The 144,179-nt window shown below is 41.7% G+C and overlaps 3 protein-coding genes across 4 annotated transcripts; 1 reads left to right on the forward strand and 2 right to left on the reverse strand.

Moving 5' to 3' along the window:
• The first annotated feature begins 7,616 nt into the window (after nt 1-7,616).
• Nucleotides 7,617-23,199, forward strand: SLC17A4 (solute carrier family 17 member 4). Its single transcript, XM_035030497.1, has 11 exons — nt 7,617-7,704; nt 14,834-15,039; nt 15,641-15,874; nt 15,964-16,051; nt 16,213-16,299; nt 18,166-18,284; nt 18,409-18,570; nt 20,712-20,844; nt 20,928-21,075; nt 21,913-22,003; nt 22,927-23,199. The coding sequence occupies exons 1-11, from the start codon at nt 7,617-7,619 to the stop codon at nt 23,059-23,061; spliced, it is 1,491 nt and encodes a 496-aa protein (XP_034886388.1). The 3' UTR covers nt 23,062-23,199.
• A 10,385-nt stretch (nt 23,200-33,584) lies between these two features.
• LOC118027292 (sodium-dependent phosphate transport protein 1-like) lies at nt 33,585-68,275 on the reverse strand. The gene is made up of 12 exons (XM_035030498.1): nt 68,228-68,275; nt 66,939-67,018; nt 61,713-61,885; nt 57,657-57,890; nt 57,267-57,354; nt 56,830-56,916; nt 51,390-51,508; nt 51,122-51,283; nt 50,045-50,177; nt 49,807-49,954; nt 41,182-41,272; nt 33,585-33,722 (listed from the first exon to the last, which is right to left on the reverse strand). The coding sequence occupies exons 2-12, from the start codon at nt 66,964-66,966 to the stop codon at nt 33,585-33,587; spliced, it is 1,401 nt and encodes a 466-aa protein (XP_034886389.1). The 5' UTR covers nt 66,967-67,018; nt 68,228-68,275.
• A 47,768-nt stretch (nt 68,276-116,043) lies between these two features.
• SLC17A2 (solute carrier family 17 member 2) lies at nt 116,044-128,947 on the reverse strand. 2 transcript variants are annotated; one of them, XM_035030499.1, is made up of 11 exons: nt 128,920-128,947; nt 127,244-127,455; nt 125,094-125,327; nt 124,921-125,008; nt 122,173-122,259; nt 120,341-120,459; nt 120,058-120,219; nt 119,421-119,553; nt 119,185-119,332; nt 118,285-118,375; nt 116,044-116,722 (listed from the first exon to the last, which is right to left on the reverse strand). In XM_035030499.1, exons 1-11 carry the CDS (start codon nt 128,945-128,947, stop codon nt 116,588-116,590), a joined length of 1,437 nt encoding a protein of 478 aa, XP_034886390.1. In that variant the 3' UTR covers nt 116,044-116,587. The 2 variants fall into 2 exon arrangements, with proteins under 2 accessions (XP_034886390.1, XP_034886392.1); XM_035030501.1 differs by lacking the exon at nt 119,185-119,332 and having other exon boundaries at nt 116,632-116,722.
• Nucleotides 128,948-144,179: the final 15,232 nt, after the last annotated feature.

Here is a 144,179-nt window from a genome sequence, read left to right on the forward strand (position 1 = left end):
ATCATGGGTGACAATCAAGTGGAACAGTCCAGGGAAGGAATGAGTGATGAAAGCTATCAGGCTTGACAGATAAAGTCTTGGGACTGGCCACTGGATTTACCAGAATGGAAGTCAGTGATGGCTTTGCCAAGAGCTTTCTTGTCTCGAGTGGGGCAGGGGGACAGGGCACAAGTATGTGTGAGTCTCCTGAAATGTTCTGCCATGAAATGGAGCAGAATCACAGACTGTGAATGTTCCCAGAAAGCTCAGTGGTCTTTGGCGCCAACAGCTATAATCAGTAAACCACAGAAGTCACTTGAGTCAAACAAAATGGATATTAAGTCTCTGCTCTGTGGAGAGCCTAGTTCTACTAAGCAGTCCTGGTGGAGACAGGACTCAAAAGGGACAGGACATACCCCATCCTAATGAAGAACATAATGAACAGCACTGCAAACAGAGGGTGTGGGGTGTCAGGATCCTACAAGCAGGAACACTGATTCTGGCTGGAAGATTAGGGAAGATGGAAGTGACCTCAGTTGGCCTTGAAGCCTGATGAAGATCTAATGAGCTTGGTCTACTTGTCAATAAAAGTTAAAAATTAAACCATTCACCACCCCCCCAAAAATCTTCCCATTGGGTAACATAAAGGCTAAAGGTTTTAAGGTAATAATTTACCTCCTGGGAGTGTAGGGCAATGTAGAAAATTTTGAAAAACTTAAAGGAATTTACTGGAAAGGAATGAGGACCCTGCATTCTGACTCGCTCAGGTTAGCCTTCAATCTTTCCCCTTAATATTTTGCTTTTGAGATGAAGGGAAGGGGTCTTTCTTTCATTTGTTGCTCTGGGGTGGACGTTGTGGGATGGGGAAGAGAACTCCTCTCTCCTAAGATAATTCTGAGAAGTAAGAGAGGATATCATCTTATCCTAAAAGAAACAAGAGCCAGAACTCCAGAGAATAAAACTCCAGGGAATAAATCCATCCAAAGGAATAGTTGCAGAGACAGAGAGTCTGAATTATCTGAAGCATGTGGAAGTGAACCAGCAATTTTAAACTACGCTTTTAAGGGTTAACATCACCTAAATATTGCGACCAGACTAGACACCTTCAGCTTAAGGTTCATATATTGGGCTTATTTTTGTGGGATGCATTAATAATAATAATAGTAGTAATAATAATATTAAAGCACTGACCACATCTATGGTGAGATAGTAAACGTAAAAGCTGAATTCTGGCAAAGGAAGTTTTTTATCAGGGCTAAAAGATCAAATTAATCAAAACAGATGAGACCTTTCCAGTGAATTTATGCAAATGGAATCCCATGGCTTTGGGACGTAGTTATTGGGTGAAGAGTTTGGGGCAGAGGACTCTGATTTTGGAGCTCTGAATATGAGCCACAAGCTACTTCTTATATGGAGGAAATGTTCAGTGCTGAGACCAGATATAAACACATGTGAGCTACTAATAGCTCAGCGTGGGACCTTAAGGAAAAGCCTCACTCCACAGTGAACTAGTGAAGAGCAGAAGAGCAAGACAAGGGCTCGTGCAAAGAATAGACACAGAATCAGTCTTGGCCAGGGAATCGGACAGTAAGTTGATAGAATGACTCATTCAATATCTTTGTAGGTTGTTCCTCATTTACTTAGTCTGTAAATAAATAGATAAAAGTGAAGACTTTCAAATTTATATTTCTCCCTGGGCCCCCGTCTCAAGCTACAGAGTCATATGCCTACTGGGCCATCTTCCCTTCTGGGTCTAACAAGCGTCTCAAACCCAACAGCGCAGAATGAAACTCTTCTTTTTTCTTCTGGAAACCTGCTTCCCTCCCACTCGCTTTCCCATCTCTATGGAGCATAACACCATTTACTAATTTGTACAAGCCATAAATCTAGAAGTCTCCAATGATCTCCCCCATTCTCTCTTCTCCTACCCACCTCATTAGCAATTATTGTTGGCTTTCACTCCAGAACAGATCCCCAGTCTGGTCTTTTGTATTATGACCAGCCTCCCCCATACATCAACTCTTGCCTAGGTGACCACCACAGCCTCTTCCCGACTCTCTTGGTTCCCAGTCTCGCCCCGTAGAGACCATTTATCACCCAGCAGCCAGGTGAATCCAGTCCCCTTACCCGGCCTGTAGGGCCCCACGTGGTATCGCCCCTGACCACCACTTGGGTCTCCTCTCCCATATCAACCTTCTCACTCACTCTGCATTGGCACTGGGCACACTTGCTGGGTCCTTTGCCAGGAAGGCTTTTACTCAGAGCTCATCTCTTCTCATCATTCCCAATTTAGCTCAAGTAGACCTTTCCCAAACAACCAGGTAAAGCAGTTGCCCTCTTCTTGCTAGTTACCTAGTGGCCGTCACTGTGACTCTCATTTTCTCCAGAGCATAGGTCATTCTCATGTTTTCCTTTTCATACTGGCCTCTCCCAGAGGCCTCGCTGGGGTTGACAAGGCAGTGGGAGTTGGCAGTGGAGGATGAAGGCGGGACAAATCTGATGTAGGGCAGGGATGCAGCCGTGGACAGTGTATGAGACATCAGTGCTGGTTACCAGATGACCCGGCATGTGCTTCTGTCATAGTGAGTGTAGAGAGGGGGCAATTTAACGAGAACCAAGCTCCTCAGTCACAGATGCAAGAGAAAGAGCAAAGACGTCTGCTTTCGGCTCAGGTCATGACCCCAGTACTCCGGGATCGAGCCCCACGTGGGGCTCCTTGCTCAGCGGGGGTCTGCTTCTCCCTCTCTCTGCCCCTCCCCACCATTCGTGCTCTCTCTCTCAAATAAATAATTTTTTTTTTTTTAAAGAGAAAGAGCTAGGGAAGCTTAACATTCCATTCACTGGCTCAACAAATATTTACTCAATGAATGAATGAACTAGTGGTCAGTGAACTCTCAGGCACTGGTAGGTGAGAAGAGTTATCGCCGTGGCAAAAAAATGTTAGTCTGAAAGCTGGGACTTCAAGTCTTGTGACTGATATTCTCCTTTCAGTTCAACTAATTGCCCTAAATGTGGACAGACTTGATAGGCAAATTATTTTTACAGCAAAATATCCCATCCCTTCATTTGACGGATTTCTTCTCAGAGTTACCAGGGCGACTCAGAATAAAAAGTCCATTTGTTAGGGGCGCCTAGGTGGCTCAGTTGGTTAAGGAACTGCCTTCGGCTCAGGTCATGATCCTGGAGTCCGGGGATCGAGTCCCGCATCGGGCTCCCTGGGTGGCTCAGTTGGTTAAGCGACTGCCTTCGGCTCAGGTCATGATCCTGGAGTCCCGGGATCGAGTCCTGCATCGGGCTCCCTGCTTGGCGGGGAGTCTGCTTCTCCCTCTGACCCTCCTCCCTCTCATGCTCTCTGACTCTCATTCTCTCTCTCTCAAATAAATAAATAAAATTAAAAAAAAAAAAAGTCCATTCGTTAGTTTCAGCTTCCAAATAATCTCATGTTGTAATGAATAGGTCCCGTCTGATGAAAAGCACGAAACTCCAAACTTCATCTAGAAGTAGAGCTTCTCCCTAAATTGATAAAGGGGATTGAGAGTACACTTGTCGTGATGAGCACTGAGTAACGGATAGAACTGTTGAATCACTATATTGTACACCCGAAACTCAAATAACACTGTTTGCTAATTATACTTAAAAAAAAAAAATAAAGCTTCTCTCCATCTCCAGCTTGGATCTCGGTGGGGGTCGGTGGTCACTAGGTTTGGCTTCTTGTTCCCTTTCTCTGTCCGCTCCTCCCCTCACCCCTCTTGCTAGCTGAGGCTTCTGATCCTTCTAGGGCTGGGGGTTAGGGAGATGGAGGGCTGGTTGGGAAGAGGCAGGACGTGGTTTCTGACTGGGGCTCTTGTGATCTGGCACTGCTGCTCCCTGGGCTCGGGTGGATGTTCTGAATCCTTTAGACACAGTCCCCCCTGGGGACACCCCACGGTCTCTCCCTTACTGTGCCCCTGTCAGCCGTCGGGCATTCTACATACAGTCCCTCCACCTCTTCTGGGGTCATGGGGCCCCTTCTAGACAGTTCTCTTGGGCAGGATTTTACAAGGCTGTAAGCTGGGTCCCTCCTTATCACCCACGTCCGGTTCAGAAGGAACCTGCAGCTCTCTGTCCGCGCATCTCTGCACCTGCCTCTGGGGGGAGGTAGAGACATCACAACCTCTCAGTGTGACATGGGCCCTTTCTCTGCTCTGCACAGCCTGGTGCCTGTGGATTCTGAGGCCAACGTCACGCACCAGTCCCCTTCTCTCTCTCTCTCTCTCACAGACACACACACAATCACACATGTGCACAGATGCACACAATTTGTAAAGCTGTTAGGATGAAAGATTCCCATGCCCCAGACACGGTGACCACAGGTTTGAGGGTAGTTTTTGGTTATTGTTTTAAATATTTTTTAGAAGATTTTATTTATTTATTTGAGAGAGAGAGCGCATGAGCAGGGGGAGCGGCAGGCCGAGGGAGAAGCAAGTTCCCTGCTGAGTACGGAGCCCGATGTGGGGCTCGATCCCAGGACCCTGGGATCATGACCTGAGCCGAAGGTGGACGCTTAACCCACTGAGCCACCCAGGCTCCCCGTGTACCGTAATTTTAAAACCAGGGCTCAAGACAACGTACAGGAGAGCTGTCATCGTCTTAATGTTGTGATCTTTCTTTTCATAATTTTCTACTCACTTAGAAACACATAAATTACATAATGTAATGTTGTGTGTATACGTTTTACTTAAATTTTATTACCTTGGTACTTAGTGTTCTACAACTTGCTGTTTTCTTTTTAAAAATTTTTATTTTAATTCCAGTTAGTTAACGTACAGTGTCATGTTAGATGCAGGTGTGCCATGTAGTGATTCAACACTTCCACACATCACCTGGGGCTCATCACAGCAAGTGCCCTCCTGCACCCCGTCACCTATTTCCCCCATCCCCCACCCCCTCCCCTCTGGTGACCATCAGTTTGTTCTCTGTAGTTAAGAGTCTCTTCCTTCCTTCCTCCCTTCCTCCCTCCCTCCTTCCCTTCCTCCCTTCCTCCCTCCCTCCCTCTCTTCCTTCTTTCCTTCCTTCCTTCTTTCCTTCCTCTCGCTCTCTCCCTTTTCCCTTTGCTTGTTTGTTTTGTTTCTTAAGTTCCAAATAACAAATGAAATCATATGGTATTTGTCTTTCTGACTTATTTCGCTTAGCATTATACTCTCTAGCTCCATCCACGTCGTTGCAAATGGCAAGATCTCATTCCTTTTGATGGCTGCATAATATTCCATTGTATATATATACCACCTCTGCTTTATCCATCTGTCGATGGACATTGGGCTGCTTCCATATCTTGGCTGTTGTAAATAAAGCTGTTATAAACATAGGGGTGCATGTATCCCTTTGAACTGACAATCAGCTTTTTTCACTTAATACTTCCTTTAAATCTTTAATATGTATAGGTTTTATTAGTTCTTTCTGATGGCTGTAGAGTATTCCAAAATATATGTACTTTATTTAGCTCTTCAAACATTAATGACCATTAGTTAGCTGCTAATTTTTCACTTTTACAAATATTGCTACAAGGATTGTCTTGGGACATGCTTTTGTGTGGCTGTACGGATTATTCCCTGGTAGACGCCATGAAGCAGCAACACCAAATGCAAAGATGCCCTGACTCCTACAAACAACAGCTTAGTTCCCCACACTTTTGCCTAAACTAGGGATAAGTCTTTCAAATATTTATGGAAGTGGGCAGGTAAGAAATAATAAGATCTTGTTCTTCTAATGTTCCTGTCTTTGATAGTAAGGTAGGGTGCGTTCTGCATGTCTGTTCTTCATCTGTGTTTACGTACTGTACTAATAGTTACGTACTCTTCACCCACTTTCTTATACTTTGTCTTTTTTTATTATCTTGAAGTTTAAAAAGAACACTGGTCCCTTATCTGGTATCATACTGTAATCACTTTCTACCCCCCCACCACCGCCAATGACCTCTTATGGTATGTATTGTTACAGATAAGTTTAGAGCTTTTTGCATCCCACAAGATCTTTATGATATGTCTAGGTATAGCTTTAACTTCATTTCTCTGGCTTCAGACTCTTTGTGATTCCTGAATCCGAGAAATATGGTTTCCATCTATTCTGGAAGAGCCCTAACCATTATTTCTTAAAGCACTACCTCGCCTCAATTCTGTTCATTTTCTTTTTCCAGAAGTCTTATTCAACATATACCAGACCTTTTACCTCCATTTTCCAAGTCCCCTAACTTTGCTACCATACGTCATTATCTCCCTGAGCTTTAATCTGTATAATATACTTATTCTGTTTAAATATGCTGTGTAATTATTCTGTATAAATTACTTTATTCTGTATAATTCTGTTCTACCTTCTGTTTCACTAATTCAGTCATTAGCTAGTTGTCTAATGACTAATGACTTCGTTTCTAATTTCAATGCCTAAATATGTCTTTTGTATTTCAAGTAGTGCCTTTCTTAGATATGCCTGTTCTTTTGGGTATCTTCTTATGTTTTAGAGTCTATCCTTTATTTCTTCAATTATTTTAAGCATGCTTATATAAGGCATTTATCAGTTTATCTGACTCTTGGAAGTTCTCAGCAATTTGATCCTGCTATGTGTTGAGTCTGAGGACTTGCCTTGGATGATTGCTTCTGTGAGCGTTTCTAATTTTGGATCTGGAAGTCATAGTAAGTGGAGCTTCATCTTCAGTAATTCTGTGTGATCTGTGTTAAGGAAATCAGCCTGGGCCCGGTTCTTAGTTCAGTTTTTCAGCCGAGAGAGAGTTCTCAGACGATAAAAACAGTGTGAATTGCAACCCCCAACTTCCCATGACATAGTTACGAATTTTCGGGATTTGAAGGAGAGGCTTTTTCTTTTCAAACCAGAGCTCAGTACGTGTAAGTTATCACTGTCTCCCTGTTGCAATGGACAGAGCCTCTTTAACTCAGTTTCGAACCCCTTTGAGGGCTCTGGTTCTATAGTAGGATCTCCATTATAATCGCCTTCCTGGCGGAAGTCTAAGGCTTTATTCCTCATCCCCAGGGACCTAGATCTCAAGACCCCTGCATCACTGAAACTGATGTCTGCTCCCCACCCCAGTCCCAGGGCCACTGAAAAGTTAGTTCATACTGCAAACTTTTCATTACATCCACGGGGATATCTCTTACTATCTTTGGAGCTATGTATTTAAAAAGACATTTGCCATATTTTAACTGGTATATCTAGATGTTTATAACAGGCAGTTTTTCAGGTAATTTAAGATATCAGAATCTTCCAGATGAAACTTCAAAGAAGACTGTCAGGTTTTAACATCCAGTTGACAGATGTATCAGTTGAGAGACAAAGGAACACAGCACTGGAAAGAATCTTAAAACCCATTAAGGCAGTCCCGGCCAGACCATTCACTTCAGAGAAGCAGAGACTAAGACCCAGGGTAACTATGACCTTCCCAGGGTCACACAATTGGCTAGTGATAAGTCTGGGCAACAAATCAGGTCTCCTGAACCCCAACCTAGCATTTTTCCCACCAAATATATCCTCCTAATTTGTAGCACTGGGGCAGCGTCATGTGTGATATACGACACTTGTCGCCCTGTATTTGCTTTTGCATTCTTTCATTTCAGTAGGTGAACGCCAGTCCCTGGGAGAAAAGAACCAAAATGTCTACTAGAGCAGAAGCAAAGGGAGTGGGAGCTATTTCCAGTGATGGGGATTTAAACACGGCTCACGCGCAAACCTCCAGGAAAGGTAAACTCAGGTACTGGCTATAGCTAAAACTGGTATCTGTGTCATCTCGACTTCCCTTGTGGTGATATACATACAGCATGATGCTCCCACCAACTGCCAAGGGCTCTATATAGCTGTAAAGCGTCTTTTGTGGAGAATTATTTCACTTCTTGCAAGAAACCTTGAAGGTATATAGGACAGGTAGGTATCACAACGTATTTATAGATGAATGAAAAAATTCAGAGCAGATGTCAGGTGGAAAACATGGAAACCGGTCTTGGGTTTTCCGATTTTAAGTCCAGGAGCATCCAGTTAGGTCTCTCTGCCCTGCCTCAAAGAGAACGGGCTTTTCCTTTCCACTATGTCACAAAAGTCATTTTTCCTCCTCTACATTGTCTATATCACAACCAGATGCTTTTCTATAATATGTCCTAAGAAAACCTGGTGAACACCTTATTTTCCCCCAAACTTTTAATGGTTCATAATTACGTGAGTCATTAATTCTCTTATGGAAATAGACTTTTCATAAGATAACACCTTTGAACAGTAAAGCACTAACTAAGGTGGCATGCTTTACAATCCTCAACGTTTCAGCCAGTGTGTCTGCTTGAAGTGAGCATGTCTCAAGGACTAGAGGATTCTTCTAATCTTACCCATCAAAGGAGAAATAGGAGATGTGCATTCTAATACTCAGTCTACAGTTAACTAGGAACCGTTTGACCTGGAATGAATCCCATTGCCTCAGCTTCCTCATCTGGAAAATGGGAGAGCTTGATTCTTGTATCTCGAAGACCTCATCCACATCTAAGTAGTTAAGAGTCTATCGGCCAAATTCTCCTATCCCAACTCTCTCTCAAAATCAGTAATATAAAGAACTTATAGATAAAAATTTTCCGTGTTTGCAGTCCTGATTTTGCCATTTATGAGCTATGTGACTTAGGGAAATTACTTAAACTTTGTGCGTCTCAGTTTCCTTATTCATAAATACATGATAATAATAGTACCTACCTCACAGCATCTCCACGAGAATTAAATGTTATAATATGTAAACCACTAAGAACAATGCCTGGTACACAGTAAACACCATATCAACTCTAACCATGATTATCACCTCTCACACAGTGTCCCCCCCAAACCCCATTTTGGCAGTGGTGGGACTCATATGTGGTCTTTCTGGTTTCTTCTACAGTCTTCTAGGGCATCCACCCCACCATGCTGCTTAGTCCCCTGCTGACTCTCTAGGAGCTACAGCTCTATCCAGTCCCTTAGTAACCCATTTGACCTGTCATTACAAATGGCATCATGCTAATAATAATCCTTTTTTGGCCAAATCTTGTCCCACCTGATAAGGTAGAGCCCCAACTACTCTTCATAGTCCCACCTGGGTATTTTGTTGAGTCTCCAAGTATTTCTCACAGTGCTTATGCATAAACCCTGCTGGTTGCTTCATCCATTGGTGACCAGCATCAATTTCCACTCATCTCTCTCTCTCTCTGGCCCACACTTCCTGGGCACTCCTGGGTCCTCTTCTCACACCCTCAGGGCACTTCTGGGGCTTTCTCTAGGTCCCCATGTCCCCAAAGGCTACTGACATCTTTGCTGGGCTTGACTGCACTTCTAAGAGACTCACAGAACCAAATCCAGCTATTCCGTGGGACACAGAGAAATGCCCCTCCCCCATTACATGTCACATCCAGTCACCTCTGATAACCACGTGCAGCCCCGAGTGGGCAATTTTCAAGGGGACACTCAAAAGTCACAGGCAGAGGGGCGCCTGGGTGGCTCAGTCATTAAGCGTCTGCCTTCAGCTCAGGTCATGATCCCGGGGTCCTGGGATCAAGCCCGATATCGGGCTCCCCGGTCCGCGGGCAGCCTGCTTCTCCCCCTCCCACTCTCCCTGCTTGTGTTCCCTCTCTCGCCGTGTCTCTCTCTGTCAAATAAACAGAATCTTAAAAAAAAAATGTCACAGGCAGAAATCCCATGTCCACCATCACTGATCCTCCTCCATGGGTCTCCAGCTACCTCACAGCATCATGGCTTCTCACCACGTTCAGCCTTCCAAACTTTGCCAGAATGCCCTCATGGTTGGAAGCCTGTCTGTTTGAATGGTAGACTGAGGGCTGTCACTTCCAGGTATTTGTCTCTCTGTGGAGAACTTGGAAGGGCAAGAATGGCAGCGAGAATTCACGAACAGCATCGGGCACAGCTTCCTTCCTCCCCATCCAAAGCCCACGTGGAGGTCAATATACCCCAGCCCATGGAAAGAATGTCACCCAGAGGCCAGGCTACAATAACATCCCTCTCTGAAAGTCCCAGAAATAAACAAGCAAGCACACCGCTTGGAGAAAGTATCTCCATCCAGGTTAAAACTAGGGAATTGTTCTACCACACACTATGAATTCTAAGGCTCATTGATGGGTTTAATACATTCTGGATGAGGTTGAGAGAGGCTGCCAAGAGCTGACAGAAGTCTCCTCCTTGGAGCATGGTACAGTGATATAGGAAGAGAGGGAGGACACCCGTTACTGTGAAGCGTTGGCTCACGCTCCCTAGCTCCGAATGGCAGTGTCTAGAGGCCAGCAACCACCAGCAAGGTGAGGCCACCACAAGCAAGGGGAGTCTGGGATGTGGCGGGTGAAGCTCACATGGCCCACATCCTGCTGTTTCCCCATCCACAGCTTACCCATCTTTCTGAAGATCTGCAGCTTAGTATCTTGGGCCAGTGCAACAGACCGAAGCAGTACATGCGTGATGACAGAAATTAACTTGGAATTTTGGGGGACTTGTCCTCAAGATTGACCAGGTCATTGCAAAATTCAAATGGAAGAGTAGTTACTTCCCTTGAACTGGCAAAAGAATTCCAAGGCCTCCTCCTGCCTCCCACCAGCTGCCACCTACCCCCTCATGCACACACTGTCACCACCACATGGTGGCAGGCCTCAGGCCAGCAAAGGTGGCCCATTTCCATACATGGCAAGGGTTTCAACACATGGGAACTAAATCACAGATGACTGATCTCTATGGTCCAAGACTGGGGCATGAGGGATGTGTAAATACGCTAGCACAAAGAAAAGAAAAAGAAAAGGAATGTATTAGATCAAAGAGTGATCATGGCATATTAAATGCATGTTTGGTGCCAGGCACTGTTCTAAGCACTTTATGTGGATTAATTCACTGAATCCTCACAACATTCCTTCAAGGAAGGTTCTCCTCCTAGCATCCTCTCCATTGAAGGAGCCAGAATTCAAGCAGAAAGGAAGTAACTCATTTAAGTCATCGAAGCACAAAGAGGTGTCATCTGGATTCACACCAGAGCAGTATGATTGCTAACCATCATATTACACGGCTGCGCTTATTTTATCTGGGGAAACTGAAGAATATTTTCATTTCCGATTTAAGATCTCAAGAATAGTAAGAAGCTCAGAGTATAGGAAGTAAATCAACAGGAAAATGTGCAAGAAGAGTCCAAAGTAGAGGACAAAGGAAACTAAATATATGACTTCCGAATAAACAGTAGGAAGGAAAGAAATGATCACTACAGGAAATCGAATCAGTGAGATAGAGCCACGGCTTAGAAAAGTCATGGAAGATGCAGAGGGAGACCAAGACAAGTGGCTCAAAAGATGATGGGCATGAAGAAGGGAAGAAAATAGAGACTGCATAAGAATAAATGAAAGCAATTTAATCAAGCATCCAGTTCACTGAGTCTATACCTTCAAGGAAAGTATGTGGAAAAACAAAAGAGACAACCTCAATGTAGAAAAAAAGTAAACTCAAATCATCAAGGAAATCGCAATGAAAAATATATACAAGAGCTGAGTCTTGGACAGCAGATGCCCTTCACAGCAATAAAATAATTCCTGACTCAGGTTGATCAGACAGAGAGATTAAGCACACGTAATCGTGGGGACAAAGGAGACAGAAGCATTTCAAATGTGTAAGGTGTTAATCACGGGGAAGCAGGTAATATCCATAATTTCTATGGAAATAACGTTTACAAATTTGAATTAAGAAAAATTGCACACGTCAAAAAAACATGCAAGAGGTGAAGAAAGGTGTCAGAAAGTTAACCCTTTTAAAACAAACAAATTATGTCTTGGTGGTTTCACTAGGAAAACTCAGTGAGAGTCTCTGGAGTAGAGAATGCCTCTGTATCCAGTGCCTGAAGGAGGTGGGGCATAGTTCCTCACTTATGTGTGAACTGTGCGTGTGACTTCTTGCAGAGCCCAGCATGGAAAGGGCCTGAACAAGAGTAGCTTCATAGCAGAGAAACCTGACAAATACTTCTTCAAACCGGTTGTTGAGGGACACTCTACAAAATGTCTGACTGGTACTCTTCAAAATCATCAAGGTCATCAGAAACAGAGAAAGTCTGAGAAACTGTCGTAGCCATAAATATCCCAAGGAGACATAACAATTAAAGGTAACTGTGCTCTCCTGAATGGGATTCTGGAACAGAAAAGAGACATCAGGTAAAAACTAAGAAGTCTGAACACAGTGTGGACTTTAGCTAATAATCATACATTGCAGTAGGTTTATCAACTGTGACAAATGTACCATAGTAACAGAAGATGCTCATAATGGGAAAGTGGGTGTGAGGGACACAGGAACTCAATACTTCAGGGGCGCCTGGGTGGCTCAGTTGGTTGAGCGTCTGCCTTCGGTTCAGGTCATGATCCCAGGGTCCTGGGATCGAGCCCCGCATCAGGCTCCCTCTCCACTTGTGCTCTTTCTTGCTATCTCTGTGTCTGTCTCTCAAATAAATAAATAAAATCTAAAAAAAAAAAAAAAAAGGAACTCAATAATTCTGTAAGTCTAAAACTGTTCTAACATAAAAAAGTGTATTAAGAAAAAAGAAAATGAGGGGTGCCTGGGTGGCTCAGTCGGTTAAGCCTCCAACTCTCGGTTTCAGCTCAGGGCATGATCTCAGGGTCATGAGATCGAGCCTGCGTCAGGCTCTATGCTCAGCAGGGAGTCTGCTGGAGATTCTTGGTCTCCCTCTTCCCCTCCTGCTCTCTCTCTCTGAAGTCAATAAATAAATCTTAAAAAAAGAAAAAAGAAAATGACTATATACCTAAAATACTTCAGGTTATAGATTGAGATGGAAAGCCTAAAACCTTTCTTTCCTTACAAGGCTAGCATGTCAAAAATTACACATACACACATGTTCACAATAATATTCACCCGAATTCAATTTTATATGCCAATGTAAAATTCTAGCCAAAATATTACCAAATAAATCATGTGTTTTCATTACAACAGCCTATTAAGAAGAGATCATTTCAAGAATGTAAGCACAGTCAGATATTATTAATAATAATTATAATGAACTTACATAAACCTACTCAATTCTCACCACAGCACCTGAGGTAGGCTCTATTATTAACCCCATTTTACAGGTAGAATTTTGAGGCTGCAGATAGCTCAGTAATACGCCCAAGAACACACAGCTGTAAATAGCGCAGATCCAGGTGTCTGACTCTATGATTCAAATACATTTCATAAAACTCCTGCATCCACATCAAAACAAGAAGAAACAGGAATAGGATAGCTTCATACAATAAAAGTGCAGGTCTCACCAACAAGAACAAGTCCCAGCAGCACACTTAACGGTGTGATGTGAGAAACATGCTCAGTGAATTCAAATATGCTCTCACCACTCCTATTTAACACTGTTTACAAACTGCCAGGGAATAAATTACCCAAGAGGATGAAATGTTACAAATAACAAAAGTAGCCATGCACTGTTTTCCACTATTAATACTTAACACATGTGTGGGTTTGGTTTTCTGCTCTAAACCCAGAGAAAGGAAATATGAAAATAATAGGGAGAGGACTCAGTTATAGAAACAATAAAAAGTCTCTTTAGAAACTTGTGTGGGGGCCGCCTGGGTGGCTCAGTTGGTTAAGCGTCTGCCTTCGGCTCAGGTCATGATCCCAGGGTCCTGGGATCGAGCCCCACATCGGGCTCCCTGCTCAGCGGGAAGCTTGTTTCTCCCTCTCCCTCTGCCTCTCCCCCTGCTCATGCTCTCTGCTCTCTCTCTGTATCTCTGTGTCTCAAATGAATAATCAAAAAAAAAAAAATTAAAAAAAAAAAAAGAAACAAAACTTGTGAGGGACTTAACTGAAGAGAACTAACTGTAAGATTGCAACTTGGGCCAGAGAAGAAGACGTGAATCCACAGGGAGCCACCCCTGTTCTTGGCTAGGAGAAGACAATGCTCTCCATGGGGCAATCCCTCACAATGCCATCTGACACATCTATACAATGCTGATCAAAACTCCAATGTAAATTCGTGTGCATGAGGTAGGGGACAATCTCAACTGAACGCCCCGCCCCCACCCCCCCAGGTTAAACCAAAGGTGGGGGTCTCTGTCTCTACTCCTGGAACTTGACAGGCATGCCACCACACAACAGGAGACAGCCCTGGCCACTTCAACTGCGTTTGCTCCCCCAACACGAGGCAGGAAACGGGACACCCGCATGCCTTGAGGATGGGATCATATATTACACTTCTGGAATTTCTCTCGAGGGACAGTCGATCAATCCTTCTAACTGTTGCCAAACTAACATACCTGGACTCAAGCCCAGGGATGACCCCAGACCCCTCATGGATCACTGGCAAATTTCGTGCGAGCCCAGATTACAGTATCAGGATGAAGCTGAAATGCTTCTGTAGTCCAAGCTAGCCTACCTTTGGTGCCTCATCTCCTCCCAGCCCCTGACCTGCTAATCTGCCTCATTCTCTGGTAATAGGGTGGGGTCCTTGGGAGTCATTTCCAACAAATCCTCTCTCTTACTATCCGTATCCCCTCGACCACTGCCTCCAGGCTGTTCTCTGTCCAATATCATTTCTTTCCAGTCCCACTCTCATGAGCTCATCCCAGAGCCCTGCCTCGAAAACCTTCCTAACACTCGCTCTGGCCAGTTCCACACCTTCTTCAAGTCTCTGCTCAAGTAATGATTCTGAGAAAGTTACTGACCCCTTACCTCCCGGGGGGACAGGTGTCCACCAGCCACCTGCAGAGCAATGTCTGCTCTCTATTTCTATTTCTCCTCCACAGACTGCAGTCTTCTCCCTCTTCCAGACTTAGGAAAGATGGGAGAAAAGCACCCTGATTATAAGACTTTCTGTGCCTCTTCATCTCAGGCTTTTGCTCAGTCCGACATGGGCTGGCCCTCATCATGCATCTCTGCAATTTTTCACTTAACTCCCAAAAGATGAGCCTGAGCATCGCCATACCAGCCATGGTGAATAGCACAGCCTGGCCTGGCCCACTCAATGCCTCCACAGAAGGGCCTTCCGCCCACTCCTGGGATGGCTGGAATGGAACTCTACGGCAACTTAAGGCAGTGGTAAGTTTCATGAGACTCCAGACCCTTTCTCTGACTAGGATGGCTTGACCTAAAGGGTTATTTATTAAGCATCTACTACGTTCAATGAACTATACTACACGAGAACATAATGTGGAGCTAAGGAGATTATATCTCTGTTAGTGTTTAGGAGTGTAACCAGGGACTAAGTTAGAATGCAGGAAACCACTTCAGTCTTTAGTGGACATACATTCTTCCCTTACGAGGATGAAAATCACAACCTAAGTTTCACAGATGTTTACTTTTACTTTCTTCCTTCACATATTTTTAAAGTTACCTTGCCTATAATGCTTTCTTCTTTATAACCTTTCTTTCTTTACGGGATCTCTTACATCTTAATGGGTCAGTTAATTGTGTAACCAGGGAAACTGTGTAAAAGGAAAGAGTACGTTGGGCATATGTTTGGGTTTTTGTTTTTGTTTTTGTTTTTAATGAAATTTGTAGGCTGGAGGAACTGGAGAGAAGTAGAAGGAGAGAGGACTGCCAGTTTTTTGTTTTGTTTTGTTTGCCTCTCAAGTTCACATGATAAACACTGTCAACTCTCTGGCCAAAGATGAACAGTGAGATTCTCTTTGTCCCCTAGGCTCCTCTGTATGACTGGAGTCCTGAAATCCAGGGGATCCTTCTCAGCTCTACCAACTATGGCTCATTCTTGGCTCCAATCCCTACTGGCTACATAGCTGGACTCTTTGGAGCCAAGTACTTGGTGGGTGTTAGCCTGCTTCTTTCCTCAATCTTGGCCCTCTTTATTCCATTGGCCGCGGATGCAGGAGTGCTCTCGCTCATTGTCTTGCGGATTGTTCAAGGCATAGCCCAGGTACCGAGATGCTTTTAAAGATAAGTGAGATACTGGTTACAAAACGACCTCAGATAGCCAAGAATGGAACTTTTTTTTTTTCACCCCAGGTTATGGTATTAACAAGCCAGTTTTCAATTTGGGTCAAATGGGCTCCCCCACTAGAAAAGAGTCAACTCATCAACATCGCTTTATCAGGTAATTGATGCCCTAAATTGTCAACTTGATGCACTGTCCAAGAGTACTCTGCAATGGACTATCAACACAAGCAAAACCTTATATTCCAACTACCCTGTCTCCCTGCTTGAAAGCATGGCCGTGACTGTCTCACCCAAAATATCCTCACATCTTCTGTTTAGGGGAATTGATGGGATCCTTCATTACTTTGCTCGTCGGGGGTTTCCTCTGCGAGACCAAAGGGTGGCCTTCTATCTTCTATATCTTTGGTGAGTTTGGGCTTCTCAAATCTCAGGATTTGGGGGTTTTTTGTTTTTTATTTTATTTTATTTTATTTTATTTTATTTATTTATTTGAGAGAGAGAGCACAAGCAGGGTGCGGGGGCAAAGGGAGAAGCAGACTCCCCCCCCAACGGGGAGCCTGATGTGGAACTTGATCCCAGGACCCCGGGATCGTGACCTGAGCCGAAGGCAGACGCTCAACTAACTGAGCCACTCAGGCGCCCTCAGGATTTTGTTTTGTGACAGAGAATGCTGGGCATGCTTTTCGTGATGCAAGTCATCTATGGTTAACCAAATCCTAATAGATGTGACTATTTATATAACTAAAGTTGATAATGTTCAGAGTTAATCATGTTGTGAATCTTGCAAAATGACATTTACATCTCAGGAGCCTGGATGCGTAGCTAGAATGACCTAATGACTTTAAAAGCATTATAATGTTCTGTCCTGCTTCTAAACCGAACACACAATGAAACCCAGAGGGATTTCTTTCATAAGATGTTGAAAATGGTATCTTGGTGGGATGATATTTTTAGTTATGCTTATTTATTTAATTCATTTTTTAAAATCCTCCTATTATTACAACCAGAATATTGTAAGACTGTGACCTAATCACAAAATGCTGATTGGCACAGAGAATCAATCAGTAGAACCTGCAAGACAGTGCAGGCCGTGTGAAGCTCCAGAGTGGACGTAATGCATTAAGAGATGCTGCAGGAGGTCCCAAAGATGCTCGGAGTATTCCAGAGGCAGCATTCTACTACTTCACAACTTTGCCTTTACCCAGCCCTGGTGGGGGTCTGCCCAGCTGCTTGCAGCTAATGTTTGTGTTTGAGTTTTAAAGCATTCTCTGAAGTCCCATCTGCAACCTGTGTGATTCCAGTAAGACCACTGAGCACCACTGGTGCTTCCATCAGAGGATGATACTCTTATATCAAGGGTTCCTGTAACATCAGGTCAATATAGTCACTAGAAAAAGAAATGTGTGAAGATGGATTACTTCAGCACGGTGACCTGCAAAGGCTTTGTCATGGAAACTTCAAAGGGCAGGTTACAAAAATTATTCAAGCAACATGAGAGGCTTATTCTGCTCATGGTTTTCAGAAAGGGAAGCTACAAATGTATATCTGCAGGGAAGGAAGTCAGTAAAATACCTGTTGACATCCTCCACCCTCAATCTACTCCAGTGGTAATTTTCGTATCTATTCTTCCCTACTTGATTTTAAGTTCCTTGATGGCAAAATTGTATCTTTGTATTCTTATACTCTCAAAATCTCACAAATGCCTGGTGTAGGGTAGTTCTGTACTCTATGGTAACTCTTCACTCTCTACTTGTGAAGCAATGTGTAAAGGAGAAGCTAGCAAGTAAAAAGAGCTATTACGATTAGGGCAAGTGTGGTGAGGAGCACTGGGTGTTACACGCAACTGATGAATTGTTGAACACTACATCAAAAGCTAATGATGTACTGTATGTTGGCTAATTGAACATAATAAAAAAAGTATTGGGAAAATTGGTGATGTTTATATAAAATCTATAGATTAAATAATATTTTCATTAAAAAAATAAAATCTACACTCTGCTTCAAAAAAAAAAGAGATTTTCTTAAGATTCTAAAAAAGAAAATTTTAAGATGAATTTTATTTCCACTCAACACTGGTAACGCTGGGTTGTTCCACACTGTCATCATGTATAGACAGGTGGTGGGGAAGCTCCCTCCACCAGTGATGGGGCCATAGCATACATACAGATAGGAGTCGAATATTGGGGGCATTCTGTCAATCCCAGGAGTCACGTCAGTGCAGAGTCAAACTGAAAGAACTCCCATCAAGGGCTAATGCGATCTTCTTTCTAGGTGGAATTGGCTGTGCCTGTTCTTTTCTCTGGTTTCCTCTTGCTTATGATGACCCCATAAATCACCCGTTTATCAGCACCGGTGAGAAGGAATATATCGTGTGTTCACTGGCTCAACAGGTGTGTTTGATGAACTTCTCTGCCGGTTCCCTGTGTCCGTCCGGGTGTCTCGGGGGCGGAAGAGGGCATTAGAGCAAAGCTCTTGTCTTCTGATGGAGGAGTGTTGATATCTGCTTTCTTCCAGGACTGTTCACCAGGCTGGTCCCTTCCCATTAAGGCTATGATCAAATCCCTACCACTTTGGGGCATTTTAGTCTTTTATTTCACCGGATTCTGGACTTTTAATATTTTGATGGCATACATTCCAACATACATCAGCTCTGTACTTCAAGCTAACCTCAGAGATGTAAGTATAGAGAAAGCCCATTCTGTTCTTCTGTCTAAATGTCTCATTATATAATCCTCTGTCTCACTTACAGCCACAAAATCAGGGGATTAGGCCCAGGACCTTCCTGTAGGAAATGCATCCTGGTTGCGTGAATTCTGAATCATCTCACTGCAACCTACTGCTTACTGGGGAAGACTGGGACGGTTCTAGGGAAGCGTGGCATTCACAGAATGTCCTGTTTTCTAAGGGACTGATGCAAAACTTTTATGTTCAATCCAATCAGCATTTGCAAACAAGATATTCTGCTGGCAGCATTAACGATACAGTGTTAACAAAACAAATTCTGCCTTCCAGAAGGCTTGGCAGGGACCATAAACAACATCTGCTGAAAACATGTCCCAAATAGGACTCCTACCCAAAACTTGCAGAGAATGGTCTTCTAAAAAATGTGTTATTCAAGTATGATATATCCAAAGTGCACCTGTGTGTACAGCTGAGTTTTCACAGAATGAACAGGTACCCTGATGGGTGGACAGGAGCCTTTAAATTCCTACGAGATGGAGGTCTTAGAAATGGCAAAGAGTGTATCAGATTTCAGAGCCTATTAGCGGCAGTTCACAAGGTTACTGAGTGACTGCTACATTCTTGTGTTTGGACGAAAGCAGCAGTGCTCTCATGTTGACTGGGCTCCCCTGCTAACTGGCCAACAGAGAGCTGACTTTCGGAGCAGAGGTCAGAGTCCAGGGCGCACGCATTGCAACAGGCTGGAGGTACTGAGATCAGAAAGCCCAGGGGTTGAGTGGCCATGGGTCTCCACAAAGGAGGAGGCCAGAAGCGGGCAGCAAAGCCAGAATCTCAGGTGAGGCCATCAGGGGACAGGAGGTCCGAACAGACACCCCTGAGGCCAGCTGTTGGGAACGGTTTGTCTCTGCTGTGAGGCCAAGGGGGCTCCCCATCTCAGAGGCCAAGGCTGAGGGCAAGGAGCATGGTGGAAGGACTGGAGAGACCAGTGGAGACCAGACGGTCGAGACCAGGCTTCCTCAGCTTGGGAAGAGTCAAGAGGCCCTGACTCCCGTTGGTCTCAGGGTGGCTTCTCCCTAAGTCACAAAACCTTGGTGGCTTCGGTTTACTCATCCATGATATGAACAGTTGGGACATGGTGACCGTTAAAGCCTTTCCATTTGGGGAATTATACACAACATTTCTTTCCTTGCATTTTCTTTAATAACACTGTAATACAGAGGCTGAGCTGATCAAACCGGGGTTCAACATTTTAAAAACTATATCCAAAGTTAGGAGTGAAAAATCTTTCTCCCTTTCCCATCCCCAGTCTGTCCTGTTCTCCCAGCCCACTCCCAGCCACAGATAACTCTTTTTTATTCATTTCTTATATATTCTTCCACTGCTTCTTTATGAGGATGCAAGCATACATGAACATATCTTCTTATTTTGTCACTTTTTTTTTTTTTACACAAAACATTATGTGCTGTGTATGCTACTATTCTTTGTATATTACGCCACTGTGATCTTTTCAGATCAGTACACGGGAAACTTACTGCGAGACATTTGGGTTGTTTCCAATCTCTGAGCAAAAAACCTTGCTCATCTGCCACACATCTGAGCAACTGTTTCTGCATGTCTGAGTTCAGGGTAGATGCAGTGCAAACTTTTGTATCTACTGTCAAATTGCTCTCCATCGGGCACTGATAATATTTGCAAGTACCCAGTTTCCCACAGCATCCCTGTAGATCAGGTCAAAAAACTGTTGATCGGTGAAAAAGTAGTTCTTTTCACTATGAGGTTGGACAACTTTTAATACGTTTAGGAGTCCCTTATTTTCCTTTTTCTGTAAGTTGTTCCCGTTTTTTGCCTATTTTTCTACTGGGTTTTGTTCTTTTTAAGAAATCTATTTCCAGGTGACCTTTACATATGAAGAGAGCATTGGTCTTTTTTTTTTTTTTTTTTTTTTCCAAATTGAACTATATGCATATTTTCTCTCAGGCACCAAAATTCTGTTGGCTCATTCCAGTAACCTGAAATTTGTATTCAAGGAGATATGTATATAGAGAGAAGCTATACAAGTAGAAAGTCACCCAAGGGTCAGTGTGTGTCGCAGTGTGGGAAGTGAGGCTTGCACCTTACTTGTCTCTGGTCCTCAGAGTGGAATCCTGTCAGCCCTGCTGTTAGGTGTTGCCTTTATCAGCACTATCCTTTGCGGTCTACTGGCGGATTTTCTTCACTCCAGAAAAATCTTCAGACTCGTTACCATCAGGAAACTCTCTACCGCCATTGGTAAGGACTGAGGTAGATCCTGGGATGGATGCGGGAAGCTCTGGGTGGTTTTGATTCACTCTGTGTTTGTCCTCCCGCTGCAGGGGTTCTTGTCCCATCTGTGGTCCTCGTGTCCCTGTACTGGGTCAGATCCAGCATCAGCACCAGTATGGGCTTGTTGGCACTGTGTTCCGCCGCCACCACCTTCTGCCAAACAGGAGCCCTTATTAACTTCTTGGATATTGCTCCTCGGTAGGGACCCCTTTGCCACATCCACACAGAAGCTCAGCTTAGGTCCCGCAGCCTTAAACTCACTCGGATGCCCCAGTTCCATGTGGGTGATCCATGCTGCAGGTCACAGGAAATGTCAGCATCAGCCCTACATCCAAATAATTCCTGGAAGGGACCCAAAGCTAGTCCACCACTGTGCCCTCAGTTTTCCAGGTGAAAACGGGAAACAGTGGCCACACTCACAGCTCAAGTGGGGACAGGAGGTGACTCACACCCATATCTCTGTCAGGGAATGCAGCAGTCACACGGGGTTGGATCGGTGAAGGACCCTACGGTGCCGGTTCACTTAAGGCTTTAATAAAGCTTGACTAACAGGAGAGCAAGAGAAACACTGACCTCTGATAGAGGTAGAATCAAAGAGGACAGGGGTTTCCAAATGTAGCTCCCAGGATCCTTTCACGGTCAGTAGAACATGCTCTATCTTCAGATAACCAACCGCCATGACCCATGGGAGATGCCCTGGTCTCAGAGGAGCCAATGACTCATCCACTGAGGGGTCTTTTTTACCCAAAAACAAGGCTGCAAGATCAGGTTCCATAGCAGAAACTAAGAGAACGTACAAACTAGATGCAAACCATCCATCTGTACATTTTGTATAAACAATGTTGACAAGTCAGTACAGCTGACCCTTGAGAGTCTCAGACCCTCAGGCGGGATTATACTAATCACTAGTCAGCACATTTCATTCAGGCTTAACCAAGGGTCGACTCTGGGCACCCCCAGAGACAAGCACAGAGTTACAACAAGTAAGCTGAGGTGCATGGTTTGCTTATACTGGAATATTCTTTTCTCTCTCAGGTACACCAGCTTTCTCAGGGGACTATCACAAGTCTTTGGCCACTTATCAGGAGCCATTTCTTCCACTGTTGCTGGATTCTTAATCAGTCAGGTGAGGTCGAATGCTCTGATGAAAATATTCATGAGAGAAACCTATGGAGGTTACTCAGGAGAAGTCAGACTGAAGATACTTTTGTTCCCTCCCCAACGGGGCTCAACTTAAAGCTCAAGAGTCCTGAACCCCCTCACGACTTCCCCCCAGGCTCAGCTCATGGAGGGCAATTACCACAGGTTTTGGGTGTGGAGCGATAGTGAGCGCTCAGTTTTATGAGTTTATACTTTAAGAGTTTTTAGAAGTTTTTCATGCTAATCATCAAAATTTATAGCAATATTCATGGCATTTCTTGCAAAGTATAGAGGGGCCAACCATTCTGGTTTGCCCGTGATTGAGGGGTTTCCCTTCCAGTCGCTAATACTGTCAGGAAATGGCTTTTAATAGGGAAATTCTCAAACTGAATGTTTCCCTTGTCATCCCTTCATTCATCCATTCGTTAATTCCACTTTAGCATGTGCCACGCAGTTTAAGTGGATAAAACAAACAAAAGTCCCTGCCTGGTGAAGCTTATATTGTAGGAAAGAAACTGATGGAAAACTAGTGAAATCAGTAAAATATAGAGTATACTGAATGGTGGCAAAGTGCGAAGAGAAGAATAAAGCAGGAGAGGAGGACAGGGCACACAGGAGGGGGTGGGATTTCAATTTTAAATAGGGTGGTCTTGGAAGGACTCACTGGAAAGGTAACATTTAAGTATGGACTAGATGCAAAGGGAGGGAGACAAATGGCTATTGGGAGGAGGACTATTCCGGCAGAGGGAAAGGCCAGGGCCCAGGAAATGACCTGCGTATTCCAGGAACAACCAGGAAGGCCACAGAGGCCGGAGCAGGGGCTGGGGAGCTGGACATGCTCCAGACCTTTCTGAATTGGAGGGGCAAGAGCCAAGAGACCATTAACACTTTGTAATTTCCTGCTTCTAGGATTCTGAGTTTGGCTGGAGAAATGTCTTCTTGACTTCAGTTTCTATTAACGTGTCAGGCCTGGTCTTCTACCTCATCTTCAGCCAAGCAAAGGTCCAGGACTGGGCTACAGAGCAGACAGTTACTCAGCTCTGAGCAAACTGGGTGCCTCAGATCCCAACGTTTAGCCATTCATCGTTTGCCCTCATGGACATTCCCTTTTAGTACCTGCTTGACTGGTTAGCCATTTAATTTGCATTGACTTTGTTTCCAGTATCTTCTCAGAGAGCTTGGCTGTGGAATACTGAAGGTTCTGCCTGCAGAGGTTACAGAGGTGGGTGTGGGTTGGGGAAGGCCAGTTATTTAACTGTGAGCTCTGGAAAGCATAGGTGTGTCTGAATTTCCAAGTGTTGTCCACTCTACCCACTATTATTGTGACTTAATAAGAAATACATATTTGGTCTCTGCCCCCACTTTCTGGAACAGAGCTCCAGAATTTCAGATTAGTGAAATCTCAGATTTCTTGAGTGGTAGAGATGATAGGAGCACCTTTCGTCATAATATTTGGACTCAATCCCTGGTTCCCAACACAAGAGCTTCTAAGACCTTGGAATTTGTGGAGTGATGAGAGTGCCTTGGGTAGTCTATTGAGATGACTGGTGGCTGGGGGCCACCCATGGCTTCTGGGGATCACTGAAGCTACCCATAGCTTCAGGATGGGGGCTGGTCTCCAGAAAGACCAAGGCATGAGTAGAAGGTTGGAATTCCAGCTCTACCATCCCACCTCCAGGAAGAGGAGAGGGGCTGGAGATTGAGTTATTCCTCAGTTGCCATTTACTCAATCATATCTATGCAATAAAGCCTCTATAAAAACTTGAAATGACGGAGTTCCAAGAGCTTCTGGCTTGGGGAGCATAGGGAGGTCCTGGGACAGTGGTGACCCAGAGAGGGCAGGGAAGCTCTGCGTCCCTTCCCACATTCCTTGCCCTGGGCATCTTTTCCTTTTGGCTGTTCCTAAGTTATATCCTTTATAATAAAGCAGTAGTAATAGTTAGCAAACTGTTTTCCTGAGTTCTGTGAATCATTCTAGCAAATTATCAAATATGGGGGGTCATGGGAACCCACAACTTTGTAGCTAAGTCAAACAGAAATGTGGGTACCTCAGGTACCCACTACTTTGATTGGTGTCTGGGGGGGGCCGCCTTGTGGGATGAAGCCCTTAACCTGTGAAGTCTGCACTAATTCCAGGTATTAGTGTCAGAACTGACTTATATTATAGGACACCCAGCGGGTGCTGCCAGAGAATGAGAGCACTGCCTGGTGTGGAAAACCCACACATTTGTTGTTAGAAGTGCTAAGGACAGAAGCCCTTTTCCTTTAGTTATCCTGGTAAAAGCTTCAGGGGACACAGGACAATTTCTCACCAAAGCAAAAAAGGAAGCCAGAACCATGGGAGTGAGAACAGAGGATCACAAGAGGAATTGTGTCCAAACAACCAGATGATGAACCCCGAGAGCTATCTTCCAAAGAGAGCCTCAAACAATGGAAGCCAGAGTGTACACAATCCAAAGTCCTAGGCCAGGGAGTCAGAGCAAGTCAAGCTGCCCTCACATCAAGGAAGGACGGACACAGGGCCATTCTGAGGCTCGGCCAAAGCAAGATGCCCAGGAGAAAAATACCAAGGAGAAAGAACGATGAGGACTGAATCCACCATACGCAGAGAAATGCTCAGGCTTGTGACTAGTGACAGTGGGGTAGGAAACCTGGGCTCTTCCAGATAACTTACTTTCTGTGGATGCTCGTGCTGGAATCAGAGCCGCCTCTTTCAGGCATGTAGCGCTCAGGGGTCCCCCAGACGCCACTTTTCCCAATCACCTTCTTTCTGGCCGTCGTAACCTCTGCCCCGCATCTGGTCTGTGGATCCATGTAGATCCCTCGCACCGTAGGGAACAGACGTTGTCCAGGGTCCCTCCTCTGCCCTCGAACATCTGTTCCTGCGGCCTCAGCTGGTCTGCACGCCCTTGCTCCGCTCTTCTGGCTGCTGGAATCCCGCCTGCCTTCAGTGAGCCTCACTCCATGGTCACCTCATTCACTTACCAGTTCTTCCTAAAGTGTGTGTGTAAGACCCACGCTGGCTTGACCCCACTCCACAGTCTGCAGAGTGCGTGTGTCCGCTTTCATTAATCCCCCACGTGGGCAGGATCGGGACCATGAAACAAAGTGACAGCGTCGAGCACTAAATCAGTACTAATGAACATATAACGTGGGTTCCCAGCAGAGACCCAAGTCAGACCCAGCTTCAGGGAGGACGACGTCTCAGGAGAGTGGATGACACACACACGTGTGGATGATGACTGTGGGAAAGGAAATAGAAAGGGGGACACGGGTGAGGGGTAAACGGATTATTCGCGGTAGGAGATACACCTGACAAGACTCGGATACCAAACAAGTGGCAGGTGTATGGGGTGACTCCTAGGTTGTGGTCTGCTACTGGACAGATGGGGATGCCTGCGGGACAGAGAGCACCCAAGTGAAGGTGACAGGAAGGAAAGTAGACACGAGGGAGATCTGGGCTTCACGTGGGACTCTAGGAGGCTTCTAGATACAGGTGGTGATTGAAATGCTTGGCATGGCGGAGGCTGCCCTGGTGACAGGATGGCGTAAGGAGGGAAAGCCTGCGAACGAGGCTTACAGAACTCTGAACACTGAATGGCCAGCCTGGGCGATCATTAAAGGAAAAGGGAAAGAAGAGGAAACTAGAAAGAGAGAAGGAAAGCCAAGAGAATAGGGTGCTCAGAGAGAGAAGGGAGGCATGTGTTTCAATAAGGAGCGGATCAAGAAAGGAGCTTGAAGCAAGCATGACTCAAACCTGCGGGAAGAATCTAGTCGGAAGGAAAAAAATGGACTCTGCTAAAGAACACACACGAGTGCAGGTTCCCGAGGAGGCTGAGGGTAAGGGAGGACCGTGGGCCCGAAGCCCGGGTGGGTGGATGACTGGAGATGCGTGGGGGCCACTCCTGCCCTTTCACAGCTGGCTCAAGACCACGTCCTGCCCTCAGGGCACCTCCAACGCCTCCCCTAGTTCCTCCCTCCACGCACCCGCCTCCACCCTGGTTCATTTACGACACTTCCCTCCACCCCCTCTGACTGTAGACTCCGGAAGTGCAGGAACCATGGCACAAATTGCTTTGTAATGTCTTTAACACACAACCACCGCGTCTCGTACAGAGTCAGTACGTACGGGTGTGGGTGAGTGGGTGGGCGTTCAATCACCGTGCACCTCAATGCGTGGAATGGCCTGTGGTGGTGTGTGAGACCAGTTAGGGAAGAAATGGCTGAGAAGGTAAAGGACCCAATTCTTCTTTAATTTCCTTTGTTTCTCAGAGCATAGAATTATCTAAACCTACAAATCCCCTTCCTTATCCCATCTGGTGTTGAGACTGAGAGACTGGATCTCTCCTTTCCCCATCTCTGGCAATTACACAGCCAACCCCAGGCTCTCAGCAGCCAGGATCACGGGGTTTGCCCATCAGGGCAGTGGCTCGTACTTGTTTCTGGACCACCCCTGTGGGCATGTATTTCTCTCCTTTCTTTCAGTGGACTCTTCTGTTTTTTCCTCATCTGTCACTTTTAGTTGCTTCTGGAAACAAGTTTGATTTCCCCTTGGCCCTGACTCGTACAGTTTCCCCCAAAATGGGCTCCTTTAAAGTACAGAGACCTTCTCAGATTTTCCACTGATCCACACATCTGCAACACAGAGGAGTGAAAGCTGAAAACAGGGGAAAAGTTCTTTCAGAAAATCTTAGGATAACATTTATTTTCTTGCGTTTGTTTATTGGTTAAGGTAGCCATCATTTATAAAGCAAAGAATGTGGAGTGGAGACCAACAAACCTACATTTAAAATTCAGACCTGCTACCTGGTCCAAACAATATATGGCACAAAAGAGATGCACGCGGGGTGTAGGGTGGGGACTGGCCATCTTCTTCCTTGGGCCGCTGACTGCCCCTCAGTCCCAGCTCCCAGGCTGGTCCCTCTTCCCTTCAGTGAGGAGGTCAGTCCCAGGTTCTCTCAGTGTTCTGCTTTACACTAAGTTTTGTAGAGAAAGAAAAAAGTGCACACAAATGTCACTGGTGAGTCCTTGTATCCTGCGGACACAGGAAAGCTTTAAAAACAGTTCAAGGGACTAGTCTGGCCAAGTCTTTTTTTCTCAAGCTGTCTTCCTTGTCCCAATGACAGCTTATCCTAGGCATCTGCTACTCTGCTCTCCTCCCGACATAAAAATAAATGTGACTGGTGAACGATTCCAACATCGTGCTAGGTCCAGGCACACAGGATGAGACTGTCATCACTTGCTCTCTATCTGTGTGGTGTCCTGAAACATTGCACATCTTGGGGTTTGCCGCTCAAGCAGTTTGATATTGCTGCCCTCCCTTATTAATAAGAATACATTTTATCTACAGCAGTAACAAGGCACAGTTTTTGTACTTCAGCAAATGCCTATTTTGTGAAATGAAGACTTCCCTTTGTGCCCGCATACGCTCTGGTCTTGCTCAGAAGCATCCCCCGTCCTTTCAAAGAACAAACTGCTAGAGCCTGTGCCCACTGGGAGACCGGACTGAAACCCAGCTTCACCTGGTTACAAAATCCAGAAAGGGCAAGTGCCCTAGACTTATCTTTCCTCCGCCTAACAGATTCGTCCAGGGCGGCCCAGCAGGGAGGGATTAGGAGTGAGGCCGGGACGTGTGACATACGTGCTGAAACCTGACCACGGTGTGGACAGTGTCTCTGTTGTCTGAGAGCCTGACACAAGGTCTGGAGCTGAGACGGGTGGGAGGGCTAACGTCCATAAGGACCAGTCAGCCAACCCAGGAGAGCTTCACATGGGCCAGCCCCCTTCCTGCGTTCTGTAATTCTTCACCTTTCTGACTCTCCTGAGCCCCCACTTCTCCCCTCTCCCCATTCCCTTGTCCTCCCTTTAAAATGCCCCTCACCGCTGTATGAATAAAAATTTGAGTTCGGATCTCTCTAGACTCGTTTCCCTTTTGCAACAGTATATTACTGATTAAAATCTGGCCTTACCACTTTCAATAGCATCTAGCTTTGTTTATCTTGGGTCTTAGGGTAGGATGTCAGCACCCAAGAGAGATGAGGAGGGTTTCCATGGTCCAGGAGGGGTGCCCCGGGGTAGGGTGTCAGAGCATGGGCATGAAAGCAGGGAAGAACATACAATGGGGAAAAGACGGTCACTTCAATAAATGGTGCTGGGAAAACTGGGCAGCTAAATGCAAAACAACGAAACCGGATCACTTTCTTATCCCATATGCAAATTTATTCAAAATAGATTCAAGACTTAAATGTAAGATCTGAAACCATAAAATTCCTAGAAAAAAAACATAGGCAATAAGCTCTCTGACATCGCTCTTAGCGATATTTTTTTTGATCTGTCTCCTCAGGCAAGGGAAACAAAAGCAAAAATAAACAAATGGGACGACATCACATTAAAAAGCTTTTGCATAGTGCAGAAAACCATCAACAAAACAAAAAAGGCAACCTACTGAATAGGAGAAGATATTCGCAAACGACAGATCTGATAAGAAGTTAACACCCAAAATGCATGAAGAACTCCTACAACTCAATGTGTTTTTAAAAAACTAACAATCCAATTAAAAAACAGGCAGAGGACCTGAATAGACATTTCTCCAAAGAAGACATCCAGATGGCCAACAGACACATGAAAAGATGTTCAACATCACCGATCATCAGGGAAATGCAAAACAAAACTACAATGAGGTATCACTTCATAAGTGTCAGAATGGCTATGATCAAAAAGATAAGAAACAACAGGCGTTGACAAGAATGTGGATGGAAAAAAAGCCTCATGCACTGTTGGTGGGATTGCAAATTGGTGCAGCCTCTATGGAAAACAGTACAGCGGTCCCTCAAAAAATTAAAAACAGAACTATCATAGGGGTGCCTGGGTGGCTCAGTTGGTTGGGCGTCTGACTCTTGATCTCAGCTCGGGTCTTGATCTCAGGGTCCTAAGTTCAGGCCCCATGCCAGGCTCCATGCTGGATATGGATCCTACTTAAACAAAAAACCAAAAAAATAATGAAAAAGTAATAAAAGTAGAACTATCATAGAATCCAGCAATTCTACTTTGAGGTATTTATCTGAAGAAAATGAAAACACTAATTCAATAAACACATGCACCCTTATGTTTTTGCAGCATTATTTATAACAGCCAAGATATGGAAGCAGCCCAAATGTCCATTGATAGACAAAAGGATAAAGAAGGTATGGCATATTTATACAACCGAATACTACTCAGTTATAAAAAAGAATGCAATCTTGTCATTTGCAACAACGGGGACGGAGCTAAGATGCTAAATGAAACAAGTCAGGCTGAGAAAGACAAACACCAAATGATTTCACATATTTGTGGAATCTGAAAAACAAAACAAGCCAACCAACAACACAAGCCGAAGCTGATTCAGAGATACGGAGAACAAGTGATGATTGCCAGAGGGAAGGAGGGTGGAGGGATGGACAAACAAGTAAATGGAATTCAGAGGTTCAGAGTATGATCTTCCAGTTATAAAATAAATAAGACACAGGAATGTAATGTACCACACAGGGAATACAGTCAATAATATTGTAACGACTTTGAATGGTGACAGATGGTAACTAGACTTATTGCAGTGACCATTTTGTAATGTAAATATATTATCAAGTCACTACGTTTTTTTTTGAATCATATGTCTTATACCTAAAACTAATACAACATTGTATGTCAATTATTCTTCAATAAAAAATTATATAAATAAAAATAAACAACCAACTTATTAGAGTAAAACTAGAGGGGGCACCTGGGTGGCTCAGTCAGTTAAGCGTCTGCCTTTGGCTCAGGTAATGATCTCAGGGACCTGGGATCCAGCCCCACGGTGGGCTCCCTGCTCAGTGTGGAGCCTGCTTCTCTCTCTCCCTCTGGCCCTCCTGCTCATGCTCACTCTCTCTCTCAAATAAATACATAAAATCTTAAAAAAAAAAAGAATAAAACTAGAGTGTATGCATTTAAAAGCATAAAGAATAGAGGAATACTAACATTAACCCATTATTTAAGTTCTGGAAATTCTAAGGGCCATGATTCAAGAAGGGGAAAAAAAAGATAAAATATCAAAAGGGAGGAAAGAAAATTATTATTATTATTTGCAAATGATGTGATTATCTACCTAGAAACCAGAGAATCAACTCCCAAACCATCCTAACAAGATAACTTAGCCACAGGTAAGTTTTTCAGTTAAAAAATAAACATATTCAAACAGTACCTTCCTTATATCTCAGCCCAAATGTGTGAGAAATTACAATAAATGAAAATCACATTCAGGAAATATAAATTAAATTTTGTTAAGGAATGTATGCTAAATACAGGAAGCAAATTGCAGCACTGGACTCAAGAAAAACTGAACCCACATTCGTCATGAGGGGGGGTCTTACTATGTTCTTAGTTTCTCCCAAATAGATTTCGTGCAATCTAATGCAATTAAATTTTAATTTGGTGCAATTTAAATACTGCAGTTGTCTTTATTAAAATGGCCCAGTGATTATAAATTTTCCTGGGAGAATAAACAGCTGATATTACACAATATCATCTTCAAAAATACAAACGAAAAATGTTTGATTGGCCCGATATTTACATTACATTAAAAATTTAGACCCATCAATATATTACATGACAGGTCCCAGTACCAACAGATATTAAACTATATAGTAAGCCCAGAAACACCTATAAATATACAGAAGTTTATTTTACCAAAAGTTGGTATTTTAAACCAGAAGAACAAATGTGAAGTATTCAAAAAAAAAAAAAAAAAAGATGTCGTTAAAACTCACTGGCTTGGGAAACAAATCCAGATCCCTACTTCAGCTCTTCACTAAACTTCTGTAGATGAAGTAAGGCCATAAGGAAAGCACGAATTTCCAGGAACTCTTCTTTCCCTCCTTCCCCCCCCTGTGAGCTCACGACTCCTTGATGGTGGCAAGGCTGGGGCTGCCCTAATTGGCTGACACAGCCCATTTGCAAAGCTTGCAGGAGCACTGAAGTCTGCAATCACCATATTGTACACCTGAAACTAATATAACCTTGTGCTAACTCTACTGGAATTGAAAATTTAAAAAATAATGATAATAAATAAATAAAAATTAAAAACGGAAAGCTTGCAGGAGATTAAGCTCTGCCCAAAGTCCTTGGTATCCCACTGGCCGACTGGCCAGGGGGCTGATAGTGTCAGAGGGAGAAGCCACAGAACCGAGTCCACCCACGGGTGCCCCCACGAGGGGAACCTCTTCTGTCCCGCCTGTGGCTTCTTTCTGGCCCCAGCTTCAGAGACAGCTGCAGAACTGGGCATTCTATTTCTCTTTACAGACCCCAGTACATCCACCTCAATCTACTGGTTCAATGAAATCCATGTATATCCTCAAAACATAACATGCCAAAATTTAAAAGATTCGAGGCCCACATAACTATACCTTTTCAGGGACAAACCCTTGAGCCAAGGTTTTTGTTAGGCAGACTCCTGGAGCCCCTCACTGATAAGGCTTACCCGCAGGACTGGTAGTATCTACAGTCCTATGCTGTCTCCCCACGGTTCGAATTCCCCACCCCTAAAAAAGGCAACTAAACAGATACAGAAAATGAGGAAAACGAGGGAACTACCTCAAGCCAGAGCCTACAAGGGCTATTTGCTAAGTTCGAAACAAGGAGGACCCAAAGAAAAGGTGACGCTGGAGTCAACTCACAGCCGCCTGCCTGTGAGCTCTGCTCCTTCCTGAGGGGGAGCGGGAGAGGGACCTGTGTCCAGGCGGGGGCTGCGGGGCCGGGGTATGCCACAGATGCGTGCAATTCTGGGGCCCAGGCCCTTTGGGCCACACAGGCTCTGGGCCCGAGGGGAGACACATGACTATGATTCAGCCCTTTCCGATCCCCCGCCCCTGCCCCAGTTTCTTCAATCAAGATGCAAGGTTGAGATTGACCAGCTTTGCAACAACGTCTCAGCCTGTGCCCGGAAAACACCGGGGATGCTGCAAGCTGCTGAAGATGCAGGTTGTCCAAAGAGCCTTGCATTCTCCTCTCAGCACAGCCGAACAGAGAGCAGGGCCAAGGGAGACGCCTCCGGAGTGACCCTGCTCCTTGGGCTGGGGTCCCCACGCCGGCTGTCATCTGGGCTGGGGTGTGCAAGGCAGATTTCAAGCTCCCAGCCCTCCCTCGGGCTCCAGCCTGATGGAAGATGGAAGGCCACCAAGGTAAACAGGACACGGGAAATTGCACCCGTGGTGTGTGTGGGGAATTACAAGCTCAGGGGGACTGGGTCCCAGCAGGAGAAAAGTTACTAGGAAGGTCCAGTGTGTGAGATATTTTCGAAGGGAAAAGAAGGCAGCCAAATATTGCATGCTAGTGAAAAATGGACACATTTTCAAAGATTTCATCAGAGCGTGGAAGCACAACCAGCATTTAAAATATACCATAAACCTGAGTTACTAGGTCCAGGCCAGGTGGCAGGCGTGGGAGGACCACGAAGATAGGGAGGGCATCGTTTTAAGGGGATAGAAAATCAAATGACAAAAAATGCAGTCTATTTGTAAGGGTAACAAATGCTGTTGGGTTAAACTCCTCTCTGCAAAGGAGGCAGCGCTCAGAGTGGGTGAAATATTTGTAAGAAACACAGATTAAGTGAAATGACTCAGAAAGGTAGAATTTAAAGGTGAAACTCTATTCCAGAGAATCTAGAACAAGGACACACACAAAGAACTTGAGATCATTTCCTGAGCTGAAGGCAGATGCTTAACCAACTGAGCCACCCAGGTGCCCCGTGTCCTTAGGATTTAGTTCAATGCATTCTGCATTCTGTAGTCTCTGTATTTCTTACAAAATAGCAGCTGTCTCTACAGGCTTGATGGTGCCCAGTTGGTGTTCGTAGCAAGACCTTGGAGGGGGCGTGTTCTTTCATCAGGATGTACACAATATGAGAAATCTCTCTTTGTGATGTTAACAGCTGTTGATGCACAAAACCTGGATCCCTTCATTCACTGGAGTTTGCAAACTGAGGATATTCTATAAATATCAATTCTTATTTATGTATTAGCTGAAATAATCCTATAAAGAGACATGTCTAGTCTTTATTTACCACTGACAGAGTTTCAAGAAGAAAGACCTTTAATGGACCCTTTGTCTCCATCATTCATTCTCATCAGGGTCAAATCCATGGGTAAATTCTCAGACCTCATGCAGTTTGATCCCTTGGTAGCATTTGCTGAGGGTGCTAATGCCCACCTTTTTTACTTCTGTTCTGAGAGAACTCATTCTTCCGCTGTTCTTCCTGCTCCATTGAGGGCCCTTCCCATCCCCTCAAAAGCCTCCCCTTGTCTTCCTCACCCTTAATGTTAGAGAGGCCCAGGCTCCCAAATGTCTATGTCCTGGCCCCACTCTCTCCCCAGAATCCCAGAGCAGCACCTCCTCTGGGCTGAATGTCCATCAGGACACCAGAGTTTTAGACTTGACGTGGTCCCATTCTAGTCTAAAACTTGAACTTGTCCCCGTCTTAGCACCCTGTCACCCTCAACACCACCCTCTCCTGTACTCCCAATTTCAAAATCTGACCTCAAGCTGATCACTTCTTACCTTCAGAGGCGTGTGTGTTCTTGTCTATCTTTAGCCCAGTCCTGAATTTCTGCTTTTCCAAAGATGAGACAGAAAAGTAGGCATATCACATTAATGACTGCCATGAGGAAGAAAATTTTAAACCAGGCGGATTCTGGATCCTGAGGGATTATAGTGCAAAGTGATTATAAATTAGTGGGCTTGAGGTACTTTGTAACACTTCCAATATAATATTAAAATTAGTATAGATTCAACACAGGTCACTTAATAGACATGGAAAAACACACTCATAAGGAGCAAAAAAATTATAATTTCACTCTACAAAGATAATTACTATTTATCTTTCTATTTTTTAAAAAATTCAATTTATTTATTTAGAGGGAGAGAGCATGCGAGTGGGGGGAGGAGCAGAGAGAGAGGGACAAGCAGACTCCTCACTGAGCTCAGAGCCCAACGTGGGACTCGATTCCAGGACCTTGACATCATGACCTGAGCTGAAATCAAGAATCAGATGCTTAACCGACTGAGCCACCCAGGTGCCCTCTATCTTTCTACTTTTTGATTATGTCTATGTACATATAATTTTTCATGTATAAAAATAACATTATGATGTACATACTGCTTAAGACAGTGATACTGATAAAAAAACAGGTTTTTTTTATTAGAAATATAAACATGCTTGCATATCAAGAAATATTTGACTGTATCATAACCTTTCCTGACTGATTAGTAATCCAGAGTTTAGATTTATAAAATTTATAAAACATCCCTTATTTCTCTATATTTAAGTTGTTTTTCACTCTTTGCTACTACAAATCTGAGTATCTTGGTAGTTAATTACATATCCATCGATGCTTTTGAATAAAATTTATCAAATACTTTCCTTATTTATAACGCATTTTCTCTTAAGTCTACCCATATGATCAGTTTCATTAATAGATTTTGTAATACGGAGCCACTTCTACTTTCATAGAAAATGCCTTAATTAATCATGGTGTTGTAGGCATATATTTTAATATGCTGGTGGATTCTATGCACTGGTGATTTAGTTCATTTTTGCATCTATATTCAAAGATGACCTTGAATTTTAATTATGTTTGAGACTTGTTTTACCATTTTGCTTTTTACCTTTTTTATCAGCCGAGATTAAATTTTACGTAGTTCTCTATAATGCATCGTGATTGGGTTTAGGTGTCTGGTACAATACTTTTGAAGGATGTCCAACCCAAAGTTTATATAATTATTAAGGCCTAATTTACTTTAGTATCTTTATTGTTTCCTTTCTTCACTTACATCTTTAATCATCTAGAATTAATTTTGGGGTCAGATATGAGAACAGAGTATAATCGTATTTTTCTACAAGTGGGCTTCCCACTATGTTTTTTAAAAAAATAAAGCCATCTCCTCTGGTTTGAAATGAAACTTTATTATACAGAATGTACTTTTTTGGAACAAATCATCGTCAGTTTTATTTAAAATACAATTAAGAGAGGAGGTGCCTGGGTGGCTCAGTCAGTTAAGCGTCTGACTCTTGATATCTGCTCAGGTCATGATCTCAGGGTTGTGAAATCGAGCCCCACAAATGGCTCCATGCTGGGTGTGGAGCTTACTTAAGATTCTCTCCCTCTCTCTCTGCCTCTCTGCACTCCTACTTGCTCTCTCTTTCTCTCAAAAAGAAAACTAAAATTAGTAAAACAAAATATAATTAAGAGTAGACATTGAAAAAATAAAACAGTATGTTTCCTTCAGATAAGACATTAAATATATTTAATTACAGCCATTTCTCTAATTAAAACATGCCAAGCTTAACAGGTCATTGGCAAACAGAAAGTCAAGAAAAGGACCAAGATGTGCCCAGAAATTTAATGACAAATAATAAAGTTTTCAATAATTTTAAGTTGATAGAATTCATTGTGATTTGGACCTGAAGTCCAACATAAAAACTTGATCTGCCTCCTTCTTCATATAGTTTCACTGATGTTGCTTTAATACGTGTGCAGTTCTCTTCATATGGGGTTTGCACAATTTTCAGTGTTTTTCCCCCATGAGTACTTTGTAATATTGGTTGATACTGTGCTTTAGATATTTATACAATATAATATCTAACTTTGATTCCCCCTCCGCAGGACAGTCTGTTCTCTGTACATAATGTTATTTTGTTCTTCTGCATTTACATTGTATATACCTGTAACTTACTTTTATTGACCAATTGGGTTTGCTAACCTTTTCGGAATGCTGCACAATTAAGATAGCATTTAAAAGGGTATGCAAATAATGATATTAATAGCTATTATGGGTTGAATACATGAGCGTCTGGTACTTGCATGCATGATCTGATTTGGTAAGCCCCTAAACTCCATGAGGTTTCTCTGTCATTTTGGCCATTTATAGCTCGAGACACCAGGACTTATAGTATAAGAAATGTTTCCAGGTCGCATAGCTTATGAGTAGCAGAGTTGAGATTTGAATACACACTGTATATATTTTTAGGAATCTGAATATATTTGTTTATCCAGTTTTCCCAAATTTTTAGCATAGAGTTGTTCTTTCTGTTCTTAGCTTTTAATCTACAACGTCTCCAAAAAAATTTCTCCTTCTCAATTGGTATTTCCAACAGTTGAATCTTGTCTCTTGTATCCTGCTCCAGAAAGATTGTCTATCTGATTAATCTTTTCAGATTACCAATTTTAAATTTTGTGTGTCTTCTCTACTGTTTTATTAACTGTAGAATTTATTTATTTTATGTTATTGTTTTAATCGTTCTTATTCTTTGGGGTTGCTATGTTGTTGTTTTCCCCAAGTTCTGGAGTTGAATGCTTATTAGCTTATTTATTTTTGGTTGGCTTTCTTGTGTTTTCTTCTATAGATTAGGTCAAGTTATAAATTACCCTAAATGTCCAATATATTTCCACATGTAACAATTACCCTGTCATTCAGTTTTAAGTGTTGCTGAATTCACTTTTTGATGTTCTTTTAAACCTAATAATTATTTTCTATTATGTTGTTCAGTTTGTAAATATATGTGCTCTTTTTAGAAATCCTATTGGTATTAGTTATGATGTTATTGCACTTTGGTTTTCTATAGAATATCGATCCTTTGAAATCTAATTTACCATCTATCCCCAGTGGAAGAACTGAGCCACATTACTGAACTTGTCAGTATAGGCAAGTGACGATCTAAAATGTTACTTCTTATTTTCAAAATATGTGTGGATTTTTCTGCTTTACTATTCTGTCTTTGATTTCTATAATAATTTAATTGTGATTGGAGGACACATTTTGTGTAATTACAGTCCTGTTACAATTGCTGGAATTTACATAATAGCACAGTATGTAGTCAATTTTTACAAATGTTCTAGGATACCTTGAAAGGAATGAGGATTCTGGGGTTGCTGAGTGGGGCGTTCCATGAATGTCAATTAGGCCAAGTATGTTAATTGTGTTGCTCAACTCTTTTATATTTTTACAGATTTTTTTCTCCTTGCTGCAACAATTACAAGTGGTGTATTAAAATCTTTCACTATAGCTATCTTTGTATCTCTTAATGGTTTGGCTTTGTGGTTACACTAGGGTGCACAGCAGGTTAGCTAGGAGCTGGGCTCTACATCTCCTCATCCCCAGATCCTGGATGGTAGAGATGCAGTCGCCATTCTCGTTACCAGTTGCTATGTCAAGAAGAGAATGACCTCCTGCCTCTTAAACTTCTCTTCAGAATTAACACATATAACTTCCTCTCATTGGCCAAAATAACTTGCATGAATACATTTAACTTCATGCAAGTGGGAAACTGCCAAGAGAATAACCAGAAAAAAAAATTATTTTTTAATCATGTTTTTAAAAGATTTTATTTATTTATTTGGCAGAGAGAGAGAGAGCACACAAGCAGGGTGAGGGGTAGAGGGAGAAGCAGACTCCCCGCTGAGCAGGGAGGCCGATGAGGGGCTCACGATCCCAGGACACTGGGATCATGACCTGAGTCAAAGGCAGACGCTTCACCGACTGAGCCACCCAGGTGTCCCCAGAAAAAATTATTGTTGCAATAAGTAGCTGCAATAATTAGCTGCAATAATTAGCTCCTAGTTCACCATTCTCGTCATGAAATATTTGATTCACTCACCTTACTCCACACAGAGCACACTAATCAAGGCAGACCACTCCAAAAGCCCCCCGGTCCCTACATTCAGTCACTTCAGGACCTGATCAAAGAACACTCAAGCGCACCCCGAGAGGTAGTCTCAAAGTGTCCGCCTAGCAGGGTGCTGGCCTTACTGTAAACCTATAGCTACCGTCTGCATCCCGATCTTCCTTTTCTGAAAGGAAGTGTTTATGATGGCTAATGGATGGCGGGGCCACCGCAGTAAACAGCATGATGGAGTACGGTGCCCCTGATGTGGAGGGCTGTTGTGCATGATCACCCCAGCGAAGACAGGACACAGTCTGCACTTTGAACTTGATGCCATAACGAGGTGGGACCCCGGGTCCTTACGGAGGAAGTGAAATCATTCCACCAGCCCTGGGGAGAGTGAACTGAATGTTTGGTGGCTGGAGGAGTGAACCGATGTGACATTTTTGGTCCTCCTTCATGGCGCTCCACAGCCCCCCTGAAGTCAAGGTTAGCCGTGATTGCTTTGGACCATGACCTGGAGCAGAAGGGTAAAGAGCCACTGCCCCTCACTGCACCCTCTGCTCTGCCTCGGTGACTGGGGTGCTTAGAGGACCGGCTCTCCCCAGTTACCCGACCTGCTGACTCGACAAGGATCTACCAGTTGAGAAAGAAAGACCTCCGTAGTTTTTGCTGTTGGGATTTGGGGTTCTTAGCAGTGCTGGCATGTCTATCAAATTTGTTTTTAAACTTCAATTTTAGTCCTTTTTTTCTCACATATTCTATGTGACTTCCTATAGTTTGAGCCTCCTACGGAAAATATCAAGCTTCACTTATCCTTCCCGGTGCACTGTACTCGAGCCGGTGGGACCAGTCTGACTTGTCTTTGGGGTCCCTTTCTCCTGCCACTGCTATTTGCTCTTTGTTCTGGTTTCCCCCCATTTTGCTGTGTCTCCATCATGTGCCTGATTATCTTCTGTTGTGTGCAGGAGATTGCTCTTAAAAAAACTATTTCTGGTGACAGTCAGGTTGGTGATGCCTCTCCCCAAAAGCACTGTTTTTGTTTGCTTCCTGCTGACTCCTCTGGGACACGGTAAGTCCAAACCCCTTTAAAGTAAGATTGGATATGTTCTGTTCTGCCCAGATGACTCAAGCAGACTGTGTGAGGACTGATTTATTTCTGTTCACTCTTACTCCTTCCGTGCAACTCTTGGAAGGTCTCAGACTAAAACAAGAGTTAATTTATCGGGGTCCTCACCCTTGGCAGACTCTCAAAAACAGCCAAAAAATTTGCTTTCCTCAGCCCAGTGGAAAATACCCCGTAGTCCTTTGCCTAATTCTTTCAGTTCCTGGCTTCTCCCAGATCTTTCCTGTTAAAGTTTTCCATCTCTCTGCTTCTCTGAAGCTTCAAAGAAGACTCTTCATATTTTTCCAACCTTTTAAATTGCTTTTACTAAGAGAATTGGCCCAAATTACTTACTCTTATTAGTGGAATCCAAAACTTCACTAATTCTCGTGTTAGCTGTATTTCATCTAAAATTTTTTATTTCAATTTTTCTATTTTTAATTACCAGAGGTTAGATTTAGTTCTCTATCAAATCTTATGCTTCTTACATATATTTTTGATCCTCTCTTTTGCCTCTTTAAACATATGCATAGATTTCCAATATCTCTGAGGATCTGATTCCAAGGTTTTTTAATTCTGCATTTACATTGTATATACCTGTATATACCTTATTTCTTCACGTGTTTGGTGATTTTTGATTGATTGTAAAATTGTTCTCACTAAACCTTTACGCATGAGAAAATCCTAGAGCATGAATTTAGGGTGAGTTTCTCCAGAAAAACCTTACTTGCTTCTACTAGGCATCTTTGGACTACTCAAAATTCAATGCTTGGCTTATGGCATTTGAAATAAATAGAGTTTGAATTTGGGCCTCAAACTGTTGGGAAAATTGGTTCATTGTTCCAGATGTCCAGAAGAGTCTTTATTCAGTTTTTCCTCTCCCTTTGAAGCTGAGGCTGAGACAGACAAATTTCCTTACTGGGCAGAGACAACTTTGGACCGTTCTGGAGGCACATTTCCTCCCACCTTGTGAAAGTCCGCAGAGAAGTTAGCTCACCTTAACAACGTTTGGAAGTCCGCTCGGCATATCCGAGTGAGTGAAATGGAAGAACAGGCTGAGTGGGCTCTACACTCAGGGAGAAATCAGCCTGGTCTCCTGGAATCCTGCTTTTTTATCCACTTTTCTGTCCAGGGAGATTCCATGGTTACAGTGATTTTTCCTGCCTTTCTGATACCATAAGTACATAGAACATGATGGTAGTCGGCTCTCTTCTTTGGGAAATTTGGCCATGGTGAATGCAGACCATCTCTCCTTGGCCCAAGTCGTGGGATAAGGAACATGTGGAGGAATTGCCTGTATACTGCTACTTCTCAGCTCGTAGCTTTTCCTCCAAATAAACCAAGTTTACGTGTAAGCTACATGGCACTATGTGTGAGGGTGTAGTGCTTTGTGATTTGTGATTTGTGATTACAGATTTATGCAAGCGTTTCCAATCTGACTTTTTTTGTTTGTTTTATGAGTGGTTTGGGGATATTATGTCTTATTCTTGATTTGTTCATCACAGCCGAAGTGACAGATCATCCAGCAAGGGTCACGTACCAAGGCATTCCAGGGCTTCAGCAGACATTGACCTCTCTGGGATCAAGCTCTTCCTCTGTTTTTCATCTCTGAAATTTCCTCTTACATCTTTTTCAAGATCAGGTATGCATTGAAAATGATTGTTTAAATTTGATAGGGCATGGGCGCCTGGGTGGCTCAGTTGGTTAAGCGACTGCCTTCGGCTCAGGTCATGATCCTGGAGTCCCAGGATCGAGTCCCGCATCGGGCTCCCTGCTCGGCGGGGAGGCTGCTTCTCCCTCTGACCCTCCCCCCTCTCATGTGCTCTCTGTCTCTCTCATTCTCTCTGTCTCAAAGAAATAAATAAAATCTTAAAAAAAAAAAAAAAATAAATAAATAAATAAATAAATTTGATAGGGCATTTTAGTGTTCTTAAGAGAAGGATTTCAGGTAACCTTGTCCACAGCACTTGTCGAAACACAAGTTGACCTTTAGAGAAGGGTTTCTTTTGATCACTAATTCTGTTTGCTCCTGATTTTTCATTCCTTTTCTAACAAAACCGTATCTTGTTACTTATATTACCATTCACCCAGCCAAAATTCCTGTTTGGATCAAGCCACACACTCATTGTTAAAAATCACAGAGGTCTATTTCTGTTCCCAAGACCAGTGACTAAACTGTTCCCAGCACAACTACTTGACATCCAATGAGAAAGAAATTACATTATCTGTAGATTTGGAGGGATGCCTGATCTGACCAAGTTTAATGTGAGCCAATATCTCATTGCTCACCTCCTGCTGATGTCAGGTCTACAATTGTTTGTATATATATTGCCGCCTTTCTCTGTATAAGTAATATTAGAAAAGTAACCACCCATGTCTGAAGGCTTCTTACCTGATTAAGGATTACTCCACACAGAGTAGAAGAAATGAGTCCTCCTATCATCCCAATTACAGCTGTAACTCCTTTAAGAAATCCGTAATAACTATGCGAAAAAGAACGGCAGGACACAGATGTAAAGTCAGACAAATGCTGCAGGAAAAGACAACCTAACGAAATGAGGCTTAAGAGTGATAACTGTTGATTTCCTGAATTTTTCATTCCTCCTTCTCAAATTCCATTAAAATGTTGAAAAACTATGTGGGTAGAAGTAACTTTACAGCGGCAGTACAAAACCAGAAAAGTTGGCTTTAACAGTAAAAACGATTCCAAGATTGAGAGAGAGCCTAGTGGAATGAAAGCCAGCAGGATTAGGAAATCTATGAATCCAGTTGAGAAATTCAGAAGGTGATGTTTATTGGTGATAGGAACCGGTTTGGGGTTAATACAAAAGTGAAGGACTCCATTCACCTGGTCTCTTCCCATGGTCCAAGAGCTACTGGCCCAGTGATTGCTCCCAATACTTGGATGAGGAAGCGAGAAGCTTAGCTGCCAAGCAGCTGTGCTTGGCCAGTCCTGGGTACCCAAACCCAGCTCAGCAGAAGGCAAGGAAGTCACGGAGAGTGATCAATAGAGGAGGGGTCAGATCCAGCAGCCAAAGAGAACAAGGAAGTGCCTTTTGGAGAGCAGAGCCAGTGTCTTACCAAGAAATTAGGTCTCTCCAGGGCGGGGAGTCTTTGCCTTTCCTTTTCAAAAGATTTCACCATTAAAGGTCCTGTGTTTCCTTTTCTTCCCTTTTATGAGAGCGAGGGTTTTCTGTTTGTTTTGTTCTGTTCGTTTTATTTCCCTAGGTCTATTTTATTCCTATTCTGCCTTCACCTGTTGAATATGCGAGGGAGTATATGGTTTGTCTATTAGTTTCTCTGTCCCTTAATCAGAGAGGCATCACATACAGACCAAAAGTCCCTGCATGTTGAACCGTATGCAGTCACTGGGTGGAAATTTGATTTGATTTTTAGGGGGAGCAGGAGAGTGTGTTCTAATGTATAAAGAAGAACATTTATGGGTATTAGCAATGATAGGTGCAGATCGGGGCAGACATCACCAGTTGTCCCCAGAATTTATAGTTCCCCTTTTCATTTTAGCAATACCACCCCTAGGGCTTTTGTGGGGAGAGAGCTACATAAGCCATTTGTGAGCCTTTTCACATTTGCCTTCATGAGCACCTCTCCCCATAAAAATATTAAAAATTATATTTGATGACTCTGTGTGTGTGTGAGTGTGTTGAGGGACTTTTCAGTTTCATCTAAATTGTCAGATTTACAGGCATAAAGTTGTTCATAATATTCTGTTATTTCTCTTTTATATTCTAAACTTACCATAATGCATGCTTTTTCATTACTGACATTGATAATTTTTCTCTTTTTCTTAATCAACCTTCATTTTTTCATTACTTTCATTAACTTCCAGAGAACCAACTTTTGACATTGTTGATTTTATGTATAATGTTTTTGTCCTAATCTTCATAATTTTGGGGGGGTTAATTTGCTGCTTTTCTAGCTACTTGAGATAAGAAACATGATTATTGATTTTAAGACTTACCTGTTTTTCAATATACATGTTTAAAGCTATACATTTCTCTCTGGGCATGATTTTTAAAAAAAAATATTTTTATTTATTTGTCAGAGAGAGAGAGCACAAGCAGAGGGAGCAGGAGAGGGAGAAGCAGGCTTCCTGCTGAGCAGGGAGCCTGATGTGAGACCTGATCCCAGGACTCTGGGATCACGACCTGAGCCGAAGGCAGACACTTAACCGACTGAGCCACCCAGGTGTCCCTCTCTGGGCATGATTTTAAAAGCATCCCACATGCTTTGAAATGTCCTACTTCGTTATGATTTAAAGTATTTTCTAATTCCAATTGTGATTTCTTTGACTTAAACATTACTCTCAAAGCAATGGGGGTTATGTATCTTTTGCTTTAGATGGCAACCTTAATTCACTGTGATCAAAGAAAATATTCTGAATGATTTCAAGCATTTTAAATCAATTGCAGCTTGCTTTATGACCCAGAATATCACCAATTTCAATAACTGTCCCATAGGCAACTGAAAATAACTTGAATCCTCTCCTTGTTGTGTGCAGTGTGATTTTCCACATATGTCAATCATGTCAACTCTGTTAATTTTTGTTGTTGTTCTAGTCATCCATATCCTTACTGATTTTTTTGTCTACCTCTGTTTTAGTCCAAGCTATTGAAAGAGGTTATGAAAATTTCTTCCTTCATTGTAAATTTGTCTAGTTCTTTGAGTTCTCTCAATTCATAATGATTATAAATTAAAGCTGTATTATTGGATTCAAACAGAGATAGAATTCTGATAATTTTCTCTTCACCATTATGAACTAACACCTTCTATTTCTAGTAGTGTTCCATTTTTTTCTGATACTAACATAGTTATTTCAGGTTTCTCTTGGTTAATATTTGCTTGGAATACTTCTTTGTATTCTTTAATTGCATCCTTGCTATATCCTAATGTTTAATGTGTGTCTTTTATTTGCAGCATAGAGCTGCATTTCCTTTATTTTTGACTTCAACAATCTTGATAGTTACTTGGGTATTTCTTCTATATTAAGCTAATGTAATTACTGATATACTTCTGATTATCTTTATCTGTTCACTATTTTTGACTTCCTCTCTTATATTCCACTTTTTCTTCTAGATTCATCCGTTTTATTTTATTTTTCCTTCTGTGACTTTATTTCAACTGTTCTTTTCAAGCATTGAAGATAATATGACATGTACTTTTTACTTGTTTATTATGAATTTTACTATTTTCTCTATGCCAGAGCTTAGAGAATTTTTAAGATTTTAATATTTTGACATTTCTGTTTATTTCCCTCCTGCTCTTTGAATTATTTCATCCTGTATTTTAATTTCTTAATGCAATCTGTTTTGATATGCATTTCAACTCATAAGTTACTTTCTGTTGTTTTTACAGATCAATAGTCTCTGTAATTACACACATACTTACCCTCCCTAATTGCTCCTCAGTCTTTCTAACATATTCAGATTTCAATAGGGATTTCTTTTTACCAAAACGTTTTCTTTTAGTATTTCTTTTAGTGAAGATCCACTGGTGACAGTTTCTCTGTTTGTCTGAAAACATTATTTTGCTTTGATTTTCTAAGAATATTTTCATTAGACATAAAATTCTAGGTTGACATTTATTTATCTTTTAGTATGTTATAGAGATTGTATCATTATCTTCTGGTTTTCATGGTTTCTGTTGGAAAGTCAGATGTCAGGCTTATTATTCCCACTTGAAAGTGACATGCCTTTTTGCTCTAGTTCCTTTTAAGATTTTTTTCTTTGTCTTTGGCTTTTGGCATTCTTACTATATATATAATTTACATTTCATCATGTTTGAAATTCACAGAGCTTTGTGCATGTGTGGTTTACTGTCTTTCGTTACTTTTGGATTATTTGGGCCTGTTCTCTCTTAAAATATTGCTTATGTCACGTTTTAGCTCTCTTTTCCTTCTGAGATTCAGGTACAAATTTGTTAGCCTTTTTACTTCATTCCACATTTCTGTTATGCTCCTTTATTTTTTTTCCTGTATATTTCAATTTAGATGTTTCTTGTGATATGTCTCCCTATTTACCAATCTTATTTTCTCTTGTGGCTAATTTGTCATTAAACCTATCCATTAAGATCTCAATTTCAGGCATTTTATTTTTTCAGTTCTAGAATTTCCATTTGATTGTTTTTATAGATTCCAATACTGGTCAAATTCTTTATCTTTTCTTCTTGTTTCTTCAGTTTTTCCCCTGGTTTCTTGGGTATACTAATCATAGATATTTCAAAATTCTTCTTGCCTGATAACTTTAGTATCTGTATCGGTTGTAGGACTATTTCTAATGCATTTTGTGGTTATTGATCCCATGGCCCTATCCCTTGTCATGCCTAGTAACTTTTATTAAATGCTGGACATTTTTAATAAGAGCTATAGGGACTCCAAGAAAATGTTATGCTTTGTAAGAGAAAATTCACCCTTTTCTCTAATAGATAGACTTGGAAGGGAGGGAGTGGATCACTTTAATTAGCAAATGAACTGAGATGAGGCTAGGTTTCAATTTTGATAAGACCCAAACCTGTAGTACCTACCCTCCCCTCGGTACCCCCCGCAGTTCCTTAGGTGTTGCCCTCCATGTTGTTAAATGGAGAGCTCGGTATATCCAGCCAGGTCCCACCAGGCCTTGGTAGATCTCGTCTCCTTAGTATAGAATGTATGGCAAATTCTGCCATGCTTCTCATGGTTTTGGCTTAGATTTTTTTTTTTTTTTGCCACTTGCCCCACTGAACTTCAGAACTCAACAAATATCTCAAAGAAACTGACTTTATGTTTAAGTTCCCTTAATTTTCAATGTTGTCACTCCAGCCCCGTGCAACCCAAACGCTTGACTAATTTCTCTATACATAGCAGCCGACTTGTCCCAGGGCCAAACCTGGATTAGCAGCCTTTTGCCTAATGACCCCAAGGAAAAAGTGGAGGGAATTGTCAGCTCACCTCAGAGGTGCTATCCTCTTGTATCTCTAGTCTTATAGGCCTCGGCTGCTGTCTAATGCCTTTGAGTGAACACTTTAGGTATTTTATTTTATTTTTAAAATTTTTAAAGTAATCTCTATATCCAACATGGGGCTCAAACCTTGATCTCGAACAATCCTAAGATCAAGAGTCACATACTCCACTGACTAAGACAGCCAGGCACCCCTACTTTTGGCATTTTATTTCAAATTTACCCCAGCTGGACTGTCAGTCATCCACAGCTGCCCAATCCTGTGTGGAAGTTGAACAGGTTTCTCAAATTTTGCTTTACGGTTGTAAAATGTTAGGTACAGAGAAATTTAGAAAATTATATGTTCTAGTGAATTAAAGTAATGCTTAAAAAATTCTTTATCTCTAGTAATGCATCTGCCTTAAAGTCTACATTGGCTGATGTGTTTTCCTTTATTCTGCTTATAATCTGTTACATTTTGTTATTGCTTTTATTTCCATCCAGATTAACTCAAAATTTGGAAGATATAGTCCTTTTATATTTTGTGTTTTTCTGATACATTTGACTTAAAATGATCCTCATTCTGTTTTTTCCCACCTATTTTATGCTTTTTAAACTTCGTTCCTGATTTCTTTTTCATTGGTTTTTTAAAGTACCATCTCCTTTATACTTTTACTATCATTCAATTGTTACCCTAGAGATTAAAACATATATTCTTGACTTATTTTCGTCTAACATAAATTAATATTTTTATAAATTCCCATTAATGAAAGCACCTGAGAACACATTTTCATTTATATCCTCTCATCTTTTGTGCTTTTTATTGTCAGACATTTTAATTTACATATATTTTGTACCCTACGAGGTATTGTTTTCCTTTTGTGAATTCAGTAATTATTAGATTTACTCTACTTTTTTCCTCTCCATCTCTCTTTATTGTTCCTATATTTCTATGCTTCATCTGTGATTATTTTGCCTCTGTCCAAAGAATTCCCACTTAAGAAGTTTTCATTGGAGGTCTTTGCTGATGAATTCTCACAATTTGCCTGAAAATATTTTTATATTACCTTAATTCCTGAAGGAACTTTTTGCTGGATATAGACCTCTAATTAACAGTGATTTTACTTTTTTCATTTTAGAGATTGGCTTCTAGCTTTCATTTTTTTTTCTCTTGAGAAGGCAGCTCCCAGTCTTATTATTCTTTGAAAGCAATGTGCTTTTGCATATGGCTGTGTTTAAGAGATCTTTCTCCCTCCCTGACTTTCTAGTTTTAGCAATTTTACTACAACAATTCTAGGAGTGGTTTTCTTTATATTTATCCTAGTATATAGTCAGTAACTATGACATCTTTAGTGACTATGTTCTCCTCCCAGATTCAGAAGTCTTTAGCATGCTGTGGCTGTGAGAAAGGATTTGATCTATTTTTACCAAAAGAGGTGTTGCACTCTGTAGTCAGAGAAATAAACAGAATCCTCAGTGTCAAGAATCCTGAATGCCTTGACAATTCCTCTGAAAACCGTTACACATCGATAGGATGGAGCAGTTCTTCTGCTCTGAGAGTAGGTGACAACGTTTTATCGTCTAATCCTCGTGCCATTTGGTCCTCAAATGGTAGGTACATGATACAGGGAGTGAAAACAAAGGTTGTTCTAATGCAGGATACTTTTCTGGACCACAGTGATCTCTAAATTGGCTTACCCTTCAGCAGCAACAGCTCATACTAAAAGGCATTTTGGAAATTTAAATAGCCATTAAAATAGACTTTCAATTTTATTGATTTCATATTTTGGCATGCTATGATTTAGTAGAGCCCAAATAAGATTCTGATGTCTGAACTCTACTTCAGGCCCACATGGAGGGAAATTCAAAGGTGCACAATCCATGCAAATCCAGTCAAAAATAATGAAAAGCAATTAAAGTCTTTTTTGGGGCCTCCATTTAAGAATGTCAAGGCAATGACAGGTTCTTCTTAATGCATTACAGAACATCTTTAGAGTTCTCTGTGCTTTTCTACTCTTGCTGCCCACCAAAGTGATGGCAGCCACTCCATTCTTAGGTCTCTGTCTCACTCAGTCTTATTTCCCAAACAATATTCTCACAAAATCACATGTGTGTTTCTTTTTCCTTCCAGACCTTTTTTCCTGCCACCTTTGTTCTGCTCCAACCTATGTAACCCCTGACTGACTCTTTAGTTCTAACAAAGACCAAATTTCCCTAAGAGGACAATTTAGAAATTTATTCTCTAAGGGAACTCTCTATAATAGCAAGGGAGGTATATGATTAGGAACATTTTTGCTTAAGTAAGTTTGGTCTCCATTCCATTAATAAACAATAGTTGAAGCAATACAAATTGATATGGTTGAGCTATAACACACATATGCCCTAAAGATTGAGGATGAACCACCTTAAGGGATAAGAATTTTTTCCAGTTTGTATATTAGTATATTTATTCTCTCTGATTCTACAAAGTTACCTGGCTGACATGGAATTTGGGTCCATTGGAATGATGTGACTCAGACAAGTCCTATAAACTCAAGCCATTGCTGGTTGAGATTATTTCATAGCCTACTGACAAGATGCTAGCAAATAGCCCTATTGAGGGAGTGACTACAGCTAGCCAGCTGTGGAAGCAGACATACATAGGTGCGAGCCCTCAGTGCTTATTACTGTGTGATTTACATGAATTCTTTTCCCTGGTCTTTTGCTTCCTCACCCATACTATGTGGGTAATATCTCATTCACACTGGGGCATGCCAGGCACATAAAAAATACTCAACAAATCCTAGCTATTTATAATTTCCTTTCTCTATTTCTGTATACATTATTTTTTTTAAACATTGATTTATTTATTTTAGAGAGAAAGCATGAGCAGGAGGGGCAGACAGAGTGGGAGAGAGAATCTCAAGCAGACTCTGCACTGATTACGGAGCCCCACATGGGCTCCATCCCAGGACCCTGAGATCATGACCTGAGCCGAAACCAAGAGTCAGATGCTTAACCAACTGCGTCACCCAGGCGTTCCTATTTCTGTATACATTCTTGATTTCAAAGTGCATATGGCTCAGTTGACATTGTGCTTTCTGTATCAAATAATCCTTACATGTTTTATATATAATTTATATATATATATAATCAGAACACCTGTGGGCATTTTTAAGGAGGGTCTTGGAACTGAATAAAACAAGTGGATACATGTCCTCATTACTCTGGCACTCACCTTGTGTAGATATAATGGACAAGATTCTTTATAAGAATCGAGACAAGTGGATTATTCTTTGTTGATTTCACCTCTCTACCCCACGGCCACTGCTTTGCTAAACTTCAGAGAATTCTGTTCCTACTGGATCCATGTTCTCCAGGGACTGCTAGCCCTATAAAGCACGATGTAAACAGTGCACCCTGGAGTTGTGCAAATGGCCGGGCTGCTTCCATCAGTCACATTTAGTGTATCTTTAAAAAAGGCATCATAGTAAAAGCAAAAGATCTTGCCAGACAGATCTGGATTAAAATCCTAAGTAAGATCCCAAACCAGTGGTGAGATCTTGGCTGACAAGTATCTGACCCTAGGTTTTCTTAGTTATAAAATAAGTACTACTAACTGGTGGGTTTTCATGAGGATTCATAATATATAAACATGTATTCAAACATGTATTCAACAACGGGGAGGAGGTAACCTGTATACAGTGTTTGCTATGGGCCAGGCACTATTCTGTGTATTTGACCTAAATTAACTTATTTCATCCTCTAATAACCCTATGAGGTAAGCATTCTCTTACCACTCCCATGAAACAGGCCCAGAGAAGGTAAGTAATTTGTTTGAAGAGAGTGGTCATGCTGTTATTAAAACCGAGCCTTCTGACTTTAGAATCTGTGCTCTGAATCATTGGGCTGTACTTCATAAATATATGGGTTGCAAACATTAATATATCGTTAGGTACATAATGATTACTTACATTATATGAATGAACTATATTGATGCTGCTTCTGGAAGAATTTTGGCCTGATGGCCACGAACTCCAAAATAGTTGGAATCTTAAAACACCCTGGGGAGCTTGGATACGGGAAAGAGATTTTTAAAATCCTACCTGGGAGCAATATCCAAGCCATTTATGAGTACTCCAGTCATACAAAAGGTTCCTGTTGAACTGGCAAGTATCAGGAAGATGGTAGTGCTAGAGAAGCTGAAACTCAGGTAGAGCAGGCACATGCTAAAGAAGGCAGGCAGGAGAAGTCCTGGGGAGTGATTCAGACAACACAGTTAGGGGCATCCCAAAGACGGGGCAAAGGGCCTCAAGGTGCTTGAACATCCTGGCTGTTCCTTACCCAGTGTGTTGAAGAGGTTCCGGATGGTAATTAAGCGGAGAATATTCCTGGACTGGAAGAAGTCTGTCAGGTGACCTGCTAGGATACCAAAGCTCCAGGCAAACAAATAGGGGAGGGATGATAGCAGCCCATTCTGGGAAGTAAATGTTAGTGTAAGGGTGAGTATGATAGGTGGAGTCATCCTGACGCTAAAATTCAGTATCTAAAATTTGTATTGCCATACAACCATCAACATGCAAACTCAGAATTCCCACTTGGGGCCACACCACCCAAAAGGAAGAGGAAAGTAGTTTTGGGGTCAGGAAGAGTTGTCAGAGTCCGTCGAGTTTTCTCTTCTTAGTGTCACGGGACCTGAAAGTACTGGAGAATCGAGATCCGAAGACTATAGTCAGGAATGGGGAAATGCGGGCCCTGGGCAAGATGGTAGGGCTAGTAATGACAGCAACTACAGACATTCATATAGTGCTGATTCTGAACCACTGCCCTTAATCCTTTCAACACGTCCAGGGTCTCACAGAGGATAACACTGAATCAGAGAGTGCTTGGCCCCAAGGCTGGGTTACTGGAGGTTGATTGATGAATGGCACTTTGGGCATTCCATTTCTATAGGAGTCTTTTCTGGTTAGTATGGCTTTGAACATAAGGTTCAGGGAACAGTCATTCTCCAAGTCAGACAAGAAATGAGAGTGCCCATCCTTTCAAAGCAAGACCTAGGACTCATTGCCTTATCCCAAGAGATAGGTTGGATGTGAACTGGGCAGGGTGGCAGGGAAGGATCCCAGTCTCTGTAGGCAACAATGGTGTTGAGCCTTAAATAATACTAATTGGGGTGGTCATGCAGTGAATGGGAGGTAGGGAACCTGTGGGAACATGAGTGTGTTCTATTGTGGGAGTGCCAGATATGTACCTACACCCTTGATCTGGGAAATGTTAACATAAGAATTGGAAACAGTCTCCAGGTACAGAATGTCAGCTAAATGGTGTAGGGGCCAGCAAGAGCTAGGGTTAGAGACATAAGAAACAAAGAAATGAGAAGAGTCCTTCATAAAGCTAAAAGGAGAACACAAGTCAACTTACCTCTTTTATATTCACACGAAGCTTGGAGTTGATAAACGTTGGAGTGTACAAAACCATGATTTTATTTGTCCAGTGAAAAGCAAAAGAACCGAAAGCAATGGCCCAGACGGGAAGAGACTTAATCATAGCTTTGACTGGCAGAGACTGTGTCCTTGAGCTGACCTGGGGAAAAAAACCCATTAACTGTTAGCACATTAGGACAAGCAGGAACATGGTTTCATTCGGCACAGAATCTGGAAGATACCACAGTGGAGCATCTGTGTTCTACCTGCTGGTTGAGGGAGGACAAGATGTATTCCTTCTCACTGATGCTTATACATGGGTGGTCCTTTGGGTCGTCATAGAACAGAACAAACCAGAGAAGACTTAGGGCACAGCCACAAGCACCTATCAAAGCAGGATAGGTTAGATTCGAAATTGCGTCTGTTGGTAGTAAGTCTCTTTACCAAATTGGCATTTGTCATTATCGGTCAGAGAACCTGGACCTCCTCTTCCTTCTTTAAAACTTGGCAACAAGGCTTATGGTTTTGATAGTCCTCTCTGTATCCACAGCTGCCTGTGCCTACAGAATGAATTTTGCAGAGAGGGCGGTAAGCCCTCTGGCCTCTCCTGATCGAGGCTCTGTATCCCTCCACTCATCATAGTGGGACTCCCTGCTCTTAGGCCCTCATCTCTACAGTTACCCAACGTGTTCCACCATGAGAATATGGTACAGCTGAACCCTCACAGGGCTTGACGATCACCTCGCTTTGAGAGCTAGGTCTTGGCCATGCTCCTAAGATTCAGCCCAGGCCTGAGGGATTACACAAGTCCTCTGTGAGGAATCATCTGTTAGGACAGGGAGTATGTAGTACTCACCAGTCAGTCTTCCAGAAAGACATTCATTCATTTGACAAATATTGATTAAATGCACATTATGTACCATTCACTATTCTACATACTGGGGACGCAGCAATGAATAAAACACAAAAATTTCTGTCTTCACAGAGTTTACTTTCTAGTGGATGAGAAAAAGATGATGAAAAGTAAAAAAGTAAAGGGTGTTAAATGTCAGTGACAAGAGCTCTGGAGAAAAGTTACAGGGGTCGGGGGGAGTATCATGCTCAGTGAAGGCTGGGACATGGATATGGGGCAAGGACCCTCCAGGCAGAGGGAGCAGAGAGTGCTGAAGGCCTAGGTCCTGAGGCCAGTGTGACTGGAGAGGAAGCAAGGGGAGGACGGGAAAGGTTGAGGACGAGAGCTGATGGGATTAGACCATGTGGAAACCTGGAGCCACTGTAAGATCTTAGGCTTGTACAATACTCTTTAAACAACATTAAAAGGATATTTCAACTATATACTATTTCCATGTCATTCTGTGACCTGAGAACCCAATCCCAAGATGAAATGTAAGTGGAGAGAAGTGAATATCTAATAAATACATGTGCAATATGTACATTTCAATATAGTATTTTAGTCAACTCAGAAACTCATATGGGCCTATTAGCTCTTTTTCAAAATGAGAATACTGATGTTCAGAAAGGTCCACATCCTTGCCCAGGGACACACAGTTAATAAGTGTAATTGACACTTAGCATGAATTATATTTTTGGGAGTACAGTCCTCAAGGAGAAGCCTGGAGCAGAGCTTTGAAGAAAGACAAGAGTTAATGGCAAGTGGAAGAGGATGAGTCTGCAAAAACTAAGACAGAATGGCCAGGAGAACAAAGACCAATGCAGAGAGTTAGGCAAGGGCACCATTGGTGATGGACGTGATTGAGAACTCAGGTCAAATGTGGACTGAAGAACTTCCACTTGATTTATGGGCATGGAGGTTTGGCCAGCTCTAACATTTGTGAGGCCTGGGGCAAGACTATACGTGGAAATTCACATGAATGTTTAAGTTATGGATTTATTAAGAAACTCAAATAAGGTATGTCTTCTCATCCTGTGTTGACAAAAATGTAACTTCAAAATGATCTGGAGAGAGACTTCTAGTTTCTGATCCAGCACGTAAGGAACTTGATAGTCATCCCTCCCATCCTCATTACAAGAAAAATGTTGAACAAAATAAAAATCAACTCTTCTTTGATCCATCAGAATATTGAGGTCATAGGGCAAATTACTGTACCCAAAATTGGAGAGACAGATAGGGGATACAGAGAATTACAACTTCCTGGAACAGAAGCCCAGAAGCAGAAAACTACATGGGAACCAGTATCAGGGTAAGAAAACCTGGCAATTGATTAATTGCAGTAGGTTGTGTGGACAAGTTTGAGAGGTAAAAAAATCTGGGGTGGGGGGAATCCTGGAGGGACTCTCATACTTTTGTGAGTTTTTCCTTCAGGAGACCTAACCAGGTTCTCACAGTGAAGATGAGACAAAAATTCCTACATCCTTTCAGCAGGGGAAAGGAAAAGTAGCAGTTTTGAATTATGTCTAGAGCATCCTGTTCTTAACAAAGCCTGCTGTCAAGGGAAACTTCTACCAGAGTCTAACCCGCTTAAGTGAAAGGAAATACCCAACTGCAACCCCCTCTGGCCTTCCTGTCTTACATAATGGGGGGAACACTGGGAAGGACTTCTGAAGGTGAACCCCAGAGGCACAGACTCACTGAAAGACTGAGACTAATCATATGACTACAGAACACTATCTTACACCTTACCACCACATCAGTAGTTTTCCTGTATATAAATAGGAATACAAATGGAAAAACTACACGTGTCAAACCTTATTTAAGAAGACTATAAAAACACAAAAGCAGGGGAAATTGTAGCCTTTGAAACTTAGAGCTGTAGCAAACAGTTAGCAACTCTAACCCCTAGCCAAGCCAGATAAATATAAAACCTCACATTGAAAGACTATTTCCATTCCTCTTATCTAGTACATCTTGTTGAGCTTTCAACAACAAAAAAATCACAAGGCATACTAAAAGACAAAAAATATAGTTTGAAGACAGCAAGCATTGGAACTGATTCAGAAATGGCAGAGATGTTGGAATTATCAAATCAAGAATTTAAAACAACTGTGATTATATTGCTAAGAGCTCTTATGGAAAAAGTGGACAACATACAAGAATATAGGATTCATGTAAGTAGGCAGAAACTCTAATAAGAAAATCAACAGGAAATGCTAGATCAAAAACACTAACCTAGAAATGAAGAATGCCTTTAATGGGCTCATCAATAGACTAGGCATGGCCAAGGAAGGAATCATCGAGCTTGAAGAAATGTCTGTAGAAATTTCCAAAACCGAATTGCAAAGAAAAAGAATAAAAACGACAGGTATCCAAGAATTGTGGGACTATTACAAAAGGTGTAATATATACATTTGGCACTATCAGAAGGAGAAGAACGAGAATGGAACAGGAGAAATATTTGAAGGAATAATTAGTCTTCCAAAATTAATGATAGACGCCAAACCACAGAGACAGGAAGCTCAAGAGAACATACAAAAAAATATATACCGAGGCATATTATATTCAAACTATAGAAAATCTAAGACAAAGAAAGTTTTTTAAAGAAACCCGAGGAAGAATGAGGTTTAAACTTAGAATTCTTTGATTCCACTGGTCACAAATCCCTGGTCACTGTGGTCTGAGGCTTGACCTCCTGTTCCTACTCAGATCCCTTTCCATACTACAAGAAGTTTTCATTGGTTATGTGTAGAAATTCTTGCCTTCCCCATCATACTCCATTTACATCTCCTGCAAGCAGTTTTGCCTGCCCTTCGTTGGCCAAGTCTAAATTCAGTGGATGTGCCGGAGAGATCTTCCGTGTCTGAAAAGCCCTGGTGGTTTTTAAGCAAACAATTCTGGGAGTGATGACTAGGAGTGATGGCCGTGGGCTCTGAAGAGTATATAATCTTGACCCCACAGACTCTACGAAAAGGGCCTCGTTGGAGGAGGGCCAAGAATGGGCTCAGTGCGGAATCAGGGCAGCTCTGATGGAAGCTGTAAATGATCTTGTCAAGAGGTGTCTCAATGATGGGACACCTGGGTGGCTCAGTCAGTTGAACATCTGCCTTCGGCTCAGGTCATGATCCTGGGGTCCTGGGATCGAGTCCTGCATCAGACTCCTTGGTCAGTGGGGAGCCGGCTTCTCCCTCTGCTTGCCGCTCCCCCCTACTAGTGCTCTCTCACACACAAATAAATAAATAAAACCTTTAAAAAAAAAAGAAGTGTCTCGATGGCAGAATGGGTCAGACGCGAGTCAGATAGAAGTTGAGGAGAAGTCTGGGAGGTTGGGGCAGTGGGTACAGACAGGTTGAGCAATAATTTCCACTGTTCAAAGGGAGGTGACATGAGAGAGAAGGCAGGGGAAAGGGAGCCATTTTAGAGAATTGAGGAGACTAGAGAGGTTTTGAGAAGTTTGAAATAGTCTTTGTGGAGGGAAACGGCCGTTTTAAGCACCAATGTGAGTTTGTGATCTGATTTGCTCTTTTGGGAGCTTTTCTCCAGCAATTAGAAGCTGCTCAAAGGCAGATGTTATTTTGTTCTTTAAAGCAGTGTGGATTTAGATTTATTTAACTTCATTGAGAAGAACCTTCAAATGGAACAAAACCTCTTGGTTTTAGTCTTGCCTCTGCCATAAACTGGAGCCGGCCATTTGGCCTCTGTGGGCATGACACGATGCCTAATGGTAAAGACTTGTGGAGGCAGATGCCTGAATCCCTACCCTGCTACCCTCTAAGCCTTCCCCCCATTCCAGGTGCCTCCAAATGAGGCAATTCATGGGAAAGCTGCTGACCCAGGACAACGCATTGTGCCTCTCTCTGAGCTTCATGGAGCCACCCATGAGAACTGCAAATGACCTATGTTGCCATACCCATGTATATGACATCAGAATAGGAATACACCACAAGTGTAGGAGGTCATCCAACCTTTGATCAGCACTGGTGGGCAGCATTAACTATTGAGCTTGTCTTTCATGGAGCGCAAACCTCACTTCCCTATAATTTCTGCTGATTAGTTTTAATTTTGTAATACAGAGCAGGTGTGAATTTCTCTTTTATGCATGCTCTCTCAAGTTTTCTTTTCCCCAGGCTAGACAGTCCCAGTATTTTTTGGCCCCTTTCCTGGTACAGGGCTTGGGTACTGTCACTATACTGATCATTACTTACTACTGACGACTAATTTAGTGATGAAGAGCAATGGCATTTGGAGGATGGAAGGCATGTGTTCATATTATGGCTTTGCCATTTGCTCACAGTGTGCATTGGATGTCTTCCGCTCGTCCCTCTAGACCCACTCTTCACCCTTCGGTGTCCTGCGTTGGTCACAGATGGCTGGCTTGAATGAACATCAACAGGCCCCTGGGTAGACTGCTTTCTAGATTGATTTGGCAAGCAGCCCAAGAAGAAGGTAAAGAAGAGAGAGTTGAGTGGGATTGGGGTGTCTTCCCCTATGTATCTCCTTCCTAGCATTGCTTCAGTCTGTATGCTCCTTTTTATGAACAATAGTGGGTCATCCCTTTCCCCAAGGGTTTCATGTAAGGGGTATGGATCTCTAGTACCTACATTATAGAATTGCAGAGGTAATGTACAATAACACATGTATAGTTCTGCTTGTAGTGTGAAATTAATGAATGTTGACTTCTCGTTTTCCTTCAATGAGATTCATGATTTTAAATATCATTAGCGTTATATAAATTACTACCTTATAGTCAGTTTTTATTTTTAATTTTTTTTCAATTCTGAATAACAACTGGGATGTTACAGACAGAGACTCACCAAAAATGTAGAAGACCATGGGCCAGCCCAGGGATTGGCAGATGAATCCAGTCGCAAGCAGAACAATGAAGGACCCCAGCAGAATTCCTAATCAGGGGGCACAAAGAAACCCCTAAGGAGCACAAGCATCTGAGAATAGAGATAATGTAGCCTCACGGTAGAAATAAACAATTTCCAGTGAAATACATTTGTAAGGATAACACTGAGCAGAAGAAGAGAATAAAATATTCGCTTTTCTCTTTTTTTTCCTGTTGTTTGAGGTAAAGGAGCCTTTTCTTCATTCTAGAAAGTTTCCACATCTTTAAAGCGAGGATGCTGGAGCAGATGGTTTCCAAAGCCCTGGACACTTCCAAACACGCATCTTTTACAGGTCTAGGAAGAACGTGCTAGAATAAGATGATAGCGGGATTCAAACATTCTAGGCCCTACGTCATTACCTGATAGACTCAGGGAGGTGAGTCGGCCTCGTTCCAAGGGAGGAGCCCACTTGACCCACGTGACGTGCTGAGCTATGAATACTGATCCCTGAAATCAGAAGGATTGGGACATCTGATCTCTGATACTTTCTGTGAATTTAAACCCTGTTCAGTTTTTGCATTATCTTTTTTTTTTTTTAAAGATTTTATTTATTTATTTGACAGAGAGAGACACAGCCAGAGAGGGAACACAAGCAGGGGGAGTGGGAGAGAGAGAAGCAGGCTTCCCGCAGAGCAGGGAGCCCGATGCGGGGCTCGATCCCAGGACCCTGGGATCATGACCTGAGCCGAAGGCAGACGCTTAACGACTGAGCCACCCAGGCGCCCCCAGTTTTTGCATTATCTTAATACCTGGGCTGCTCCCTGGACTACTCGGCATGCCAGGAGGAAAGCTTCTCCACCTTCAGCTGCCATTGGCATTAACAGGCTAAGTAGAGAGCTGAGGAATAATGCAGAGCCGATCATTTTCTTGATGGAGTATTTCTCAGACAAGTATCCGACAGGAATTTGGGTGATGATTACACCATAAAAGATGGAACTGAAGATGATACCCTGGATTTTAGGACTCCAGTTATACACGGGGTTCTGAAAGAAACAAGGAGACACATGGAGCCACTCTGCATCCTGTGAGTTACTGTGATATTCAGGGATGGCCCAATCAGTGTAAAGGAGCTCCCCTCTGCCTCATTCTCTATCATGGGATCCTTGCTGTTCCTTTGGAACGTCTTTTCCTGTGTGTACTGACATGTAACCATGGTATCGTCAACTATAATGTAAAGTCCTTGCAGTCAAGGGCACCCTCTGTAGCCCCAGGACAGCATGGACACTTAATACTTGCTTCTTGAACATTGCTACACTGCGTGTTAGCCCTTCTGTAGAGTACTATGCCCACCACAGTCATGAATGTCCTCTTGCCTTTTCTCCTCCTCTGACTGCTCCATTAAGTCAACCTCATTCACAGAACAACATTCCCCCACATCCAGACTACTCCCATCAATAGTGATTGATCAAATCACAAAGAGAAAGTCTCGGGCTGGACTGGAAATAATTGGGTGAGACAGTGAAGGAAGAAGGCCATTTCTCTCTTTTTTTTTTTTGGCTTGGTTTCTTTTTCTTTTCTAAAATGTTCTACATGTCTTCTTTTTCCATAATCCTTCCCTGAGTTCTGTCAACTTATTCGTCTTCATTTGTCTGCGGGCAGAGCATAGAGCTGCCTGGCCATCTTGGCTTTGAGCTCCTGTATGTTCTTCTCTGCGGTTCTCCTTCCTTAACTGTAATTGCTTCACTAGCTTTTAGGTTCCTTTTGTAATTTCAGGTTACAATTTAGATCTGCTCTATGGAAACAGTTTTCTGGTGAGTCTTCATATTTGGGAATAATTACATGCTATCTTCTCTCATTTTTTTCATCTAGTACCTTTGTATGTCAGCAAAGAGAAGTGCTTTTCTGCGACTCACGTTTGAAGATCAGTTTCCCTGGATTACAGCGGGAGGTTCATAGGACCTCCACAGCTCGAGCTCCCTCCTTTTTTGCTGATTCAGTATATAGCCCCTGTGAGTAGCCATTTCTCTAGAACGTGGAGTTCTCAATATTGAAACCAAAGCAATGAAATACTACAAATATTTAAAGAATATAATTCAAGAGAAAATTTGGATAAAAAGAGTTTAAAAGATTTTTGAGGTACAAGTGACACATAACTTCATATTTAATCTTTGGTATAAAGTGTACAAGTTGATAAATTTTTAATTATGTGTATACTCATGAAACCATCACCACAATCAAGGCAGTGAATGCATTCTCCACCTCCAGAAGTTTCCTTACTTCTTTTGTAATTCCTCCCTCCTGTTTTTCTCCCACCACTGATCTGCCTGTCACTACGACATAGTTTTCACTTTCTGAAGTTTTATATAAATGGAGTCATACACTATATATATAGTTTATTCTACTCGGCATACTTATTTTGAGTTTCATCCATGTTGTTCTGTGTGTCACTAGGTCATTTCTTTTTAGTGCTAAGTAGTACTCTCTTTTATGGATGTACCATAGTTGGTGCATTCATCCATCTACTGATGAACATATTTATTGGTTTCAGCTCAGGTCTGATCTCAGGGTTGTGGGATCAAGTCCCTCGTGGGGCTCCACACTCAACACGGTCTACTTGAGTTTCTCTCTCCCCTCTTCTTCTGCCCCTCCCCACCATGCTCTATCTCTGAAATAAATGAGAATCTTAAAAATAAATAAATAAAAATAAAGTGATTATTGAGGGGTGCCTGGGTGGCTCGTTCAGTTAAGTGTCTGGCTCTTGATTTAGGCTCAGGTCATGATGTTAGGGTCATGATCTCAGGGTCATGAGATTGAGCCCTGCGTTGGGTTCCATGCTAGGTATGGAGCCTGCTTAAGATTCTCTCTCTTCCTTGCCCTTTGCCCCTCCCCCCGCCTGCTCACAGGCTCTCTCTAAAATAAATAAATAAATAAATAAATAAATAAATAAATAATACAGTGATTATTGATACAGTTGGATTAAAATCTGCCATCTTTTAACATTTCTTTTATGGCAGGCCTACTGGCAATAAATTACCTCAGTTTTTATTTGTCTGAAATAGTTTTTATCCCCTTTGACTTTTAAGGTAATTTCATTGGATATAGAATTCTAACTTGGCAGATTCTTTTCCTTTCAACACTTGAAAGATTGTTTTCCCTCTCTTCTTAATTGAATGGTTTCTGATAAGAAGTCTTCTGTAATTCTTATCCTTGTTCCTCTGTAAGTAAGATATTTTTACCTCTGGCTTCATTCAGGATGTTCTCTTTGTCTTGGTTTTCTGCAATTTAAATATGTATGTCTAGTTGGTTTTTCTCATTGTTAATTATTTATCTTTTTAGTATCCTGTATGGTATTCTCTGAGCTTCTTGGACTTGTGGTTTGGTGTCCACCAGTAATTTTGGGAAGTTCTCAGCCATTAATTTTTTAGATATTACTTCTTGCCACTCTCTCTTTCTTTTCTTTTCTTTTTTTTTTAAAGATTTTATTTATTTATTTGACACAGAGAGAGAGAGGGAGTGCGCGAGCGTACAAGCAGGCAGAGTGGCGGGCAGAGGGAGAGGGAGAAGCAGGCTTCCGCTGAGCAGGGAGCCCGATGTGGGGCTCGATCCCAGGACCCTGAGATCATGACCTGAGCCGAAGGCAGATGCTTAACCGACTGAGCCACCCAGGTGCCCCTCTTTCTTTTCTTTCTGGTATTCTAGCCATTTATATGTTATTTTTTTTTTTTAAGATTTATTTATTTGAGAGAGAGAGCAGGGGAAGGGGAAGGAGAGAGGGGGAGAATCTTGAGTAGACTCCCCACTGAGTGTGGAGCCTGGCGTTGGGCCAAATCTCATGATCAGGAGATCATGACCTGAGCTGAAAGCAAGGGTCTGACACTTAACCAACTGAGCCACCCAAGCGCCCCTATACCTTTGATATTATCCACAATTCTGGGATATTCTGTTAAGCTTCCCTCCCAACCCCTCCTTTCTCTTTCATTTCTGCTTGAGAAGTTTCTATTGACCCATATTGAAGTTCATTGATTCTTCCCTCAGCTACATTGAGACTACTTATGAGCTTGTCAAGCACTCTTTATTTATGTTACAGTTGCCTGGATTTCTATTTCTTTTTTATTCATTCTCATAATTTCCATCCCTACTGACATTACCCATCTGGTGTTATGTGTTGCCAACTTTTTCCATTAGAGACTTAACATATTAATTACAGTTATTTTAAATTCCCTATATGGGAATTCCTACATATGTGTCATATCTAAGCCTGGTTCTGATGATTATGTTAAAAAAAAAACTAAGGTGCAGTACATCGCATATAAAGTGTTATTTTTAATGTAAAAAAGGTGACAATAAGAAAGTATGTTCATGTTTGCCTGTGCATTCATAACAGAACATAGGAAGAGTAGAGTGAAAAAAATATTCTTCCCATTCATTTCCACTTTTTTCCTGTTCTACATCTTCTGACAGGTAGCAACTCATTACCTTCCAGAGATGAAATTAGTGAAGCATGTAAATATACTGCATATTCAAAAACTTTTAAAGAAACAACATGTCTTTACTTCTGCTCTGGTTTGAAATACTTTCTCTTTTTCCTCTTATCCAAAGTTCTCAATTCTAGGGACCCCAATGCTCAGTTTTTATTCTTCTTCACATAGAAGGATTCACATAACAAAGCCCTTCACAAACATTAAGGCGTGCTCTAATCATGGGACATGTTTAGTTAGGTTACTACTAGCAAGACAGGTGAAGACTTGAACTTCTTTTTGTAATGATTACTGTCCCATCAATTATGATAACATTCAATCTCTACACAAATTAATGAGCAAGATAGGATTTTAAACATGTGACTATGGATAATATTTTTCGTATACCTTTCTGTGATCCAGGTGCTCCCCTGTGGAGGTGTTGGGCAAACCGTGAGCATCTGTGCTGTTCACCATGGCTACCATTGTGAGGCTCAGACACATATGTTGTGCCATGATTACCACGTTACAGAAATGCAAGAGGACAGATAATCCATAGCGGAAGGAACAAAAACTTGGAACTAAGAAGTAAAACAGAAAGTGTCCATTGTTAACACAGCTGAGATAAAACCATACAGCAACCTTAGAAAGGGCACTCAGAAATTTGGGACCATATACACCTGACATACAGTAATATATATACATATATATATAATATATAACCATATGTATATTGAATCAATTATATATATATATACCTGACATACAGGATTACATTATGGAACCCTAGGTATTAATTTAAATTTTTTATTATGAAATTAAATTTAAAATTTTATTGTACTTAATGGCCTTTAAGAAACTATGATACAATAAGAAGCTGTGTGATTGATATAATAGTCCCATCCTTCCCTACAATATAATCCCAACAAGAATGTCTCGGAAAATTAAACAGGTCCTCCAGATACTTTGTCTCATGCCCGTTTTAATGGGAGGACTTACAAATACTCTGGGTTAGTCTTGGAAGTAAGTGCCCTTAATAACAGCAAAGACTTTCTTTGAAGGAAACTGTTTAATTCTCTAAATTTGTATCAATAGTCTATGAATAGTCATATAAGCACCCTGCAGAGAAAAAGTGCATTTAAAAAAATGTAATGTACTTATTGAGGTAGTTTCAAACTAGAATAATCAGTGTAGTATTGGTGTAAGGCCAAACAAATTCATCAGCGGAAGAGAGTAGGGGGTCCAGAAACAGATGCATAGACATGGTCAAACGCTTTTGAATAAAGGCACTAAATGCAATATAACAGAGGAAAATAAAGTCTTTTTCAATAAATGGCATTTTCCCAAGAGAAATAGCAACATAGGTCTACAAAAAGATTTGTACCAAAATGTTTATAGCAGCTCTATTCAAAATAGCTGAATGTTTGGAATGGATGAACATACCGTGTTATATTAATATAACGGACATTACTCAAAAATAGAAAGGCAGGAAGTACACACTCAGCAATCTAGATGAATGTCAACAAAAATATGCTCAGCTTAAGAAGCTAGACACCAAAAAAGTGCATACTAGAGAGATCTATTTTTATGAATTTAAAAACAGGCAAAATTAATTTGTGTGGTTAGATATTATAACAGCAATTTCCTCAAGGCAAGAGAACCAGAGAGAACCTAATGGGAATTTAATGTAATGTTCTAAGAGTCTTGCTCACAGTTTTATGCATTTGTCAGAATTCATCTAAAGGTACACCTAAGATCTGTGATTTTATTGTATATAATTATACTTCAATAAATCTTAAGAACATATTGAGAAACTATGATCACAGATCAGATTGGCGTAGATCCAAAAGCACGTTTGTTGGCCAGACCCAAAGAAGAGAAGAGAGAACCTACATTGTTACAACCCAATGGAGGGTAATTTGGTGTCTCTTTAATTACATTTTTTATTTGCCTGTGGTTGGTGTAAAGAAATGAATTAGACTTCTAAAGATACTATATCCAACCAGGTAGCCAAAAGTTGCTATTGTTTCTAAAAATACATCTGCTAATTTGCAGGTGCTGTTTTATGTTGGGAATATGCAAATAATGATTTTATTTCTTCTTTTGTTATCCTCAGATCTTTAATTTCATGTTCTCCTTGGATCAGAACCACCAGTGTATTGTTGATTGCACCAGGCATCCCTGGGTTTTATACCATTGTTCCTGATTTACACGGAGTGGTTCTAATGTTTCTACATTTCAGATAATGCTTTGTTGAAGGTTCTGTTGTAGATAGGCTTTACAAAGTGTGTTCATTTTCTATTGTGTAAAAAGAAAATTTCTGCAAACGTAATGGCTTAAAACAACACCCATTTATTAACTCACAGTTTTGTAGGTCAGAATGTGGTTGGGTTTTCTGCTCATGGTCTCAAAGGCTAAAAAATCAAGGGTTCAGCCCGAATGAGTTCTCAGCTGAAAGTTCTGAGCAAGGGTCCATTTCCATTTTCATTCAGGTGATTGGAAGAATTCCATTTTCTATGGAGGCAGAACTGAGGTTGCTGTCTCCCTGCCAGCTATCAGCTGGGAGCTGCTTACAGTTGGTGTGACTGGTCACATGGCTTCCTCCAACTCCAAAACCAGCCAGGAAGAATCTCTCTTACGTTGAACTCTCTCACGCTTTGAGTCTCTCTAGCTGCTTGGTCTCTGACTTCTAGACCCAGATTTAAGGTCTGGGTAATTTCCTGGGTAATTTCCTTATTTTAAGACCAGCTGATTTGCGACCTTATTTAAATCTGCTAAATCCCTTCAGGCAGCACCTAGCTTAGTGTTTGCTTAAATAACTAGCGGAAGGTGCGTGTACACCAGGGGCCAGAATCTTGGGGGTAATCTTAGGATTCTGGCTACCACAGCCCACCCTCTGGTCCTTAAAAGTCTCATCTTATAATACAGTATCAGCTCAACTCTGTCTCCTCCAAAATCTCATTAGCTCAAAGTCACAAATCTTATCATCTAAATGATCTAAAACAGAAGTGAAGGAGGTTCACGCTGGAGCATAATATTTCTGTATCTGTGGACTTGTGAAAGGAGAGGCAAGCTCTATGCCCCCAGTACTCCTGCCATACAGGGGTGGGGCAGGCACTGGGTCATTGCTGCAGAAATTCCAGTTCCAGAAGGGGGAGAGGGAGGGTAAAAGGGTGTTGCTGACTCATAAGGGTTTTGAAGTTCAGCTAGACAAATATTGGATATACTGCTAAGTGGAATTACACTAACGCCTGGAAAATTTGTTTTCTGGACTGATCTCCCTTTGTAAACAGATACAAATATTAAATGAAATATATTTAAAATAAAATATTTCAGGGCATCTGGGTGGCTCATTTGGTTAAGCATCTGACTCTTGATTTCAGCTGAGGTCATGATCTCACGGTCGTGAGATGGAGCCCTGCATTGCCTCCATACTGGGCATGGAGCCTGCTTGATATTCTCTCTCTCCTTTTCCCTCTGCCCGCCCCCCCAAAATCAATCAATCAAATCAAATCAAATATATCATTAGAAGTATGGATGATCTGCCAGGAAAAATGAAATATTCAGGCCAAGGGTTCAGTGGAGACAGGCTCCACAAGGCATAGACTGATCATTGAAGGCAGATTTTTCCCTGAAGACATTTGATACCAGCTTTTTTGTTTATTTGTTTTTGTTTTTGTTTTTTGCCTCCCAGGGCACAGGAACAACAGGAGTCAAGTGCCAAGGCCATGGCAATGGGAGGGTCTAGTAAGAGACCCTGTTCTCAGACACTTAGATGCCAAAGACCTACTGACTCAGTGAGGGCTGAACGCACTGACCCCCCACCTTGCCAGGGGGACTGTGGAAATTTGCTTGGGGTGAACGAGCCCTGGAATTCAGCAGAGGAAGAAAACAGCTCAGTCATCAGCCAGTCCTTCCTTTGGCTGACAGCCTAAAACTCACTGTCCTTGGGCCATCAGAAAAAATGTCTCCAACCACACACATACACACTGAGGGTGGCTTGCTCCAAAGCTTTCTAAACCCACTCTTTAAAATCAAAAGGAAAGTGAATGGACCTGGAAGACTAACAGAAATGCTGGGGGGAATGTCCCTGGAGGAGAGAAAGAAAAAAAAAATCCTTCCAGAGAGCAAAGGGGAGGCAGTCCTCACCATATGGAGAGAAGGACTTGATGTCATTGTCAGTTAGGGATGCCTTTTGAGTTTATGCACTCGTCTCCTCCACATTGCCTCAGGAAGAACATGAACTAATTCTAAATAAACCTTGAGTTAAAAAGTAAACCAAGAGAAATTCCAAAGTGTTTGGGATGAGCAACGCTAAGATACTGTGTGTTCAACTCATGGACAGTTAGGGCCAAAGTACACCCCTGAGGGTATTTATCAAAAAAGAAGAAAGAATTCGAAGACAGAAAAGTAACACAGGAACAAACCCAAAGAACTGAAAAGGAAGGAAATGTTAAGAAAAAGGGCAGAAATCAGTAAGCTGTATATATATATTGGTTTATATGCTTTATATATATATATATAATATATATATATCAGTTTATATGGTTTCTATGTTTATATGTTTTGAGTATCTGTATATAAATTTGAATATAGATTAAATGAACAATAGAAAACTCAAAACCCCTAAATATAAAAAATAACACAAGAAGAAATTTAGAAGTTAATAGACCACTCATCTTTACATAAATTGAAAAAGAATGTAATTCATTGCCCACTCCCTCTCCTGGGATTGTATTCCCCATGACATGCACATAACTCTAAGACAATAGTGGTAATTTCTTATATCCTTCCCCTGCCCTGCTCAAAATAAACAGTTTGTCTAAAAAAGTTTTCAGGATATGCAAGTGTTGATGTCCAAGGATGCAGTGACTCAAGAACATTCATCCTGCCTAGCTTCCATTCAGGGATCTGTTTCTTTCTCCTTGAGATGGAACAAAAATAGTGCACCTCTTTCTGATATTCTCCACCAAGTGATTAAACTGACAAGTATACAAGAAGCAAAATAACTTAAAATATATGAATTCTTTTTGTTTGCGGTTTTTCTAGTGGAAAACTATAGCAGGACTAATTTTTTTCACCTCCTTTCCTGAACAATTCTAAGACCACTTATATGTTTCTTTTTAAGATTTTATTTATTTTAGAGTGAGAGCATAATTGAGGGGAAGGGCAGAGGGAGAGGGAGAAAGAGAATCTCAAGGAGACTCCATGCTGAGAATGGAGCCCGACTCACGGGGCTCAATCCCACAACCCTGAGATCATGACCTGAACCAAAATCAAGAGTCGGATGTTCAACCGACTGAGCCACTCAAGCACCCTAACACTTTATATGTTTTTATGGGAAAATCCTCTCACCTAGAATCTATGATGTCTCTCTCAGTCTCTCTCTCTCTCTCTTTTTTAATAGAAAGAGAGCTCTCATGCACATGGAGGGGCAGAGGGAGAGAGAGAGTCCTAAGCAGACTCCATGCCCAGCACTGAACCCTATGTGGGACTCAGTCCCACGACCCTGAGATCATGACCTGAGCTGAAATCAAGAGTTGGAGGCTTAACCGACTGACCACCCAAGCACCCCTATGATGTCATATATAAGAAGAAAAAAGCCTATGCAGTGGGATAGAGAATAATTTCTACCTTTGCTGGGAGGGAAGTGGTTATCCATTTGCGTAAGGGGTTCCAGTTTCTTCTCGTCTTGTTGAGGGGTGTGGTCTCCGCTGCAAGTGTAAAACATGTTGGTACTAGCATAACGCAGGGAAGAACTGACCAAAAACCACCCAGTACTCCTTTCTGATTTAAAACATGCATCAGAGGGAAGCTTGCTCCGTACATCAGTACCCATTTAACTCAACCATGTGCTTCCTTTGACATTGCGCTTTTATGCTTTTTTAGTTGACTAAAAATATACATGCCCCCCTGAAAACTATTAAAAAAGAACAAAAACCCTGCTAACCCATAATTCTATGTCCAGTGAAAATATCCCTCAAAAGTGAGACAAACAAACAAAAACTGAGAGAATTCATTGATGGTAGACGTGCCCTGCAAGGAACGTTAGAACATGTTTTTCAGGCAGGAAGAGATTGCTCAAGGTCAGAAACTTGAATGTAAAAAAGAACGTTGGAAAAGGAATAAGTAAAGTTAAATACATTATTTTTCTTATAGGGTTGAAGAATAACTATCTGCTTATTAATTTTGCTCTCTCGAGGAGAGCCAGGTCAACCCCCTTCCTGGACAGACCAGGCACTGGTCATGCCCTTGTCTACACCTTGAGCTTCAGCCACATCCGTTTGACCAGATGCTCAAAGGATAAATTCCTAAGGTTGGATTTGCAAAATATTTTGAATGAGCAGCTGGTCAACCACCATTATCCCATGCTGAAACATCTTCTGGGACTGCTGTTTATTTCAAAATACACGCAAGTGCAAGCACACATAGCCACACACCACACACATCACAAACATACTTAGGCATACCTCACGCCACCGACATCCCATACCACTCACAGATACACAAGCACCATACAACACACACCACACGCTTCTCTTTCCTTGACTGTCCACACAACTGTCCACCTCACACTAATCCCTAGAAATATGTTCCTTTTACTGTTCCTCAGGAAGAATCTGTGGCAATACGTTTTCCCCCCAAATTTCCTCAGCTTGCTAAACACCCTTGATAATATCTTTAACAGAGAAGCCCCCCCTTATCACTCTGGGGAATTGTTAATTTCATTTAGTAGCAATATAAGAGTAAGACTGACCTGATTCGGGACAGACAAGCGATTCCTTCTTCCCCTGTGAAGCCTTTGAACTTGAAAAAGTACTGAATTTCTGGATTTTCCAATTTTTAGCCCCATTAATCCTTCACCCAATCTTTGACTTCATTATCGCAGAGTTAAAAGGTTTAATTTTTAACTTCACTTTTACCTTTCCTTGAATCTTCAGATGAGGAGTATGAGTCTTACAATCTTCCAGTGGACTAGACACCTCCTGGAAATCTGCCATCAAGTTCATGACTGTATAGCCAGACATGGCCGGTCTCCTCCTGCCAGGAGGGAGAACCACACTGTTGCCTACGTGCTCCCAGGGTAGATGTTTTCTCTTGAGCGTGGCTCTGGGTATCCAGTACCCTTCTGACGGAAAGGCTATGGCTTTTTAAATGCCCCATAAACACCCTATTAGCTTTTTGTCTTCCTGCCTTCCTTTTTCCCTCCTTTGCCCTGCCCTTCTTCTCCCCTCCCCTCCCCTCGCCTCCCCTTCCCTTCCTCTCTCTCTCTTTTGCAAAGAACATATCTGCCCAACATTCAAGCTACTCAGAGAGAGGTACATTTTATTAAGGTATGTCCTCCAAAGAAAGTGACTTCCCCCATAACTTCTGCAATGATTAAGTTCTCCTGGTTCCACCACCTCTCCATAGCGATACCTGGGAGCACTTTTATTTTGGAATTCTTTGAAGTCAACCTACTGGTCGCAGAGGAACATCTAAGCCCTAAAATCAGGGATTTTGCACAATATATAGTTTCTTACATACTTAAGCATTTTTTAAAAGATGTGTTATTATACTTATAAGGGTCTAATAAAAGTTTGGCACATAGCAGATGCTCTATTAATTGACCCAGTCATTTTCTCTCTAAAGAAATGTTGAAAACCTTTAACCTATTTGCCCAAAAGACTCTGATGTCTTACATAATCAGTTAGATTTTGTCTTCATTGGAAATCCAGGTCCTGGCTATTCCTGCATGTTTGTACAGTTTGATGACAAGGTTGGCAGTTTCTGGCATTCTCTGGCCTTTTAGTGTTGGAGAGCCCCAGATCAGCAGTTGCTCAATGTCCATATTTTAAATAAACAGCATTCCCATCTGGTGTCAATGTCTCCGGTTCTCATTACTGATTACCCAGAGGGAACGATCTTCCTATGTGCTGACCCCAAAGCTTTATGTTGTTCTGTGATATGCTTTTGAAATCACTTCTGGATTCTACCTCTGGATTCTGTGTTTCTTATTAAGGTTTTAAATTTAACATTGTATAGAAATTTCCAAACATATAAGAAATGTAGAAGAGTTTAATATAACCTATGCCCATTAAGCAGCTTCAACAATTATCAATATTTGGCCAATCGAGTTATATAACTATATATAAATTATATATATATATTTCTCCAATGGTTGTGTTCTGTAGTATTTTCAAGTAAATCTCAGATATTATGTAATTTCTCCCATAAAAAGTACAGCATGGGTACATGACTCATTAGTGCTTTAAAAAACATACCTAGTATACCATCAGTGTATCTAATAAGCAATCATCTCTTAATATAATCTAATAGCTAGTCATTATGAAGATGTTTCCAATTTCTTCAGTTATCCTTTTCTCTCTCTTCCTTCTTCCCTCCCCCCTCTCTCCCTCCCCCCTTCCTTCCATCCGTCCTTCCTTCCTTCCATATTTGATTTATTTAAATGAGGATCCAAACAAGATCTGCATGTGACCCATAACTGTTATGGCTCTCACCTCTCTTTAACTTTGTAACCATTCCTTCCTTCATTTTATATTTGCTGTTACTTAAAAACAACAATAGTAACAAAACAGGGTCATTTACAGAGTGACTCTCATGACTGATTTGGCTAATTGCTTCCTTTTAGTGTCATTTGATAAATTCTTTATCCCTTATGTCCTAGAACCTGCTGGTATGTGGAGAAGCTTACTTAGATCCAGGACAAGAATACTTCATTGGGTGCTGGGTAATGCCCTGGTGTCAGCTTGGCTCATTTTTAGTGAGATAAGATTGCTCGGTGGGTTCAGATATTCTCAGCTTGATTTATCCACTAATGAAGTTCTCATCAATCTTCACCTGTGCACTTTGATGGCTGTTAGTAAATGCTGCCTAGATCCATTATTTTATGGAAGTTGCGAGTGGTGATTTTCTAATTCTATCCTGCCTTCGTCATGTAGGAACTGGAATCTTCTACAAAATAGGAAATTTGCCTAATTGAATATTTGGTTACCCTGAAACACAGATTTAATAGGAAAGCCAGGGGCTCCTGGGTGGCTCAGTCTGTTAAGGGTCTGCCTTCAGCTCTGGCCAAGATCCCAGAGTCCTGGGATCAAGCCCTACATGGGGATCCCTGCTCAGCAAGGAGTCTGCTTCTCCCTCTGTTCCTCCCCACTGCTTGTGTGCATCTCTCTCTCAGATAAATAAATAAATAAATAAATAAATAAATAAATAAATAAATAAATACAATCTTAAAAAAAATAAGAAAGCCAGGATACTTGATGAGTTGTAGAATAATAATTTAGTGCCTTAGCAAAGTTGACCAAGGAAAATTATGACTTCATGGGTTTTACTTTATGTGTTTCAATCTTTTGAGTACATATTTTTTGATGCTTAAATTGTCCCTTCTTTGGCCAGTAGGAGGCTATTCAAGCCAGTTTCTATCTATTGAGACCTGACCCTAGTTGTCTGGGATAGCTTCCGTGTTTTCTAACACACACACACACACACACACACACACACACACACACACACATTCCAGGCTCCTCTGGTGTATTTACTGTTCTCGAACCTGGGCTTTCTTATGGAGTGTTGGTTCCTTTCAGTAGCAAGTAACATCCAGAGACCACACTCCAAATATTGAGGTACTCCTTGCTCCTAGGTCTCATTGCTTCTAGGCCCTTTCAGTGGAAGAACTTAAAAGAAGTATTTTTTTAAGAAAAAACTACAAATTCTGTCTGATATTTCCAATTCAAATTGAATGTTAGAGTGATTTTTAAAACTTCTTTGACTTTATGTTCCTGAATCCTGAATTTTTCTCATACATTAAATATCTTGATTCCTAATACATAGAATTAGTTTTTTGCTTTATGATAATATACCTATATTAAGGTTCACCAGATATTTATTAAGTGTCTACACCGAAGACGTAGAAATGCATGGCACAGCCTCGGACCCTCAGGGGCCTCAGCACGTGGGTCAGATCCATTCAGTACTCTCAGCAACAACATTAAGAGCCTGTCACTAGCAGGATGTCTGGGTGGCTTAGTGGGTTGACCATCCGACTCTTGATTTCAGGTCATGATCTCAGGGTCGTGAGATGGAGTCCCGGGTCAGACTGCGCTCAGTGTGGAGCCTGCTTAAGATTCTCTCTCTCTCTCTCTCCCTCTGCCCAGCCCCCTGCTCACATGCACATGCATGCTGTCTCTCTCTCTCTAAACAAAACGAAACAAAACCCTGTCATTAACATGGGACATCCTTATAAGAAGGGGAAATTTTGACAAAGAGATGTGTGCAGAGGGAAGATGACATGAAGACACAGGGGGAAAGACATCTACAAACTAAGGAATTTCTGAGGCTCCCAGAAGAGAGGCCCGGAACCGATTCTCCCTCAACATTCAGAAGGAACCAACTCTGCTGCCCTACGCAGACTTCTACAGCTGTGAGGCAATAAATTACTGCTTTTTAGCCCCCCAATTTGTAGCACTGTGTCACGGCCACCCGAGGAAACTAATACGTATCTCATTATTGCCACTAACACAGCATGGCCCCAAGTCAACTCATTATCTCCACTCTAAGAAGGACTCCTCCTCCTGCATTCTCTGACTTAGCTGGTCAGACACTCTATGCAGTCTCTCGGGTTAGACACCCAGACTCAACTCCTCTCTTCTCCAGCACCCACCTAACCAAATGCCGTGACTTTTCAACTTTACCTCCTAAACATGATGCATGTCTCTCTTCTTCTCTCCTTGTCACTATTGCTTGTAGGGTACCCTTCGGGCTCCCTAATGTGGCAAACACGACCTTCATGTGCTGGTCACACCCACCTCCCTAACCTCATCTTCTGTGCTTTCCTAACTGACCAGGCGGGCAGGTCCTTCCTTTCAGAATCCATCCTGTTTGTTGTCTCCGTGCTTTTGTACGTGCTGAGCTCCAGTGTGAGAAATCTTCCCGTAGAACAACCCATTTAGCTCAGGAACTCCTTGTGAAAGGAGATCCCTCCCTGGGCTCTTCCACTTGGGATCGGAACCGCTGGGGTGGTCTCCCCCAACGGCCTGTATGTCCCCTGCAATTGTGCCTGGGGCAGCCATTGGGTCTGTCCTACACGTTAGACTGGAGAATAGTGACTGGGTCTAGTTTGCTCTCATGTCCCAAGGGCCTAGATTCTAGACGAGAGCAAGACCTCAGCCATTGTCTTCTCTGTCTCCTTGCCCTGGTTTTTCACTCAGAACCGTGCCCATCACATCACCTCAACATGAAATGACCTCAGGCTCTGCCGCCTATGTGGTAAGGATCTCCATGGGAAGGAACCAAGGAAACGGCCCTGGCCCCCGGCACATGCTCCGACCCACTGATACCTACACATCACCATTTTACAAAAATACTGCTCTGTTTCCCATTTGGAGCTTTATATATGATTCAACCACTGAAGTACTAGTTGGATCCCAGAAGGAAAATACGGCAGACTCACAGTGGGTAATTTGAAGACAGTGTTAAAAGAGACAACTTACACAGGACTGGGAATGTGGCGCAGGCCAAAAAAGGCCTAAAAGGGGAAGAGAGAAGCCACCAGAAAGTGTGGAGGGACCAGTAGCTGTGAACTGTAGGGGAAGAATCAGCCCCCTGCAGATCCCACAGGGAGGGACTTTAGAGATAGATACTCTCTGTCCTCACTCTTCGGTCTCCATTGAAAATCCAGCAGAAGCCAGTGGACAAGGCATTGTGGATGCCAACCGTGCAGGTCAGCCTCCTGGGGCCTAAACGGGTTGAAGAGTGGAACACACAGGGGAGGGGCATGTGGACAATGTCCAGTCCAACAAATACAAATTAATATTCACTTTTACAGATAGGAAAAATCATCGTCCTACTGAGGTTACCACCCTCGATGAAGAGCTTCCAAACATTGTTTCCTGTTTTGAGATCCAGAAACTGTGAGTCTGGCCTATTGGCTCTGCTCCAGCAGTTCCTCCGAATCCGCTGATAATTCTATGGAGACAACATCTTTGTTCTCAGCTATCACTTTATTGGAATTTTCATTCTTCTTACATTTTCCTCAAAAAGAAAGCTTAGTAACATAAAGAACTGATCTCAGATTCGAAAAGAACCAGGCAAATGAAATTCCTTCTGTTGCTATTTTCATCACTAAAGGCTTCTCATTTGTGAAGGAAGGTGCCCGGTGACTCTCCATCATATCAAGGTGGAATAACTAAGGAAAAAAAGTGACATAGAATTAAAAATTTAAATAGCGCTTCTCTGGTTAAATCCACAGACGAAATCACTATCCTTTACCTTCATAAATGAGTGAGTTTCCTCTCCTTTGCCCAGTCTTGGACAACTGCTTCTCCAAATATAAGGTAGAAGATCAGTCCTGGTAGGTTAATGGCAAACAACAACAAGAAGACATTTCTCCACCCAAATTCAGGGGCCTGAGGACACAAAACCTCAAGTAAATATTACCCCTTTCATCCTTTTCTCTATAAGGCCATTTTAATAGTTTGCTAGTGGGTTTCCATTGCAGAAATTCATCCCCCGTGAGCAGCTTGATAGTTGGATAGAAATAATATGTTCAAAGTGCATTTGGAATAGTCTTAATAAATGGGATTTAGGGACCTTTACAATTAACTTACAGAACTGCATTTGTCACTGTTTACCAAAGTGCCATACATTGTCTCTTTTGTGCAAATCATGACAACATCAAACACGCTGAGTGTTTTCTTCTTGCGTTGCCATGGCATGGTGGCAACATTGCAGCCTTTGGAGCTAGACAGGTCTAAGAAGGAAGATTTCCGATTCTATATCCTTTTAGTGGGAAGACTTATTCTATCAGATTTTCAGCTTAATCGTCAGGAAGTGATCCTCATAATTGGTGTGAGAATCAATAATTAAATGAGATTCCTGCATATGACATACCCATAATCATGCCTGCATGTGTCACACTCCCCCACATCTATTTAACTATCCCTCTGTATGGGGATGGTTGTGTAAATGAAAACTCCAGAGTGTTGCCGAAAACATGGCAAGTTGCATCTATGCATGGAATCCTCACCTCATGACATCCGTATGGCTGTGATTTCAGTTTTAAAGACTGAAATTGTTCTACATTTTTCTTTGCCAGGTTGATCTTCATGACAAAGCTGACCCATAATTTAATTGTATTTTCTAAAATGCGAATACCATCGGGGCGCCTGGGTGGTTCAGTTGGTTAAGCGACTGCCTTCGGCTCAGGTCATGATCCTGGAGTCCCGGGATCGAGTCCCACATCGGGCTCCCTGCTCGGCAGGGAGTCTGCTTCTCCCTCTGACCCTCTTCCCTCCCATGCTCTCTATCTCTCATTCTCTCTCTCTCAAATAAATAAATAAAATCTTTAAAATAAATAAACAAATAAAATGCGAATACCATCTTTATGTTACTACCTTTAGATTTGGCAGAGCATTGTAGGAGTCTGTGACAAGAAAACCCTACCTGATTGAGGAGAAACCCATTGACGGTGGGTGCGAGGATTGCCGCTATGTATGCGAATCCCCTGTGGCTCCCATGAGAAAACTGGAATGTCTGTGGTGACAGGAATGTTCCAGGCTAGATCCAGAGAGGCTTCACAGTGTCCTTCAGCCTTGCTCTTCTAATTACATCAAAAAGGCCTTGCACTGTGTACCTCTGTACACCTCTTACAATGGATCATGGGACACCAGAAGAAATGTATGTGGTCTCTGCCCCCAGTCTCTGGCACAGAGCTCCTAAAACCCTTGCAATTTCCTGAGTGATGCAAGTGTCTTCTGTTCTAATGAGGCAACTCTCGGTGGCCCCCTGGATAGCTTCAAGATAGGGACTGGTCACCAGAAAGAACAAACCCTGATTAGAAGCTTGGAACCTCCAGCCCCATGCTCCATCCAGCTCTGGCTGCTTTTAAGATTTTATCTTTATCATTGGCTTTGAGCCATCTGATTACCATGTAACTTGGTGTCACTTTCTTCATGTTTCCTGTGCTTGAGGCCCATGGACCTTCTTGGGTCTGTGAGTTTATAGTTTTCATTGACTTAGGCAACGCTTCACCCGTGATTTCCTTGAAGACTTCTTCTGTTCTCCCATACCACTCCTCTTCTCTGAGCACGCTGCTCTGCCCTCATGTTCTCGTTCACTGTTACTGTTCTTCTCACGGCGGTCCATTCTGGATGATTTATACTGCTATTTTTTGGTACCCTAATCTGTCCTTAATTCCATCCATATATTATAGTTTTCATGTCTAGAAGTAGATTTGGGTCTTTTTTAAAAAGATTTTTCCATGTCTCCACTTAACTTCTGAACAAATAGACTTAGGTTATAGCACAGTTAGAATAGCTGTCTATTTTAATGCCCTAGTCTGCTAATTCTTAATATTTGTGTCCGTTCTGGGTTGGTTTTCATTGATTTTTTTTTTTAAGATTTTATTTATTTGACAGAGAGAGCACAAGCAGAGGGAGAGAGAGGGAGAAGCAGGCTCCCTGCTGAGCAAGGAGCCTGATGTGGGACTCGATCCCAGGACCCTGGGATCATGACCTGGGCTGAAAGCAGATGCTTAACTGACTGAGCCACCCAGGCGTCCCTGATTTTTTTTTTTTAAATTCTTCTTCTTTTGGATTGTGTTTTCCTGCTTTTTTTTTTTTTTTTTTTTCCCATGCCTGGTAATGTATGATTGGAACCAGACCTTGTGAATTATACCTAGTTGGGTGCTGAATATTTTTGTCTTCCTATACATATTTTTGAGCTTTTGTCTGGGATATGGTTAAATTACATAGAGACAGTTTGATCTTTTAGGTCTTGTGTCATCATTTGTCAGAGGGACCCACCGCAGCACTTCCTCCAGAGCAAATGATTTCTCACTACCAAGGAAAGTCGATGGTGAATATTCTGCCCAATGGCCCCTGAACTCTTAAATGTTTTCAGTCTGTCTTTTGGCAAGAGGCACCATCTCTGATTCTCTGTAAGTATTGGATATTGTCCTTGAATCTTTCCCAGTGATTTTTTTCCTCCTCTGGGCTCAGATGATGTCTTCACACACGAGACAGTGTCTGATGAGTGTCCTGATGAGAGCTCCGCTGTGGACCAAGGGGGGGACCCTGCAGATAACTGGGTTTCCTGTTCCCTCTTTTCTGCCTCATGCTCTCCTCTCTCCGAGCCCTTAGCTTTGTCTCCTTGATTCTGTTTCTGCGGAGCTCCCTTCCCCTGCGCCCTGCCTTAAACCTCACCCCTCACAGGTCATTGTTCCTGACTGTCTTCACCCCGTTGGTGTTCAGTGTTTTCTCTCCTTAGGAAGCTTGCACCTCAGCCAGCCCCCACACGGAGGCACTGAATCTGAGACACAACCCACAGCAGAGGCTGCACGTCTTTCCTTCCTGTCTCACGAACCACCGCTCTGCAAGCCGGTCACCCGAGGCCTGCAAGGGAAGCAGAGCACCCCCAGCCACGTCGTGCTAATAATGTTTTATGGCTGGTTAGTAACGTCACCGCCTGATACTTGGAGGAAACCCTGGGGTTGGGGAGACCGTAGCTTACCCAAGATATAGAAGGCAAAAGGCCACCCAAGCGTTTGGCAGATGATGCCACCCAGGAGGATGATGGTGAAGGTTCCCAGCATCATTCCTTCAAAGAGACAGAGAGTAAGCTGTAGGGCTCTGGACCGCCACTGGAGAGACACGGACAGAATGACGGATGACATGGTATCAGCATCACCAGCCATAACGAGACAGGCATATTAGAATACATGAACTTCTGAGGTATCTCTCCAAGTGTTCTCCTGAGGATCCATTTTTCCGGCAGTTCCCCAATAACATTGCAGACGACAGCCACGCTTCTTCCTTTCGTGCTATTTTGATTTTTAACTACACAAGTCATGTGACATATGCTTATTGTAAGAGTAAATGACCACAAAGAACCGAAGTTCCCCTCATGTGTCCCCCCAACCCATTCCCACTCGGGTCTCTAATGTTAACCAGTCCCCATTATGTGCTATAGAGTTGAATGCCTTTCCTCTCTGCAAACGTATATAATATATATTGACACACACACTCACCTCTTTGTAAAGGCATTTATGGCCCATGCAGGCAGAAAGCTACATTTGTCTGGGAAGGTCTCAATAACACTATTTTAATTTCCCTGGCCTCACAGAATATTCTCATACATAATAGGGCACACTTCCTTTTACAACTTTTTCAAAACAAGGCTGTTATTTCTGAACATAAGCATAATTTATTTTGGTACAATAGAGTATCAGCAGTGGTCTTGCTTGATCACTTTGTGCATTTTTCATTTTGATAGATGCTGTCAAAGTATCTTGCAAAAAGGCTGTACCGAACTAAATGGCCAAAAATATTGGTTTTTTTCCTCATCTCCTTGAGAACACTGGACATCTTCAACGCTTCTAAAAAGTCTTCCAAATAGGAATGAAAAGAGTTATCTCATTATTTTCTATTTAGGGTGAAGTTGAATATCTTTTCCTATGTTTATAATTGTCATTTCTTCTGTGGGCAGGGAAAGGCTGCCTGACTTCAGGGCACAATAGATGAAGATGGAAATCAGTACCTTCTCCACCACGAAGTCCACCAAATCCTCACGTTCCCCCCTGAGCCCTCTGCCTTTCCTCCAGTTACAGTAGGGGACAGTTCCTGCATCCATCCAAGACTGGATCCCTCTAGTTCCCTGGACCACGTCTCCCCCAGTATGGCCTAGGCCCAGGCCACTGTGTGGATACACCCTCACGCCTGTACTCTCACTTAATTCCTCAGCTCTCGGTTCTCGCCCACCCACATACACAAACTTACCTTCCTTCATACAGCCTGGGCTCAAAACCAAACAACACTTTCCACCTCTTCAGAACTCCCTCCATGTACTTTGACAGCTTTCTGTTCCTTTTCTGCCTCCGCTCCTGGCCCTTCCGCTGTCGTCAAGGCCTTTCAGGACCCCTGGCTTGCCGAATCCACAATCGTTCACTCCGGGCTGGCAGCAGGTGGCTCCGCTGCCTGGTCACTTCAGACTGAATGCTGTCCCAGTCCCCTGGGAGGCTTCCCAGTCCCCGCTGCCTGTCCTCCTCTGTCTGAGGCCCAGAGATTGGAGGGCCATGGGGCTATTTCCTTGGGTTTCTTCTCTGGGTGATCACATTCAATTGAAGACTTCGAATACCATCTGCATCCCGAGAGATTTTGGTATGTCTCGTTCTCGGTCATACTTCTGCTGCATTCCAGACTGTAATTTGATCTCCACTCATAGTTCATAGCTAACACTTGATTTATATATACTGTAAATTAATGCCCAAATCTATCACCTGTCCATGCAATTTGTACCACGTATGTATGTGTATGTGTATACGTCAAGTGTGTGTTTTTCTTTTCTGACATTTATTAAAGTGAAATCACCCCGGCTGTTCTCTTTAGGACGTTGCAAGGTGTATCTCAAATGTGCTAATTTACCCCATTTTGCATCTTACATCTCACTCTGTGTTTTAGAGTAGTGTAGCTGGACAAACGTAGCACCTCATTGGGCCTCTGAGCCCATCTGTACCACGACCATTGGGATAGCTTGCCAGGTAGTGTCCTTCAGACTAACACTGCATCAGGGCTATTTTCTACCACGATAGACAGGCTTTGTTCACTCAACACTTGTATTTCTAACACTTAGCCATGTTGCTATGTGCTATTACAGGGGTTTCATTTTATTTTTTCATATTCACTGCTGTTGATGTTGCATCGTCTTCAGACTGTGTGTGTGTGTGTTTCTATCACCTCAAATATGAGCTGCCAGTTCTGTTTTATCTGCTTAGTCTTCTTCCCTAAAGTGACTACAAAGCTTCCTGCCTACAGATGTGTCTTTGTGGTTCCCTGCAGAGGAAGATAGAGTATGTTTTGTCCGAGAGGCTGGCAGGACCTGGACCCTTCCACTGTTGGCTGTTTTTCTGGGAAGTTTTCCTTCAGCCTCACGGGTTGAGTCATCCTGTTCACCAGTGCAGTCTGCTGAGAATGCCCAGAATCCCCAGAAATGGCCATTTCTATAAGAACTAGTGAGGCAGGTGGGTAGGCTCAGCCCACTCCACCTGCAGATGGGTTCCTCCAATGGCTTCTTGTTGGCTGCACAGACCGCCATTGGTTTTGTGTTCTCTGAACTAGAAAAGCTTTCTAGAGGTCAGTAAAGACTACCTGTTTGGGGACCCTAAGGTATTTCCCTAGTACCAGAAACAAGGAAGCCTCTGGATCTTGCTCCTAGCCAGTCAGTTGCTCTATTCCAGTAGCTCTATGCCTATATGACAGGAAATGAGGGAGAAGGAAGCTGCCACTTCTATAAGGTCACTGTCTTCCTTCCAAGATTTAAAATTTTTCCTCCATGCTTTCCATCTCCTGGTTCTTGTATCATATTCTGGGATAATCTCTCAACTTATTTGTCCAACTTGCTAATTTGATGGTCATCTCCCTTCATTTAGGTATTCAGACCATTTACTGCAGTTAAAAATATTAGCAATTATATTATTTTATCAACAATTATTTTATAGCAATCTATTTTCAAAGTTATTTTTTCACACTTTTAATCGAAGTATAGTTGACATATGTTAGTTTCAGGTGCCCAGGCTAGTGATTTGGCAATGATACCCATTGCAAAATACCACAGGAAGTGTAGGAACCATCTATCACCACACAATCATATTATTGACTCTATTCCTTATGCTGTGCTTTTCATTCCCATGATTATTTATTTTATAACTGCAAGTTTGTATCTCTTAATCCCCTTCACCTATTTGACCGGCCCTCCTACCCCCACCTCCACCTCTGGCAACCACTAGTTTGTTGTCTATATTTATGAGTCTGTCTCTCTTTCCTGTTGTTATTTGTTTGGTTGGTTGGTTGGTTGGTTTTTTAGATTCCACATATAAGGGAAATCACATGGTAATTGTCTTTCTCTGTCTGACTTGCGTCACTTAGCATAATAAAGCTCTAGGTCCATCCATGTTGCTGCAAATGGCAAGATTTCATTCTTTTTTTACGACCACATAATATTCCATTAAGTCTATACCACATCTTCTTCAGCCATCCACCTGTCGACGGACGCTTGGACTGCTTCCATATCTTTTGCTATTGTAAAGATTGTTGCAGCAAAGATATGAGTGCAAGTATCCTTTGTATGAGTGGCTTTCATTTTCCTCAGGTCAATACCCAGAAGGGAAATGACTGGATTGTCTGGGACTTTTATTTTCAGTTTTTTGAGGAATCTCCATACTGCTTTCCACGGTTGCTGCACCAATTTACATTCCCACTAATAGGGCACAAGGATTCTCTTTTCTCCACAACCTCACCACCACTTATTACTTATTGCCTTTTTTTTTTTTTTTAAGATTTTATTTATTTATTTGACAGAGAGAGAGACAGGGAGAGAGGGAACACATGCGGGGGAGTCGGAGAGGGAGAAGCAGGCTTCCTGCTGAGCCCGGAGCCTGATGCGGGGCTCGATCCCAGGACCCTGGGATCATGACCTGAGCCGAAGGCAGACACTTAACGACTGAGCCACCCAGGCGCCCCATACTTCTTGCCTTTTTGATACTAGCCATTCTGATGGTTTTTTTTTTCTTTTTAAATAAATGTTATCATAAATATTCCCTGGGATCTCTTGCATGTTATTTGTTAATCATGTAAAATTTTCTTTTAGTTTCTTCCTCATTTGGGTTCATCTTTACAGTTTTTGAGTTTCACCTCTCTCTTTTGTGCTCTTGGTTTCTTTCAAATGTTTGAGGATTTGAGGGTGGGGGTTCGATCCTTATTTATACTTAGAAGCTCCATTAGTCGGCTGTGATAGCTGATGTAAATTTCCTTCGTCCAAATTGGTGGACTATTCCCCTATCAGTGAATAAAAGCTCTGGTGACAGAAAATAATCCTCCAGGGTTGCAAAGGGCTCTATGGGGGGTATGAGGTCAGTCAATGTGTGTGTGTGTATGTGTGTGTGGGGGTGGGTGGCTTGTTTTCTGGACTGAAGAGTCCCTGGCTCTCTTGGTATCCATAAGTTAGCTGGAGAATTACCCTTCTTTTCTTACCCAGCACCTACTTCATCAATTTCATGTTTGTTAGCCTTATTCTTTCTGTTTTCATTCTTCCCCTATATAATGTAGACTTCTTTCTTCAGAATATTCATTCCAGATGCACTGTCGAAGCAAATCATGATCAGAAAGCAGTTCTCAGAACAACTAAGAGAAATCCTAAAGAAGATTAAGTTGGATGCATACCTTATACATAGAATTCTAAAATAGACTCCAATATATCAGAAATTTAACTATAAAAAATGAAATCATGCAAGTTCAAGAAAAAACACAGGTGGATGCTTTTATAACATTTCCATCTCTAATTCAAAATCTAAAAGCCATAGAAAAAAAGAATGATCAATTTAACTACACAGAAATACATTTTTTTCAGAGTAGGAAAAATCATTATAAGCAAAGTCATGTTACAAATGACAACTTGGGGGAAAACAGCTGAAAGTCATGTCACAAAGGATCCATCTCCCTCATTGATAAATACTTGGTCAACATTGAGGAGAAGACAAAGTGACATTCAATAGAAAGATTATCAAATAACCCAGTGTGAGAATGTTGCGTGGTAATGTACTCATTTCAGTTATGTGTTTTTACCTGATAAGCCAATGGAGCAGAGTCGACTTTGTTCAGTTGGAGGACCCCATTTCTCCCAAAGTGCATATTGACCCCCAAATGTTGATCCCTGAAATCAAAACAGTTAGAGCTCTTGACGTGTGGAACCATATAGAAATTCCTATCCAGCCCCTATTTGTAAAATATCTGGATACCTGTATTAGGCTCTGGACTATTCGAGCTGCAATGAGGGAAACTAGTCCGAGCTCAGCCGCCAGGGCGGTGAGGATACTGAGGAGTGAGGATGCAAACAACGAAACACCAACCACTCTCTTCGTGCCTACTCTTCCAGCCAGGTACCCACTGAGGGCCAGCGTCAGCATCATGCCGTAGTTGGCAGAACTAAAGATGATGCCCTGAATTTGAGGGCTCCAGTCGTACATGGGGGCCCTAAGGAAACCGAGAATGCTGTAGTTAGCCATTTGCAAGAAGGTGCTAACATAACTGAAAACACCTCTTTAGATCTTTCACTTGCTTTCAAATCACTATTTTCCCCAATAAAACTTTTTAACATCGAGGCTCTAAAAAAAATACACACCCAAACAAACAAACCACAAAAACAAGAGCACAGCTTAAGTCTTGCATCGCTTACCCCTGCGGGAAGACTGTCTGGGGCATTATTCGGGCCACCAAATGAGTCACCAGGCAGCCCCTTGGTGGAGCCATTGAACGGGAGCTGATGGTCCGTGCTGTTAGCCATGGCTACCATTACTATATTAGAAAAATATTTTCTCGGGGAAATTGATGTTCATGACAACACACTGTGCCATCGCTATGAGGTTGCAGATATGTATGATAAAGGCTATCCCATAGCAAGTGGAACAGAAGCTTGGACCTGGAAATATTATAACATGACATCAGTGCTTTTCCTTATGAAGCCATCGTTTGCTTCTCACAAGCTGTAATACAGAAAGGTACCTCAGGCCACCACCCGATGGTTTCAGCGGCACTCTACTAGCTTTGGGAAAGGAGGATACTAAAGGAGGAAATCACTGAGTTGAACCAAAGGTGTTTTAATTTATTTTTATTTAAAAAAATGTTTGTTTGTTTGTTTTAATTTGAGAGAGAGAGCACAAGCTAGGGGATGGGCAGAGAAGCAGATTCCCTGCTGAGCAGGGACCCTGATGTGGGACCCGATCCCAGGACCCTGGGATCATGACCTGAGCCGAAGGCAGACACTTAACTGACTGAACCACCCAGGCGCCCCCAAAGGTGTTTTTATACCACAACTATATAGACACTGACTTGCTCCGAGGCATCTGTCCTTCTTATAATTCTGTCTCTCCCATTCCTGGGTTATAGTATTCTATAGTTGATGAAATTACTCAGAAGTAAATACATATATAAAAAATATACATTTTGTATACACATAAATAAAAATATGTATATGTATATATTTACGTTCTATAATTTAAATAAATTATATGATATATGTACTATATTATAGATTACATATATAAAACATATTTTTTTTAATTTTGAAGGAGTTGTTCCTTAGTGTAGATGATTATTCTTCTCACATGTCTTCAGGCATTGAGGACAAGCTTTCATTTAAAGTTTAAAATTAAGGGGCGCCTGGGTGGTTGAGTCGGTTAAGTGTCCCACTCGATTTCAGCTCAGGTCATGATCTTGGGGTTGTGCAGTCAGGCTCAACGCTCAGTGGGGAATCTGCTTGAGATTCTCTCTCCCTCTCTCCCTCTGCCCCCCCATTCCCCTGCACACCCTCTCTCTCTTTCTCTCAAATAAATAAATAATTCTTAAAAAAAAAATATTTTCTCTCTCTCCTCTGCCACCCCACTCATGTGCTCTCACTCTCTCTCTAAATAAAATAAAACAAAATAAAATAAAGTTTGAAATTAAACCCCTAGAAATATTTTCTCAGGGAAATTGACAACCACAAACTATGAAAAAATATAGCAAAAAAAGAGAGAGAGTGGAAAAAGAAATGAGCACAGCATTCAAATCTGGTTTTGTATTTCTAGGAAAGATGGCTACTGCCGGGAAGAAGCTATTGCAATAATGCAGAAGACAAGTGAGGAACGTTGGATGGGGGTGGTAGCAGTAGAAGAGTGAAAATGTAATCAGATCCCAGATGAATCCCCGGGGGAAGTCACACTAAATCAAGGTTTCAGTTATATAGACTAGTGGGGGAAAAGCACTGGAGAGGTTCTTGTTCTAAGAAATAGAGGTTGGCTCACTGAGGAAGGGAGTTCTGTGGCAAGAGCAGTTTTGAGGGGAGTGGGGATGATCGAGAGCTTATTATTGGACCGACAGAGATCCCTTTTAGGCACCCAAGGGAAGGTGTTGTTGGATACACAGCTCTAGAGTTCAGAAGAGATGCAGAGGTTGAGGTATAAGACTGGGCATTAGTAACCTACACATGATACTTGAAGCTGTGATATTTGGGAAAAGAGAACACAGAGGGAAGAGAACCAATGATTGACTCTGGGGCTCTCTAATGTTTACAGAGGCCAAATAAGTGGGTACAACCAGGGAAGGAAACTGAAAAGGAATGGTCAGTGGGTTTGGAAGAAAACCAGGAGGGTGTGGTATCCCGGAAGCCAAGGGATAAAGGGCTTCGGGGAGGAGGGAGTCAGCAGGTGCGTCAGATGGTCCTGATAGCTCATGTAACGTAATGACTGAGGATTAATTCACTTAATCCTCACACCAATCCTTTGAGGAAGCCACTACTACTCTCCCCATTTTATAGATATGCCTGTGCTTGACATAGGTACAGAGAGACCAGCTAACAGTGTAGGTTAGGTGTCTACGCTCTTCACCATTGTACCACAAGTATATGATGGCTTTTATTTTGTCCTAGATGACTCTATGGGAATACCTTTGCTGTAAAACACCAAGTGCACCCATCTGTGGGGTTTATATGGCTATATGGTGTGGAATAGGAGGTCGAGACCCTGTGTCTTCAAGAAGTCCTCAAAACTTCAAGGAAGGAGATGCCTTGAGATAACAAAAGAGCCTTCCTCACAAAGCCATGTTTTCCCTTTAAGTGGAACACAAGACTTTGTAGTGAATGGGGGGAGGGACAGAATTTGGAAGAATGAGAAGCTCAAATATAATATTTTTATAAAGGTTTTCCTTCCTGATTCAGGGCCAAGTAGTGACTTCTATGTCAATCAGATGAACAATAATTTATGAGTTCTTGTGGTCTCTGATTTCTCCAAGTTGCCTTGGGGTCCTAGAGACCAAAGGCTACTGAAAAGTAGCTACTGAAAAGAGGCGAATGGCCCACGGATGAGTGGGTTGAACATCTGCCCTATTAGATTGCTGAAAGATTAACTAGAGGATATATTTAAAAGGCTTAGCCTGATGCTTGCTGGCTATTAAGTATTCTTTGTTACTACATGTGTTCTTTTTTTTTTTAAGATTTTATTTATTTGACAGAGAGAGATACAGCGAGAGAGAGAACACAAGCAGGGGGAGTGGGAGAGGGAGAAGCAGGCTCCCCGCAGAGCAGGGAGCCCGATGCGGGACTCGATCCCAGGACCCTGGGATCATGACCTGAGCTGAAGGCAGTCGCTTAACCAACTGAGCCACCCAGGCACCCAAGGAGACTTGTTTTTTAACTTGATGTGACAAACAGATCCTAAGGCTCCAATGGTGCTCATCTCATGGTGTTCACAAATTTGTGTAATCCCCTCCACTTGAATGGGGACAAGACCTATGAGTTGCTTCTAGCCAGCAAAAGTGAGGGGGATGCACTTTCATGATTACATTACATTATATAAGACTCCATCTTAGCAAGCTGAAGCTAGATCCTTTTCTCATGGGCTTGATAAAGTAAGCAGAAAGTTGGAGAAGACCACATGGTAAGGAACTATGGGCCACCCCTAGGACAAGAGAGTGGCCTCTAGCCCAAATCCTGCCCAAACCAGGACCTTCAGCTGTATAGCTCTAAGGAGATGAATTCTCCTAACAACCCGAATGAGCTTAGAAGTGGGATATTCCCTAGTCTAGCCTCCAGTTGAGAAGGCAACCTGGCCAACTGCTTGATTGCAGCTTTGTGAGATGTGGAGAAGAACCAACTAAACCAATGCATGTCTTAAACTCTGACCCACAGAATCTATAACATAATAAATGTGTGTCATTTTAGGCCACTAAGTTTGCGGTAGTATGTTTGCAGGAATAGAAAATGAACACAGTTGGCAAAAAATAATAAAAATGAGTTATATATATTAATAGACTACCTGTGAGGTTTTTTTTTTGGAAGGGAGGGCAAGCACTGAAAGATACTTGCATTTGCAGCAATGAAATTTGTCACGAGAGTAAAATAAGACATCAATAAGCAAAAAAATCTAAGGAACAATAGAAAAACATGCAAAGATCATACAGTGAGTAAAGGACATTGTGGCAATTGATGGGGAAAGCTAAATTATATGATAAGTGATTGTGAGATAACTGGTTAAATATATGGAAAAATAGAGTTGGAATAATATCCCATATTGTAAATCAAAATGAAGCCTAGATATAATACAGTAGCTGTGCATTTTGTCAAATTAAAGATGCCATTGATTTTAAGATGTGTCATTTTTTGTTCTGCTAAAAATCAATTGATCAATGAATCAAAAAATCAAACTTAACAGATTTAAAACTGAATGCCTGAGCTCCCCTCCCCAGCTTATTCTACCCAGATTGTTTCTCAACTCAGTGGATGGACATCCACTGTTGGGTTGGGATGGACATCCCAACCATCCAGATAATTGCAATTATCCTTGATTTCTTTGTTTCACGCCTTAGATCCAATCTATCTGGAACATACTGTTGTTTTTACACTGAAAATAGGTATAGAATCAAACACCTTCTCACCGAGGCCATTGCTATCTTTTGGTTTAGAGCTGCTCCCAGGGGGTTCTAGCTACCAACATCCCTTGCTTGGATTTTTGCAATAACCTTTAAGTTGACTTCCTGCTTCCAATCTAGTTTCATACAGCAATTGGAGTGTTCTAGTCATACCATAATTAGATCACCCCGTCTTCCACTCAAAATCTTCTATGTGGCTTCACTTTTATTCAGATGAAAAATTAAGGTCTCTGTAGTGGCCAATGGAAATGAAATAATTATGCCCTTGCCTCAAAATCTTAATTCCTTAGGAATAAACACTGAAGAAATAATAATCTTAACTGTAGACAAGTGTTTTGTTAAAGAATGTTTATATATATAATACATATATTTTATATATGTATAATATAAAATAGCTAAGTGGCAAATACATATATTTTATATATGTATAAAACATACATGTAAAATAGCTAAGTAGCAAAACAAAAATCCATAGCTTAAATATCCAACCACAAGAAGATTTTTCAGGTAAATAATGCTTTATCTATTGGACATATTGGAATAATAATAATATGCATCCTTTAAGAGGAATGATTATTATAAAGCAATATGGAAAAGTATGTCTGGTCAAATTAAAATTTTCTGACTTTACCTACTTAAGCAAAACAATTATATTTACAATATATTACATGCAATGACGAGCAGAATACACAATACTAGGTGTATACAAGTTTGGTAGCAATGATCAAAAGAATTTAAATGCATGTGGACCAAGATTAGAAGATAACCATCAAAAATAAAACACTTGTTTTTTATTTTATTTATATATTTACTTTATTTATTTATTTTTTTGGTGGGCAGCAAAGCAAGGTTTATTGAGCAACAGCAAATTGATAGCAAATTGATAGCAAATTGATAGCAAATTGATACAAAGCTCCCGAGGAGGGAGGGGACCCGAGAGGGTTGCCCAAAAGACTTGTTCCTTAGTACAGTGGTATTTATTTCCTTCGTATATTTGAAAAATATGCATCAATATTACCTGATTTTAAAAAAGAATTAAACAACTTACAAGGTACGGATTCATTTCTTTGTTTTATGACACTGCGCATAGAGAACCCACCATAAAATCCTAAAACCAAGTAGCCACGCTTGAGTTTACCTGGCTTGGGAACGAGCTTCTCGTCCACTTGCGGATCTTCGGAGCGCTTTCTCTTCCCAGCTGTGGCACTCGACTCTGCCATGGTGTTCTTTCCCCCTGATGTTTTCACCCACTAGGGCAATATGCCACCCACAGGTGTCAGCCAAGAGAAAGAGACTCCTTTGAAACATATGCAAGCCAACCAAAGCCAGGCCATTCCATGGGGGGGGGGGGGGGGTAGGGAGGGTGGTTATTCCCTCTTGGCTCACTGCGCTTAGGGTGTGGGGCTACTGCTAGAGTCTAGAGTGCTCACTGGGTGCCCGCGTAAGAGCGCTGGCTTTGGAGCTGGGCATTGCCAAGTTCAAATCCAGGCTCATGATTTTTTTTTTTTTAGATTTTATTTATTTATTTGACAGAGAGAGACACAGCGAGAGAGGGAACACAAGCAGGGGGAGTGGGAGAGGGAGAAGCAGGCTTCCCGCAGAGCAAGGAGCCCAATGTGGGCCTCGATCCCAGGACCCTGGGATCATGACCTGAGCCGAAGGCAGACGCTTAACGACTGAGCCACCCAGGCGCCCCCCAGGCTCATGATTTACCTGATGGGCCAAATGCCACCAGGAGCAAATTTGTGGGTTTCGGTTTCTTTTCCGTTATTAATAATAACAACCACAAGTATAGCAGCACCTGCGTCAAGGATGACAAGCGTTCAACAGACTGCGCATGACTGGCACTCAGCAAGTGGTCCTCACGTGGTTTCTTGTCATCGTTGCTGGAGCCCCACACACGTGGGCCACCTGTGGGTCGGAAGGGCTGTGCTCCTCTGGAATCCTCTACGACACCTGAGAACCTGGCTTCTAGTGCCCCTGGTGATTCCCATACTGCTTGACCCACTGAGAGTGTTGCTCTGTGTATGTCACTGATACTTGGGGACCATATTTGCATGATATGATGATACCATTTTAATCCCATGTTACTTCTGGCCACAGATGGTGAAGTCTCTACAAAGTTCTGGAAATAACTAACATGGAGATCTTGACACTAGTAGTTTGGGATCCCTCCAAGTTGGACCCATGACTGCCTCAAATGAACAATGTTTCTGTCGTAAACAGGATCTATTTGGTTTAAAGTTACAAATATCCTCTTATTTAATTAACAGGTAGTTGGGATTGTGAAGTTGGGTTTAACTGACCCACAGCATGAAAAAGTGAAACCATATATAAAATCCAGCAGGGAAAAATGGAGATAAAACTGGATGATCAAAATGTCATTCCTTAGCAATTGGGTCTGAGATCAAAAATAACGCCCACATGTTTGAATATACCCCATTTTAGCCACCACGAATGGAGGCTTAAGACTCTGAGTCCTCTCAGCTTTTAATGTTGGATCATGTTCTTAGTTTTCCCTTCTTTAGACTATTTGATGAGGGCCATGTGACATCTGACAGTTGTCTCACCAAGAAATTCAGTAATTTCTGGGTGGTCAGTTTTTTTGTAGAAGCACTTACACGGAGGTCTTAAAAAGAAAAATAAGACAACCAAATAGGCATCTTCAGGAATGTTAATTTATATAGGGAATAATTATATAAATAGATGAAGGCATGGCAGAACCTGAATTGAGATAGGAAAACAAGAGAACCCAAGAGGTGAGCACAGCGTAAGGCAGTGGGGTACTAGACTCAGCTCTCCTGGGCCCACAAAAGCAGACAGTTACATTTTTAGGAATTTTGCAAGCTGGTTGTTAAAAACAGCATTACTGGCAATTAAATTACATACATTCAGAATTAAATAAATTATACTTTTAAAAGATGAGAAATGTTTACAGCTCATGACTTTGTAATTATTTCACTGCATTTTCCTATCAGGTACACTCTTGAGAACATTCATGACTCCTGCATCTATATGGTGGGAATACGATATAAAGGCATGCTGCCGCATATTTCTTCCTAACTCTGAATTCAGTGATGTCATGTTGGTAGCTTGAAATTGGCCACAACTGGAGATTCCACACACACACACACACAAAGGCAAATGCTACAGATTTGGGCTTGATTTGTTGATTTCCTGGACTTAAGAAATTTATTAAATAATATTATGTTAGAGCTAGACTCATTACTGAGGAAGTGAGTGATGTTTTTGCCTAACTGATTATTAATCAAAAATTTACTTGTAGTCTGATTTTGTGGCACTATGGTTGGTGATAGAATTATAAAAATTCAGAGTGAATTCTGCAAGAAATAGAAAATCACGCTGAAGTTATAGATGTAACTGGAAAACAGGGTATTTTAACTTGAAACATGTTATTTTAAAAATGATATAAAGATATTAGTATCAGAAATCTTATGTTAACCCTCCAGTGGTATTACGAGTTTTATTAACATGAAGTTAAATTGGACAATTTATGCATTTTGTAGCTAGTAATGTAGACTCAATCCTTGCAACTATATAAAAAGCTAAACAATGGAGAAAAGGGAACCCTCCTACACTGTTGGTGGGAATGCAAACTGGTGCAGCCACTCTGGAAAAGAGTATGGAGGTTCCTCAACACGTTAAAAATGGAGCTACCCTGCAACCCAGCAATTGCATTACTGGGTATTTACCCCAAAGATACAAATGCAGTGATCCGAAGGGGCACCTGAACCCCACTGTTCATAGCAGCAGTATTTCACAAACAAGCAAAAACATAGAGCAATTCCGGAGTGATCTAGAGATTGAGGTTATTTTATTCTCTGCTTTTATGCCTGGACCACCTAGCAGCTGGCCTTTTAAGATGGAGAGCAATTTCCTGTCAACAGGGCTTGATGCTAAATTCCACGGGATGAAAATATTATGGGATGTCATATTCCTGGTTTACCACAGCTTTGCCTATTCTTGAGTGTGTACCTCTGGGACCTTTCTATCATGGCAGGACTGGGTTCTCGAACTCTCCAGCTCTGAGTCTATTCATCCAGGACGGCAGCCCCGGTGAACCCTCTCTATTCCATGGAGGATATTCGTCCATTTTCAAGACATATACCCATGAAATAGAATCTCAGAATTTATTAACAGTGTGCTCAGGATATCAGCTTTCGTAGAAGCAGGAACTTAAATAACAACTCGGGTAAAGTAATCTCAAGTACTGTTAGCCTTCTACTATCTCTATTCTAGACAACTAGGACATGCCTTGTCCTGGAAACCTGAATGCCCAATCCTAGCAGATGTGACCATATCTATGATCATTCTCCCAGGAGATTTTATAAGCATTTGCTTACACAGCTAAGCAGGTGGTTGGGCACAGGCAGTGAATAGGAATCCATACAAGGGAAAGTTCTGCGAGCATCTGGCTGCCAAGGAAGCACGTAAACAAGCATTACTCCGGTAAAGCTTGGTGACCTCAGAAAGGTTTTGTGGCGGGATCCCCAGCAGTGGGGGTGCAATGGTAGTAACACAGTCACTCCCTGGCTAGCCTTCAAGGCCTCGGGCTGGACAAAAGAAACGACTTACAGTTGTCACACATATTATATATCAGTGTGTCATCTGTGTGTTTTGTATGTTATATATGTTTTGTGTGTATATATATGTATGCATATATATACATATATGTGTATATATGAAAATTTAAAAAAGATTTTATTTATTTATATGAGAGAGAGAAAACTCATACGCACAAGAGGGGGGGCAAGGACAGAGGAAGAGGGAGAAACAGACTCCCCGCTGAGCGGGGAGCCCGATGCGGGGCTCGATCCGATGACCTGAGCTGAAGGCAGACGCCTGACCAACTGAGCCACCCAGGCACCCCTACATGCAATTTTTTTAACAGCAACCTTGATTTTCTACTACTGCCCAGAAAACTGCGGGTTCCCTGGCTCAGAGACTATATATGGCATCCTGAGATGTTTCTGCTTCGAAGCAGTGTTCGTAGGGAATCACACTGAAGGGCAGCTTCCTGCAGACCATTAAGTTTAAAGGCTGTGGGTGTCCTGCTCACAGCATCTTACTTACACCATCCGTGAGGTCACAAGTACCATCAAAAAGCCACAGCTCCTACATTCCTGCCTTTCGGACTCTCCCTGGTTAACTCCTCTCAACTGCCCTCAGCCCACCCTCCATCCTCTGCTGACCCTGGTGACCCTTATTGCCGCATCTCTATATTTCCCCTTCTATCCCCAGCTGTCTTGGTTTGGTTAGCTTTCCCTCATACCCTTGCTTCATGACTCAGCATTCCTCTAGATGCCGTCTTGGACCAGAGCCACCCCCAGCCCTGCCTGTGTCAAAGTCCTGGACCCTACTTGATGTAGGAGGGAAACCAAGGGGGCGAACTCGATTACAAAAGGCTGGAGTCCTTCAGGCCCCAGGAATTGCCTGTTGCCACAGTGAGCCTATCCAGGAGAAAAGCCTAGTACAGATTTCTTGGTGGCAGCGAATCTTTGTGTAAGGGATGGAGATGTGGTTGCCCATTTTTTCTTTTCTGAAGTATTATCCTCACTACTGTTGCTAACTACTGTACATGAACCCTAGGTGGAGATGTTGACCCTCTTTGTCCAGGTCAGCCAGTTGGTAAATAAAAGAGCTGATACTTGTTGAGGAGCCCCCGGATTTAATCCCCTAAATTCAGCTTTTAAACACCTCACGAGAGTGCCTGTTTCTTGGAAATGTCTTGCACAGTTGACATTTTACGCATGTTTACGGATGATCAGACACACAACTTCAGCTCCCTGCTTATACCTCTCTTCCCCCTGCCTGGTTAAGAAAATAGAGGTGTTCATGTTTTCACTCACCTTTTTAAAAAATCGATATGAGAAAACCTGGGTTTTGGGGAGTATATCAAAATTGTCCATTGTTACACAGAAAGGACCCTTAGAGAGTTTGCCTGTCAACACCGGGATAAGTGACTTACTGACTTAGTGTCTGAGGGAGGACTTCTACTGAGCACCTGTTCCTTCTTCCCACTCTGGCCCTTCACCTGCTGGCCGGCCACAGAGGATTCTTTGCTACCTTGGGGCTGGGATTGCTAATCATTAATGAGATTCATCAAACTAGAAACTGAAGGAAAAGTGCTTCTTGTCAAGCAGCCTCTGAGGAAGTTTCCAGAAATGTGTGCCTTGAGAATCTGGAATTTAAGCCCCTCTGCAGCTCCGCCTCCTCCTCGGCTGATGTGAGCGTCTCGAGTCTCAACACCTGAGGCGTGTTCTCGAGTTCAGACATCAGCACGCGGCTCTTGCTTTGTTTCGTGGTATCTTTAATGACTTCAGTTCTGCTCCGAAAAGGTGAAAGAGAGTATAAATAAATGTTAAATGCAAAAGTCGAATACGTTTTTTCTTCTTTGTGTTTTTCTCCCTTTGAAATTTTGTTAATTTTTTTCTTTGAAATACATGAGATATAGTATTACAGATAAACTTGGACTTCACTCTTGCTTTCCCTGGTCCTCTCTGTTTTGTGTGCGTATGCACGCATGAGCACACACACCCCAATAACAAATACATTTCACATAAATTAGTGAGGTTTCTCCGTATTCTTTGATTTTTACTATCTATAGGTGTGTTCCTAAACTATGGAAAATAATGCTTTCTCATTTCTAAATTTGTTTACCTGCTGTCATGCAGTATGGACTTTTCTGTAACTCACTTTGGACAATAAACAGCATGAATTTGGGACACTCACATGTGCACCGTGGAGGCTAATCCCTTTCAATTTCTTTTGCTTGACTTGTTTTCATCTCTACCCTCATGTGGTTGAAAACGTCCTCGCTGCTCTCCAAGCTTGTTCTGCTTATCCTCATCTCAGGGACGAGGCAATGCTTTCAGATTCCCAGCTTTATGTAGCTAGTTCCTTTCCAGCTCCCCACATGCTCAGCGCCTGCACACCTTTCTCTGTGAGAACATTCAAGTCAGTCTCCAGCCCTGGAAAATTAGAGTCAAGATTCGAGTCAGTCTCCAGCCCTGGAAAATTAAACCTGGTTCTGCGTTCCTGGGAGCCCTCCTTGCTTCAAGTCCTGCTCATTTCCTTGACTTAAGTTCCTTCTTAGTTCATGGCCCCCGAGGAGATCTCCTTGGGATTTTGAGTTTGACTCTTTATACCTATTTGAACTGTACTGTGGGGGAGTAAACCACTGCCCAGCACCCTGGTGGAAGAGTGGGAGCCTGGCAGAGTCCATCCCTGAGCTCAAGAATTCAGAAGGAGGAGCCCGGGTCTTAGGAATTCAGAGCTACTGTTTTCCAGGCATTCATTCTATGTCATTCTCACACTTTTTTCAGGTAAGTTTTATTATAGTCTTTATAAGATAAGAAGAGAAAAGAAAAATGGATTTGTCCATTTGCACTTTGGGAATTTAAGCACCTACAATGTCAGTTCATTATGCAGTGGGAAGGGATGACAATTTCGCCTTCTTGTGTAAAAGATTTTCCCTGAGTCATTTTTGAGGGACTCTGGACCCTGAGATAAATGAGTAACAACTTCCGAATTCAAGTATCCCATGAAATATCACTAACTCCGAATCAGTACCCAAGCCAGAAAATGTGGCTTTGGTTTTGTGATTCAATTTTTAACTTCATTTTAAAATGCCCCTGGGTTGTTTGTTCTTCCATTCTATGAATTAGACTCAGTAGAAATAGATTTATGTTGTCGTTGTGTGGGAAAACCCCACTAACGTCTATAATTAATTTTTTAAAAACTTGAATATAGGTTGAAATAGTTCCTTGACTGAGATTGTAATATCCACCTTTTTTAAATGTATGTTCTCCTTTTGAAAAATGTTAGTTTTTAAATTACTTTGTTTTTGTCATGTGAATTATTGGAGAAGATAAAGGGCAGGTTTCTCCTTTGATCGGGTTCAAATTATCCTCAGAGTTGTTTTCCCAAGACTGTAAACAACTGTCATTAATAATTAGTCACATGACAATGCAGCATGGTGTTGGCTCTTATTCTAGGTAGTAGTTCAGAGGACTCCAGTGCACCATCCTATCACGAGCATAGAAAGCCTGTTGTTTCTAGTCTAGAAGGCCAGGAGGGGCCCCAGCAGAGGAAATACGCCTTCTGTGCGCGCTCAGTGACTCAGGTGATGTAGAAGCTGTTGTCAAGCTCACACACCGGATGAGCTTGAATCCTGGAACAAAAGACTTTACTAAATAGTAATGGTTATTCTTTGGAGCTTGGCTGCTTTTTCAAACATACTTTTTTTTTTTAAGGTTTTATTCAGTTATTTGAGAGAGAGAGAGCACGCGAGGGCAAGGGGGCAGGGGTGGAGGGAGAGAAAGAAGCAGACTCCCCACTGAGCAGGGAACCTGACATGGGGCTCGATCTTAGGACCCTGAGATCATGACCTGAGCTGAAGGCAGACGCTTAACCATCTGAGCCACCCAGGCGCCCCTCAAGCATACTTTAAACCATGAACCCACATGCTGTATTGTTACGTCTGCTTAGAACCTTACGTCCTCATCATGGTTCCTGCAAGTCCTTTTCTCTCCCAAACTCCTGTTTTGCCTCACTGTCCCTATAGCAAATGGGGTCATCAAGCTCACAGTGGGACCTCATCTCTATGAGTTTGTCTTCTATCAGCCGAGCAGCATGATGTCTCTGTCAGCTATACAACGCATTCAGTTACGTGTTGGATTGCTACCCTGCAGATACTCCTTGCCTTTTCCTTAGACGTGGCTTTCTGCCAGTCTACTTTCCAGCTTCAGTGTGGCTCCTATTTTAGCAAACTCCAGTACCAGGAGTATGGGGCTAAAAGTGCAAAATCTTATCCTATTGAGGATAGCATCCATAGAAAAAAATACATTTGTGACAAATATCATTTTCAGGAGAAGATATGGAAGAAAATTAAGAATGCGAATGAGATGACGTGTTATGTGCTTCCAGATAGGATAGTAAACAAAAGAAAGTGGCTATTTGTTTTGTATCATAGCTATCAAGTAAGACAGTGTCACACTGAGTTTTTTCCAGGCACCTTTACTTACTGCCTGGGACTTGGAACAAACGTATTTTACCTGTTGATGCTCACTTATCTGGAGATCATTGAAAGAAGCAGGAATAAATCATACAACTAAACAAAACCACGCAGCTTACGTTGCATATAATAGAAAACCAGTAAATGAAAGTCAGTTGCCTTCATTGTTGTTATTATTATTCACACCTCTGAGCTGTCATAATGATATTCGTAACTGAAAGCTATTAAAAATCTAACTTATCCAAAAGAATCAAATATAATTAAATTAAAAAGTTAGAGGTAGTAATCCATGTCAAGGAAATAGCTTGACAAGATTACTATGTGCAATTCAACAAAATGAAAAGGAGAAGCATTCCTGGGAAACTGAGAATAAAACTAAATTCAAATTAAATTCAAATTAAAGAGTATCTATAAAACCTGGAACAAACATTCCACTCAAAGGTGAACCCCCTGTTAGAATTCGGTACATAAAAGCGGTGCTGGCTACTAATCTATTCACCACCATGTTGGATGGTGCAACCAATACAATAACACAAGAAAGAAACGTGAAATGATTGGAAAAGAACTTGTAAAACTGTAATTGTTGATAGATGATATGATTGTCTACATGGCAAAACTAAAATTCTATTCATAAATTATTATAATTCATAAGCGTTCAGCAAGTTTGACAGCTATAAAAGGGACATTTAAAGTTAGATTGAATTTTTAGTTACCAGCTTGAAACAAAAAATGATCTTATAAAAAGAGCTATAATTCATAACAACAATAAAAGTACATAGTAGCAACAAAAGGAAATAAGGCCTAGGAATAAATCTAACAAAAATATGGCACATCTTTATGTAGAAAATTGCAAAACTTTATTGCAAGGTATTAAATTAGAAATAAATACTAAATATAGAGACATAACATTTTCATGGACAGTAACATTCAGAATTGTAAAAATCTCAGGTTTCCCCAGATAACCCAAAGGTTTAACACAATTCCAATCACTATTCCAACATGATTTTCCATGGAACTTGCTAGCTGAATGTATTTTCAGATAAAGGTAATGGTTGTCTTTTCCTTTCCAATTCTTATTCTACTCCACCCTCACCCCCTTTTCAGTGACTCCTTTGGATGGGGTCAATTACTTAACACCAAATATGTACTGGGCACCGTTCTGAACACTTTACATACAATAGCATTTTTACTGCTCACTCACAGCAAACCCCTATGGAAGATACTGTTACTATGCCCATTTTACAGAGCGGTTAAGTAACTTGCTGGTAAAATATAGAATTGGGAATCCAATCACCCAAGGAGTCTGGGAATATTTGTCATTTCTAAGAAAACTTTGTTTTTCATGCATCTGATTCTTGTTGTAAGAATGTTTATAACATTCTGGAGGGAGGGGTGAAATAGGTGATAGGGATGAAAGAGTACATTTCTCATGATGAGCAATGATAATGTATAGAATTGTTGAACATTGTTGAATATCATACACCTGAAACTAATAAAACTGTATGTCAACTATTAAAAATTAATAAAAAAAAGAATGTCATTCACCAAATATTTCTGTTGTTATTCACTTATCTAATTTAAATATTTATACTAATACTCATCTATTTGGGGAGGACACTAGTTTTTCCATTAACTTTGCTGCTCTATCTTTAAGGATGTTGAATTGTACTTGCTTAATAATTTTTGTTGATGGTGTTGAGTAACCAGATGGAAGAATATATTTCCACAACCTAAGTGTGAATTACTACTTACATGTGGGTTGATGGGCTTCCTCATTCCTAGAGCCTGTCTTCGGAGAGGAAGGTAAAGATTGGATGTGCCCCTGGGCCTGGTGTGTGAAATATGGGTATTTCGAATCTTATCTGAAACATTTTTGTTTCTCAGTGACGATGTCAGTCATTTAAAGTATAGCTAGATTTCAAATCTTGGAGAAAAATGCAAAAGCTAATTTCCCTCTATCTTCTTTCTCTTTTGTTCCTTTGCCCTCTGCTACCTTTATGAAGATGAGGAGTTTGCCTCAGGCTTGACTTGGCTTCTTTCAGGTTCCAAAATTTATATTAAAGCTTTCGATGTGGTTCAATCCCTTTTGATCTTTCCCTCTCCTGCTCAGATACTCACTTCTTTTCTCAGTGCTGAATCAGGATGAGGAGCAAGATTGAACACCTCTTGTTGCTACAAAAGAGGATTAGGGGCCAAACTCATTTATTGGCCATTGCATCCAAGGTTAAGTTTTGATTGTATTCAATTAGTTGTGGCCTCTAGTCGTCAGACACTTGTGATTCAAAGTGACAGGAATCCAACCCAAATGGTTTTGGAAGAAAAGAAGAAGAGAAGGTGAAGATTGAGATAGGCCACAGACAGTAAGGAGGTTGCAGCAGGAACGAACACAGTTCTGAACACCACAGACTGTATCTAAATCTCTCCCAGCAAACACAATGAAACAAAACACATCAAAATATTTTTACTGTCTTCTTACATTACCGCTTCCTTTTCTTAATCTTCTCCGAGAGGCAACAGACATGTCTGTTCTGGAGCCTCACTCTTCATATCCATAAAAAGAAAGAAAAAGCAGCTGTGGTCAAGCTCCAGGTCTGAAATCCCAAGAAAGAGTTGGATTTGCTCAGCACAGGAGACTGCACTGTTTGACCCAAAGCATCGAGTATTCTGATTGGCTCTTCCCATCATCCCAAGATTATTCAACATCACCACTCTCTGGTAAAATCAATTTAATGCCTCATGAACAGCATGTTTGGCTGATTTTTTAAAAAATAACAAAATAGGATAAAATAGAATGGAATGAGTCAGAGTGCATCCTACTTAGTAGGAGTAAAGATTGTTTTGTGAAATTTTGATTCTGAAACACGTACATATATCTGCAGAATGAACCTGAATATTAGTACTGCATTGCAGTGTAAAAATGTATATTACTTACCGTAGGTCAAAAGGGTTGGAATTTTCTTTCTAAGACACACATTTTATAAGCCTTAATTTTTATTATAATGCCTCTGCTTTATTAAATCTCCCAGATTTAATGCTTTTGTATGGCATCTCAAAAAATGACAGCCTGGAGTAGATATTGAAAGTTCTCATCACAAGAAAAAAAATTGGGGGGGGGTGACTTTCTATGAAGACAGATGGTAACTAGATTTACTGTGATGATTACTTCACAATGTATATAAATACTGAACCATTATGTTGTACACCTTAAACCAATATAATGTTATATGTCAAGTACACCTTAATAAAAAAATCCATGAATTCATTAAAATTCAGTTTATTTATATAAAATAAATAATTTTATATTTATATAAAAATAATAAAATTTACAACAAAAAAGGCCAGCCTAAAAAATTATTGTTTAATTTTAAATTATTGTCAGTTAAGCAACAGACTCATGATTTCAGCTCGGGTCATGATCTCAGGGTCGTGAGGTCGAGCCCCGCATCAGGCTCTGCACTGGGCATGGAGCCTGCTTAAGATTCTCTCTCTCTCCCTCTGCCCTCCCTGCTCGCACTCTCTCTCTAATAAATAAATAAAATAAAATAAAATAAAAATAATTGCTTAACCACATACGTACATCATTTTACTGCACTTCACAGATACTGCATTTTTTACAACTAAAAGGTTTGTGGCGACCCTGCATGGAGCGAGTCTATCACTGCCATTTTTCCAACAGCATTTGCTCACTTGGTGTCTTTGTCACATTTTAATAATTTTTGCAATATTTCAAACTTTCTCATTATACATATCCATTATGGTGATCTGTGATCGGTGATTACTGCTCACTGAAAGCACAGATGATGCTTAGCATTATTTACCAATAGAGTATTTTTTAAACTAAGGTATGTACATCGTACTTTTAGACATAATGCTGTTGTACACCTCTTAGACTACACTATAGTGTAAATACAACTTTTTTATGCGCCGGGAAAACAAAAATTAATTTGACTCCCTTTATTGCGATATTCACTTTAAAGATTTATTTATTTATTTGAGACAGAGAGAATGAGATACAGAGAGCATGAGAGGGAGGAGGGTCAGAGGGAGAAGCAGACTCCCCGCCGAGCAGGGAGCCCGATGTGGGACTCGATCCTGGGACTCCAGGATCATGACCCGAGCCGAAGGCAGTCGCTTAACCAACTGAGCCACCCAGGGGCCCAGAGCCTTCTTAGTTTTTAAAATTAAAGTTCTAGTTAATGCCTTTTTCGCTAATAATTCATTGGTTTTGATTTACACAGTCAGCTAGTAAATGAACACAATTTTTTTCTCAGCTTTAATACCTTTCCTTATGAGTAAATAGGCTTTTTGCAGTTTTTTGTTTCCAAGGTCGTACAGTAAGTACTACACTCATGGGCTCCAATGTCCCACTTACGAAATGATGGTCTCTGTCCTTTACTTTTTGGCTAGAGGCTTTAAATATCATCTTGTGCCATGTTTACAGCTTTTCTTCAATGTTTAAATACCATCTTCATAATGTTCTCAATCTTTTATCTCGGTTTAAGCTGTTTCCTAATATGCTAGTCCAACTATACATTTTTCAAAATTTTCCAATTTACTGAGGTTTTCACCCGGTCCTGGAGACATTGGGGACTTGGCCCAGGTCTCATGTTTTCCAAGATCATTCTCCTCCTCCAGGTCAAAGAGTTCTTGCTCAATCTAAGGGTGGCCCAGTCTCTGCCAACAATTGATTGTGGGAAGGTGGATGGATATATGATCCAAACAAGGCCAGCAGCATTCCTCATGCACTTCCATTTAGGAGGTCAGTCTCTCTCAAACACTTTTCAAAGCGCTCTTGGTCGCACCACACTCAGCTACTAGTGTGTAACTTTCCGGTTGCCTTTTGCTTCCTGGATGGTTCATGCCAAGTATTAATACTATCCAATCAGAGTGAATTTCAAGTAGCTCATTTACATGTAGTCATTCTTTGCTTTCATCCAACCAGAGACTGGGTTGCACCAATACCTCCTTTGAATACAACAACTGTAAATAGATCCCACTTGGTATCAAATGTCATCATTCTCTTTACTCAAAGTAGTAGAAGGCTGGATTTATGATGCCTGGGTCTTTATGTAAGGATTTCAGTATCTCTATAAATGACTCCAAGAGAGATTTTTTTGTTATCTCTAAAAAGGATTCTAAGAAAACTTTCACCAAAACTCAGAAGATTTGCAGGACAGATGTTCTAAAGACAAATAATTGTCCATCTAGTTTAATAACATCTTGAAACAGATGTAGTCCAACATGGGCATTTCATCTAATGCCATTGTGTATTGAGAACTATTTTGTCAGAGGTATCTACAAGCACACAGTAAGGGATGCTTCCCGCCTGGCTCATTATAACAGGTGTTGGACCAATTGTCTGTGTGCCTGCTTCTGCCTGTGGAATTGACTAAGCCAGCTCTATCTGAGGACATCAAGGCCATTACCAAGTACCCCAGCACTGCACAAATGAGCTGCTGTTAAGAGGACTTGAATGACTTAAAACAAAGTTTCTTTTCAGAGCCATCAACATTTTCAGTTCATAGCTATCAATATGTTTGTATTTCTTTTTTTAAGATTTTATTTATTTGTTTGAGAAAGAGAGAGAGATAGGGAGGAGAGGGAGAAGCAAGCTCCCCGTGAGCAGGGAGCCCAATGTGGGGCTCGATCCCAGGACCCTGGGACCATGACCTGAGCCGAAGGCAGATGCTTAACTGACTGAGCCACCCAGGCGCCCCTGTGTTTGTATTTCTAATACAAATATCTTTGATGTTACCTCTTTGTGGACTGTCCAGGGTCCTGTAAAGTTGACAGATTTAGTAAAACTTTTATCCTTTCTACTTTTTTTTAAAAAGACTTTTACTTATTTATTAATTTATTTTTAAGGTAATCTCTACACCCAGCATGAGGCTCAAATTCACAACCGCTGAGATCGAGTCAGATGTTCTACCGACTGAGCCAGTCTATCCTTTCTACTTTAAAATGTCTATTATCCTACCTGGTGTAAAATTAACTTATCTAGGTGTAAATTATAATAAGGGATCTTTCCATCATATTTTCTCACCACTTTTCTATGTAGGGATATTACTAATATTGTATTGTCATTAATGTATTTGACTGCTTTGCTGAATTCTATCATTTCAGTCTGTCAGGTTTTCCTCTAGAATTTTCCAAGTAGCAGGCTTTCAAGCAGTCAGGTGGTCTCTAAGCAGGTGCACAGTGGTCCTGCCAGGCACGCGCACCACATTTTCATATATTTGGTCAGGAGGAAGACAATAAGCTCGAGTGGATTTAAACAGCTCGTTGCTGATACAGATTCCAGAAGCAAGATCAACATGGTGTCACCTTCCTGGTTTCCTAGTGTCACAGGCTGACAGGGACCTGGAAGGGCCAGATGACAAAGGACACAAGTGTGGTGGGTTGGTCTGTCATTGAAGAGCAAACTGAACTGTAGCCGAGCAGTTTTATAGCCTGCATCTATACCCAAAATGTAGAGAGAGAAAGTCCTATGCCTCCCTGGGAGCCGAGAGGCAGGTGAGCAGAAACTGCCTCACAGAAGCCTCCCCCAATATAGGTAACTTCCATGTAGATGGTGAGGGCAAGGGGTGATGAGAAATGGCCTGAGGCTGTTCCTCATGAATCCCTCTTGGCACGTTCCAGGCAGTACTACAGGGCACTCTGCTGAGACCGGTCAGAGTGCAGCTGAGCCCTGCCTGAGTCCCACCTGTGTGGCCCACATGAGAATGTGCTGAGTCACCAGGGTGCCAACAGAGGAGTCACTCTTCTACACCAACTATGGGATTATTTTGTCTTATTGTTTTCAGTAGTTAAATTTCTTCTCAAAATGCATTGTCTAGAAGACATACAAATGGCTAACAGACACATGAAAAAAGTTCCACATCACTCATCATCAGGTAAATACAAACCAAAACCACCATGAGATACCACCTCACACCAGTCAGAATGGCTAAAATTAACAAGTCAGGAAACAACACATGTTGGCAAGAATGTGGAGAAGGGATCCCTCTTAAACTGTTGGTGGGAATGCAAGCTGGTGCAGCCACTCTGGAAAACAGTATGGAGGTCCCTCAAGATGCTAAAAATAGAACTACCCTATGACCTAGCAATTGCACTACTAGGTATTTACCCCAAAGATACAGATGTAGTGAAAAGAAGAGGCACATGTACCCCAATGTTCATAGCAGCAATGTCCACAATAGCCACACTGTGGAAGGAGCCGAGATGTCCTTCAACAGATGAATGGATAAAGACGATGTGGTTCATATATACAATGGAATATTACTCAGCCATTAGAAAGGATGAACACCCACCATTTGCAACAACATGGATGGAACTGGAGGTGATTATGCTAAGTGAAATAAGTCAATTGGAGAAAGACAATTATCATATGGTTTCACTCATATGTAGAACATAAGGAATAGCACAGAGGACCATGGGGGAAGGGAGGGAAAACCGAATGGGAAGAAATCAGAGAGGGAAACAAACCATGAGAGACTCTGGACTCCAGAACCAAACCGAGGGTTACAGAAGGGAGGGGGGTGAGGGAGATGGGGTAACCGGGTGATGGGTATTAAGGAGGGCATGTGTGGTGATGAGCACTGGGTGTTATATGCAACTAAAGAACTGTTGAACACTACATCAAAAACTAATGATGTACTATATGCTGGCTAATTGAGCATGATAATAAAAAATTAATTAATTAATTAATTTTAAAAATGCATTGTCTAATAGCCAGATAGAGTGATTTAAAAAAACAGTAATAATAGTGGATTTGAGTTTCTCAAGTATAATACACAGACTTATTTGACATATGTTAACAGACTTTAAAATTAAATATAAAATATTAGCAACTACCCACTTAGCAACTACTAAATGACATGTGATTCTTTTCTTCTTTAATTAGTATCATGAAATACATTTATGATTTTAACATCAGCAACAAGAGGAGCCAAACCAATGGAATAATATCATGAAATTGCTTTTGAAAAAGGCAAAAACACTTTGTTCTGAAAAGAGGCAAAACTCTTCTCAATCTAGAACTCTATACACAGCTAAACTATAATTTAAGGATGCAGGTGAGATAAAGACCTTTTCAAAGGCTGCAATTTTGACGACTCAAGGAAGGATGTTTAGCTTAATGTATAGTAAGAGAAAACAGCAAGACTATTTTCACCATTCAGATTTCAGAAATCTAAAAGTCTGATGACACACTGTTGGTAAGGATGTGGGGAAATAAGGAGGGCCTTGGAAGTAGTAATCATGATCAATTTTAGAAAAATAGTAGGAAAATAAGGAAGCCTTGAAGAGCAAATCACCCATTTCATGCCCTCGGCTGGCTTCATAGCCACAGAGGCGAATATTGGAGAGCTGTGCCCATAAAAATGAAATTAGGAATGCTCTGGTGTGTCTCCAAGCTCCTTAACAAGGCTAGCCCTGTGGGTCTTTAACCATAAACTTGTCTTTTAGTTTTTTTTATATTATTTCGACAAAGAGCAAAAATCCATCCTTTCACTGGATTTTAAGCTTCTTCTCTACCTCTGCCTAATTCTCCGAGTATCCTTCCACGACAGAGCGAGATTAAGAACAAAGTTAATCTCATCATAAGGAGGAGGACGGTCAGGATTGCAGGCCAAGATCACTTCACTGGCTCTTGTGCTGGGGCTGGTTTTCATGGTGTCAGGTGAAAGGTTGGGGCTCCTATGTCAGGCCTATGTGGATGCACCACACAGAAAGCCATGTTGGCCCAGCTTCAGGACAGAAAGCAGCTGGGGTGGAAGAGCAGATGGGACAGAAAGGGCAGTGGGTGAATGAGCACAGCTCCACAGACCACATGACTGGAAGGCAGGATTTGTACCCCATTGGTTCCCGTTTCCTCTCACATCTCTCTGCCTCTCTCCTGCCCTCTCCCTCACTCTCCTTTCCCTCTCTCCTCTCCCTCCTCCTCTCTCTTCCTCCCCCCACACCCCAGACTCTCATTTCTACTGTTTTCTTACACATCACTTTCCTTCTCTTAGTCTCCCAGTGGGAAAAACCCTTTGCCTGGCAGTCTGGAACCTTACCCTTGCATCTTCACCATAAGACAAGAAAAGGTGTTCTGTCGAGGCTCCAGATCAGAGAGTCTCATGAAGGACTCTTATTGGCCCAGCTCCAGTTGCATCCCCAGCTCTTGGACATAATACCAGGGCTGGGGCTCTGGTAGAGCTCTCCCATTAGCTGGGCCTGTCTGATACGTGCCTGTGACCACCTGTAGGGTTCTGGCTAGCTGTCACCATAGATCCAGAGTAGAGTGAAGAATGATTCTTGACATACCAGTGAAATCAATTTGCATGGCTATGAAGAACCTTCTTGAAAGATGAAATATAATAGGATAGACCAAGGCTTTATTCAATAGAATTGAAAATCTCAGAATATATCTCATGTAATAAAGGTAACTGTTTTATAAATATTTCTGTTTTGGGATGCCTGGGTGGGGCATTTGGTTAAGTGTCCAACTCTTGATTTCGGCTCAGGTCATGATCTCACAGTGGTGAGATAGAGCCCCGCATGGGGCTCATTTTGGAGTCTGCTTAAGATTCTCTCTCTCTCCCTCTGCCCTTTCTCCCCCCACACTCTCTCTCCAAAATAAATAAATAGATCTTTAAAAAAGAAATATTTTTTTTTCAGTTACGTTTGTGTTTATGAGTATAATTTGATGGAAATAAAATACTATATATCTTACTGTGTGATATTGTCAAAAAAGTTTTAAAAGGTCCTCTGCTGCACATAGTTTTTATATTTCATTTAGGTTAATAGTTTCCCACGTTTAATGCACTTATAACATATTCTTCACAGTAAATGGTGCCATTTTTAATTTAGTCTTTCAAAAACGTTATGTTCTCAAATGATTGCTCGGTCATGTAACCTCTTTGCTTTTATTGTGTGCATTGGTGTAATGCATATATTTACTGGTTTCTCCATCTGTTTTTAAATTTTAAACTTTGTTTTCATTTTGTTCTTTACCAGATTCATCTGTGTCTATATGCCCATTTCTACATTCTGTCTCTTTATTCTACCACCTACCTCAATTTATTTTGTGATTAAAGAAAGGGAAAAAATAATACACTTTTCTCATCAATGGCTCACACCTGTTCTCTGAGAAATTTAGCTTCAAGACCTTTAGTCTGACACAACTGCATAGAGAAAGCCTAAACCACACAAATGTTTCAGAATTGGTCTTTTGTCTTCTTGGAATATGTCTAAACAAGCATGTTTCTCTCCTATACTGCAGTTTTTATGAAATTCTGGGTGTACTTAAGAGGCTGCACTGAAAGAATATTTAATTGGTTCTTAGTCACACATTGTATCACTTTTATTATTTCTGAAATCCATAGGCAACTTAAAATTGATAATGTTTTAGAACTTCCCTTGACTGTTAGTAGACCTGAAATAGTCACATTATCTATATTTTTTCCAGCTTTGAGATATAATTGACATGCAACATTGTGTAAGTTTAAGGTACACAACATGATGATTTGAGACATATATATATATAGTGAAATTATTACCACAATAAGAATAGCTAACATATTCATCACCTCACATAATTACCATTTTGTGTGTGTGTGGTAAGAACATTTAAGATCTACTCTTTTAGAGACTTCAAGTATGTACAACAGTATTGTGTGTTTGGTTTGGTTCTGTTTTTTAAGATTTTATTTATTCATTTGTCAGAGAGAGCGAGCACGAGCAGGGGGAGCAGCAGAGGGAGAGGGAGAAGCAGGCTCCCTGCTGAGCAGGGAGCCCAATGTGGGGCTCGATCCCAGGACCCTGGGATCAGGACCTGAGCTGAAGGCAGACGCTTGACCAACTGAGCCACTCAGGCATCCCAAGTATTGTTAACTATAGTCACCCTGCTGTGCATTATATCTCCAGAACTTATTCATCTCATAATTGAGAGTTTTTAACCCCTTGACCAATGTCTTCTTTCTCCCACACCCCCGGCCTCTGGCAACCACCAATCCACTCTCTTTCTATGAATTTGGTTTTTTAAGATTCCACATATAAGTGAGATTATACAGTTCTTGTCTTTTTGGATAAATCTCAATTGTACATGATGAACATCCTGTAATTGCCACCTCTATGTGACTTGCAAATATGTGTAATTTTCTGGATATAAATTATACTTCAATAAAAATTATTTTAAATGAGATAATTGCTACTAACTCTCCTCTTAGTACTTGTCAGCTCTAAAATTCAGAATTCTTCAGTACTGAATATTACATAATTTGAAACAAAAACTCCACTGTAAATATAATTTATTACTTTGAACATGTAAGACATTCACATAGTTTGAAACTCAAACCTACAAAAACAGATAATAGAAAGCAAGCAAACAAAATGAAAGCAAACAAATTTTGCCTAGTCATGTTCTCCAGTCCTTCATTTCCTTCTTGAAAAAACCAGAGTAATGTCTCCTTGTAATTTTCAGAGACAATTAAAAGTATTTTTTTTCTTTTTAACAGAAAGGATGGCAAGCTATCTCTTTTTCAGTAAATTAATATATATGTATTTTTTTCTTTTTATTGCTATTTCAAATAAATTTGGGAAACAGAAAAAACTGCCCAAGATTCATCATCCTAACACACCGAGAATTGTTAATTATATGTATTTTCCTTGTTGGCTTTTTTACCCCACTTGTTTTTTTATTTGGCTGGAAATCACAATGCAGAAAAAATTTAAGGCAAGTACAAAACTTAGAGAGCACCAGGGATTCTTGAAATATTCACAGTTGGTCACCATTCAAAATGTCGTTATCCCACATCCATTTGGTGTCAGGCTATTTGTTAAGAACCGAGAAGAACAATGTGGCTTCCACCCTCCAGGAGTTTACCTTCAGACAGAACAAATGAAGGTGGAGAACTTTGAAATAAGCTGTGACAAGACTATCTAGGGTGACTGATTTGCCTGGCATCCTAGGGGAGGGGGTTTTTGCTAAGAGTTTTCCAGGTGGGAAAGCACATGCAATGGGAAATGAATATGAAAGACTGGCTGGCTTGGGAATCAGGGAGTATATACTGTGACTAGTGGAGAGTCCTGGAGAAAAGCCCAGACCCAGAGAAGAGAGTTTTCGACTGTAACACAGACAAGAGAACCCTCTCACCTTACTAGGGTGCCGAGGTCCCTTCCGTGCTCCAGGAACTCTGGAGAGCTGGCTATGGTGGATCCAGGCATAGAGCCTATTCATCTCACAGTGTAGTCAGGCAACTGCCCACTGAGAGCAGTCCCTTCCAAATGTGACTGGTGTTTAGTTAGGGCTCTCGATAAGCTGATCAACTGGGGACTTACTGATTTTAGGACAGAAATGGAGCAACCTGCAAGGTAAGTAGGGGTTAGCCTCAGGCCGCCTCCCAGATACTCCTCTCGTGCGTGCATACCTGGAGAGTGTGCCTGCTCTGGTTACTTGGTGCCCCAATGTGTTTTGGAAGCTTTTAATTAATCAATCTGATTAGCCTTTAATTGAAGTCAAATGCCAAATAATGACCTTCTGTCTTGTAAGTGGAACCATTTTAACTAAAGCATGTTTTAGCCTTGGATCAAATCTTCTCCTAGCTGTTTGCTATTCTTCTATAAGTTCCCTTAAAACACTGGGCACACATTAAGAAAGCTCTCACCACCCTGCATGAAAAGCTATTAACTTCAGTAATGGTGTCAACTTATGTGTTTCTCAAAATCACGGCTATCTTCGATTTCTGAAAAGCACCATTTCGCATCTTCCAAGATTTCCTGATCATTAAGATCCAACCAAACTGCCTGTATTCTAAATCTTACTACATGATATCTTTTCTGTCTCTGTTGCCTCATTATATAATGAGGGTAAATAATGCTCCCTCGCCACTGGGGGGGGGGGGTTGTGAGAATTAACTGGCCTATAATAAGCACACCATAAATGTTGGCTATATTATATTATCATTTTTATTATTCATCTTCTCCTCATACATGCTGGTTCTTTTGCCTGGAACATACTCACTATTTTTCTTTATAGAGTAATGCTTGCTAACTTTCAGAGCTCAGCTCAAGTCAATGTCACTTTCTTGATGAGGTCTTTCATGACCACGTGGTGTTCCCTCCAATCTTTTCTGTCCTTCTACACTGCATTCCCAGTGCTCATCCTAATTATAATACGGGATTGATGATGGCATTTACTATTTAACATCTGCCCAAGTGCTCTTCCTCCAAAGCCCATTCCCCTGTTTCTCTTCCCCTCTCTAGGACTTTACCCAAATATCTCTTTTTCAGTGAGTCCTCCTTCCCTGCTTAATTTTTCTCCATAATGTCTATTACCCCCACCCAATATGTAGTTTACTTACTGACTGCCTTGCTCCCTTTCTTTGGACAGGGATTGTATCTGTTTTTCACTACCCTAGACTGAGTAGGCTTACAGCAGGCATGGGATATATATATCTTTGGAATGTGGGTATGAGTCCCCATTTAGGATGTCGACTTCCGTGGCAAGGACAACACTGGTTATCACTTATCACTGGGCCCCCAGCACCTCACTCAGAGACACACAGAAATTGCTCAAAGCACACATAAATGAAGAACAAAAAAGATAATCCCATCCAGAGGGTAGGCTACAAGACAACCCATCTTTTTCTGAGAGGACATGGAGAGCATCAACCTGAAGATGAAAGGCTAGTCTTGAGAAGAAACTATTAAATTACTGTTGAAAAGATTCATAAAGATTGATAATAATTGACTTTGAAGAAACATCTGAATAGTGATGATATCTGTATAAGAGGAAGAGTTTCTCAATTTCATTGTCTCTTACTTACAAATAGTTTTCTAGGTCACTAATCTGAACCTGTTTGACACATTTTAGTTCTTCCTTATATCTGTGTGTGAAGGCGAAGACCCATTTACGTCCAACCTTGGAGTGGCAACATCTCATGTACCACACAATGAGATGGCTTAACAGTCATTCCTCAGGATTGCTTCCAAGAACCCCAACAAAATTTATAGCTCCAAATGCCAAATTGGCTTTTTCAAGCTCCTGGGTGATAACAGGGTTGTAAGTAAGGATATTGTACACCAATTTCAATGATGCCCAACCTCTCTGCTTCACTGGAGACTTCTATGTCTATGGCACCCAATTTCTCTGCTGGGTTCCCAGGAGCTGGGGGTAGAAGTGGAGTGGGTCCTTGGACCATCGGGAATGATTCACCCTTAAAACTAGGGGGCACTTTCTGGAACTGAAGAGTCACATATCAACAGGGAGAGACTACTCCCCTGCTTTCAGAAAAGTAACTAGACATGACCACTTGGAAAGTGGTTTCCACACAAACGGGAAGCCATTACGTTCTGGATGGATATGTCCATGCAGTCAGCAACCTCTGCATACTCACTAACATGAATTAATCATTACATAAACTGACATCACTTAGGGCAGAGCTCAGGTCCTAAGAATTGTAGTGGCATCCAGAGCAGCATGGGGCGGTTCTGAAGGAGAAACCATCCTCACTTTATTTTGGCAAGCAGCTGTCTCAGATGGAACTGGTTCTCTTCCACAATCATTAAAAAGGAAACAAAATAGATGTCATATAAACCTATTCCCAAGATTTCTTACCCCTTCTTTCTAGTATCACAACTTTATTTTGGGGAATTATCTCTTTCCCATTGTGTGAGAACATATTATAATGGTGAATCATGGTGTTCTGACCTCCCTCTGGAAGCTGAAGGGGTCAGTTGAGACTTTGCCCCTCAGATCCTCAGGCTCTGTTAAAGCCAAAGAACCAGCACTTGACCTAAATTCCACCAATTAAATTCTCTCCTGAGACCTTAAATACTGAGGAGAGGGACGGGAGACTGGAGAATTTAGAAGTCAACACCATTTCTTTCAACAGGGGAGCAAACTTCTGTAGCTACCTTTCTTTGGGTTTCACTTTGATCCCTGGAGTAGCCCCATTTCGGTTTCTTTGAATAAATCCACGGTGGCATAAATGATCCAGTTGATTTCTGTAACTACAACCCCAAATCCTCAGGAACACAGACATTTTTTTTTTTTTAATTCTCAATATGAAAAAGGAAATCAGTACCATGGACTTCAGAGAATGGACACATTTTTCTTGAGATTTTCTCACAGGAGGAAGAGTAAATTCCTAAAACTTTGGGAAAGGACTCAAAACAAATATATATTCTACGAAGCAAGTTATAAAAATCAGAATATGACATTGCAGAGAGGAAAAGGGGGTAGGTTCTATGAAAGAGAGACTCTAGTTAATAACGCTACGGAAAGTTTTAAAGAAAACCAGGAATAGTAAGCATCAGAATGGATACTGCTTAAAAGTAGACCATTATAGAGAGAAACAGTCTTCAAACTCTTTTGATTGTGTACCGCATAAAAGAATTTTGAAAACTTTAGCTACCTCCTTGAACATTTTTAACTTGACATCTAACACTTTTCATCAAAAATATAAATGAGTTGTTTTATAAATAAAAGAATACATTAAACATTTTATAAGATGAAATAAGAGGAGAAATGATTACAATTAGAGTAAACATTTCATGACAAGATTTGATTTTAATAGAGGTTTGAACCACCTTATTGCAAAATTCATATCTAATCTAGACATAACCACATAATTTTTTATCTGAGAATTTTATCAAATATATCTTGAAACTGGGAAAATATCCCAGCTTCACTTCAAAGAATTGGTTCCCTAACCTGCTCTGTTGCTCTGAATTCAGAACATTCCAGCCCTGGTCAACCTTCACCTATAATAAAAACACACACAACAGGCCAGGAAAGGCAGGAAAACCAAGAGCTAGGTGAATGTATTAATCATTAACAACCTGATACTTGGAATTATCCCTTTGTTGACAAGCTGGAGGTATTTACTCTAGACATCGGCTCACAAAAAGGTGTGCATGCCTTTCTTTTTTTAAGAAATGGGAAGAGGAAAAATGTGGACATCGGCATATTTTCAGGCAATTTTAAGAAATAATTTGGAACTTACAGAAGTTGGAGAAGAGCTTGAGATATGTGTCGGTGTGCTTCCACCAGGGAGAAAGCAAAGTAAAAGATTCAAGGATGAAGTCAGCAGAAACTGGAAGATAGGTAACAAGGTTCTAGCATACAGATAAATAGATGAGGGATTCTTAACAAATAGAGAAGAATCATTAATTAAAAAAAAAATTGAAAGAAATTCCAAGACCACTAGCCAAAAATCAAATTACTCATGATATTCAAGGCAACATCAAATTGAAAGTGATTCACACCTTGAACTTCTTGGTGAAAGTATCGAGTTTCAGGGAAAAGAGAGAACCCTATCACACCTACCTACATACACCTGTCCTACAAAAATTAGTTGGCTAACCAGTTGGCTAATCCTTATTGCATTAGATACCAGAAGAGACTCGCAGGAAGTCAATAGTGATTGGAAATTTTTGTGAAACAAAAATTTTCCTGGCTAACTTAATATTTTAATGTATTTAGGCTCCATAATGATAGCGTGGCATATTAAGAAAGAAATTCTCTGCTATTCTGGAACTCAGAGGATTATCCAAATAGTTTTCCAAAATAATCTCCACTGGAATATTATGAGGAGAAAAAGAAGGAGGAAGAGGGAGGTCATAAAAAAAAAAAGTCGGTGGCCAGAACTAGGTTAAGGAAAAAGTGAGAGGTGCCCAGGACGTGACAAAGAAGGGATGCTCACTCTCCTGGGCCAATTCTGTGCTTGCCCAAGCCTGAGAAAGAATGTCTCCTTAAATTTTGGGCACCTGGCCTGCCTCACCCTAGGGGACCTTGAAGTACATCCAAATCACAGTGACAATTGCGATACTTAACAGAATATAATTCTGGTATGGAAAGGACTTAATGCAACCCTAATACATTAACTGCCACAAGTTAGACACAAATTCAGAGAACAGTAATGAAACCAAGGGGACTGTATTTGGGTGCGATGTCCGGGTGTCTCAGTGACTAGTTTCCTCATGCATATCTGGTAGGAGTCAACAGATGCTTGTTTTACTCCATGAGTTACTCCCTTAAGAAATAAAGCATTAAGAAAACAATGAATTTGGGGGCTCAACACAGCAAAATGTAATCTTCCTACCAAGGCGGACTTAGAGGAGAAGTCCTTGGAGGCTTAAGTTCTCTCCATGATTAAATAAAGGTAAATGAAAATAAACGAATTAAGTATTCAAAACAAAATTTATGAGAAGTAAAACAAAAGGAAATAGGAAGTAAGACTGATAAAAGATAAAGCCAACAGATTCTAAAATAAAAAGACAACTATCTTTGGGGTGCCTGGGTGGCTCAGTCAATTAAGTGTCCCACCCTTGATTTTGGCTCAGGTCATGATCTCAGGGTCATGAGATCGAGCTGCATGTCAGGCTCCTCACTCAGAGGGAAGTCTGCTTGAGATTCTCTCTCTCCCTCTCCCTCTGCCCCTCTCGTCCCTAAATAATAAATAAAGAAATCTTAAAAAAAAAAAAGACAACTATCTTTAAAATAAATAAATCACTAAGTTGTCTAATGAAGAAGCAGAAAGAAAGCACCCACGCCTCATGTCAGAGTCCCAAAGAAGCTCACACCTCAGATACAGAAAAAATGAATATATTATTAAAAAGATAATTTGATAAAACATTTGAATATCTTGCAAATATGTTTTCAATTATGTATAAAATGAATGATCCTCCAAGATAACATAAATTGTCAAAACTGATGGAAGTATACACAGAACCCCTTCACAGGCCCATAACCATGAAGGAAACTGAGAAAGTTATCCAAAGAGTCTCCTCACAATGGCTTTGCGCCTACATAGTTTTACAAGCAATGCTTTCAAGCCCTCAGATAATAAAAGCAATAATACAATTTCCATTCTATTTTTTTCCAGATTATTGGGCACTAAAGAGTTCTTCATTCTTTTCTTGAAATCAGCATAAGCTTCATATCCAGACATGACACGTGTGCATTCAGAACCAATGCCATATATCAATAGGACAGCCATGTCCTAAATAAACTAGTAGTGAGTCAAACCCGATGGTATCGAAAGAATACTCAAGGTACAGTTTGCTCAACATGAAGACATATATTCATATAATTCATACTATTTAAGTCAAAAGAGAAAAAGCAGCTCATATCATTGTTAGATAGATGTAGATAAACGATTTGAGAAAAGTGAATTAATTCACATGACTTAATGTTAGAAAAAGCTTTTTAGGGAAGGGGGTTGGCTGGAGATGCTTGGGATCAACTCACAGCTGCACCTACTCTGAAGCCCCTGGGAGCCGTAAATGGTAACCCTTCTTCAAACCATCAGATGGGGAACAGTAACTACAGCGTCCCTGACGCAGAGATGTTGTCTGTCAGGAATCAATCGTAGCAGCTGCTCTAAAACCCTGGACGTACAGGACCACTGCTCTTACCTTCGAGCCAACGGATGCTTCCAGGGGCATGCGTGGGAAGCCTGAGCTCATTCATGTTGCTGTTTAGGAACTTGGACTGTGATCCAAAAGCTGACAGCATCGATTGCCCGGCTGCTTTCCCTTCTGCTCTGATGCTGGAGGGTCCCGCGGAGGAGGAGGAGGGGGGCAGCCAGGAAGAACGTGAAAGGGGCTCCTTCCTACCTGCTCCATTGATCAGACCTAAGCCCAAGACAGAAGAGAGGCTTTGAGACGAATGAGACATTGGATTTGTTTTCAGTAAATGTTTTACTTTTTACCTACATAAATGTCCACTTTCCACAGAGTGAAAGCACCATGTGACTAGCACCCAAGTCATAGGAGATGCCAGCGCCCAGGAGCCTCCATTACATCCCCCATCCCGTCACTGCTACCACCTCCACCCGAGGGGAAGCCCTAACTTGATTTTTAATAGGATAAACTAGTTTTGTCTGTTTTGAAAACCTTTCCTTAAGTGTTCGAAAGAAGATACTGTTCGTCTTTTTTCACTCAATACTGCATCTATGAGATCCATGATTGCTGGGGTGTCCTTACTCGCCTTGCTTTGTGAATAGACCATTACTGATTTACTCATTCTTCTCTTGACAGACAATTGGGTTGTTTCCCGTTGGGCTACTGCGAACGTTGTTGCACATCTTGTTCTGAATGTGTAGGGACGTTTCTAAGTGAAGTGTCTGTCACTGGAATGCCTACATTTGGCTTTAGGGGACGTTGCCAAGCAGCTTCCAGAGGTTCTAACTGGCACTCGTGAGCAGTGAGTGAGAGTATAAGTTGCTCCACACCCTTGCCAATCTTTGTTTCCGTCTTCTCTCACTTTCTCTGTCCATTCTGTTGAAGTGCGTGGTGCTATCTCGCGGTGGTTTTGATTTTCATTTCTCTAATGTCTAGTGAAGTTGACCACCTTTTATATCTTTAGGTCACTTAGAATTTCTCTTTCATGAAGTCCCTTTTCGAGACATTGGCCCATGTTTCTGTTGGGTTGTCTGCCATTTTTTATTCTTTTTTTCCTGTATTTAATTTGCCCATCCATTTTACGACTCTTCTCTTTTTCTCTTCTTTTCGTTTTCTACAAACTCCCCTTCTTTTCTATATTGTAAATACCCAGAGGACAGAGCCAGAGTGTTCTCATCTTAACATCATCCTCAGAGCCTGGCCATCTGTTTTCTTTGAAACACCTGCTAAAAAATACCTGTTGATATGCGTTAGGAGATTCTTTTCCATCCCGGTGGTTCTGTGGGGCTTTTAAAGATGGCAGGAATTTTTCTTCTAGAACAGTTGCGGCAAAACCAGCGTCAGCTCTGTGTATGAGCTCTCACAGCCTAGAGGATGTGTTTTAAGAAGTAGGAACCACAATGAATTCCTGTTGGAGACAGTGATGACTATCTGAGTCCTGGGAAAATAGGAAGAAGGTCAAACGATCTTTTTCAATCCCGAAAGAGGAACTTCTATGGTATGTGAAGTCATTCTATGTTTTCTTCCATCTTGTTATACCTTCAGTATTCTTCTCCTTATAAATCATCATTTCATTTGGATCATCTGTTGCCTCCCTTCAATTTTCATTACATGGTCCAAACTATCTCCTTATACTTTCTGAAAGTGCCCATCTTGCCTCCCCTTGAGCCTTTCAATTCTGTCTTTTCTCTCCCTTGATTTCTAGTTAACCTCATTCATTTACTCTCTGCCTGGCCATTTCCTGGTCATTAATTCCCTGGAATCTAGCTAAGGATAAGTAGATATCTGTTTCAGCTGACAGAAATAATCCTCATCTAAATAATTTGAAAATGGTCTATTTTAATTTTAACATGTGAATTTTAATAGAATTTAGCCACATAAATAAACATCCATGTTTCACACAATGTATACAAATAATAAAAAAGTTAATTCTGTGGATTACAGCCTTAAATTTCTGTTCCATGCTGAGCTCTATAACGCATGACTACATCTCCTAGCAGGTCTTCTCTGTGTCCATAATCACCCCCATGAAGGTACTTATCAGTGATTATTTTCACATAGATTTTTATTCATCCAGTACTTTCCAAAGAGGAAACTTCAAAGGCAACCGGAATTGGCGTTTCCAGTGTGTCCGGCAGCTGTCGACCCTGGCTGCATGCTAGAAACCCTGCTGCGTGTCTAACAACCTGTGGCACCCTGGCTCTCCCTCAGACCAGTTCATTCAGAGTCTCTGCGGGCGGCCCCATCATCCGTGTGGTTTAGAGACTCCCCAGGAAATCCAACACGCAGCCAGAGTTGAGAACCGCTGAGCCTATGGCCAAGAATATGAAGAATGATGACACGTAAAAAACGTCGCAAAAGTTAACGGTCAGCACTGCATTTCAGTTTGTAATTCAGTATCCTCAGAGGCGGGTGAGGGTCTTCTCTTTGGCCCAGTCCTGGATTTCTACTTGTCCAAATGTGATGTAAAAAAACATGCCAAACATGTTGACGGCAGCAGACAGGAAAAAGACATTCCTCCATCCAGACACAGAATCCTGGAGGCAGAAAACACAGAACTATCAGTCTCACGGCTCCTTCCCCACCAGCTCTAGAAATCCTCCATTTTGTGTATCGCAATATTGATCTCCAAGTATAGCAGGAGTGATCTGCAATAGCCACTAAACATCTTAACTTATCAAAGAAAGTTTTATGAAATTGTTGGAGACAGAATGACTCTAAAATGAACATTGGGTTCTGGGTCGAGATGGATTTTTCTTTTTTCTTAAAGATTTTATTTCTTTATTGGAGAGCAAATGAGAGAGAGAGAAAGCATGAGAGGGTCAGAGGGAGAAGCCCGCGATGCGGGATTCGATCCTGGGATTCCAGAATCATGACCTGAGCTGAAGGCAGTTGCTTAACCAACTGAGCCACCCAAGTGCCCAAGATGGATTTTTCTTTAAACCAAAATGAATTAACCTACACTAGCGTCTTTCTAGAAATCTGGATCTCAGCATTCACAAAAATACCACATTACTCATTTAGAATTATGCCTAAAGTGACATTGTTAAGCTCTTATCCTTGTGTTCTCTCTGTTTAGGTGTTTTTGGTTGTTGACATCAGTGTAACACCCCTTAGATGGGCCTCTCAATATAACGTGAGTCATATTTGGTTGGAATGATCCTCCTCACCCAGGCCTGGTAAGTCATAGTTCATTTCTGGCATTAGAATCACAGCAGATTCCTAGCAATTTGGTTGAAAATGAACCTGGAAACTAGATCACATAGAGATGTGTTAAAAAGAAACAAAACTTTTTTGTAAGTTGGGGTGCCTGGGTGGCTCAGTTGGTTAAGCGTCCAACTTTTGATTTCAGCTCAGGTTGTGATCTCAGGGTTGTGAGATGGAGCCCCGTGTTGGGCTCTGGGCTGGGCACTGAGTCTACATAAGATTCTCTCCCTCTCCCTCTTCCCCTGCCCTCCCTCCGCCACCCCGTTCTCTCTCTCAAAAAAAAGATAAAACTTTCTTGTAAGTTGACTCTTGTCATCCTGCCATCCCAGCCTGGCTCTGCTTTCCTTCTGTCCTCCCAGCCCACACTTCACACTGAGTGAGCCTCGTGGCGCATGCTCACAGCCATGCTCTTGTCTCCATGACCTCACCTCCCTTTATTTAAACTGGCCTTGGGACCGTTTATGCTTCCATTTTGTAATTGTTTCTAATTAGAATGGATCTGAACAGACTCTTCATAATCTTTCCCTTCTGCTCCTCTGTATCTCTTACCATTCCTTGACATGTATCATTCACTCTGGTCCTAACCCAGAACCGTTTCATGCTTTTCTTCCTCCAGGAGCTCATTGGTGCTGTTTTTCTCTACCTGAACTGCTCATTTTCATCCATCCAACATCCATTCATTTTTAGAAGTTCAGCTTATATTTTTCTTTCCCTGGGGAATCTGACCTAATAGACTGTCATTTCGAGTCCCCTGCGAATAGAGGGACTGAATTGACATCCACGCTTGCTGTCTCTGTCAGAACACGCCATCCTGGAGAGCAGAGGCCCCGCCGTGAATCCCTGGGCCTAAAACAATACCTGCCACTTGCAGACATTCAAGAAACTGGCCAACCTGACTGATAAGGAATCCGGTGGCCGTGGAGGAGATGATTCCTGCGATGAGCCCAAATCCCCTTGAAATTCCCATGAGGAAGCTTGCATACCTGTGGGCCAAAGATTTTACAGATGATTTTATGTAGAAAGCTATCTGGGGCTTTTCAGCAACTCAACTTTAATGCAGTTCAATTATAATAGCAAAGTTATTTTGCCCAATGCAGTGTTTCGTTTACCTAAAGACATTCGGGGTAATGCCTGTTTGCCAACCCTGAAATCACCTCTCTGCCAAGTCAACAACCAGGGACCACTTCAGTCTCTGGGGAGCCCAGGATCCACCTGCCACCCCCATCCCGAGGCTGCTCAGCAAGACAGGCAGTGCATGCAGTGCCCAGGACCGCAGACTCCAAACAAACTGCCTGGGGCCAAAGCCTGGCTCTGCCTTTGTGTGACCTCAGTCCTGTCACTTCACCTTGGCGTGACTCAGTCTTCTCCCCTTTAGAGTGAGGATAACAATCGGACCTACCTCATGCAGTTGTGAGGATTAGATGTGTTAATATTCGCCTATCAAGTAGGGTTTGGCTCATGGCCATACATATGTGGAGAGCTGATATTATCAACACTCTGGAAGCTTTTCCAAAACACACGTGTGTGGGCCCTTTCCCAGAGCATACAGTTCCGTCTCTGGTGGGGAGGCTTGGAACGCTTTTCATCTAAATGATTACTGGCCGAGATTGGGAACTGTTGTCCTTAAAATGCCATAATAGGTCATGGCCACGTACGGACGTTTCTAGTTATTTGTCATTATTGTACTATCATTTTGTGCATGTCATAACATGAAAGAGTTGCAAGAAAAAGGCTGAGGCCTAACACCTCCGAAAGGGCCCGGGTGAGGGGAACAAATGGAGAAAGGTCTTACCTGGGGGCAACATCTAAGGTGTTGATGATGAACCCCAAATCACACAGGTTGCTGGTTCCAGGAATGAGTATCAGCAAAATAATGGTTGTCATGTAACTAGAAGCCACAAAGGGCAAGGCCATGGCACATAGCGATGGAAGGAGGAGCCCTGGGCAATGAGACGCACCATCAGGCCCCCTCTCAGACCAGGTGTGGGAAAAGGGATTAGTTAAGCAAGCCCATGCACCTATCCTTACCTAGGGATGAGAAGAGTTTTCGTACAGTGATTAATCTGAGAAGGTTCCTGGACAGGAGGAAATCTGCCAACTGGCCTCCTAGAATCGTACAACTCGAAGCAGCAATGAAGGGCAGGGAGGACAGAACCCCACTCTGCAGGAAGGAAACATGTACGACGAGTGCAGATGTGCAGATGGCCCCAATGCTTATCAGTTCCACAGACAACTGTTAGCCACCCCCGGATATACTGAGTGGTTTTTAGGAAGTTAAAAGTTCTTATTTTCCACAGAAGAAGAACACCGCCTCAGGTAAGAGGGCCAGTTACATGGCATTACACTGGTCTCAGGGAGAAAAGTGCTATTAATCTCTAAGGGACACTGAAGAATCGGCTGGTGTGGTGGTGGTGTTCAGTAGTTGAGGACTCAGCTCTTGCAGCTGCTGGGCCACTCAGTGGTTGTGCAATCCAAGGCACATCAGCTGACCTCCCATGTCCCCAGGTCCATGCCTGGACAATAGGAATCATTACATGCCTTTCTCAAGGTCATTGTGAAGGTTAAATGAGTGGTTATGTGCAAGGCCAGAGTGCAGTAGGCATCGTGGAACTATTTCTCCTTATTGCCATTATCGTTTCCATAGAAGCACCGGAAGGATACTCACATCTCTGATGTTCACGTGGAGCACAGAGCTGATGTACGTCGGCAGGTATGTTATGATTATGGTGCATAACCAGAAATGGCTGAAAAACCCCGTGAAAATGGCCCAAAGTGGTAGGCATCTGACCATAGCCTTTATGGGGACAGATCGTCTGGGAGAACTGGACTGAAAGGAAATATCTAATCAACGTGGGGTTAGAACAGGCGTGCGGGTGCCTCTCCCATGAGCCCCACACCCTGCCGTAGGGGCCTCCGCATGGTCCACAGGTAGGAGGGATGCACCATACCTGTTGAGCCAGTGAGGCCACGATGTAGTCCTTTTCCCGGACGCTTATGCATGGGTGATGCATGGGGTCATCATAAATCACCGTGAACCACAAGAGACAGCAGACACAGCCAATGCTACCTGGGAAGCCGGGACCCCGTTAATTTTGGGGTAGATTTCTGTGCTGGGAGAAGGGAGTTTCCTCTGATGTGGCCCACATCCCCCTCAAAACACACCTATCAATTCATGGTTATTCCATCATAAGGAACTAAACTTGCCTGCTTCTTTATTTCAATTCTTTTACAAATCTCTGTTTTTTAAAAAAGATTTATTTATTTATTTGAGTGAGAGAGAGAGAGAGAGAGACAGCACAAGCAGGAGGGGCAGAGGGAGAGGGAGAGAGAATCTCAAGTGGACTCCTTGCTAAGCACAGAGCCCAATGTGGGGTTTGATCCCAGGACCCTGAAATCATGACCTGAGCCAAAACCAAGAGTCAGACACTTAACAGACTGCACCACCCAGGTGCTTCTACAAATCTCCTTTTTTTTTTTTTTTTAAGATTTTATTTATTTATTTGAGAGAGAGAGAATGAGAGACAGAGAGCACGAGAGGGAAGAGGGTCAGAGGGAGAAGCAGACCCCCAGCCGAGCAGGGAGCCCGATGCGGGACTCGATCCTGGGACTCCAGGATCATGACCTGAGCTTGAAGGCAGTTGCTTAACCAACTGAGCCACCCAGGCGCCCCTACAAATCTCCTTTTAAAAGCTCTCCAGATACCACCTCTCAAATTTAGAGTGCCATTTGTCAACGTCAGAGCCCTTTGGAGAGAACTGAGCATGAATGTACCATTGCATAGCTGGTTAATTACTCTTAGGACTCCAGTGGTTTATAGTGTTATGTGTCATTAACAGCAATTTCTTATTACACACGTTACTGTCTTATTTTGGAAGATCTGAGTAGTCAGGATTGGAGAACAGAGGAGTCATACACACACGAAACAACCTGCCAGAAAATCAGTGTGGCAAAGCAAAATTTCCAGCACATTTGCAAAAGACAATGTTATTTGTATTCAAACAATACGTTCATTATGAATTTCCAGAAGAAATATTTCTTGACAATACCTGATTAACACGTGTGGACCAAAGATGACCTGGGATTAACATCATTAATGAGAGAGCCATACAAGCCAGAACCATATTGAATGACATCATTTGGTTATAACAATAGAACAGAAATGTGTCTCATTGCTGAGATCTGTCATTTGAAGAAGGTAAAAGACTGCATCTGATGTGATAAGCCCCGGAAGTTTCCCTAGGGAAGGATGCATTTTTTTTTAAGTAGGCTCCACAACCAGTGTGGAGCCCAGTGAGGGGCTCAAACTCACGACCATGAGATCAAGATCTGAGCCAAGAACAAGAGTCAGACAATTAACCAACTGAGCCACCCAGGCACCCCTGGAAGGGTGCATTTAAACAAGCTTTGCAAGACTTGCCTGGTAGAGCATAGGTTAAGGGCATCTTGGCAGAAATAATAATTACAATAAAATATGAAGGCATGTTTAAGGTGTATTCCAGCAACTTTTGGTGACACTGACATTTTAACCACAAGGCAACTAGACCTGGCATTTCAGATGTGGTGGTGGAGATTCTACAGAAGATGCCTGGGGTGGGAGGGGAAGGCTGCATTCCCAGTCCCTCAAATGTCAACACCACACAGAGTCATCTCCTAGATTGGAGGGAGGGAGCTACCAATCTTCAACGTTCTCTCTCACATGGGAATGGGTGACAGGTAATGTGGGCATCCAACCAAACGGCTGGCAAACAGAGGGCTTGGGATTCAGGGGAAAATGACTCACCAAAGATGTAGAAGATAAAAGGCCAGCCCAAGGCCTGTGAGATTAGTCCCCCCACGCAGAGGATGATGAAGGACCCAAACGCTGCCCCTGAAGAGAAGAGGGACAAAGAAGGCACGTTATGAAGACAGCAAAGGGCTGAGATTGAGTGGCCTCCCTGGACATTGTCCCAACAGACTGGAGGCAAACGTAGAATTACTGAGTGAGGAGAGTATTTCTTCCTGTTCACAGATCTCCCCTAGTAACATCATGTGAAGTACTTAGAATTGATAAACAAGAATGGTATGCCTCCTGACACTTCAAGAGCTCCTTAACACCAATGAGCCCAGTACAAATCCCTTAGTTTGTCATAGAAACTCTGCAATCATAGCCCACCAGTGTTTCCTTAGAATCAGAGTTGCATTCTGGCAGGGTGCAATATGAGGTTGAGGACAGGAAAGAAAAGTCTTACACAGATTAATAAGATACAGTCTCTGACCTCAAGGAGACTTCAGTCCAGCTGGAGAGAAAAGCATGAGCGAAATTCACTATTAGAAATATAATATAGTGTAGACTTTGGAATTTGAACATATTTAACAGAAATCCACAATAAGAAACGCATTTTACGTGGCGACACTAAACATACACAAATACATACACATGCATAAAACTCAAACAAAAGTTTCATGAGTCAATACTTAGACTCACCATGTGTAATGCACTCCAACATTTTCTGTTCTATTCTGTTTTGTTTTAAATACTGGTTTTGACCCACTACATTAATTTTATGACCCATGAATGGGTCTTAATCTGCACTTCGGGGGAAAAGAGGGATGTGGAATACAGCTACAATAATCAACTATAGTATGCTATGGATGTATACAAGAGGAGAGTGTTGAAGTTGACAATGAGGCTTACAAATTGTTTACATGAGCTAAGAAGTGAAATGGATGGATTTTGGGTAAAAGAAGCTAGGAGTAGAGGACCTTCCAGGAAAATGGGCCAGGATAGTAGAGCCAGAGAGAAGGTAAGTGCAGATTGTAGGTGGTGTGACGTGAGCCTTGCTTACAGAGGGATGCTGAGTGGCAAAGCAGATTGGGACCATATAGCAGCCGATCTTTGTATCCACGCAATAAGGAGATCCATTTTTGTCTGCAGTCATGGAGGAACGCATTGAAGTCCAAGCAAGTGAGCAAAGATGCCTTATCTGTGCTTTAAGGAGGTAACTTGGCTTTGATGGGAAGAGAAGTCTGCAGGGAACAAAGCTGAGGAGAGAGAAGACTAGCTGAGAGTGATGTGGTTTTGGAATATAGGTGAAGTTTGGTGGCGTGAAGTCCGGAGCCGACGACCAAGAAGGAATTTTTGAGACATCTTTGGTGCAAAATGGTGGTTTTAGTAAAGCACGGAGACAGGACCCGTGGGCAGGAAGAGCTGCTGCCCCGGGGTTGGGAGGGGAGGCTGATTATATACTGTGGGGCTGGGGGAGGTGAGGCAAAGGGAGGTTTTCAAAAGGACTTTCATATGCTAAAGAGGACCAACCAGATACCAGAGACCTTGCCATTGTCAAGTCAAGGTTGTTTTTCCTCCTCTAGCAAGGCGTTAACATTAAGATAGTTGGGGGCTTCCTGGAAGAATATCACACATATCCCACACAGGAGTGGGAGTTGTGGGCTGTCAGCTTGTGCTTTGTCCTCCGCTAGCCTTCTGCTCCCTCATCAAGAGCATTTATAGATAGAGAAGACAGGACAACTGCAATGGAAGGAGCCAGAATGCAGGAGGGTTGCTTTGGAGTAAAAAGCATCTGTAGGATGCAGCTGTACATTGGAGCTGGGAGTGAGAGGCTTGAGGGAACCTCACTTCTATTCTGCAAGTATACACTTCCAGTGCTACCAGTTGGGGCAAATGGCAGTGATAAAATCATTTAAGTCCTTGGTGTGATCTGATCACATGCCCTGGAGAGGCAGACGGCGGGGCAACTGAGAGTGCGCTCTGGGGTCAAACTGCCTAGGCTCAGATCTCAGCTCTGTCACAGGCTGGCTATTGGTATTTGGGCAATTTACTTAATTTCTGCATATGTTAATTCCCTCCTTTGTAAAATGAGAGTTTAAAAATTGTTAATTATCAGAGAGGTGCTGTGAAGATTAGCTCAGAAATCACATGGGCTCTTTAAACTCAACTTTCCAGCCTGATTTCTCTCCTTACCACTGTGAAATCTGATAGTCTTAATTCTCACGTGTATATCTTTGCCAAAATAGTGTTTATACACCATGGGTAAATATTATATAAGCTTACTTGATCTTTTTTTTAAAAGACTTTATTTATTTGAGAGAGAGAGTGTGAGCATGAAGGGGCCAGGGGCAGAGAGAAAGACTTCCCAATGAGCAGAGATCCCTTCAGGGGACTCAATCCCAGGACCCTAAGATCATAACCTGAGCCAAAGGCAGATGCTTAACCATCTCAGCCACCCAGGCGCCCCTAAGTTTACTTGATCTTTTTGCATTTATGCCGATTTAAGTTACAGACATTTTCTGACAATGCTTTGCTGACTACCCAAGCTCACAGTGGCCTCTTGCTTCTGAGCCTTAGTAGATATATGGCACTGACGTATCTTTCTTTCTCTCACAGGTGTTATGTAACTGTCTCACATTGTCAAATTTCTGGGTAACACTTTCTCCCTCTCCCCCCAAAACATCCCATGCAGAGAAGGGAAGATGCGTCGTCGTCTGGGGGCAAAGCAGATTACAAAGCTGTCATCCATATGCACATCCTTACCTGAGCCCGCAATGCTGGTGAGCTTGCTTCGTTCAAGTGGGGGAGCCCACTTGGCCCAAATTGTAAACTGACCTGTCCATGCCATTCCCTGAAAGGAAAATCATTAAGACCTTTGATCTCCAGTAGAATTAGGGCACCTGTATCCCACTCAGAATGAGAAAGTAGCTGGATACCTGGGCCATGCCCTGGATTGTCCGAATCACAATAACCAAAATCACTCCGAAGTCAGCAGCCAACGGCGTAAAGAGGGTGAGAAGAGAGGAGATCAGCAGACCAGCACCAAGCATCTGCTTTGCTCGAAATATCCCTGCTAAATATCCACTTGGGATCAGAGTCACTATTATCCCATAGCTGATGGAGCTAAAGATGATACCCTGAGTCTCTGGGCTCCATTCATATACAGAGGCCTGGTGGGGGGTGGAGGGGAAGAAAGAAAATTATTTGCTAAGAAGTTCTGTTATGAAAATCTACTTTAAAACCAGAGCTGCTTAGGGTTGGTGGGATTCTAGTATAAAAATCCACTTTTCGGTATTTTTTTTTGTTTTTTTAAAAGATCTTACTTATTTTCTTTAAAATTTTTTTTAATTTAAGTTCAACTTAATTAACAAATTGTGTATTGTTAGTTTCAGAGATAATTTAGTGATTCATCAGTTGTATTTTTTACAGAACAGATATCCCACCTCTTCCAAACAAACAACCAATTATACCCCTAATCTGCTCCTTTCAGAGGGGGAGTAAAATCAAAAGAAATGAAGAAGGAAAGAGATAAAGAAATGAATACACGATAGGAAGATATTAAATGAAAAAAGGCCATTGAGAGATATTTCATCTGAAAAAGAGCTTCCTTTAAATATTTGCTTCTGAGAAAAGTTAGGGGACATGTTGACTCTCATTTCAAAAATTAAAAAAACACAACTTTACTGACCTCTCATCAAAATTAGTCCTTAAAATCAAGTTTAGGAATTATGGTCTGCCTTGGCAGAGATGACTTCCTAAAACACATATTGCATATTAATAAGATCACATTCTTCTCATGATGTAAGCCAATAAATAATTTTTGGTAGCCTACTAGATATGTGGCATCATGCTATAAACTGAAGTAAAGAAGCAAAAATACATACATATATATATAATATGAACTATTTTTATCCATTTATAATAATTATAAATAATGCAAGATATATGATTCAGGTGAGAATTCAAGTTTGAGGATAAACATCAGTAAAATAGGGACTTTGAGAAGAGGGAAGAACAATTTGCAAAGATCCCAGGAAGGAAGCAATACTTGATCCATCCTTTGAAGAATGACGATGATTTGCACAAAGAGAAATAGGAAGATTCATTTTTATTGAAGAGCAAAAGTGAACTTGTAGCATTTGAAATGATACCAGATGAAGAGAAACTAACCAGGGCTCTGCTTTACTCAGAACCTGGGCCACTGAGAGCAGATCTGAATGTGCTGAGAAGTGGGGCCAGATTTTGGAGGAGCAAGCGTGTCAAGAGAGAAGTTTGGCAACTTGAAGGTATCCTGGAATCTTGAGCATGAGAATGTGAATGTGTAGGATGAATTATGGAGAAAAGACTGGAGGCAGAGAGGTTATTATAAATAAGCTGGGGCCAAGGTAATAAAGTCATGAAATACAAGGGTGACATTAGGAATGTACAGTAAATGATAGTTTAAAGAGAAAATTTAAAAATAAGGTGTAATCATAATTCTCATACAATATTGTGATAAAGATTTTATTTAACTCATTGATTAATAAGGGAATTGGTAAGATGTTACAACTGGCCCAAAGAGAATTCAAAGACCCATAAGTAGGAAGTAATACTGAATTAGATTTTAAATATATGGCAAAATTGGCTTATTCAACTGAGTGGCGAGTGAGGAGAGTATCAATGGATTTTCCACAGGACAAAATTCATTTGCAGAGCCATGGCAAAAATCCCTTGCATTGCTATTTGTTATATAGAACTTCCAGAGTTGCAGAATGGCCCCAAGACAAGGAAAGGTGCAGAGATCTACATAGAATCTGGCAGAAGGATGTGCTCTGTGCCAAGTTTTTCATGGAAGACACCTAGTATTCTGTTTCTTTGTGGAAGTTTTCACAATTTTTTCTATAGTTCCCCCCGCCTTATAATCATAACAATCTCAATGAAGGATTATTTTTATCACAGAGGTAAGAAATCTCTCAAAAACAAAATTCCAGTCTTTTTTCGGTTGGTCATTGAAAATTCATGCTTCTATGCTTCACAGAATCAAGATCCTTCCCTTCAAACTGGGTTTTCCCTCTCAACAAAGAGCCTCATTCTCCATGATACTTACCCCTGTATTAAATTCCTTCATGGATCTGCTGGGGTTGTTGAGAGTGTCTGCAGGAGGTCTTTCTGTGGAGGCATTGGGCAGACCATGCTGCTGAGTGCTGTTCACCATGGCAATGATTGCAATGCTCAGACTCACACGCTGGGTTATCATGGTGAAATTTGAGAAGTGCATGATGAGAGCCAGTCCATAGCGTAAGGAACAGAAATCTGGACCTAGAGGACAATATGGAAGCACACAATGAACATCCTGACTGAGGCCACCATCTTTCCACGTGTCCCATGGCTAAATCTGAAAAAAACATCAGAGACCTCACTCAGCCCCACGGCCTTTTTTCACTGAAATAACCACGACTACATACAACGTTCCTTTGCCATATTCTTTAGTTCGCAGGAAGAGAATCAATTTGGGATCTTACAGTCAAGTAAAGCAAATATGGCCTTTTTTCCCAGAGGTATGGGAAGCAGATGGTAACTACAGGAAAACCTAAGTGAAGGCATTTAGATCACATTGTCCCAAAATAAACTGAATGGGGGAGACGGTGGCAGAGCCGGTGATAAAACCCAAGTCACCCAGCGGCAAGTCAGAAGTCCTGTCTGTTCTGCATATTCATTCACCATAAAGCTTGGAAGTTTATACTTAGAGAACTGCTGTTGCAGGAAGCTAACCAAACCTCCAAGGATTCTCTTTGAAATATTTGAGAGACAGTGTGTGTAGATGAGCACCTCCACTGATTCCTTGGTCTGATGTTCACTTGGAAACATTTTTTTTGGGTGTCACTAGACCTGACTGCATATGCATTTAGCTCTTAAAAAACTAATGCGGAGAACCATCTTTACTGAGTTTGCAGGTGATACAGTGCTGGACAATCATTCCATATGTTACAAGAACAACACATTTTCTTTAAAGATTTATTTATTTATTTGAGAGAGAAAGGGCAGAGGGAGAAGGAGAGAGAGAAGACTCAAGCAGACTCCCTGCTGAGCGTGGAGCCCGACACGGGGCTCGATCTCAGGACCCTGAGCTGAAATCAAGAGTCAGCCACCTAACCAACTGAGCCACTCAGGTGTCTCCAAGAAGAACACATTTTTTGAAAAGTCCCACAAAGTGGAACAATGGACCAATATTGCAAGGGTTCCCAAGTGAATGATGGATTCGATTTTTTTTCTGTGAATTTGGAGAACTAGAACTAAGGAGAAATAAAGAGAGGACCTGTGAACAAGCAGATAAAAATATAATGAAAGAAATAATTTTTAATGGCCAAATAGGCTCAATGATAGGATTATTTGCCTGCAAAAGAGTTATTCCTATGCTCCTGGAGGATTCTAAGCTCTGGGAAATAGCCAGCCACTTGGCAATAACACTATAGAAGAATTCATACATAGGTTGTTTAAAATTACTTTTTCAAGATTTATTCCATTCCTTATGTCCCAGTATTTATTGGTCATTTGGCTTGATTTCTGATAAGTAACTCAGTGGGGCTCCCTAAACAAAAAAACAACAGGTAACAGAATGAGGGGCTGGAGCTAGTACAATGTTCTATTGAGTCTTTGAGTCTTTATAACAGGTGACATGATTTAAAAAAAAAAATTCGGAGGAGAAAGCAAGGAAAAGAATAGCGCTGGAGATGAGTGCCCACTCTTCCATGAAGTGCCTGCAAACCAGAGGGGAGGGTTTACCTTTCCTGGTGGAAGACTTCTTGTCCATTTGGCTTCTTTGGGAAATAGTGGCACAGTGTATGAACTTTCCCTCTGCCCTGAATCTCTTTCACCACGACTGGGTTTTATCTATGGGGTGAACAACAGTCCAAAACAAGACACACAAATAACTTTTCATGTGAATGTGGCCTTCTCTGAGCATCAAAGTTTTGATCCAACACAGCTATGCGATTTACATTTTGCAGTACACTCTTGTTAAGCTAACGGAGGACTCGGTTTTTATAAGAAAATCGGGCTCTGTGACTTAGAACTGGTTGTTTAAATTCTGCAACTATCCCTTCGCTCATCTGTTCAGTAAGAATCAGCCTCTTTCTGAGTCCTGCCCCAAGAATTGAATGAGAAACTTGCAAACTGCAGAGAACTGTGCAAAGGCGAGGAATACTGTGGCTGCGGGTGGATCAGAGGACAGGAAAGTTAAATAAGCTCGGGAGCTGACAAGAAAGTTCCAGAACACCCTTGCTTTCCTTATGACCGTGTTTCTGTTCCTTCTGGACAACCAGAACAATGCCACATTGGGTCTGCTCTGAACAAGAAGGATGACATTGCGTAACACTTAGGTATACTCATTTGAGGCTCAGAAATGTTTCCTGCTGTCTTTGCTACACACAAATTGGACACTTAATAAGACTGAAAAGTTCTTCAGACCATCTGTAAAATCACAGAGTGGGACTTTCTACTACAATTACAAATAAACCCAGTTCTTTTGACAGGAAAAGCGAATTCATGATCCCCAAGTGGACGTGTTTAACTTGATATTTGTATACTGGCCGAACTCTCTTTGCGGATACATACACTTACTTCTTTTAGGAACAATCCTTATCCTCAGAATACTGTCAGTTTTGCAGCTGTCCCTAAACTGAAGCCTCCATGACTTTATAAATACATGTATCATGCTTATATTTCATCACCCAGAACTTTGCCTTCTTTCTGCACATCAACTTAACAAGAATTATCTGCACCCTTAGGGACGTTCATATTCCATGACTTTAGGACAGAGGCTCATAAGGAACGGTAAGATGAAGAGTTTTGTCCAAAAAATTCTTTGCAGGATTAGTTATTACAGCATAATATTGGAGACAAATTAACCTAACCAAAAGGTTTTTAGTGAGTCAACTTTAATAGATTCTTATGATGGACTTTCTTAAAATAACATCCCCAAGATGTTGACGACTGTGAGGGAAAGGCGGGTACTCTCGAGTACGGAGCAGTGGCCGTGCCCGTGTTGATTCCTGCACATGCACAGAAAAAGAAAAAGATTCACACAAGTACCAGCCAGGGCTAATTCTGGGTTGTAGAACACGGTGCTCACATTATTCTTTACGATTTTCCAGATCCACCTAGTGATTTTTTTTTTTTTTCCAAATCACAGATACTCATTTTATACCCGGAGGAATCTAATTGAAAAAATGGTAATTAGGCTTCGTTAGCATAGACAGGATAGCCTTCTGCTTGCCAAAGTTTCTAGAATTCTAAGAATAAGATCTCCCCCTCGAAGTTTTGAAATTTTCTCATTTGTTTACCCTGACCTAAATAGATGCGCAGTGCCTAAACCAGACAAGGTCAGCACCAGGAAACATGTTGGCTTTTGTCCCGCTGTGGAAGGCTTTCAAGTCTTGCTAACATCTGGATGGTGTCAGAAGCCCAGTTCAGTGCTTTTCACTCAGATCCTAGCTGAAGCACAATGGAAAGGACACCTCGTTTACCTGGAGTTTGGACCACTCTCTAGCTGATTTACCTTGTTAGGTAAATTCCCAAGACTTGCCTAAAGGGAACTTCCTTGCTGTACATGTGACTACTAGTGTCCATACTCCCCTGAAAGCTTTCCCACCAACCTCACCAATCAGTCTGAAGTCCAGAGCTGAAAGACACTCCAGAGATCCTCTGGCCCAACTGTTCATTTTGCTGGTGAGAAAATCGGTGTGCAGGACGTCTGAGAGGTTGACTCCCAGTCACATGGTTTACAGAGCCAGCACCAGCTCTCCGGATGGCCAGACTGTTACTTATCCTATCTGTAAATACACTTTCCCTTTATGTTCCTGTTTTAAGCTCAGCTTAGAACACAATAGGGTAGCTTCATTTTGAGGTATTCTACAGAAGAATTCATATGGCTTTAAATGGTTTTAAACATTTATTCCAGAAGGAAATTTGATGATGAAAATACTTTCAAGTGGAGCTTTGAATATTGAAGAGAAGAAAAATGACTAGCTTTTCTTGCTTTTTGTTTGTTTGTTTGTTTGCTAGTGGAATTGTATCACAGACCTGTCACTTCAGCTGTCCTCCTTCCACTTGTTGCCATCCCTACCTTAGTTTTCATGATTTCACATACTGTTTTGAATTTTGTCTCAATAGCTGATTTCACTTATTAATTTCCTATTTCCTTTGCATGGGACAAAGAGAGAAATTGGGCAGACATCCCAAACTACTCTACACTAGGGTCTCTCAGTGATGTAATAATGAAAACTACTTTCCCAAAATAATCACAGAAGCATATGAAATGCTGGGGTCTGAGCCTTATCATGACTGATATGAACTCAGAGACAGTGGGTTGAGTCTTAGTCCAGTTGTAAACAGTTAAGGACCTTCCCATTCAGGAGTGACGCTTCTAAAAACTAGTGAGTCCTAGCACCAAAGCTCTAAGTAAATATAGAAAAATTGAATAGACAGTAAACGAAAGTTCTTCCTTTTAAAAATAATTTGATGATACAGTATAGAGTTGTAGTTGATATAAATTAATAATGTCAACAATATAGTTTATGCAGAAGCAAAAGAGCAGTCTTTTTTCCTATTTGTTTCAGTCTGGAACCCACTATTTTGTTAGAGTAGTCTTTTTATTGCTCTTAGATTTCCCCTAATCCTCAGCCTGTCTTGCATCATCTCTGTTAGTCGAGTCCCCCAGTTTACTCAGAGTAAATGTTACATGTGGTTGAAGAGTATGAACCTGTAGTTCAAAGGGTATCCAGGGACCAAGCTCTTCTGTGCCATTTACAATCTGGGTAAACCAGATTGTGCATTTTTCATAAGCTACCAGAGCTTTAATTGAACAGGAAATAGAAAAAAAAAAAAGAGGTAATATGGGGATGATATTACTTCACGGGACAGTTGTGAGTGGAAAAAAAATGGTTTGAGGCATGTCTTCTAAATGTAAAGTATGCATTGTAAACTGTTACTAATAATCAACACTCACAAGATTGACACTCGGGCCCTCTCAGGTTAATAAGTACAGATTTAGAGCAGATAAAATACATTTCTCTGGAAGTGCTTTTGATTGATTGTTAAATTGGTTTTAAACATGTCCTTTTAAAAGAAGGTTCTTCTGAACTAGAATCCACGAGATGGGGGAAGAAGGGATGCATCTTGCTACAGACATCAGAGAACATGCGAAGAAGCAATGTTTTCAATGTTAGTAAAACTGAGGCCCCTTTTTATCACCTGCCTACCTTTCTGAAAGATTCTACCTTTATTTCTGCCTACCGTGCTGAAATAAAACTTGTTATTCCAATAGGTCCTTTAAGTCATGCTGTCAATTCACTTATGGATTTAATCATGAAAAAAGAAAAAGAAAAAGTGTATCAAGCACCAATTGTGGGTGATCCTAGAAAGCAGGGTAAGGCCCAAATCAGGGGCAACTGGGTCACTGCCTTGGGGGACTCACAGCTCAGCTCACCAGGAGATCCGCAGGAGTGCCTGTGCTCCTTTCTTCCAAGAGACAACCTCAGGCTTGTCTTTCAGGCCTGTACGAGCCCAACTGTGCTTTGGACCAGGGATCTTCTCTGGCAGATTGGGAGAAGGCACCTTCACTGAGTTTGCGCCTAGGGCTTCCTGCCATAGCACCATAATCATAATCTCTCTGGGCACCTTTCCTGAGCTGTCCGATGAGGGCAACTAACTAGGTGAGCTCTACAAGCATACAGGTGTTCTTGCCTTTAATCTTATTCACAACTTCATATTCTCCTTTTTTGAGAGACAATCTCAAATATACATAGAAATCTGAAAAGACTCATTTGCCACAGTCCCCAAGCCCAAACCTGGTTAGTTCTGATCCAGTATTTTATCCCACAGTGAAACCCATCCAACTCATCAAGGTGTCACAGCTAATACGGAATCCTCAGAGAATTGCCCAGTGTCCATTGGCCCTGGTGGCCTTTCAAGCCTTGTTCAATTGAATCGATTGAATCGATTGCATGCTTTAGAAAGTCTCTTCTTCATTTTGGAAACAGAAACCATTCCCGGGTGGGAATCCTTAGGCTGCTGTTAGCGGTTTTCCTCTGACTTCCCCTCAAACTGTTCCCTCCCTTTAATGGATCTCTGATTGATTAGTAATTATCCTCTGACCCAAAAAGAAGAAAAGCACTTACCTTCACCATTAAACCAGTATTTTAAGCCCTAGACTATAAGGCTCCCTGAAGAAGTTTCTATCCTTTCCTCCCTTTCAAATAATTCCACAGAGTTTCACAAGGATAAGTAATGAGCCCCGTGGCAGTCAGACAGCATCAGGTCTGGCCTACATCCTCAGAGCAGAACACCTGAGTCTGACTCTGCTGCTTAATTTTTAACTTCATTTTCAAGTTCTCACTGATAAAATGAGTATCTCAAAAGGTGACATCATGTTTTTCTGCTTTGAACTGTGCATACAACCAAAAAAGTCAACAAACATTTTTCCTGAAAGGAAGGTGGCATGGTTTGGATGAAAGAACAAGGCTCCTGGGATGGGAGAGATGAGGTGAACCCCACCTTCACTTCCTAGTGTTTTCTGTGACCTTGGACAAGTCACTTAATTAACCTCTGTGAATTTCATTAGTAAAGCAAGGGTTATAACACCCAACTCATGGGGTTATTATGCAAATTAAATGAAATGCTTATGCTAACTGGTAGTCAGTTGTCAATAAATGAGATGTTTCCACTAAGGGATTCTGCTAAGTCATCTAGACTTTCCTTAAGCTTTTGGTGCCCATTTTCTAATAAACTTTGGCTAATCCGATATCCTTTCATGAAGCTACCCTATGTTGGGGAACGTCATCAAAAACATGTGGCCACCAACCGACCCGTGAGCTAGGCTTGGGCACTCAAAGGTTCTTCAGTCTCTCCTCTGTCCCGGGACTGTGGGTCCCACTTGCCTTTTCTCTTCCCAGAGGTTGCTGCTCCAGGGACGTAACCTTGAGATGGTGATGTGGTGTTGAGAACACCTGTAGGATATGTGACTGAGCACAGTTAGGGCCTCTATAAATTTCTAAGAGTTGGAGGGTGGGTGCAGAGATCCACTGCTGCCACCCATGATAAGGGTCGTGCCCTTTGCTATTATTAAAATGGCCACCTGCCGACCTGGAGTGGCTGCCTCTGTCTTCAGTCTCTCTCTGTCCTCTGAGTACAGGGGCCAGCTTCCGATTACGCTCAGGATGCTCCCAAGAGGGTGGCCGAGCAACACCCTGCACCCTTCCTTCCTGTTTCTTATCTGAGCCTTTCATACTCCAATCTCTGCTTGACTCCTGATTCTTGGGTTATGTCTTATTTATGAATTTTATTTTTTGGTCTGTGGTTGCTACTGGATATTTCCAGCTTGATTCTTGACCCTTATAAAAGGAGGTGGGGGCCCGCCCTCTCTCACTTTATGGGCGTCGAACTGCCTTGGTGGAGTTTCCCTGTGGGGTGGGTCTCACCATACTCCCACAAAGAGCCTGCTGGAGCCAACACCCTAGTTTAGCTACTTTGTTTCTTTGTATTAGCTTCCTGTCATTGCTGTAATAAATTAACACAAACTTAGTGACTTAAAACAGCACATATTTACTCTTGCAGTTCTGGAGGTCAAAAGTCCAAAATGGGTTTCACTGGGCCAAAAATCAAGGGGTCTACAGGGCCACACTCTCCCTGGAGGCTCTAGGGGAGAATCCATTTCCTTATCTTTTCCAGCTTTTAGAGGTCACCAGCTTTCCTTGGCTCACAGCCCCTTCCTACATCTTTCAAGGCAGCAGTAAAACATCTTCAAATCTTTCTAACTCTGACCCTCCTGCCTCCCTCTTTATAAGGACCCTTGAAATTATATTGGGCTCACTTGGAAAATCCAGGAGAGTCTTCCCATCTCAAAATCCCTAACTTAATCACACAAGGGATGTGCCCTTTGCCACACAAACTAACGTATTCACAGGCTCCAGGGACCAGGATGTAGAAATCTTTGAGTGGCATTATTCAGCCCACTTTTAAGTCACAGAGGAGTAGCAGGGAGAATTGAAATGATAGTTCCTTCCTCCCTTTAACGAAAATTCTGGTTATTGACTTATTGTAAAGTCATCGAGTACATGATCAGCCAACAAAAATGGTTAAAAAGAAGACATGTGAGGACTTTTCTTTTTTTTGCCTAGTCTGCCCCAAAGACGGTGTGACATTTTCTAATTTGCTTGAGGGCACCGCATGACTTGGCAGTAGTCCTGGTAGAAAAAGTAGCCAAGGGGGGCCTGCGTTGCTCAGTCGGTTGGTTAAGCATCTGCCTTCAGCTCAGGCCATGATCCCGGGGTCCAGGGATCGAGCCCTACGTCGGGCTCTCTGCTCAGCTGGGAGTCTGCTTCTCCCTCTCCCTCTGCCCCCACCCCCCCAGCTTGTGCTTTCTCCCTCTCTCTCAAATAAATAAATAAAATCTTAAAAAAAGAAAAGAAAAGAAAAGAAAAAGTAGCCAGAAGTGGATTCCTCCCCAAATAGGAGTAAATATACTAAAGGAAAATCCATGGTGTCCAATGCCAAAAGTAAGATTCAAACTATATTCTTCAAGCTGCATATTTTGTTTAAATAGTGTAATCGTATAGTTGAGTTTTGCAAGCTCCCTGAAGGGATCCCCTGTGTTTTTAAAATCTCTATATTCACAGCTCCTGGCACAGTATCTGGCCTATAGTATGTGTTCATTAAACATTAATTTACTGGTGGATGGATTCTAGAGTCACACTCACCAACAAGAATCAAGATTTCTGTAGCTGGTCCAAGCCCTTCACCTTCCATCACGATTTTCATATAACAAAGTGTTGTTAAATCAACTCCGGGAGCTACGTACTAAAAGAATGAGTATCTGTAACTTATGTGTAAATATCAAGAGTAATGTAGCAGAAAAGATCAGAGGTCCTTAGAAAGTTAGGTCTTTCTGGCCTGGTGTTAGCTGTTTCCAATCAGAGCAGTTTCATGCCACACTCTTTTTTGAGAATTTACTATGTTCCAGATGTGGTGCTAGCTTCAGAGAACACCGATTTGTTTAAGACCTGACCCATGACTCCACAGAGGTCGGAGTCCACTGAGTGAGACTATACACAGAGAGACAACTGGGGTGAAAAGTGAAGAAAACAAACAAGACACGCATGAACGGAGATACCAGGAAAGAGCAGCTGAGGACCCTGCCAACACAGGGGTGTCAGGGGAAGGCTTCCAGGAGGAGGCACGGCTGTGGTCAGTCTTCACAGGTGGTGTGGGTGAGTCAGTGACGTAGGGGAAGGACCTTCTGGAAAGAGCAAAGGCACAGAGGCATTGTGTGGGAAATTGCAATCCTTCAACACGACCAGGGATTAAAGTACAAAGGCACGAAGGGGATTTGGAAAACTGACGGCAAACATGGGAAAGATTTTTTCTTTTAATCAATTGTTTTCCCCAGTAGTAGAAATAACTGGCCAGGAAAGGAAATAGAAAGGCATTTTTAATGTTCTCTAACAAGAAAAACTGCAAAATTTTTCAGAATCTCTTTGAACAAGAAAAGCATGACTCCAAGAAAGAAAACAATAAAATTTTATTAAAGGACATAAGACAAGACCTCGCTAAGTGGAACTATGTACTATATTGCTGGGTGGGAGCACTTAATATCATAAAAATGTTGATCCTCTTGGAATTACTAAATATATTCAGTGAAAATCCAATTCAAAAAAAGGTTAGCGTCTGCCCTGGGCTCATGATCCCAGGTTCTGTGATCAAGCCCCGCATCGGGCTCCCTGTGCAGCAGGGAACCTGCTTCTTTTTTTTTTTTTTTCTTCTTTTTCAAAGATTCTATTTATTTATTCATGAGAGACAGAGAGAGAGAGGCAGAGAGAGGCAGGGAGCCCGATGCGGGACTCGATCCCAGGACCCTGGGATCATGACCTGAGCCGAAGGCAGACGCTTAACCATCTGAGCCACCCAGGTGCCCCAGGGAACCTGCTTCTATCTCTCCCTCTGCCTGCCACTCCCCCTGCCTGTGTGCTCGCACACTTGTGCACTCTCTCTCACTCTCTCTCTGTTAAATAATTAATAAAATCTTAAAAAAAAAAAAAAAAGGAAAACTGGAAGGGCAAACTGGAAAGAGCCTAAAAGTCCATCAATGGGAGACTAACTGAACAGATTGCAATACACCTTTTATCAAAAAAAGTGAGCAACAATTTAAAAGAATGAGTTGCATCTGTACTTTTTGACTTGGATGCTTTTGTATAATGTCATAGAATTTAAGTGAGTAAAGCAGATGCAGAGTACATAGAAAGGGACCCTCATTTTTTTCTAAATATTTACACATGAAAACCCAGTATCTATGTACCTTTGTATGAGATTCTACGAGTCAGACCTGGCTGTTAACTTTGGTTATCTGGTGTGGGTAACTAATGAGTTGGTAAAAGACGCTATAAAACTACACAAAAAGGTGACTACAAAAAATCGGCATTTATAGCCCATGCCTGTAGAATTGTGTGTGTGTAGATGTGCATAAATACACGTGTATGTGTTTGTGCGTGCGCGTGTGCATACTGGTGCATGTATTTCTACGCCCACATGAACACACAGGGGCACAGATGGAAAGAGAGCGAGAGAGTCACAAACAGTTTAAGATAATTAGTGCTGTAGAAAGGGATATGCTTGACTTTCTTACTTAGGTTTTTCCTATATTGTTTAAAGTTTTATACAAAGAGTGTTTATTTATTCTGTAATCAGAAAAAGAAAAAGCCCATTTTGATTTTAGAAACACCCAAAGCACCTAGATCATACACTCCAAGTCAGGGAATAGTGGGAAATCTGGGGGAGAAGTCAGCAAGACCAGGTCGCAAAGGCCTTTTATGTAATATTTAGGAGTATGGATTTTATCTTATGGTTTCTGTACTTCCTCAACACAAAGCTATGCAGACACAGAAATAGGAATGCACGAGCAGTGTAGCCAATGAAAATGGTTAAAAAGAAGACAAATGAGGACTTTTTTTTGCCTAGTTTGCCCAGAAGAAGGCAGGAAAAACACAAAACATTTTTCTGAAGTGCCAGTTTTATGCAGTACTTTGAGGAACATGTTTGTTCACTTTTATTCATTTATTTTTTTAAAAGATTTTATTTATTTATTTGACAGAGAGAGAGAGAGCACAAGCAAGGGGAGCAGCTGAGGGAGAGGGAGAAGCAGACTCCCCGCTGAGAAAGGAGCCCGATGATATGGGACTCCATCCCAGGACCCTGGGATCATGAACTGAGCCGAAGGCAGACGCTTAACCGGCTGAGCCACCCAGGCACCTCTTTCTATTTGTTTTATTTATTTATTTATTTATTAAAATGTTTTATTTATTTATTCATGAGAGTCAGAGAGGCAGAGGCAGAGAAAGAAGCAGGCTCCCCGCCTAGCAGGGAGCCCGATGCGGGACTCGATCCCAGGACCCTGGGATCATGACCTGAGCCGAAGGCAGACGCTTAACCATCTGAGCCACCCAGGCACCCTCTTTCTATTTGTTTTAAACAATTTTGATCAAATGTAAAATTTGCATAAATTCTACAAGGAAAAATATAGAGCCTTGAAAAAGAATCCATGCCAGGCTTTCTTGTGTTACACACCCAGATCTACTCTCTGGTTAAATATCACCTAGTGGGGAAAAAAAAAAAGTGACTGGGAATGATTAAAATGTTTTAAGCCAGTGTGGGGTATGATCAGGTTTATACTTTTAGCAAGTTTCATCTGGTGGTTATGTCTGATGAATGAGACCATGTACATCCCTAACTGAAAAGTGAGAAACTCAAAGTGGGGGTAACAGAATGAAACCAGACTTTTGTTTCCAAGCAGGAGGCAGATACAGATAAGCAGTGATGAGGACAAACAAGGGCTGAACCACAGGAACTTCACATTATGTCATTCCACGTCACTTCCTTAAGTGAACATAGAACTTACTCCAATTCTGGCTGCAAAATGACACTGAGGTGGAAAGAAGTTGATAAATAGAGAGGGCTCCAGATCAAGGTCCTCAAGGATTTGAGCAGTTGCAAACATTGACCTCAAGTCCACAAAGAAGATATCCCCAGGGGTTCTCCAAGTAGGTAAAGACGAATTATTTCTATAAGGCCATAGGCCTTTGGTTGGGGCCTCGACCTTGGATGTGGCGTGCACCATATGGAAAAGACTGATTTTACCTCGTTGTCCCAGGTGAAAAGGAGGCTATGGAACCTCTTTCTTACCTTTTCCCTAGACCTGCAACCTAATCACAGCCTTTCAGCCCTAAGGCCCCAGATGGCAAGAAGAGACAAAGAGGGACCAACCCAGGGGCACCAAGAAAAGGGCAGCCTTTGCTAGAATTTTAAGATAAAAAGAGACTCTTAAAAGCTACCGTGGAAAGCTAACATATTATCTATGAAAGGGACAACTTTTTATCCAAACAACAGATAGGACAGTGGAGGAACACCTTAATAATAAAGTAGAATACAGCAAAAGAGAGGCATAAATCACCTGTATTTGTCCTGCTCAGGGTTTGTGGTATACTTATGATTTGAGAAATCCATGTCCTTGATTCCAAAAAATTCTCAACTACTATCTCTCCAAATACTTTGTTCTGCTCTTCTGGATCGACCTATGACATGTATACAGAATCCTTTATTTATCTTTGACTCTTAACTGCATTTTCATATGTTTTTCTTGTCTTTCTGTTCTGTTCAGCATTCTGAGCAAATGCCTCAAAATTTTCTTCCAGTACCATAAGGCAGCACATCTGAAATTTAACATGCATATGAATTACCTGGGGAATTTACGAAAGTGTTAACTATCTCAGTGGCCTGGGGTGGGCCTGAAGTTTCACATTTCTATGAAGCTTCCGGAACGATGCTGATCCTGAAGCTATTAGCCCACTGATACTTTGTGTAGAAATGCTCTTATACTCTCTTCCACTATATTTTGTCTATACTTCAGTCCAGGAATAATATTTAGTCTAAGATTTATGTCAGCAATAAGGTTTCTTTTTTCAAGGCCAGTGTTTTTTCTAGTATTTCTAAATTTTTAGAATAGTCAATTTTTCTTATCTAATTTTGACCTATTTCAGTTTCATAATTTCCTGGTGTTTTTAAGTGGAAGTGAATCTTTTATTTCCTTGAGCATTCTAAACATAGTTATCTTTGTCTGTCTTTAAAATTATTTTCATCTGGAATAAATTCGCTTGCCATTTGTTGAGTTTGATCACTGTCTTTTGGGTTTATGTTACTTCATGAATTTTGAAATTTTGTTGTGCAAACCAAATTTCAGTGTTTTTACTTGTCTGTCTCTGAATCTCTCTCCACTTTCTTCTCTCTCTCCCTCAAGGCTTACCTTGTACTGTCTAGGATTTTTTGTGTTGCTTTCACCTGCATTTTAAGGTTCACATTCCAGAACCATGCCAGGTCTTGTCCTAGCATTCGAGGTCTCCCGCCTTGCAATGATATTCTGGCCATCACAAATCTGGTCTCTGATCCTGTAGGCAGCTTGACTGAGATGCTAGCTGCCAGCCTTAGTCTGTATTTGCCTCCCTACCTCTTCAGGACTACATCTTGCTAAGGCCCAAAGCCCTGGACATATGGGGCCACAGACCAGTCTGCAGCCTCCTTCATGATGTGATAAACAGACTCAAAGATGCCCCCATGATCCCTCTCTCTTCATGTCCATGTCTGTGTTCATGTCCTTGAGTATGGATGTGACCTTTGATTTGCTTCTAACCAATGGAATATGAAAAAGGTGATGGGATGTCATTTCCACGATTATATTGTATTATGTTATATTGGCCTCTGTCTTTAACAGGTTTGCCTCTCTGTCTTTCCTTTGCAGGCTCTGAGGAAACCAGTCATTGTATTTAGGAACTCCCACATGGGAAGACACTGTAGACAACCTCTACCAAGAAATTTAACCTTTCAGTTCTGCAGCTGTAAGAAACTGGATTTTGGTAACAACCTGAGTGAGCTTGGAAGTGGCTATTTCCTCCAGTTGTGCTTTCAATGAGACCTCAGAGTCAGTCAATATCTAGATTGCAGTCAGGTGAGACCTTGAAGCAGAGAACCCAGCTAAGCCATGCCTCAATTTTGGATTTACAGATGCTGAATAAAAATAAGTATGCATTGTTTTAAGCCTGTAGGACAATTTTGAAAAGCTCTAACATTTGGGTCATCAGAGCCTTGGAAGTACAGGAGAAATAGCACAGAATGGGAAAAAAAAAATATTTGAACCAATATTGACTGAAAACATCTCAAATACATTGAAAGACATAAATGTATAGGGTCAAGATAATCAGAAAACTCCAAACAGTATAAAACAAACAAACAAACAAAAATCCATGATAAGGTGGATTGGAAGTACAACAGGCTGGTCTGGAAGTTCTCCTCTCAGTTGCAGAAAGAGAAAAGATAAAAAAAATAAGCAAGCAAGCAAACAAACAAACAAAAAACAAATAAACAAGCCATCATAACACAAAGCCATTGGGGTAGAGAGAGATGTAGACCAGACCAAGGGAGTGATAGTGAGATTTGATATACAGAGGGGTGTGTGTGAGAGACAGAGACAGAGACAGAGACAGAGACAGAAAGACAGAGCCCTAGTCCCAAAGGGAAGAACCAAGCAGCCTATCTCCTCCTTAGGATCCCTTCATCTCACAGCCCAGAAGGCACAGGGTCCCTACTGAACCTGGGCCCTGGTGATATGGGTCAAAGGTCAATGGGACTTGTGGTTTTTTAAAAATTTATTTTGAAATAATTTCAAACTTACAGAAAAATTGCAAGATGAATACAAAGATATCTCCTATACCCTTTACCTAGGTTCGCCAATTGTTAATATCATGCCACATTTGCTTTCTCTCCACCCATGTATCTATCTATTTACAGATCTGTGTCTCTATATGTAATTGCTGAAGCATTTGAGGTTAAATGGCACATACCATCCTCTATCCTTAAATATTTTATCTCTAAATTTGAATTTCACTAACTGTCTTAATGATGTGTCTCCTAACGCTCCGCCCTCCCCCCAGTCTGGGATCACACATTGCATTTAGTTGTCATGTTTCTTTAGTCTCTTTTAATCTGGAACTGTTCCTCAGCCTCTTCATCTTTCATGACAATGAGTTCTTAAAGGGTAGAGGCTAGGTGTTCTGTAGATTCATTGAACTCCTAAACCTCACTGCAGAGTGCCCTTGGCGTCCAAAGATGTCTTGGCAGCAGCATTCAAAACAGGGGGAAGGTCTTAGGAGCCAGAGGAAAGGGATGATCCGAGGGCTGATGGCCTTCTCGTCCCTGCACTGCTGTATCGGGCAAAGAGTTATGGACATGGCAGCACCCCCATGGCCCTGAATGGTGTCGAAGATGTTGAGGAGTCTTAGGGGTAAGAGACTCTTGGAAAGGGAGACTGGTCTGAGATTGAATTGGGCGGTACTAAGAGTCAGGGGTGGGTTTTAGTCCATCTCGGGATAGAATCCACCTCAGGGCAGGTTCTGTGTGTAGGTAACAGGTCCCTGGGACCTGAACTTAGGCGTCTGGGCCCCTTCCAAAGGAGAGGATTTGGTGGGGATGGGCGAGAGGTTTGAGGGATGAGCAAACCAAGCAGATTCATTCTTCACCTTCCCCCAGCACCCCAGCTCAGTGGTGGTTATGAGTTCTCCCTCCATGTAAACATCCTATAAAGGAAATGTGCAGGGAGCGGGGAGGAAGGAGACATGAGTTCTGCTAGTTGCCTCACTATGTTGGTCCCAGATTTACTTGAAACCAATCCTCCTCATGGACTCCATGCTCTTGGTTCTGGAACTTCACTGTATTCACATAACATGGAATACTTTTAATGACTCTTGACCTTTTCATATAGAGTCTTTCTGAATTCCTGGCCCCCTTCTTCCCCTGGTGAACTTTCACTTCTCCTTCAGAATGTAACTCAGAGGTTATCAACTCTGCAGAAGTATCCAGATTCTGCCAGGACTTGCATGCTTCTTTTTTTCCCCAACTTGTTATAGCATGTAGGATATAAGTTTTTCTGTTACATGTTTTAGCTTTCTGGAAACTTTTAGAGGAAACAAATGATCTCTAATATAATTGGTATGTCCCCAGGGTCCAGCCTAGTGTCTGCCATAGAAAAGCTATTCAATAAATGCTTATTGTGTGAATAAATACATTTAAGAATGACTGTTTGGATGTAAATGCCGTTGTTAGCCATTTGAAGTCATCCATAAGAACAGATTAAATTTACAATTGTTTTTAATATTGATCAAAGAAGTAGTTATGCTTTCTTAAAGGCAAAACCATATGGACATAAGACACCAAAAATGCAAGAGTGCCATCTATTGATCAACATGTAAGCAAAGAGGTCACCAAGGTGCCATGTAAAATACATGTAGTTTCAATAATGTGCCTCTTATGTAGCTTATATAAAATGTGAAAGATGGAAACAAAATTAAGAGATGTTGCTATGGTATTTTCCTGGAAAATATTTTCTTCTAATAATTCATGCAAAATGTAATAATTTTATTTTTTTGTAATGATAATTTAAAATGCCATAACAGTATATCAAGAAACAAGAATGTTAAATTATTAAAAGCTTTTTCCACCTCTGCCCTTCCCCCTAGATTAAGAATAAAACTAGGATGCCAATTCTCACAACTTACGTTCAATATTGTCTGGGAGATGCCAGCCAGTGTAGTATGGGAAGAAAAGTAAAGGTTAATGTTAAATGTTAATGGTCTAAATACTCTAATTAAAAAGCTAAGATTGCTAGAATCAATTAGAAAATGGAAGAACTAAACATGTTTGCTATAAGAGAAACATCTGAAATATTAAAAAAAGGTAGAAAAAATGTACTATATAAACAGTAAGCATAAAAAGACTGGAGTGTCTATATTAATAACAGATAGATTTGAAGACAGAGAGTATTTCCAGAGATAGAGTGATATTTTGTATTGCTAAAAGGGTCAGTTCATCAGGATGATATAACAATCATAAATGTGTATGAGCTTAACAACAGACCTCCAGGATACATGGAGTAAAAAATGGAAAGAGTAAAA

Source organism: Mirounga leonina, unplaced genomic scaffold (assembly GCF_011800145.1).
Source record: "Mirounga leonina isolate KUSES-001 unplaced genomic scaffold, KU_Mleo_1.0 Mir_366, whole genome shotgun sequence".
Classification (NCBI taxonomy): domain Eukaryota; kingdom Metazoa; phylum Chordata; class Mammalia; order Carnivora; family Phocidae; genus Mirounga; species Mirounga leonina.

Excerpts from the sequence above, each read along its gene's own strand:
- SLC17A4 (XM_035030497.1), top strand. The coding sequence starts at position 7,617 with ATGTCTACTAGAGCAGAAGCAAAGGGAGTGGGAGCTATTTCCAGTGAT. Across the intron at positions 20,845-20,927 it reads GAAACTCTCTACCGCCATTG|GGGTTCTTGTCCCATCTGTG; the intron begins GTAAGGACTGAG and ends CTCCCGCTGCAG. Across the intron at positions 21,076-21,912 it reads TTCTTGGATATTGCTCCTCG|GTACACCAGCTTTCTCAGGG; the intron begins GTAGGGACCCCT and ends TTTCTCTCTCAG.
- LOC118027292 (XM_035030498.1), bottom strand. The coding sequence starts at position 66,966 with ATGGATAACCACTTCCCTCCCAGCAAAG. Across the intron at positions 61,886-66,938 it reads CCACTTCCCTCCCAGCAAAG|TTCCAAGTTTTTGTTCCTTC; the intron begins GTAGAAATTATT and ends TTTACTTCTTAG. Across the intron at positions 51,509-56,829 it reads CATGGTCTTCTACATTTTTG|GTGCTTGTGGCTGTGCCCTA; the intron begins GTGAGTCTCTGT and ends CTGCTTTGATAG.
- SLC17A2 (XM_035030499.1), bottom strand. The coding sequence starts at position 128,947 with ATGGACAAGAAGTCTTCCACCAGGAAAG. Across the intron at positions 127,456-128,919 it reads GAAGTCTTCCACCAGGAAAG|GTCCAGATTTCTGTTCCTTA; the intron begins GTAAACCCTCCC and ends ATTGTCCTCTAG. Across the intron at positions 118,376-119,184 it reads ACCTTAGATGTTGCCCCCAG|GTATGCAAGCTTCCTCATGG; the intron begins GTAAGACCTTTC and ends TTTGGCCCACAG.